This window comes from Oenanthe melanoleuca, chromosome 2 (genome assembly GCF_029582105.1).
Source record: "Oenanthe melanoleuca isolate GR-GAL-2019-014 chromosome 2, OMel1.0, whole genome shotgun sequence".
Classification (NCBI taxonomy): Eukaryota; Metazoa; Chordata; class Aves; order Passeriformes; family Muscicapidae; genus Oenanthe; species Oenanthe melanoleuca.
The window spans coordinates 46,007,784-46,133,717 of NC_079335.1; the positions used below are offsets into that span (position 1 = coordinate 46,007,784).

General features: G+C 39.6%; 1 protein-coding gene across 2 annotated transcripts; it reads right to left on the reverse strand.

Annotated features, from left to right (window-relative positions):
* Positions 1–7,774: 7,774 nt before the first annotated feature.
* LAMA3 (laminin subunit alpha 3) lies at positions 7,775–116,314 on the reverse strand. 2 transcript variants are annotated; one of them, XM_056484142.1, is made up of 77 exons: positions 116,015–116,314; positions 110,072–110,224; positions 98,782–98,899; positions 98,059–98,177; positions 96,307–96,477; positions 95,162–95,259; positions 93,566–93,681; positions 90,537–90,655; positions 86,645–86,735; positions 85,487–85,618; positions 84,129–84,191; positions 83,057–83,098; positions 82,788–82,925; positions 81,780–81,914; positions 79,205–79,339; positions 78,767–78,813; positions 77,771–77,870; positions 76,603–76,655; positions 76,065–76,170; positions 75,054–75,153; positions 74,427–74,583; positions 72,235–72,367; positions 70,687–70,829; positions 69,289–69,389; positions 69,020–69,173; positions 67,515–67,675; positions 65,535–65,643; positions 63,481–63,578; positions 61,061–61,226; positions 60,525–60,651; positions 59,399–59,538; positions 58,916–59,031; positions 58,197–58,408; positions 57,194–57,398; positions 56,432–56,576; positions 55,503–55,643; positions 54,002–54,166; positions 51,001–51,102; positions 49,938–50,021; positions 48,777–49,007; positions 45,013–45,126; positions 41,233–41,342; positions 39,190–39,270; positions 37,715–37,821; positions 35,044–35,094; positions 34,519–34,670; positions 33,869–33,979; positions 33,658–33,769; positions 32,922–33,089; positions 31,397–31,593; positions 30,545–30,661; positions 29,866–30,017; positions 28,416–28,557; positions 27,727–27,826; positions 27,233–27,349; positions 26,970–27,149; positions 25,022–25,164; positions 23,813–23,986; positions 22,524–22,675; positions 22,263–22,425; positions 21,647–21,780; positions 21,014–21,161; positions 20,047–20,166; positions 19,352–19,476; positions 18,862–18,982; positions 17,611–17,751; positions 16,742–16,872; positions 15,756–15,890; positions 13,525–13,669; positions 13,070–13,221; positions 12,469–12,658; positions 12,044–12,184; positions 11,080–11,239; positions 10,818–10,945; positions 10,608–10,701; positions 10,165–10,284; positions 7,775–10,003 (listed from the first exon to the last, which is right to left on the reverse strand). In XM_056484142.1, exons 1-77 carry the CDS (start codon positions 116,282–116,284, stop codon positions 9,864–9,866), a joined length of 10,164 nt encoding a protein of 3,387 aa, XP_056340117.1. In that variant the 5' UTR covers positions 116,285–116,314; the 3' UTR covers positions 7,775–9,863. The 2 variants fall into 2 exon arrangements, with proteins under 2 accessions (XP_056340117.1, XP_056340118.1); XM_056484143.1 differs by lacking the exon at positions 82,788–82,925 and having other exon boundaries at positions 7,776–10,003.
* Between the last annotated feature and the right edge of the window lie 9,620 nt (positions 116,315–125,934).

Here is a 125,934-nt window from a genome sequence, read left to right on the forward strand (position 1 = left end):
TTTCTCTTTTTGCTCACCATTGGGTTTTCCATTCTTGCACTTACTGCTGGAAACTCGGGCCATTTCTTTGGCATACATATTCTGTACAAATTAATTTATAATATGTCCCTATTTGGGCACTTGTTAATCAAGGTATGTGAATTGGGAAACACTCTTCTTGACAATTATAGATTCCTCGAATCAGTGACTACCAGAATCAGTTCCCACTACAGGAAGTGGCAGCTCTGCAAGCAAAACACTGCATTGCAGATAAAGGGAAACATCAAAGCCAAGATTCTGAGTGTGTGTAACAGTAACCACAGGAGTAACTTACAAATTGTAACTTGCAACAAGATTTATTAAAGTAACAGCTTAATATCAAATTTAATAAACGTCCTCTTTCTAAAAGTGTATTTGGATTCTGAAAACACTCCTGCCTTTCTGAAAGCACAGTGCCATTTAAAACCATACATTGGGTGACTTATCCTGTACTGACTCACAATTAATTGTTCTACAAACACGTTTTGTGAGGCTGAGAGCTACGTACAAGGCGAGTACCTTAAACTGAGTTGCATAATGTCAGCCATTATGAGTTATGCGTGGCAATAATCAAGATAATGCAGTGCAAAATGCTGTGCTTTTACTGCAGGCCATTTCTTCAGAGCTCATCTACCAGGCATAGCACAAGGAGAAACAATCTTCTATTTTTTCCGTACACTTTCCCATTTTTCGGTTCATTAGCATTTCTTCTCAAATGCTATTTTCTACTGCAATACATCCAGCAACCTCTGAATGATTCTGTTTTCCTTTCCATTCCTTTCATTTTGATAGCTCTTGCACTCATCTATTTTTAGAGGGGTTGGATGTATACAAGCACCCCTAAATACACTTTCTATCTCACATCTCTTTATTTGCCTTTCATTTTAATTCAACCTATGTCTTCTTAGATTCTTGAGCTTCAAATCATACAAAGCACAGAAAACAGTAGTTCATCATATGGAGATGCCAGAAGCTAACCATGCTATGTCTGAGTGACTCAGTATTGAAAAGGATGTGTGACAAAAGCATTTATAATGTCAAATTTTCCCTGTAGTTGGAAGCAGGCTTGTTCTTTTCTTCTATGGCCTGCACAATACCACACAATGATATTTCTATAGTTGGGTCGAAAGGTGGGCTGAGTATTCCTGATGACTGAAGTATAATCAAGTGCTGGATCCATCTTCAGGGAATAAGTCCAGTTTCTTGTTTGGAGCCCAAAGCTAGGCTGGCTGCTGCCATGTGCTCTTACAGCATATTTTTGAGATCCTCCACTGCTTACAGAAAGATAGCCTAGAGCAGACAACCAATTTTTGTCCACTTCAATTTGTGAGATGAGTAACCACAGTGCTCCACAAATGCTATGGGTCTTACTCAAGTCAAGTGGCTGTTACCAGTGCTACTGGCTGATTTCTATGCACCCAAGGCTGTCTAGCCATTCCATTTGCTTAAAATCAAATAGGTCCACATATTTTGCAACTTTCTGTGGGTTCTCAAACGAAAAAAAAGTTAACCTATCCTCATAGTCAAAGCCTTAACATTTTTGTCTGGATTTGGTGGTGGAATGTGCTCCTGTAAGCCCAGCTATGCATGAAATGCAGATGCACGTGACAGTGTTACAGTGCTTGTTGGTGCCAACCAGGGTTGTTTTGTTCATTGCTGTTACAGGGCATTCACAAAAAAACTCACTGGTGTTGCCCACTGAAACACAGGAGATTTATATTATCTATACAGAACCAAACTTTTGTTTTACAACAGATCTCTAGGCCTCAATAAGTTTCTAAAACTGCAATTTTGTTTTCAAATGACTCTTGATGCGAACACTCTCTGCAATTTGTGTGAATTTGTTATAGCTGGGAATGACTACATTTTATTAATGCACAGAAATATATCCAATGGAAGCATCACAAATTATACCCAAGAATGTTATTTCAAATACACAGGAATTCCCCAGCAGAGAGCATTATGTGGACTCTTACCTCAGAGAAATCCTTGATCAGGCAGCTGGGTCATACAATGATCAAATGCAAAGAGCCACACGGAATAATCACTGTTGTCCAGATTGTGAAGCCGTTCCATTGAATCTAATCCCTGCTTGAGGCACAAGGGGTCTCTTTGATCACACTCCAGCCCTTTCTTTTCCAACTTGGGCCTGCCTCAGCTGAAGCCCACCCTATTATTACACTCCATTTTAGCATACAGATAAATTAAAAGATATGATGCCAGAGCCTGCAGTTTAGGAATTTGCAATGCAGTCTTTGATTTTCAATAAGCTAGAAATTTGCTTTGCTTTGTAAATGACACTAAACTGTGTCTCTTAGTTGCAGCTCTGAGCAGCTTCTATTTTACATGTCTAGAAAATTTGACTATATCACAGGAGAAAGGAGGACACAACAAAATGCTATCTATGGTTTAATTGCCAGGGGACTCTTTGAAAAAACAGGCATAGGACAATTGTATTTACTTGGTACAATGAGATGTTATAAAAAGCCCTTCATGGCCCTGGGGTGGAGGCTGTAGGGCAAATGTAAACTTTTTCCTAGCTGCAGGAAGCAGGGAAGGCAGTATTTGCCTTAGGTAACTGCAGAGAGGCAAGAGTCAGCCACACAAAACATCAGCAGTCAGAAGTGACTTTCTAGAGCTCAGTTTTCTCTGATCTAAGAGGAGGAACTAGCAATGAAATCTGCTTATAGTCTCAGCTACGCTGGGATGTAAGCACGGATGTTTTGATTTGGGTCACCACATCATGTCTTATGCAGAAAGCCATTTCTGCTGGAAATTGATAGATCAGAGGAAGTTCATCCTATTCAAAGTCATACTGAAGGGTTTAAGCTCAGCTGCACAACTGCCTGCACAAATAGAAAGGAGGCCAGCACTCGGTGCCTCTCAGAGAAGTGCACGTGAGAGGGCCCTCTGAGGGAGCAGAAGAATAGGCAGGAAGGGGTGTGCAAAGCTATCTCATGACTAATTGCTGTTTGCAGCTGCAGATAGACACGTGCTTAATTATCTGCTATATGCATGCAAATTTGGTTGCTGTCACTAGAGTCCAGATGTTCCCTTCCATTATAGCAAGTACAACAAACAAAAGAAAAAGGGTCAGAGAGCAAAATAAAAAGGGCCAGGAGGGGCAGCTTCGTGATGTTTTCCTTCCTGTGATATACTTGGCCTGGCTGACCATTTTTCTGAACTCCCCATCATAGACAGATTTGTAAGCTCACAGACTGAGCATCTGGTCAGGAAAGAGGGGAAACCTGAGAAAAGCCTTTCCCCTTAGCTCTGGGGAAGGGGTGCAGGCAGGCACTCAGCCCCACAGCCCATCCCAGGCTGAGAAGAGGCTGGGACACCCTGGATGCCATGCAGGAGCAGCCCAGGAGGGTGGTACTGAGTCTGGGGTTCCAGGGGTCAGGAGCTGCATTCCTGGTTGTAACCACATAACCTAAGATTGTCCAAATTAACAATGGTTTCTAATAGCTTCTCTGCTGTAGACACTTCCCTTGGCAGGGGTAAGAACTCTCTGAGCAGTACCAAGGTTTGCTTTTTCCTCCATACCTTTTCTTCTTCAACTATAAGATCTTTTTCTTTCTACCCATCCTCTAGGCTTGTATCAAATTTTTAACAATTTTTTTGCACTGGTAATAAAACCTTTTTATTTTTTCACAGAAAGTGAACTGTAACATTTTAACTCTTTGCAGCAAAGTCCTCTTCATAAGGTCTATGCATTGTATCCCCAACATTTTAAACACATAAAGCTACACAAACACAACTAGATCCTCTTATCCTATCTGTTCAAATCCAGGAACAACACAGTAATGTTGATTTATCCAAATCAGGCACCTGGCCTTTATTCTGTTTGATGGCATTCAGTGTCTCTTTGAAAGATTTAACCTATTCATTCCATTTAAATCAAATAACAGTAATGACCAGTAGTGGTTTTGTGGTGTCTGTTTTGAATTAAATTTGTGCTGAGCATATATGTCATGTTGATTCGTTTTATCTTTTGAGATAAATGCAATATACATAGATTCAGGGATCACATGTCCTCTTAAGTGGCTCTGCTTTGGGAACATTACCTTCCTTTAACATACCAATATCAAGTTACAAGAATCTGACTAAATACTACAATCAGTTTGAAATTTGGTACTACTCTTCTGCTTGCAGGAATAATGAAATTGCCAGAAGAGATTTCTTTCCTTTCGGCCTGGTAAAGGCATAGTGGGATGACTGCAGTTACTTTGGATTTTCAGCAGCATAGGAGACAGCTGAGCCTCATTGGGGTCTTTGGCATCCAGGGTGAATGGCTCACAGGAGGCATTCTGAGACTTCCTTCACTTCCTTCACCACTGGCACTCCTCAGGGAGCATGGTTTATCTGCCTGTTGTCCTTGCTTCCACTCTTCTTGCTGATGCAAATACCCTTTGTGTTTGTGTAAAGTTTCCATTTATGTATATTTGCATTAGATGGATTATCTTAGGATTTATGGATACAGTGTCCTGCCCTTTATTACATAACAAACAGATTTAATCTGCAGTAACAATTCTCTATAAACCTTGGTAATATCTTAGAACACATTTTTTATAAACAGTAGGGAAGATTTACTGCATGTTTTAATAAGAACCAAAGTCCTGTGAACTGGTTCAATCTTTCCACTAAGCCACTGAACTTTGGATTATGCCTATGTGTTTCCCTGGAGAATTGCTCAGAGTGTTTTTTGCTTTTTTACTGCTTAGGTTAATAGCCCTAGGGATATGTCACTACCTTTGATTTAAATGAGTACAGAAAATGGAAAGTTAGAACTTTATTACTGATCTGACACCTTGTTCTCAGGTAAATTTTATTAGCTGAAGCCCTTGACCTCGCCAGAGGAGTCAGTACCTGGCATTTTACTGGTTCTCCAGGTTTGTAGTATCAGGATAGTAATTCTGATCAGGAAGAATCAGGATCTAAAATTATGGTAGGTGCTGTAATCCAGCTATACAATTCTTCTATTAAGTAATATCTCATGCTGATAGATTTTGGCTTATGCTGATAATTAACCTTGTTAATTAAAACTGTGTCAGCAAGAGCTGGCTGGACACAAAATCATTTATTTCTCTATCCTTTAAAAAGTTTTTCTTTGTTATGTCTTCAGGCATCAAAAACTGTATGAACAATTCTTTCTGGATGGAAATTCTATCCGTTCCTTTCCATATTGCCTTAGTTTTGGGCCAGGATACAGTTAATTTTTTGCAGTAGCTGAGGGAGCGTGGCTGAAGGGGCATGGCAGGTTATTCCATCCCACCTCATGTCATTGCCAGGAGCAGGGCTAAGGGATTCTCTGGCTTCTGTGGGCCAGGACAGGACTTCTGGTTGGAAAATCCATGGCAGCATTGTCTTGGTTCATTGCCATGGTTCATTGTCTTGGGGGGTCCCTGGTGAGCATCTCTGCATGTGAATCACCCTCTCTTTGTATACTTTCATTATTTATATTGATGTGTTACTGCTCATTTTCTTATCTCATTGCTGTTTCAAATAAATTATTCTTTTCTCAACCTGTGATCTTCACCTTTTGTGCCCTAATTTTCAATTTCCCCTGGTGGACGAGGAAGGAGCAGGGGAAAGGAGGAGCAGACAAGTGTCGGTGTGGTTTGGAAGAGTCTCAGTGGGTGCACTGAACTGTGAAGCACCATTCCTAAACCATGATACAGATTATTTAAAAAATTACTGACACAACTATGAATGTAATTATTCATTCTTACCAGTGCATAGTCCTCCTGTGACAGAAATCTTAGACATAGGCTCCCACACAATGGAGAAATCTGTTGTTGCTCCCAATTTAAATATAACTGAACAGAGACAAAAGGCCATGATGCCAACTATCTTTCTTTTTATTCTGTGTGATAATGCAGCAGTGTTCCATCTTTTTCAATGAGTGAGTGACACCTGAACAAAGAAGCTATTTCTCATGGAACATTTCACATGTGCTTCACATTTTGAACAACCCATAGGAAACACAGTAACTAGCTGAGGTATAAAGTAATGATAGGAGTGTATTTAAAAAAGATCTGTGAAAAAATATAAAGGTTTTATTATCAGCTGCAAAGCAGGAGAAACAGTACAATATGAGTAACAGGTCATAGTTTGGTTCCATTGCTACAGATGATCCCTTAAACTGAGAGACAGAACATAAAAACTCATTGGTTATTTTGCTTGCAATTCCTTATACTCAGAGGGTGCTTCATTGCAGCTCAGGCCATGACCAGTCTCTTGCAACTTTAAGATGTCTGGGCCAGATGCACAAAGGATGTTTATGTTTCTGCCATGCAGTCTTAATGCCTCCAGTGAAGCTATAATACTGTATTATGGCACCATTCCCTTTAACATCCCTTTTGCAAGGGATATCCATTTAATATATTTTTAGAAAATGCAGACAGATTTACAGAAGGTTGTGTCCTAAATTTCCTTACATCATTAGAGAAAGATGCAGGCGGTTTTTGGTTTTTTTAGATGAGGAAACCACAAAGAGAATGGTAAGAGGCAAAAAGCATGGCAAGAGTCCATTAAAAAACCATAACACTTTTATAGTGTCTTCACTAAGACTGCATTTTCAAGGCTATTTTATGAAGGGCAGAAAGGAAGGAGAGGGCAGAAAATACGCCAAATAATAAAAAAGTACCATATATGAAAAATACCCATGAAGGACTTACGAAGAGGAAAGAGGATGGAAAGCTAAAATGAATTGGCTCACAGATGACTCAAAGAAGTGGTTACAAAACCACAGAAAGTTAGCTTGCCCAATTCATGTTGACAGTGACAGTGTAAAAGGTCAATGGCTCTGTGATTTAAATGAAAGCTCCACAGTAACAAAAGTACAAACCCTTAGCTCAGGTACAGAAAGAATGTTAAAAGTTTTAATTGGAAGTTTCTGTTATTAGGAACTTAAGCTACAGTCATTTATAAGCAGTAAAAAGGCAGTTTGTTTTCCTTTTTTATATATACATGCTATTTTCTTTCTCTACCATGAATGTGTACTCCCTTTTACAGTGTGCTGTGATCTATTTCATTTTATTTGCTCTCAGTCCTCAGTGTTAGGCTGTCTTTCAGCTGCCAATAATCTGGCTGTGCTTTGTAGTTATAATAAATGGAAACTGACAGACCTTGGTGTCATCCACCTCAGATAACATGATCCTATTAAATCTAAGCCAAATTAACTGGATGACAACCCTTTGCCCTTGATACTTACATGGACAAGAGAGAGATTTGATGCTAACAATACTAATGTGGTTTAGTTTAGACTGGAAATCTTCTGCTCTTCTTGATTTGGGATTCAGAAGAACTCTAACATGCTGTTAACAAGTGTGAATTTTTTAGCCATGTGCTCTGAACTAATGGTATAATGGTATTTGATTAGTATTTGATTTTATGTGATTAGAAAAATGACAATAGAATAAAATGTTACAGGGAAAGACTTTCCTGTGTGAGTACTTTATTCTAACATGTTAATTGCTAGTTTAGGGAGCACACCTGAAATGCTACAGCCAAAAGAGGCAAATAATTCATTAAAGTTATTGCCAAATGGCAACACTGATGATCAAAGTCTTGGAGCTACTACTTCTAATAACTAAAAAATCCCATAGCACAGTGTCCACGTGGATTTCTTCAATAATAAAAATTCTTCATCTATTGAAACAGGACAATTTATTTCCTCATGTAAAAATCATCCCCTGGACTTGATGATTCTTGAGGGTTCCTTCCAATTCAAAATATTCTGTGAAAAAGTGTTCCTTAGCCTGATATAGATTTACCTATGTGAAAGTAAAGAACCTGAAACTTTAGTTGGCTTTTTTTCATTGTCCCAACAATGTGTAACAGCCTGACTCTGTGGAAGCAATACAAGTGAAAAAATATTGGGGTAAAAAAAACAAACAATCACAAAGAACCTTAAAACCAAAGAGACTTTCCTTTTTTTTTTGTTGTGCAAAAGTAGTATTGTATTGGAATTAGTATTTACTGATCGATACATCTTACATTTACTCAAGTAAATATATTATACATTTTTCATTTCTTTTCATCAGCATTAAAATTACTTCTGATAAATCAAATGGAAGGGAATTGAATTCCAGGACTGGCTGCAGGTTGTGATACAAAAATCATTGCCATGTGTTTGTTTTATTTTTTGTTTTGTTTTACTGCGGGGGGTTAGGAGAAGAATGAAAAGGCTTTTTTATGTGATTTGGGAAAATCTGCCTCACAGATCCATCTGATGAGCATGAGATAGGGAATGTTACTAGAGAATTGCATGATAAAATTTAATTGTTCTTCCTTTCTTCTTCTGGAAACTTTTACTATCAACTCAGGCCAGTAAATTAATTGAGTATTTTCACAGTTTTGGTCAACTGAGTATTTGAGCAGTATTTGAGCTTTTATAAGTAGAAAGGATTCAGCTGTTGCTACCACAGGATATGATTTCTGAACCCGTCACACAGATTTGCCAGTGAAAAAGCAACACAAGATTTGGTGTGAACAGCTTTCTGACACTTCTGCCACCCTGCAAAGCTGCAAAAATCTGACAAGGGATTAATGACCAAAGCCATAAGGGCTATTGATCTGGCATCTGCTTCTATTAGTCCAGCCTGCACCTCATTTCAAACACACTGAGGACACGTTGCTGTACATTGAGAAGAAGACAGTGAAAAGTAGGAGCATTAGGAGTAAAGGAGAATTAGCATGCCCCTCTACATTGAGGACCAGCCTTAGAAATTTTTTTCATTTTGCAAAACAGGGTTGGCATCAGGGCATTGGAGATTAAAAAATATCAAAATGCTGATTCTGAATGACAGTGGAAGAAAGAAGCCATGCCAAGTCTATACAGTCCAGCCCTCTACTCAGAAGAATAAAGCAAAGTGGGTTCCCTGCTCTCCACTGTGGGTCACAATCAGGTACAAAGCAAAGATTTGAATATTGAAGAAAACAGTTTTGCTGGGTTAGTCCTGTAATTTGTGCTACGTAATTGTAGCAGATGAAGCTGGTATTCTTAATAAAACTTTTCTTCATTTCATTAGGAAAAAAAAAATGCTTATGGAAGAGACTCTCTGGCTCTGAAGATTGCAAAAAAAAAGACCCTCTTTTTGAGATTTTTAGGTAATCAAATTGTGATGAGCAAAGATGCAGAGATGATGTATACCTGCTTATTCAGGCAAATAAGCATCTTATAACTACAGAAATATTTGCACAAAGCAAGTAGTATTTGGCAGCTTCTAAAAAGCACATTAAAAACCCACCAGGTTAAAACAACCAAACAAGAAAATGAAAGTTTTTAGGAACATACTGCATTTATTTGGTCCCACAATTCCTAACTTTGTAACAAACCCCCAGAGTTTCACTCCTTAAAGTGCTTCAAACTCCATTTATATTATTATTATTATTACTTTAAACATCAATGTACATTTCTGTATAAGCAACAATCCAAAGAGATTTATATTTTTATAAAATTCTTTATATTAATGGATCAAATTGGCTCTCAAGATGGCAAACATTAAGGAAAATTTCCAAAATTAAGACACTGGAGTTGCTCAAGTCCCTGCTCTTGTGGGTAAGAGCAGAATTTGGCCCAGTAGGGTATATGCAATTATATTTTTTGCATATATCTCAAAAGGCACAATGGATTACCTCGGAAATCAATAACATTTAAAAGGAAGTTTGTCAAAGCAAATGCTTCTCGTTTGCTTTGGCACAGTCCATCCAGAGGATGCATTTGCTCACCAGCTGTTCAGAACAAGCAGCCTGATGCTGATCAGAAAAGGGGAATCCACACAGTTCTTCAGCAGGCACAGCCTGATGTGTGCACGACGACTGTAAGAGCAGGGTCACTTCTATGGGCACCCCTGCAAATTCACCACACCATGAACCTCTGAGATTCTCCTGGTGGAGACAGGTTTGTCATTGATGGTGATATTCCAAAGGCAGCCAAAAAATGGGTCTTCAACTGGAAGCCATGGGGTGTCCAAATTTGCTACAGAAAACAAGGTGGAAAAATCAAGTTAATAAGAATTATTTTAAAGAACATTAATTATGGCAAGGCATACATGATTGGATGTACTTTTTTTTTTTGCTGTATGATACTTTTGTTTTGGAAAAGAAAAAACATGAAAAAATGCAAAGCAATAATATTACCTGGAATTTTGCCGAAGTAAAGTGGCTGATACACACGTCTAGGAGAAGAGGGTTGTAGTTCAGTGGTGTAGTTACTCTGTGTGCCCACCTTTAGATGCACTGTGTTCTTCTTCTGAGAGACTGCAAAGAAGCAGGCAAATGAGAACTTTTTCTCAGCCTTATTAAGGAATCAGCTAGATATGGCACTACTTTTAAAATTAAGGCACAGAAAAAACAGATTTTATTTTAATTCAGAGTCAGACTGACCAACCTAGGTCATCTGGGGCTTAACAGAGCCTACCAAAAAAATCTTATGTAAAGCATTTAATTAACACAAGACACATCATTCTAAAGAGTGTTATCAGACTAAATAGAAGTGAAATGATTAATAAAAATTTGGAGCTGCAGTGTTCTGTGCCCACTGTCCCTTAAAAGCTTCAGAAGAAATGGTATGTACAGTGTACCTGCAATGGTATGCCACTGTCCATCAGACAGAGGTTTCTTAGGTGTGACTGATGCCTGGAATTCTCCAGCACCACTATTTCCAGCAGCAATGACCTGTAAAGAAATTACCTGTTAAGTTACTGACAAACAACAGGAGCAGCAGGGGAAGGTCAGAATTTCCCCTGCTGAATGAGGGCAATACAGCTGGAATGGAAACTGTCTGTACCCACCTTTCCTCCCTTCATGTAAATAGTCAAGTAGTTGTCCTGCTTGCTTCCAGCATGGAGGAGCACACCTGTTGAACTCCTTGGTCGAATGGTAAATACAATCCTGAAATCCAATCCCATCAGCAAATTACCTGTGGGGAATTAAACAGTGGGGAGAGGAATGATCAGAGTTGGAGATAATTGGAAAACCATGTAAAAACAAGTAACTCGTACACCTACATGCTTCAGACATTATCCCATATACCATAATCTCTACACAGCTTACCAATGGTGATATATCCTCCTTCATTGAAGAAGTAAATCCCTGTGTCCATGGGAACATCCAGACATGGAAGTACGCCATTTTTCTGTTGAGGTGCATTCATGACTTTCCCATTCATCTTAAAATTCCTCAGGCAACCCTTGAAATTCTTCATTGGTATACTCTGAAAGCATATTTCAAAACATGAATACTGAAGCATTATGGCTTGTTTTTTTAATAATAATACTAAACACTGGTTCTTTCTATAGTCTATTGGACTACAGAAAGCCAAGTGGCATTAAAGGCACCTAACATCCATCTTTGATGCAGTGAAAAGGTATCCCAAAATTCTAAAAAAGTGCTTGAAACCCAGTAAGAGTTAATTTCAAATAACATGACTCCTGCTTGTAAAACAGATACTTCCCGATGATGTGTCAAAAAGACAATGCAAGAGGAATTGTGAAATCCCAAGCAGTCTTTCCCTTCCTAAGTCTGTTTATTTAAATCTGATTTTATAAAATACCCTGGATCATTAAGTGCAAATTAGCTGTTTTTTAACTGGAAACCACACATATTTCAGATTAAAATCTAGTTCTACATCCATAATTCCTTAATGAGAATTATCCTTTTTCTTCTCTACTGATTATTACTTAGTCCACTGCAAATGTTCTGCAGAAAGATGATATTTCTGGAACTAAAAATGTCACTATGGCCATCTCCATTTTATAGGAATAAAAATGAAAGGAGTACATGGTTGTTATCAGTGTCTCAGCAACATATTAAAAATATGGGCCCAGGTGAAGGCTGTGTGAGCAGGTGAGGAAAAAGATCTGTAATGAACCACTGCAAACACCAGTCAGGGATGGTGCTCACTCAGCCCTTGGAAAAACCCCCCAAAGCTTTTCAGCAGGGAAATCCTGCATATTAAAGACTTCCCTACATAATTAGTGCAGCATGGGGAGTGTGGGTGGATGTGTCAATTATTTACCTGTTTCTTGAGTGGTGGCAGCCCTCCCACGTAGACTGGTGGCTTAATGCTGATGGCAGAATTTGTTGCCAATTTTCTGTGCTGGGCCCTTAAACCATCAATGACAAGGCGGGCGTTCTTCCCATCCGTGCTGAAGACCACCTTCCCAGGAGGCAAATGTAACAGAATAAAAAACCAAAAGCCAATGAAACCACCACAGATTTTCTTTGTCTTTAAATTAAATGTCATGTTGTTGAAATATTTAAACTGAAAATAACATCCTGGGACCATCAGTCTCAATAAGGTCTCTCAGAGACCTGCAACCACATGAACTTTCAGGCATAGGAATTAATTTATGATGACCAAAATTGAGTTCTCTTAAAACTGCAACAGGCTGTGCCTGCTGAATGCTAGTTATGCTATCACTGTGGTTCCATGCTACTTACAGTGTGCCATTGCCCATCATTGTATTTAATACTGGTTTTGACTTTGATCTGTTTTTCTCCAGAGCCAAGTGAAAAGACAAAACGTCCTTTTGAAATGTGGAGAGCTATGTAAGAGTCCTCAGAGCTTTCCTCCATGAAAACTATTAATCCTCTTGATGATCGAGTCCGGACATCTACAGAAAAATGTAACCTGTAGTGGAAAGTAAGCATATTCCAGTATAGGTCTATTTTGTTAGTTGTTTATCTTTTCTGTTCTCCATTTGTGAAATGCAGAACAGCATTTGGGTGGAACCACGGCATTATACACTGCATCTCTGAATGTGAATGAAACTTGATGCATTCAGGCTTAGGAAACTGGCATTAACATGCAGTGTAATTGTCCACCACATCCCATTCAATCTACTCAATTTAGGTACATGTTTGCATGAAAAAAAACCCAAACAAAACAACAATAACAAAAAAAACCATTGAACTTTTAGAACCACCTTTTGTTATGGCCCAAGACATAAACAAGAAGAAAATTCTTATACTCAGCACCAAAAGGGTCAAGCAGCTTTGACAATTCAAGTACTAGGAGGAGAACAGAGAATGTTTTTATTACCTGTCTGTAGATAACAATGGAGAAAACATGTAGGATATGAAACTGTTGGGGATGCTTCCAAAGAGATACGCTTCGCTGCTGTCATGTTCTGGAGCTGGTATAGTGTGGTTTTGCAGGTTAGCAGCTCTCAAATAATCAAGGTATTTTTCATTCTGTGGACATAAGACAGAATTGAAACATTTACTACACGTGCACAAAAATAGAAACATTTTAACCAACACATTTAAGAGCTCCCACCCAAGGCAGTCAACAGCCTTCCCTAAAAGACAGAAAAGCTGCTGTCACTCTAGACAGGTGTGGGTTTAGCATAAAACTCCAGCACAGCAAGAACTTGATTCAGATGTGAGATGGAAAGAAAGAAAGATCATTTGAATCTCAGTTCCAGAAATGACAGCTGTGCAGACAAAGCCTAGGCACCAATATGGAGCAAAGATGAACAGTAACAATATGCATACCTTGAGCATCCTAATCCTGAGAGGATTTTTAAATTCCCGCAGCAGCAGTGGTTCTAGGTTCTCGTATTCCCGGCAAGCTCCAAGGGATACACCAGTCTTGCCAGTATTGGCAACAAGATTTTGAACCTCGGGGAGCTGACCTGCCCTGTAGTGATGAAAGCAGTAAGTGCTGTGACTCAGCATTCCTTTTCTTTAGCTTAATCAACAACAAACATATTGCAAAACCATGTTCTGCACAAAATATATTTCCCAGTGACACAATAGGAAAGCACAAATTTTTATGTTTCAATGAAAAATGTACATTCAATGCTGTAAATCATGTTTTCCCTGGTTCTGCTCATTTTTTTTGGCTATAGAAAAACTGATGTTTTGTTCTCATCTTTTCAAAACAAAGCAATTTTTTCTAAAAGCTAATTTAAAGTCACAAACATATGTGGCCCTTGAAAAAAGAGAAAAAAATGACAACAGCCTTGATTAAGATTTCTGAATCAGACTCCAAAACTTTGATTGGTAATTATACATAACCAGTTGCAAATCAAGAAAATGTAACATCATCAGGTTCTGCTTCACTCTCTCCTTAAAAAAGATGTTCTAATGAGTTTTGTCAAGGGAAAACACCCATCACAACTTCATATGTAGCTCTAGTATTATAACTAAATTATCAGAAAGACTGTCAAAGCCAATTTACCTTGTGTATAAAGAATAATATTAAGTAACACTATAATTTTCTAGGTTGTACAAAGTATCTCTAATCAGTAAATACAAAAAAAACTTTACAACTACAAAAAAGCTACAAAGTTCCTTGCTTGTGGTTTTCTATGAGAAAAGTGGTAGATTTGTGAGTAGAACCTAAAATTCTTTAATGCTGATCATTCTCCATTCACTCCATCAGACCAGCTACAGTATTAATTCTTCATCTATTTTGACACAAAAACTTTCCAAATTTGTTTTCTGATGGGAAGTTTAATATATAGGTTACTTTGCCTTTTCCTGGTCTGAAAAAAATGGAGACCCAGATGCAGTTAAGGGGTAAGGGGTTTTTACCTTGCTATTTTAATAAGGATCCTCATGGTGCATGGTTTTGCCAAGGTGGGATGCACCACAATGCACACACATGATAGATCACATATACAATCTATGGACCTTACAAATTAGCATATCTAACAAGGATGCCCCAATGGGAGGCCTGGATGAATGGCATGATATTCCCCCATTGAGGTATTCCCCCCTGAGTGGGCAGAATCTTAGTTTACAGGACATGTTCTAGAGGGGACCTGGGTTTCCCAAGATAGCATAGGGCTTTCCAGCCTCCTGCTATGAGGCCTCCAGGATGTTTGGTCTTCTGGCCTAACAGAATACTAGGACTATGATAAATTATCAGATTTAAGGTATTACAAGTATGCATGCTAGGAGTACTAAGTATACATAAAAGGTATATAAAAGAAAAGGCAAAAAAATCTTCTTAGCATCACTTCATTGTAGTGCTTTAAATGAAGACATAATTTGAGCAGCCTGGTCTAGTGGAAGGTGTCCCTGCCCATTGCAGGGGGCTAAAACTAGAGGATCTTTAAAGGTGCCTTCCAGCCCATCCCATTCTGTGGTTGCATGACAATCAAATCAAAATACACTATTTTTTGAAAACTCTACACATGTATAAATACTCATCAAAACTTAGCTAACACAAAGCCCCACTGGGACATATGACTCATGGAATGCTTGTCTTCTAGAAACATATTTATGCATATATTTTCTCCCAAATTTTGCCTGTAAGGTGTCTAATAATCAGACAAACACGTGAAAAAAAGAGACAGCCTAAATCAGGCAGATGATTTCTACATATATGGTCTCACTTGTTTGTGGAACTGTTTTGGTTCTGTCAATAGCTTTGCTCCTTTCACTAGTTCCCTGGGGAGCTATAATAATGCAATCTAGCAAATCTTTGCATGCCTTGTTGGGAAATATCCAATTCACTCTGCAGAGTTCATTCTTTGGCTAACAGATGACTAAACAGGTATGATTTAGACTAAAATTCCTTTATATATGAACAGCAGATTTAATTATAACTGGATCCCATGTATAATCTACCTGAATGAAAGAGTATTTGAGGGCAGCAAAGTTATGCATTCATGAAGGCTTCACACACATAGAAGAAAAGCATTTTAGCAAAATGTAATTTTAAGAAGGAGAACAGGCCAAAATGCCTGAAACATAATTCTTTCTAGACCAAATACCTTTCAATAAAGATGTTTGAGATACAACCTTCAAAATTATCTCCACCAAATTTTATAGCTGTGCTTGATTCCTGTGAGTTTGATGACCTGGGAGAGTCAACATCTTTTGAATCATCATCAACCATCAGATGTACTCTGAAAAAAGTGAATGAAAATAAGCATGATATATAAAGAAATAGTCAGGAAACTAAATCAAATATATATATAAAAAGAATCATTTGTTACATGTATTTCCTTGTTACATTGTGATTATGCTAGAGCCTCAGTAGCTTACTTCTGGGACTTTTTGAGTATGTGCTTGCTGACTGCTGTTAAATTGCTCTGCTTTTCTATATTAGATAACGATCAAGAGTTGAAGTTCATACTTCAGTCCTCCAGTGAAATACTGGTGCAATTGAAATTCATGAAAAAGTGCTCATTGTCAACTATGGGACAGGATTTAATTATTTGTGCCAAAATGAAAAGGACAGTATTAAGTTATAATCACCCAAAGTTATAGCCAAGCATTCAAAACTTTCCACTTCAACCAACATTTATGTCACTTCACACATTCCACAGCAATCAGTGTGATTTAGGAGCTTTTCAGTAAATTGTCTCTTCTAATATCCATTATCTGCATAACAGATCATCACTGAAAAAACAGACACAGCATTTCCTTCTTCCCTGGTCCTTTAACCACCTGTGTTACAGGGACACACATGAAGGTTATGGGAAGGGGAAGAGCTCCAAAGATTCCAAAGCTAGACAAGCATTCAAAATTCACACAACCTATAAAAGAAATGCATAGTAGGGTACAGCTGAAACATCAGAGGCACATGCACATTAATAGAACAAAAATCTCCTTTCCCTTATCTTCTTTCCCTATCCTCTGCTAGAAGAGACCATTTAAAGCTATTTATCCAAAGAATTAGCAATTAGTCCCACAAAATTTGAATTTCCTTTCTCCAACCACAACATATAAGAACCAGATTAATAACTGGACTCACCTGTTGTTTGTTTTTATTACTGTCACATAATGCATTGACCCATCTTCGTATTTCTTTTCCAGTTTGATTTCCTTATCTTGTATCTTTGCAGTTACAGAGCCAGGACTCAGAAAGACGGAAAGAACATCAGGCTACAAAAGAACCCCACAAAATGACCAGCTAAATAAATGCAAGAGCCTTTACTTCTTGCTACAGCCATTAATACAGTTCTCACTGGGTGCCAGTAGGCAACAAATTTTCTTCCACTAGAACTGCATTTCTCAGTCATCTAGCACCAGATGTGTACCCAGGTCTGCATGATGAGCATAGCTTCCATTTCAAAATACCTCTGCACTCTGAATAGCAAACATTTATTCAAAATACTTGTTTATTTTTACAAAAAGCAGAGTAGTCAGTTCTCCACTTCTCAAATGCCTGGTGTGCACTCACTTCCCAGCTCCTCCAGCCAGCCAGAATGGGGTTCTACTTAAAATTCCCTGCTTTCTGAGGGACCATAGCCAGAACCAATCCCTTTCCTCTGTCTATTTGGACATGATAACACTTCTGTGTGGGCAGAGTGCCATTTTTCCTTGAGAAAATTTCCAGCCAATTAAGGAATAGTTTTCTTACTGGGATGGTGGTGCCAGGTGCGTGAGCTACTCTGCAGAAGGCTCCAGTTCAAAGCTCAGTTACTCATCAAACTACTTGCTGGCCATGTGAAGAAATTGCAGAATGCATTTCTCTGGCCTATGACATGCAAGATGCTACACTCAAAAACAGCATTTCTTACCTTAAAATACAGGAATCTGCATGAGACTTATGACACAAACTGAAATGACTAATTCAGAGATAAAACCCATCACATATGTTAAATTGAATGTGTTTCATACCCGTAGATTGTAATTTAAGAGTGTTCCAGTCGAAGCTGTGGTCTGAAAGCCAAAGCCAACTTGGAAATCCTTGGGAAATGGGAAATTTGCTGCACTCAGGCTTAGTGTTCCATCCTTGGAGAAAGCTGCAGATCTGACAAGCTGAAAGAGAGAAAATAATGATTTCAGTGATTTTCCTTTTAATCAGAAGAAATGCCAATATGAGACAACAGCTGCCCCACTCAACATAATTGTGATCAGCTCCAGTCAAAACCAAGCACAAGGCAAACCTCAAAAACCATTACTTCTATACAGAACAGACTGTCAGTGTTGGCTTTGCCAGCACTAACTATGGTCTGAGAAACTCTAAAAAGAGAGAGGAGGCTTGCTGAGAATAATGAGCTGTTCATCTCTAGCTACTATGGCTTTGAAATTTTTCACATTTGGGGACACAAAACTGATTAGCTGGAGGAATAGTTCATAACTATGAAGCTGTGCAGATGAGCTACATAACTGAAACTGTGTGAGTCATACTTTTTTAATACATGAGAACAGAGAATGCAGATTAGATACTCTGCAAAGACAATCTGTGGAGAAATCACTCTGAGAAAGGTTTAGATGTCACAAGTCAAAGAAAATAAGCACAAACTTTCAGTGCAATACCATAGTAAAAAGGGTAAATGAGATCATGCACCATGTAAGCAGCAGTTAGTAGAAGCAAGATAGTTTTCATCTCTCCATGCAGCACAAGCTAAGCCAGCACTGAAATGTCATGTTGTCCTATTTTAAAAAGAACGAGGCAAAACTCAAGGATACACAAAAAATTACAAAAAAACCAGATGAGTGGAGCTTTGGAATGAGAGACACTGATGGAAGTAGTCTGTTAAGATCTTTTAAGAAAAAGGGCTGAGAGGTCATTTAATTAGGAAGCATAAACACCTTGGCAAGAGGAAAGAGACAGAGTAGTATTAAGTATTCCAGTCTAATCAATAACAGCAACTGGAAACCAACAAGCTTACATGATAAATATGAATACTTAATTGTAAACAGTATTAAATAAGAGGGGGGATTATGTGCTGTAACAAGCGATCACAATAGGACTGGTGTCTCTTTTATTTCTGCATCTTCACACCCAATCCAAGTTCTTTTACTGCAATCACATGTCAACCAAATATAATTTTAGATCTAAACAAAACATAATGGTCCAGGATTTACAGACAAACCAGAATCTGTGAACTCCAACAGAAGTTTCTGAGGAAATTTATTAATTACCTTCCAGTCATCTGAACATTTCTTGCTGACACCAAAAGTCTTATCAAAAACAACAGATGCTCTGGCTGGGTTTTTCACATTCTTCATGCAGCCCCGGAATGGAGGTGTGGATATATTAAAGCTGGTTTCAGGGAGGATAAAGGAAAAGGAATTCAGTAGCCTGGCATTTCAAAGCACACACCACTACAGTAACCTATAAATGCTGACAATATAAGAAATAGAAAAAGAAAACGAGAGCTATTTTTCTTGTGGACATGTACTCATGCTGATCAAACCAAACCTTTAGGATGCACTCCAACAAAGATCTCACCATCAGCCAAAAATCACAGATTATGATAATGTATTACACACTTGTTTTTATAATGTCACATTTTTTTATGTCATGTTTTTTTATGTTGATACAGAGTGTGAAAGAAATTGTGTAAGGAAAGAGTTTAGATGGAGTTTCCCTACACAGCCTGTATACTGCAGTCTTTTTATAGTTACTCACCGTTCCCTCAGAAAAGATGGAACTCCACCTAGGTAGTACTCAGTGAAATTGAAGACATGTTTTTGGGCTTTAATATCAGGACTGACAAACACAACATTCCTTCTTCGGTCAAGCACCAAATTAATCTGAAATACACAAATAATGAGAACCACTTCACTTGACAGAAACAAAAATAATTTACCTGATTAAAAATACCCCCACAGAGCAGGACAAAGTGGTTTTTACCTTGCTCTTGTTTACTAGAGACTTAAATCAAGGATAACTGCAGTAGGTTAAAGGTATTTTGAAAACTTTGGGCATTTAGTCAAAGCAAGGAAAATGTTCAACTATCCAAATATAAGGAGAGGTTTTTATTTTTATCTGAAAGCCAAGCCTGAAGAAATGAACCCTTCAGAAGTGAAAGCATTAATCTAAGTATGAGACTAATGAAAATAATTGCAATGTACACAGTTATCTTTATGTAAAGCATTGCTCAGACAAAATTTTTTCCTTTAGTGGTTTCATTGTTAAAACTGAACTGTTCACATTAAAGCAGGACAAGAGAAAGATTAATTTTCACATCTCCAAACTAGTCTCCAGTGACTTGATTTCCTCAAACAAAAGGAGAACTCCACAACCAAACTTTACAACAGGACAGTTTCAGTTAATGTGTATTTTTTCAAATAATGATCCCTTGATTCTTTAAAATTACATACTTGTTGATATGTTCCATCATTTACAGTGTTTTTGCCTTCTACTTCTTCTGGAGCTCCAGAGTCAAGTTTGTATCTAAAAACTGTATGACCATTTTTAATGAGCACACTGATGAACTGATCCTGCAATATAAAGAAAACAAAAAAAAACCCAACACAATTAAATTGCCACAATTTCAGATATGCATTTCACTGTCATATGAATAATTTAATGAAGGTATCTAGATGCTTCAAGAAAGCTTTCCAGGAAAAGGATAACACTAGGCAACTTATACTAATGAATCATAATTATTTTTAACTATTATAAACAGTTCTGGTATCAGCTCCTGGTATTCTCCAAATCTCTAAAGGACTTTGTGTCATTCCAAATGTCTACTGACTTTTTAATTTTGAAAAATTAACCAGAATATGTCCCAGTGATTGCAAATATGCCTACAAGATTACTAGATAAGTAGCAGCACTGTGTTTTTGCACATTTTTACAGGCATAAGCCATCATGTCACTTCCTATTTTCTTTCTTACACTGTTTCCACACATATCTAGATTTGGGAAGAGTGCACTTCCAGTATTGGAGGACTTCAATATTCCAATGTTGGTTTGATTCCAATCACATTCCTCCTTTCCTGCCCCCAGTTCTGAATTCTCTGTATGGCCTACTGGAGGAGCTTCTTGGAATCATTTTTTACTCAGCCTTGACAAAGTGAGTATACAGCAGCCATTGTAGAATCACTGAATATCTCAAGCTGGGAGGGACCCATAAGTCCAACTCTCTGTTTCTTGCACAACTACCTGAGACTAAACCATATGACATTAAACATACAGCAGAATCTACTAATTTTCCACACAGATGAAAACAACAGCTTTAAGACATTTCCTTACAGTTATTACTATATCTAACACATTCTTTAATAAGCAAGGTTTTTAAGATGTTCTTCCACTACAAAACAGACAGAAGCATTCCACACATTACCCCTTTTGATGCAAAGAACACAATGCCTTCATCTGCAGTCGTTTCAACTGCCTGCTCGTACCGTACTCGGTCAGCACTTCCTTCTCTTGCCGTGACACTGGCGTAACCAGTGCCCTCAAAATAGCTTTGGTCAGTCTCCTCTTTATACCTGTAATAATTCAATGACACAGGTGTGAATATATGACAGCAAAATCTTCTACCACGTGGACTTACTGCCATTTTGAGAAAGCTTAAATTAAAGCAATTGGTATAGGGTCAAATTCTGATCTAACCCAAGCAGAGAGAAAACCTTCCACTGGCTTCTATCAGATTCACAAACGGTCTTTAGAGAGGAAATCATTAATGACTGACTTTTTTGAACTTAATGTAATATTTACTTTATAAAGTAGGTGAACACGTTAGCTTACAACTTGTGTCTGGATTTTATAACACTTAAATTTAAACAGATTGAGATTGCCATAGACGTGAATCATGTAATTACCGAGGATTTTCTCTAACAAATGTCATAATGACCAAGAGTTAGAAAAAATCACCACCTTAGCTACAGTGGTTATTCTTCTGGATGTGAAAAGACAAGAATTCATAATGATAAAAATCACAGAACTGTGAAACACTTCTGTGTTCATATCATACCTTCTGCAGGGTTTCACTTCAGTGGTGTTAAGATTAAAAGTCCTCTTGAAGTTGTAGAGGCTGATAATACGCTCATTTAGGCTGTTTAATTCAATGCAGCCTTCATAATGAGGATAGTCGAGATTACGTGGAGGCTGCAAAACAGTGTCATTAAAACCATTTCAACAACATTAGGCAACAAAATTTTACATTGCTATCTAACTGCTGACTTACTGTAAATGTTATTAAGACACAGAATACGACATTCTAAATATATATAAAAAAGATACTACGTGTTTGTATACAATATCCAAACCATCTGATACGACCCTAAGTGTACTGCAGCACAACTTAAAGCAGAGTCACATGGATTGGGAACAGTATTTAGCAGGGATGGACAGGTTTCATGCTTTCTTTGGCAAGTGAAATATCATCATGCTCTCTTCTTTGAGCTCCAGCATGCTACAAGCCAGGCAGATTCTGTAGGAAGTAGCATCTCCTTGCATCTCATCTATTCCTACTGACATAGATAAACTTTAAAACATGCTCTTGAAAGACTGCTGGTTCAAATCTTTACTTGTAAGAACAATAGGAGGATTAACACAAAATCTCTTTAAAACACTAAGAAATTCTGTACCGTAAAATCTGGAGGGTACCCTCCAACATAAAAGACAACACTGCTGGGATCAAGATTGAGGAGCATGTCACTGTCTCCACTGCTTGCACTCCTAGGGCTTTCAGAATCTGGAGAAGTTGATGTTGCTGCTTTTATGTACTTCAGCTTTGCATACTGGTAAATCCTAAAACCAAAGCAGACAGGCAGAATATCACATCACTGTAATAAAATATGTTATTAGCAGATTTTCAAGAAGATTGTTGTACACTGTGGGTCTTATACCTTTCAAATATAACTTGATCCATAACAGCTTCCTCAGTTTTGCTTTGGGTCACCAATGACTGTACTCTCACTTCTCCATCACCACCTCCCAAGTTATAGACACAAGTGAGGTAACCATCTTTCACAGCCATACCAATGTAGTCCTTGGAAGCCTAAAAATAGCAAAGCAAATATTAATTAGTAAGTGATTAATTGTAATGAAGGTAAAATACAGCAGCACTTCCTTAGAGACATCTTCATGCTGTGCATGAGTCATAAGAAATCCACCCACCTAATGATGAGAATTAAGTTTATCAGTTCTGGGAAGAAAAAGCTGTAATCCTGTATGTTGCACTGATTCAATGAATATAGTTATAAATGAACTGAAAACTCATGTGTGTTTTTTTTATTTTTGTAACAACAGTATCTAAAATATTCTTCTCACTTGTAACATCTCCCAGTTTAAGCTATGAAAACATGACACCTTTACTAAGAATTAGACTCAACATCTGTGACATTAAAAAGATGTTCAGAACAACACTCAGTGAAGGACAATGGTTCCTATTGAGGTGACTGGGAGCAGTCATTTTCCCCAAAAAAATCACATTTTATTTCTTCAAGATAGTGTATTTCAGAAGCAACCATTAAATGCTTTCAATGGACATCCTGGCTAGTTATTCAGATGATAAAAAGATGAAATCCAGTGTAGAACAAATACCTCTAAACAGCTTTCTGTGTAGGCACAAGGCTCACTACAGATATAGCTGCTGACAAATAACAAGACCAGAAACAACATGCAGGAAATTTTAAAAATGTTTGATGGTGATTGAGCAAACCTGAATGCACAAGCAGGTCTGCATTATTCTGCATATTCAGAAGACATAAAAATCAAGAGCTGAGGAGCTGAATTTTAAAATTGAAATGATCACTCTTTTTTTAACAAACAGAGAAACTCAGAGTGACTTATATTGTGAAAAGAGTCAAAGCTTTGAGGCGGGAGTTGGGCTGAGTTTGTGCTGACTACTGCAGAAACTGACAGGTCTGACAAGAATGTGTGATGGTATCCATGATGGAGAAGCAGCTTCCAAAGGAGCAAAAGAGCAAAGCATCAAAGGAAAAGGCTCAGCCACTTGTGAGTTACTTTGCCAGGAAATGAATGAACAACACACTTCTACCACCACTTAAAGGCAATTTTAAAGAAATAGGCCAACAGTAGCTACAAACTTCGGTCAGAAAAGATTACTTCCCATCCTTTTCTCAAAACAAGATGTCTGGTCTAAAAATCAGATTAAATACCAAAATATACCTACATCTTTATTACCCAGGTACAGGACAAACCTATTTGTCCTCCGGGGGGTGCCTGGTTCTTGCTGAGGTCTTTGGATAAATAAGGAAAGTGAAGTATAGCCCTTGAGATCTTCAAGGTTGCTTGGAGGTCGAACTTCTACACCAGAGCTGCCATTAAACCTCATAGGAATAGTAACCTGTAAAGAAAACCAAAGTTCAGTATGTTACAATTAACTATTTCTACTACTCCTGTTTCACTGGTGTGTTTAATTGCAAAGTAACCCATTACACATCCTGGTCATGTTTCAGGCATGATTTGGACTTTGATCCTACCAAACAAAATAATTAGGAAACAGACTGGATAATGCAGTAGTCTGTATTATCAATACTTAACACAGCACTTTTTTGCTCCAGACATCAATTAATCAATGTTTACTGTGCCTCTGTCAAGTAACTGTTACCTTCACTACACAGACAGGGCAGGATGTGCCCTGCAGCTCTGCAGAGCAAGTCTATGAATTATTTAGATGTCTACAATCACATCCTGGTGCTTCACTTAGCTGGACTTGACTGTCTGCTGGGAATTACAACACACCTCTGTTATTATAAAGACACATCCTATTACAGCTAAATACACCATGATCAGTGATTCCTCTCATTCACTGTAACTAGGCTATTTGTGATGATCTCAGGGATGCTTCTTAGTACCTGAGACCACACTATCACTTCAGCAACTACAGCAGTTGCTTAAATGAGAAAGAGCAGCCTAATAAGGTGCCAGTAGCCAATTTCTAACATATTGGAGCAGCTGGAGTAATGAGAGCACAGGGCTGCACAACTTTTTTGGCAGTGTCTCAATTGACCATGCATGGGTAGAGAGCCCTGTCTCTAAGCAGCAGGGCCAACTCTGCCCCTGCTGCCAAAGCCACCACAATGTACCTTGGAAGGCAAGAGGCTGCTGTACAAATAAATATTACAGAGATGCCCTGGGGAAAAAACCTAATGGGAGAAAGATGTAGCAGGATGCTACTGCATCCTGTCATTCTTATGTATCAATTATCATGCTTCCCATCACTGCAGTTACTTCAGTTGCTGGGTAGTGCTGTTGAATTAAATTTATGTTTGGTCTTTCACACACATTTGAATAAATGATTTAGAAGGAGGAAGAGGAAGGAAAGTACTGTTGTGTATCCAAACCACTGAGGTCAATGACTGCAATGCTCAGGACAGACCTTATTTGCAGCATCTCTGGCCTGCTGAATCAGCTCTCTTATACGATCTATGTTCTCAGAGATGTTGCTTATTGGCATCAGCTGTTGGTTGATACTCTTGATCTTGCTGAACAGATCTGGAAGTTGGTTTGTCAGATTTTTTACTGCAATGAAAGAAAGCAAATCATTGATATTAAAAAGGAGGAGGAAAAAAAGATGCAAAAAATATGGTATCACTACACAATTATCAGAAAAGCAGTGGACAGGGTAATGACAAAAGAGTTTTGATTGGTCCTACAATATTAGGAAGCTCTCACTAAAAGAAGCAGTTTATACAGAAGTTATTGTACTCCTGAAATTTGTGGCAAAGACATTTGCAGAAGCAGTCAGAATCACCACTTCTGAAAATGTTTTAGGTAAAGGTCAAGAAAAAAGAATTAAATAGAACAGCGATGTGGTCTCTGGCATCATTACCCAGTGGCTGTGGATGCTAGGGGAGGATGAGGATAAAGGACAGCAGATAGGACTCAGGCTCATAGCATCTCCTGCTGCCCTGTCAGAGAGTGAATAATGGGGTAGGCAGACTGCTGGCCTGACTAAGATGGGCATGAGTTATACTTGTGCCAAGGTTGCTAACCAGCACAGTTTAGTAGTGAGTCTTACAGTAACTGGTCAAGTCTATTTCAGAGAAAAGAAAATATGATGAGAATTTCAGCTTTCGTTATAACAGGAAACAATTTCTCATCTCCTGTGACTGCAAAAAGCCAAAACTGAAACAAAAAAAACCACCCTGAAAATATTTGCAGACTTCAAGCCTATGATGCAGAAGGCAAATAAAATGAAATCCAGACTTTTTGTTTTTTTAAATATGACTTATAAACCAGTTTTGTAACTGCAGGGATGACTTACAACCCTGCAATACCATGCAGGCCTATCTCTTGTATTTATATTATTTAAAATGTTTTCCTTTTACTTGAATTTATCAGATAAAGCTACTGAGAAGATGTAAAATAAAGCTGTTTGGGAAGGTGATTGTCCCTTATTTTGTATTCAGAACAGGCTCAGTGCAATCTTTTTCAACTAATTTCAGCTAGCAGACATGTAGCCTAAGGTAACTGTCCAGGGCCCTTCATTAGCCAATACAGTAGAAAATCACATAATCACAGAGCAGCTGAGGTTGGAAGGAAACTCTGGAGGTCACAATGACCAACCCCAGTGTTCAAGCAGGGCCATCTAGGTCCAGTTGCCCAGAATTGTGCCTAGGTAGGCTTCTGAATATTCCCAAGGATGGAGACTGCACAACCTCCCTGGGCAACCTGTGCCAATACTTAGTCACCTTCACAATAGAAGAATTCTTTTGTCATGTTCAGAGAGAATCTCCTGTGTTTCAACCTTTTACCCCAAGGGCACATTGCTGGCTCATCTTCAACTTTGTGCCCACCAAGACCCCCAGGTCCTTTTCTACAAAGTTTTTTGCCAACTTGGCCACCTGCTCAGCCTATACTGGTACATGAGTTTCTTCCTTTTCAGGCGCAAAACTTTTTGTTGAACTTCATGAGTTTCCTGGCAGTTTATTTCCACAGCCTGTTGAGGTTTGTCTGGACGGCAGCACGACCCTCTGGTGTATCAGCCAGTCCTTCCAGTTTAGTGTCAGGAGCAAATGTGCTGAGGCACACTCTGCCTCATCATCCAGATCATTAATAAAGGTGCTGAACAGGATCAGACCCAGTACTGACCCATGGGGTCCAAATCTTCAGAGACCAGTCATGGCACTAGCTTTTAGCACATACCACAGAATGGCCTGAGTCACCTTCTGCTGTGCCTGTCCCTTTCTACTGGCCATAAAAGAAGTTCAGAATACTAGCTTAGGGTATGTGCCTAACTTTTGGATGGTTAAAGCTTCTGCTGCATCCTGGCCATGTTCACCCCACAGTGATTTGGCAGGTCCATTGCACAGCACCTGCAATACCTGAATTGTTTGCCTCCATCAGTGCTTTATTTAAGCTGGCACTCTGTGTGCTTCCATAGTTGCTCTTAATTCTTTCCACTTCTGCTTCAATTGGGACCAGCTCACCCAACACACTATCAGTGACAGTGTTGGCATTTTCTGCCATGTTCCTTGCACTGGTGATGATGCTGTCAATGTCACCTGAAACATGCAAAAATGAACATTCAGATTTTCATACTAACAGATGAAAGGGGCAGGCCAGAAGTGATCTCTAAGTAACAAACCTCTGTTAATCCCATTGAGATTGTTTTGAGCAGTGACAAGATCCATTTTCAGCGTATTCGCTTTTCCATCAGCGACATCAAGTCTTTGCTTTAGGTCTTCAAGGTTTGGACCAATAGCTGCGAAACAAGGAAAGCCCCATGAGAATTTAAAGAAAAATATCAATTTTCTGTTGGATAAATGGTGTTGCAGCACTTGTCTACACTCTTACAGAGTTCATGCTGCCACTGAGCATTGAGTCCACTGCAAAACAAGTACAAGGCAAAGGATTTGCTGGACAGGAGGACTGCAAAGGTGTATAGCATAGCAGAAGCAGGAAATCTACATTCTTGCCTTTTTGCCATGGGAAATAACTATCACAAAAAGTCCCACTGTAATGGAACTAGCTTTTCTTTGTTGAACAAGTGCTAAAGTGCTTTGCTGAGTTGAGAAAATTTATGGTTCAAGGAAAGCTTCTCATGCTATGCCAACATTTCTAGTACCACTTTCTTAGTACCTTGCAATTTCCTTTTAGCGTCCTGTGCTTGATCCATGAGTGTACTGCTGTCAGTTTTTAACTTCGCAGCTTTTCCTGATAAGTCTTCTCTCTTCACAGTCTGATAATAGAAGCATGGTACTGTAAGATCACTTGATAATTACACTAAAATTTAAAGAGTAGAAGAGAGAGCCCAATCCAATTTAAAGAACCCCCAACTCTACAAGGGTAGAGATCTCATCTGAAGAACATCACCTTTAGCAACAACTACCAAGGTTAATTTAAGCATACTACAGCCTTGGTCTTTAGCAAACTTCAGATGGATTCCAGGGCATTAGGTGGAAATTACTAGCATACAGCTGTTGGATGTCATGTTTATGATGAAGAGCTTGTGAGTATTAGTAGTGCAGAGTAAAAGAGAATACCTGAAATCACCTGCAGTGATTACCAGGCTTGCCTTGTAAGATCTCTATTTTGCACTGGAAATAACAGTCAGGACTCATGGGCAGTCCCATCAGAAGGGCAGTACTAGGCCTGGTTAGTACTGAGCCAAGACTAATCAATCAACATGCAGAACAGCAACTCATATGAAAGGTCACAGAAAAATAAAGCACACCAAGACACACAGGTGTTTGATTCTGGGGTCTCTGCCATAGTTAAAGAAAATAAAACTCGGGTTGTGACAGGTTTACCATAATTTCGCCACTTACTGACAAAGCTGAGTCAGCTGCCTTCCCAGCTTGGTTGGCTGCCTCCTCTGCTGCCTTGATGGCACCAATAATATTGTCATAGGCAGTAGAAGCTTCCACAGCACAGCCTACCAACTCGTCCTGCCTGGCACTGTTCTTTATCCTGTGGGAAACAGGGTGCAAAATGCAGCCTTCTGCCAAGGCTGTGAGATGGATTCCAAACAGACCTGAACTCAGTATTTTCCAAGTAACACCAATACAGAAGATGTTTCTTAATTAGATCTGCAACTTCATTCTACAAAAACATCAAATCTGGGGATAAACTGACATGGAAAGAGTCTTCAGAAGACAGGATAAGTTCAGGTGTGTGGAAAAGCACAGCTTTGAGACTCCAAAGCAGCCTTCAAATTATTAAGATGGAGAGAATTCACCACAGTATATAGTCAATAATAAGGCACCTCAATCACAGCCCTCCAAATATAATTCAGTTAAGAGGAATTCAGAGAACTGTAGATGTCAGATCATCTAGAAGTACAAGACCTTTTGTGTTTTCCCCAAGAACCAGCACAGCAGCTCTGGAATCAGAAACAACAGACAAAATCTCTTCTACTCACTCCCTGTGAGCTATACAACTGTCTAGTATTAGCTGCCTTGTATTTGTGAGAACATTCCTTATTAATTGAAAAAAAAAAAAAACAAAACAAACTGAAAACTAACAGAAGAGGTAATGAAAATGTGGGGTTTTTTTACCCAAGAATTTTCCAGCCACAGTAGGTATTTTGGAATCTAACTTTCTGAGACTTTCTAGTTGGTGCAACAAGAAAATGTGAACAGTTTGCACAGGGAAAAATAAATCAGGGTTTCACTGTTTTTTTCATGTTGTTCTGATGTATCTCAGAAGGACTCCAAACCCCTCTCATAATTTCAACGCAAAGTACAAATAATGGAGAAACACTTGACTCCTATCAAGTTCATCATGTTTTTGTCTTTCTAGAACATTCCTTGAAGGATGAGAAAACTAGATGAAGTATTTTCCTCCATAGTGCTGAGCAGGCATGTCTGAAGACTGCCAAGACAGCATTTATTCCAATTATTTACCTCAATTCTTTGATACCATAAAAGCATCCCTGAGTACGAGTATCTGAAATAACTCTACAAAAAATATGCTAAACACCTTCCCACTCTTTACATGAAGATTTTCTCTTGCTAGTAAGATGTTAATGAAGTGTCAGTACAGTAGTATAAAACAGTATTATGTGAGTTCACACTTCTGGGGGAAAAAAATCAGGAAAAATAGAGGAAGATCTGGTTTTTGGAGAAAAGGAAAACTTCCATAAAGAAGCAGAAAGAGACCAACTTAATTTCTCTCTAGCTTTGCAAATGGTTATAAAAGCAAGTAAAATTACAGACCATTACAACCACTTTTTTTGTTCTGTACAAAAATTACTCATTTACAGGAATGACAACATACTCTTCCAGTTGTTTTGCCAAATCTTGCAAAGATTTGGCATGTTCCTCGGCCCTCACCACCAGTGGTTCTTTGCTTGCTGATGAGAGATTTGCCACTTTTTCATTCATCTCCTTCCTTGCTCCATCCAGCTGAGCAGCCAAGCTTTCATATTCCTATGGTTTTAAAAAGATATAATTTTATTTGTATTTGTACATGTTTCACATTGTCCCTGTCTATTTCAGTGTAACACATACCTTGCACCTGAGAAAACCAAAGGGAAAAACATTCCTTTCCAACTTACTCTACAGTTTACTGGAAAAAACTGTCAGTCATTATATTATGCTTCCAGACCCATTACATAAAAGCTGAGTCAGAGCAAAGACTCTTCTATCCTAGTATCTTGCCTCTCTGACAGTGGCTAAAAGCAATTAACCAGAAAGAAATACAAGAATAGCACAATCGTTTATTTTCACATCTTTTCACAAATTCTCCCAAATTCTGGTATCTGCAGCTCAGTGTCTTCCTCAGACACATCACAACCCTCCACAAACTTCTCTAACAGAAACCTGTGCAGGCAGGCAGATTCCTTTTGCATCCAGGATGGGCTGTGGGATCCTTTCTTTCTTGACTGGCTCAGACAAGCCTCATCTTCAACAAGATATAGGGGTTTTTAACCCTCTCTTAAGGTGGTAAACTTTACCTCTTTGCTCTCTTGCAATAATCCAAGTGCACTCCTAGCTTGTGTCAGGGAAGATCGGGCTGAGCTCAGAATATTCAAGACACCATTCTGTTGCACATTTGTCTCCTCAATCCGTTTCTAAGGAAAAATGAGAAGTTGAACAACATGAACATATCTTGAAACCAAAATTTAAAAAAAAAAAAACCAAACCAAAACAACAAACCCAAACCTAATCTAGCTGGCAGTAGGATTTACCAAGGGCATAGTCACATTTTTTTTCTTAAATATGGACATGAGCGTGCTAAACCAGTGATGCATTTCAGCAACAGCACAATTAAGAGAATGTGTCCTGCAGCACACACTTATTCCTTGTACTATTTTACCAGCTCTAAAATTCAAACACTGTTCAGTAATAACAGCTGTATCTTGTCCTGATGAGACCTCAGAAGCTGCTCTGTAGAAAATTAATCCCTCATAATTTAACAGTATTGCACACATTTTTGCTCCCATCTTTTACGGTTGTTAAAGCTAAATACTTTAAAGAAATTACTATGAAAAGTACATCAGCATCAGAAATTTGGCCTAGAAAAGGAAACAAAAGCTGGAAAGAAGTGCTGGGAAGAGAGTCTCCTTCCCTGCTCTCATCAGAGCTGTGTCTTGGTCACACTGCTCTGGTCACACAAAGAGGCCAGAAGCAGCAGTACACTACATTAATACCTGTCCATAAACACATCAAAAGATGAAAAGAGACCCTGAAGAAAGTCTAAAGAATTAGTGTTGCTTGACTTTGTGAGGTCAAAAGCAGCAACCAAAACCAAAACCAATTCTTATCTTCTGAGGTTTATTTTTTTTTCTCCTGAGCCCCAACATTACCTTAATGTCTTCTAGCAGAACTGTGTTGTCTCTGTTTAAGCCTTCAGCCTGCTTGATTTGTCCCGTTGCATCATTCAGAGCTTCACGAAGGTCAGTGATTTTGGATTCATATTCATTCAGTGCATCCCTCACAGCTTTAATAAGCCCACGATTTTCTTGGTGGTGCTTTTGTAGCTCATTCTTAACACGTGCCAGTACTGCAGTATCAGGACCAGAAAGAAAAGTTTTGCTCAGACAAGAAGAGAAATGGAACAAACTTTGTGAAAAAGGGCTTGACATTTAGGATTATAAAGCTGTGCTTGTGTGAACTGAGCATCTTCTGCAATACTAATTTCAGTGCTACTATAGCAAAGATACTATTCAGCATCTCTCTGGATCAAATCTGCTCACTAGTTTACTGCTGCAGACACAGAGCACAGATAAATGTTCTCTTAATTAAGTAAGGATGAGGCTGATCTGAAAATACCAATTTTCTTTTTTATATGGAAATATCATAATTTCATCAACAACTGTGCTAGTTATCAAAGTAACCTCCTCTGTAATCAATGGAGTGATATGGGCACATTTAATTTCAAAGATTATAGGAACACAGAAGATGTCAAATACATCACACTCTTAAGAATGCCCATTTCACTGCTGACAAAGTAGGATACAGAAGAGTCACTCAGAGACAGGTATCAGTACTCAAGGCTGATGGAAATTAACTGTCACTCATATGGGCTTCACATTCCTCCACTATGCCCCTGGTTAGGAGATAAGCCAGCAACTTTTCTTGATGTCTCCACTGTCTAGAATCAAGTTTCTGAATCTCCCAGTCAAACACTTGCAGAGAACATGACAGGGAGTTCAACTAGTGCAACTAGAACTCCTGAACTTCCTCGTCCTTGTATGAACCTGCCCCTTGGACTACTATATCAGCTTCTGAAAAAATCTCTTGTTAAATTAAACATGCAATTCCTCTAAATATACTCTATGTACCACTGCCTATCTCTTACAATGCACAGAAGTATTGCATAGGTTTGTTAGGATTGGCTACATCTTTATTTTAATGAGATGTTTTGCAGCCATTAAAACATGTTGCTGCCCTTTCATAAATCCATACCCACTGTGAATGAGCTGAAATGCCCAGAAGGCTTGAGCATGCCAGAACATTCAACTCCCACTAACGCCTTGATGAAAGCAACACCTTTTCCATCCCTCAAAGGAAACCTACTGTAATCCCACAAAATATCTACTTGGATAAGAGCAGGAGACCCTCTCACACCAAATGTATGGCTAGAATTTGCCTTTTAGTTTCTTTTACCAGTTACAAAAGAAGGGTTTCTTCCCCAGCTCAACCCATTTTCTTCCATAACACACTAAAAATGCCTTGAAGTCCCCTCCAGAACGACCACTTTCCTGTCGACTAACAACAGCCACGAACCTCAGGGACACACCGCAAAGCGCTACTTCTACTCCAACCCAACCAACAACTCTTGAGGCTCATGACTGATCTTTCTAGGAAGTCAGAGAGAACAGCGCTTACACCGCTGAGCTTCCGTTCGCTCCGTCTCGGCCTGGGCTCGGAGCTGGCCCAAGCGGCGGCTCCGCATCTCGGCCACCATGCGCTGCGCCTCGGCCAGCTCTGCCGCCGCGTCCCCCAGGGGCAGGCTGTTGTCTCCTGCGCTCGTGCCAGATATCTGTTCCAAGAGCGCTGGAAAAAAGCACGGCCAGGGTCAAAAACGGGGTGTGCTTAAGCCTATTCAAAATGCCCAAATTTGGGGCCAACGTCTTTTCTGATGGATCTGCCTCATTAGTGAATTCAGGAAGAGGGATGTCGAAGCAGATCCTTATTGCATTCATTCTACTAAGATGAAAAGTATCCCATGACACACAACCAGAGAGAGTAAGATGGCTTTGACCTTGAAATTTGTCCTAAATGACCAAGTTCACAGCAATAATTTTAAGCTTCTAACTTTAAAGAGCTCATGATAACAACTCAGAACATGTTACACTTGAGTCAGGATAGTCAAATTTGTGGCTCGAAATGTCTCTGTAGTGAAGCTTCTCTGCCTCTTTTCAATTCATAGGGAAGGTAAGCTCCTAAACTAACATTAAATATTAATTAGAATTCTAATATGAAAAGTGAATTTTACACCTGTGACTAAATTCTGATTTATGAAGTTGTTTTCTAAGAAAACCTCATATGCGTAATTAAGAATATTGTAAATAAGCTCAAAAGATGCTATAAAATAAAACATGAGTTAGAAATTACTTTTTACCTTGTATATTGTTGACTACTATTTGTATTTGTGAAACCAAATCCTTTCCTTTCTGATGAGTTTGGCCAAAATTGTTAAATAATCTCTCAGCTTCTTTGTAGTTCATTTCAGCCTAGCAAGGAAAAAAACCTATTAGATTAAAAGTATCTGGATACAGCATGCTAATACGTAGTCAGGAGATATGTACTTTTAAATTGACTTGGTAAGTCACCTTTTCCTGAAGAGCATTTACATCTCGATCTAGTTTAACGAATTCTGTCTCCATCTCATCTACCTTTGAACCTTGATTATGAACAACAGAACGGTAGTTGTTCAATAAGACCTGAAAAGAAAGGAAAAAAACAATCCAGTAAATCACCCACTGCACAGTAGACAAAAAGCAAAAAATTCACAGGATTAAATCTTTACCCAAGGTAAATAAAAGCAGAATTACTGATATGAAAAGTGATTGATTCCTTCCCAAAACCTGGGAGTTTTATCTGTGAGTATAGCAACTGCTATTCCAACTGAAGAACATTTTTTTAGAATGAATTTTGGTAATGGCAAGTGGAATGTTGGAGGTTTTCAGTAAGGGAGAGAAATGAAGTGCTTGAAAAAGAAATAGCTAGAGAGACACCTCAGAGATATAACTTCCAAGGCAAGCAGGCCTCAGAAAAAGCAGAGATACTGATTCTGTTTCAGAGCATGACATGGAAACTACGGCTACTTTCTAACAGGAAACCAAGTGCTGCCAGCATCTGGTATTTGGATTCCAGGGTTGAAGTATGTCTTCTTGCAACTCACAAAATCATGGCAAAGTTTCCTGGGTTCATTGCCTATCCACTTAATCTGAAACCCACTTTTCTGTTTGTGTGTGCCTACCTTCAAGTCCTTGATGCGTGTTTCCAGGTCTCTCATCTGCTCCAGAGTGTGGGTACTTGCATGGACATTTTGCAGCTGAGACTTGATGAGCTGTAGCTCGTCACCTATTGTGCTCAAATCCTTCAGCAGTGTAATTACACAGCTATCACAGGCTGGAGAGAGCAGTGGAAATCAATACATATAATTGATATTTAACACAGAGAAGATTTCACTTAACACATTAATCATGGTGGAAAAGCTTTGAAGCTTGTCACCTGGTGCTGCCTGAAGAATAGAGGCAACAACAAAGCCTGCAGCATTAAGGAAAGCAACTTAAGCCAGAAGTAACGAGGAAGTTCCATTTACTCCTGACTAGATGAGCAACTCTAATAATTTTTCCAAGTATTTGATTGAATGTTTGCTTTTAAAACATTAATTATAAGATTTCTCAGTTCTTTTTAAACTATGTCACCATTGAAAGAGTCAGCAGTATGTATACAGAGCCAGCTGAAAGTAATCTAAGTACAGTTCTATTTTATCACTTACAGTCACAATCTTCATTAGGATCCACATCTTTTGGTTCATTATTGAAACATTCTGAAAGCACAAGACTGTCATTAGTAACCCAAGTCTTCTTATGGAAATACTACTGCATTTTTTCCCTCACTTTTCATGTTTGGCAGCCATTAAAACATGTTGCTGCCCTTTCATAAATCCATACCCACTGTGAATGAGCTGAAATGCCCAGAAGGCTTGAGCATGCCAGAACATTCAACTCCCACTTATGCCTTGATGAAAGCAACACCTTTTCCATCCCTCAAAGGAAACCCACTGTAATCCCACAAAATATCTACTTGGGTAAGAGCAGGAGACCCTCTCACACCAAGTGTGCCAAATGTATTGCTAGAATTTGCCTAGAATAACACCAGGACTGGAGACAAGATTATATTGTTAAAGCACTTTACCCAGCACATAGGTTCAAACCCCTTTATCTACTTTAGTATCCAGGTTCAAACCACAGGTTCTGATTCCCCAAAGAATGTCTTACCCACAAGGAACTGAGAAATATTTATGGCCTTCCTTCTTGCAAGGTTAAGGTATTAATCAAGCTTGAGAGAAATCCACAGTGTGTGCATGGATGGAGGCACTGTTCACAAGACAAGGTGTGCAGCTTGGACCACAGAAGCAGGTGCTATATAACAAACATTGCCCTCAGACTTTCCAACAAGTCAGCACAGGTGACTTCCTGTCCAATGCACTCGTTTGGTTTTTACAAGCCCTGTTATAAGAAGCTTAACAGTCTCCAGGTGCATGGGGAGTAACATCCTAGGATCCTAACTTCTAGGAAGCAGGAGAGGAACATCATATAAAAGTGACATCATATAAGACAGGACTCTCTCCATCTTAATGCCCAAGTTCCTTTTACATGCTTGGTCCCACTGCCAAGCTCTCATTTCCTCTTGAAAATGAAAAGGGCTATGCATCATGGCCAAAGATGGAACAACCTTAATGATTCCATGTCTTTTACTCCAAAGGAAAAGGATGCACTCAGTATAGGCTGCCACTCTCAAGAGTCAACAATGGCTTGCAACTTGTGAGAGGATACAGTGATAAAACTGGACCTGAACTTTGCAAGCAGCATGAAACAGCTTGGAACAAGCTGCCTAGCTGTGCCATTTCCTTTGGCACTTGCACATTAATGCATCACCAAGTTAAATAGGATTGGTAGTGATTGCTGCTGCCAAAAGTCATAAAGAATATATTTTTAAGAGAATGAAGGAAATTCCTCCAAAATTCAAACATCCACGCAGTTCTGCTGTTGTGTAGTTCAGCTAACAGCAGGCACATTTCAGCTGTCACTGTGAAGTACCAATTAAATAAAATTATCATTACAGCTTGTGCACCAACAACATCAGCCAAGAAATGGTGAAGTGCTGGCCAAGAGCCGAACATCACACAAAAGGAACCTGCTAGAACATGCTGTGCCAATGATCACAGAGGGGTTTATTCCTAATGCAGAGGAACAGACAGCTGATCAGGATGTGTAGCTGGAGGAAAACAAACTGGCTTGTTGAATACTGCCCTATTGATTAGTTTGTCCTAGCAAACTCTTGCTCAAAAAATAAAGGAATGATAAAGCATTAAACACTGCTTGGATCTGTTCCATACAAGGTAAAATAGAGATGTATTACTTCAATGATGAAATACGAAATGAGAGCAAGCTATTGAAAAATTGCACCAGCTTCCAAAGCAGTTCACATCACTTGCTGTTTTTTTAATTTCTGTGGCCAAAGAAAGACAGTGGGTTCCTTGCAGTTACTAGACTGCAGGATGAACAGAAGTGCAGAGAAATGAAAAGTATAGAAATATTTGGAGTTGCTAGTTGAAAACTTCATATGAGGAAGAAAATCTGTCTACAGGGAAGGAAAAGTGACATTTTATTGCAGAATGAAAATATGGGATAATCAAGGACGTTTCAAGAGCAGTGGCTTCTGTATTTCTGAATATTAAGGAGTATCCCAAAGGACTGAGGTGAATTGAGGTAAAGACATTCTGAGGAATAGAAGATCAAGCTCTTTGCTTCAGAATTCTAATAGATAAAGCAAACTTATCCCCATGGCATTATGTAAGAGCTTATTAGTAGTGAAGTACATGTGTGACTGATTCTGGGAAATCATGGATGTTTTAGCTAGAAGAGCAGTGTAGCAGGATTTATAAATGAGCCTCCTGAGTCAGGTTCTAACTTCCACTGCAAATGCAGACAGCTTGGATACCTAAGACAGCAGTGCCTGATGCAGACTCTGAAGATTTCACTAAACTGTGCCAAAAACATTTTAAAAAGGCATATTGAGGATGCTCAGTTTTCTAAATCATAACACAGACTGGCAGGATATGATTGAAACCTGTCAGCAAAGGAACCATGATATATTTAAAAACACGGCCATGAAACAAAAACAAAATAAAGTTGGCAGTATTTATGGAGGGAAATACAGGAGAAAACCATTTAGAAGGGTAAACCTGATGACTCAGGACAGCCCTTCTATTACCAAGGTGTTGTGTTTCAGGAAATCTTACATTTTGTAAAAAATTATCTACATTTCTTGTAATACAGATTTTTCCTTCAGCTTATCCAAGTACCTTCCTTCTTTGCTTCCCAAAGAGAAAGCAATGCTCCCTTCCATTCTGAACAATTCTCCATTCACAGGCCCTCACATACCTCCAGTCAGGTGGTCACAGCTAGCCAGCTGTCCATTATTATTGCAGTTACATTTCTGGCAGAAGCCTCCGTATTTTTGTGGATTTCCAAAATATCCAGGAGCACAGCTAGATAAAGAGATACAAGTAATTTTTATTAAATAGTTGAAGCTAACTTCCTGAAATATATTTTCCCTTGAGATAAAAACCCAGTTATTCTCCTGAAGAAACTTTCAATAACTTTTGATTTCATGCCTTGACTTAGACAGAAATAGTATATTTTTGGTTTACAGTTTTCCTCTGCACTATGCTAAAAATATCTTTGTGAGCGCTGCAGAATTTTTTTCTAAAAATAAAAGAACTCTCACTGTGCTCTTGCAGGAATAATTCGCTTACTCTGAAAAAAACCCAATGCACACAGATAAATACATAAATAGAGAATCTGACAAGGCTTAACCAAGCAAAGCATACCATTCTGGCCTTTTTCCCATCACACTGCATGCACAGCTGAGATTTCAAACAACAGCACTGAATGACATCATCACCCTTCTGCTGCATGATACCCCCTCTCGCCTCCTGCCAGCAAAGCAGGCTGTGTGACTGATCTCTAAATATTTTAAGGGTAAAATATATTGTTCAGGCTGGGTAGCTAACATTCCTAGAAGTCACTCTGTGGTAAGACCTGTAAGGGTGATAATGCAGGATCAAAGGGCCATGATGAGCAGCTGAGATACAGCTACACCTGGAAGAGAAAATACCTATAACCTGCAGACTAGACAGGGTGAAAGGCACCAGTCTTGAAGGACAAGACCATGTTCTACTGCAGGTTGTGCCTTCATGACTTATTAACTTCAAATTTCCAAACCAGACAACATCACTCCATTGCACTTCAGTTCTCTCTGGATTTGAAACTCAGTGAAATTGGTTCCTCTGCCTGCCTGAAACTGCCATGCTGTTCCTCTCCTGCTTTGCCAAATTGCTGCAATGTTCCAGCAAAAGAGATGGCTTCAGCTTGGTGTGTGTAAGCTCCAACTGTGAAGCACATCAGAATGATTTGGGATGAAGGGTATGGTGCTAAAAGTTACATGGCTGCTCTTGGATAAGACCATTGAGGCACCATCATGTATGCTGGAGGAAATGGGAAAATGTTTTTAACTTGAAAAGGGGTGAAATAAGTGGGAGTCACTATTACCAGAGTGTAGGATGAGGCAAGGCATAGGGCACTCAAGCAAAGAGGCAGACACCTCTTTTTGGTCAAAATGGTGCAGTCAGTAGTCTGTGGAGAATTTCTTTCATTTCCCCAGGGTGCACTGGGTCTGTGACTGGAATTGCACCACAGTACCACACTTTAGCAGCTGCTCATATAAATAGCTACTCCTTATGTACATGCATACACAGGAGCATGTCCATGTGCCCACATGTGTCTGTCCCAATGCAGACAGCCCTCCTTTTATCGTGTCTCTCAAAACTCTTGTTTTTGATAAACAGTTTACTCACCGCTCACAACGAGCTCCGGTGTAGCCATCTTTGCAGAGACACTGGATTTCTTCACCATTCGCCACACAGCCAGCTGCAAACCTTTGAGAAGAAGCAAAAATATTATTGTGAGCACATGACCAAATAGGTTTTACACTCTAGAGGTTCAGTTTAATGACTTTCTCAGCTAATTTAATGTCCTCTAGATGATTTACTGTGACTAATTCTTTGAAATCTCATATTTTTTTGTGGAAATAATTTCCTTAGGCTCAAAAAATTATTATTTCCTGGCCCTGTGGACTGAGTATAATAGTTCACTACCCAAAGGAATACCTAAAATTAATCTTAATAGTGATGTCATAAAACAAGTTTTATGACAAGTATTTTATTTTAGTAGGCAAGAATCATTCACTGTGCTAGACAACTTTTCCTCGAGTTTGTACATTTCTTTTCCCTTTCCTTTCCTTTCCTTTCCTTTCCTTTCCTTTCCTTTCCTTTCCTTTCCTTTCCTTTCCTTTCCTTTCCTTTCCTTTCCTTTCCTTTCCTTTCCTTTCCTTTCCTTTCCTTTCCTTTCCTTTCCTTTCCTTTCCTTTCCTTTCCCTTTCCCTTTCCCTTTCCCTTTCCCTTTCCCTTTCCCTTTCCCTTTCCCTTTCCCTTTCCCTTTCCCTTTCCTTTTTTTTTAATGGATGAAAACATTAACGGATATTTTTATGCGGCTAATATTGTTTAGGGGTTTTTTAACCAAGGCAAAGTAGAGTTGTGCACAGTTTTTGGGATCTCAAAGATCTGGTTAACACAATGAACTTTTTTCTCTGCTCTTTCAAGAAGATTTGTCTAGATTTTAAGTTCAGTGTCTGTGAAGGAGAAGACAGGAGGTGAAGCAGGGCCATGTTTGCTATTTTCACTTTTCAATCTATGAACAGTAGGATAAAGCAAGTCTGTGTATCAAAGACAGAGGTCTGCACTAAGAATTACTGGAATTTGACTGGGTGGAAAATTGTCAACTCCAGTAATGCCAGGTGGGGTGCATTTCCTATGTCAGGAATGATATTCACCACCCTAATCTGCAGTTATAAAATGGCACAGGTTAATGGCTCCCTAGATATTTCAGAACTTTGAAAGCAGACAATGACTAAAAACTCATTCAGTCAGCCTCAGGCAAGCACCTGCAGAAGAGGCTGTCAAAACCAGATCTATCAGAGAGTTCTCTGATAAATGATAAACCTGTCTATTGTCTCATGGTGTAAATCTCTACTTAAGGTTACGTGGTGTGTGCTAATGAACCTGGCAAACACTATGTGGTGCTTTTAGCAATTTAGAGCTTACATTTATTTTTGTTTTTTTTAAATTTGATTTTATTTACCATGTTTTAGAACTGACCAATGATGACAATCTGGCTAAACACACCATGCATTTAAAATGCAATCAACTGCCCAATTTTGAAAGCCTGGCAACCTTATTAGATCCAAGTAAGTTTCACTTTTTCACTTTTCATCTCAGTTTATTTGTACTCCAAACAGAACTTTCATGTTCTTTCAAGTTCTCTTCTAGAGTTCTAGATATGGGCTTAAGACCTTAAATGGTTTTGTATTATTTTGCATCTTAATAATTCTTCTGAATTCCTATAAAAGGCTTTTTTTCACTGTTTTCTCTTATCTCCTAGCCAGTGTAATGGTGTTGAACATCTTGCACTCAGTAAAAAAGAAAGATTCTGCGTATGTCCAGTAAGGGAAAAGACCTCAATCATATATTTCTCACTGTGAAGGAAGTACTGGTGGTTTTGAAAAAAAGACCACTTCTACTCCCTGGGGCTCCCCAAGACTATGAGCAGTGTGCTTCTGAAGTTCAGAATCTGAATGAGAATTGGAATACTCAGCTTATTAAAAAAAACAATGCTGTGAGACAGACCACCAAGCTCTCAGTATGAGAATAGAGAAGATCACTATACTCCTAAGGTAGCAGAGCTTGGGCTTTGGGATTTTCTCTCTCTCCCCCTCTCTACTTTTTTTTCCCTTTTTCTTCTTCCCTCCCCTGCTTGACTCTTCTTACAAGCTTTTACTGTACCTGTTTGTGAATGGGCAAGGACATTCCCGGCAGGAACCTTGAGTGGCATCTCCAAAATAACCATCTTTACAGTGCTCACATTTGTCCCCAGCAGTATTATACTGACAGTCCTTGGAAAGGAAACAAGCAAGACATTTAGCACTGCTTTATCACTCAAAATGGCTTTACTATTATTTAAAAAACCCCAACAGAGAATATGAGAATATGTTCTTTTTCTTCCACATAATCAAGCATTCATTGCCAAACTGCCTTCAATACCAGGGTAGAGCAGTTTCAGTCAATTTTCTAACTGCACAAAGCACTATTTCCTCCCTCTTGTGGGAAACCAAGAGATAAATAAGTTGAATTCAACATGTTTTTAAAGAAACTCAACCAGATGCATAGTTAGCAAAGGAGCATTCCATTAATGCTCTCTCTGTCTTCATATTACAATTGAAAATCACTACATTTATATAAAACTTCAAATATTCCATCTTAAGACTACTTAGAAGGCAGATACAATCTAAAAGCGTGCAATCAATTGAGCCAAAGTACATTCCTTTGAAAATCTCATTAAATAAATACAAAAAATTGTTTCTCTTTGTAGATTCAGACCAGAATTGTGTTTCATGTAATTTCTCCAGTGTATGTTACTTGTATTTTTCTACAGTAACTGGAATAAATGATAGAAAGCAAAAACTAAGAATACAATTGAAACTGATGCAGCTGAGCCCCTTTTTCCATGATAAAATTGTTGGGAATTGTATCTTGGTTTAGAAACATTCTTAGTGCTGACTGATTGTCACACACTTAAGTTTTACGGGTACAGAATGAGGAAGTTGCCTTTGCACTATCTAAAGTGTTGCTAATTTAAAAAAGAAGTTGTTCAAATACACAAGCAGCATGAAAATACATAAGCAGCCATAAGAAAAATTCCAAATGACTAACAGTCACGAGGCATTCACACTCCCAAGTTCTGCAACTGTTTGTCTTCTGTGCAAACATACTGATCAAATGTCCCACAGAGCTGAAGGCTTACTAACAGAGCAAAAGGTGGGAAAAAAAAAAAAAAAAAAAAAAAAAAAAAAAAAAAGAAAAAAAAGTGAGAAATCAGCTGGAAGCAGTCACTGAGCAAACTGTGCTTCCATTTCAGGGTCCTTGATGGCTCAGGGCTATGTTTGAAGACCCTACTATCATGACTGGCAGAAGAGGGGTGTTTTTTCCCTACAAATGAAAAATAGTTCTGTCTCTCCCATCTTCTCTAAAACTCCATTCTCCTTCAAATTTCTTCATACCAGATTCCCTCAACCATGAGATCTTCCCTCAGGTGGTGACACCTAATCTGTTTTCATTTTGGCTAAAGAACTAAATCTGTGGCTCGCTGATAAAAAGTTCTGGGAAAGAACAGGAGAAACTCCAGCTCCCACATGAGCCATTTCACATGAAGTTAAACACCAAGTATCACATAGGCACTATGTTTGCAAAAGAAATAATTTTAAAATACATCCTCTATAAAAGCAGGTGTGTATGTTCCTGCAAAAGCCTAATGGAAAATTCAGACTGTTTCTGAAAAATTACTGTCAATTTTTATGATCCTGAATAATAAATTCAACTGCAGAAAGAGTAAAAGTGATGTATTTAAGATATATGTACTGGTTTCATCTTAGAGCAACCTCCTCCCACCCTCATGAGTTTATCTCCTGGCTTTTTGTTTTGCTCACTCTTTCTATAGCAACTGAAGCAATTCTATAATTGTAAAGAAAATTTCAGCTATTTCACATATAAGCCACCCTAAATGTGCCATGCTGCTTCTCTAGCTACATGGCATGTAAGGGCTGGAGCTCCCTAGCCACAGTGCAATGAAGCCCGAGCAGCAACTCCCTCATGGGTTTTCCTTCCAGTCACAGCATCTCCAAACCACCAAGCACTGCAAACCCTGAAGGAAAGCTCCCAGCTGGCTCCACATGCCCTCACATGGTACAAGGCAGTGGGGGCAGAGTGTGTCAGGGCCACAGCAGCACCGAGGTTACATCAGACACTCGGGGCTCTGTGACATGAAGCAACATGCCAGGGGACGGGCAAGTCTCAGCACCATGCTGCTGCTGAGGGAATGTGCCTTCCAGGAGGAAGGGCAGGGACCCCAGGACAAAGCCTGATTAATGGCAGAGAAATGCTTTGTCCCTTCCCATGAGAACCAAGGTCCTCAGTCTTGTCCACCTCCTCCAGCCCTCCATTGCTGCTGGTTTCCAGCAGCACAGCAGTGCACTCCTCTCCTCTCCTTCCACCAGCATGCAGCAGCAGGAGAGCCTGAGCCAGGGAGGGCTGTGCTGTGCCCAGGGGAAGGAGCCAGCCTGCCTTAGCCTCCCTCACAAAGCCACCCCTGGGGACTGCCACTGACCAATGCAGGTAATTGGGGCTGGGGCTCCAGGCGAGGGGCAGGAAGCCAAGTGAACAAGCTTTGCACTTTGGATATGGAACTGGATGGCTCCACAGTGGGAAGCCTCCTTCTCTTCTCTGCACCATGTCAGGTCTTTGTCCCATGGCTCCTCTACAGACAGACAAACTCGCTCCTGGTTTGGCAAAAGCTCAGGATGGAAATAAAGGCCCTCAGGGCTTTCATTTTTCACCATGTTATCCTGGATGACTTAGCAGAACCAATAGCTGATTTAGCTCTACCTATCTGAAAGTTAATCCAGCTGTGAGAAGGACGGGATAAAGAAAAACCTAGATCACACACTTCATGAGGTGAAAGTCAAATTTGCCTTCATAATTCTAATCTGAAGTGAAGCTTCCTGATCTTTCTTGCTGTGCTGCAGCACTTTCCTGTCACAGCCTGCCCTGCCCCTCCAAAGCAGCAGCCTGTAAGTCATCTCCCAGAATGGGCTGAATTGGTTTCTAGTTTCCATAAAGCAACACGGTTGGCTGAAACGAAGTCAGAACAAATGTTGGAACGACATAACGAGCAGGAATGCACCGCAGGCAGAATGGATGCACTGCGAACAAGGAAGAAGTAACAGAAAAGACAGGCCATGAAAGATGTTGGCAAGGTTCTTGTGTACACAGTAAATGAAAACTTAGTGAAAACTTTTTAAGGGGGAATTTTTCAGGATAAACTATTCAAAGAAGCATCGTGGATGTAATCTGGAGAAGCACAGTCAGCCAAGTGTCATGCTTCCATTGCTGAGGGCTGATCCACTCCCGTGGGGCTACTTTGGGTTTAACACAGTGTGCCAGGGAGCAAAATCTACCCCACCACATCTTCTGTAACAGCTGAAAACTTCTAAATAATCTAACTTCTATTACTTTTATTTCATCTTATTTAATTCAATATTTTTTAACCAATCTAGCTTTGGACAATGGTTAGTGGAGATGCACTGAAGCTGATTAAGCAAGATTCTGGAAAGCCTATGTTATGCATTAATATATCCTAGTACATTTGTATAAAGCTCAGGACTGCATATACCTGGATAAGACCCATGTTTATTACAAATAACTACAAATGTTTCCTTATGTATAAGTTTGGTGCCTTTTCTGTAACCAGGAGCTAACAAAAATACAGGGGAGAGAAAAAAATTAAGACAAGGACACAAATTATACCAATTAACCACAGTTACATTAAATGTACATTTAAGTGTATGCATCTTATGCTAATTAACTATGTAAAATTTAGATAATGAGACATACAAGATTGTTCTTAGTTGCTTGGAATTTAACAGTACTGTATGGTCCATACTGCAGTAAGATAAATGTTTTCTTCTCCTTTTCTTCCCATTAATTTACTGAATGTTACTAATTACTTACAATACATTTTCCTGTACCATCTTGACATCTATTTGAATTTCCATTGCAGTTGCAGGGCACACAGCGTCCAGCAAATAATCCTTTATTCTCACGATAAAATCCAATGCTGCAGTCCTGGACAGCAAGAAGAAAGAAATAGAATTTGGTAAGCATTGGTAGAAAGTCTTACATGTTACAGGAAGTGTATCTTGAATATGTTTGCCATTTCCAAGGAGTAGTGAAGGCGTGAATTTCCTTTCAAGCTCTCCTAAGCTCATACATTGTTTAAATTTTTTAATGTAGTAAATAGCAATTAATGGAGATGAAGAAGTCTCACCAGAACATTGTGCTTTAGACACACTTTAGACACTTTGGCAGTGATGATTTAATCATTTTGACTCTAACCTTGGAGAAAACCACATTTCCTTTGGCTATGTACAAAGGTGTAGAATATGAGTCTAAACCACAGAAAAATATTTGAGTATGAGAACACTGTAGTGTCAATCTAAAGAAGAACATCTAGAAATCTCACATACTAATTAGTGGTTGTATCTTGATAATAATTTCACTAGAGTGTAATCCTTGGAAACAATTCTGGATACCTTTTATACACATTCATCACGACTTCCACAGTTTAGTCTTACCAAGAGCTAAAGCCACACCTAGACATAGTTAGGTGATGTAATAAAACATACAGTGGTCCAATTTATAAGTAGAGGCTTGCCCTGGAGACTGGAGAAGCATGAGAAGAATGTTCCAACTATTGAGGGCACAGGAGCAGCAGCACAGCCTATCAGATCACAGTTGGATTTAAACAGGGAGCTGTTTAACCAGAGGGATAGCCTGAATGAAGCAAGAGACATCGAGTTTGTTTGCCTACAGTAGGGAGGAAGTTACTACTGTGTTAGAATCAGGCTCTTGCTCAGCATGAGCAGGGAAATCACAAGGAATTCCTCATGGGCACAAAGCCTTTCTGCATACAGATCCAAAAATTCACGCCCATCTTCTCCTGGAATACTCTGGGCACACCAACAACACTAAAAATGTCTGGACATCAGTCTGTCCTTTCTATTCTGTAGCTCTTCACCCCGAGGAGCTAAGCTGGTGTGGTGCAAGGAGGATCAAAGGCTCACAGAAGGGGGGAGAAAGCCGTGCTCCCCACGGAGCCAGCACCTCCCAGGTTCCTGCCTCCAGCAATGTTCTTGTGAGCTGGACCTGTGCCTTGCCTCTGCCTCACGGGCAGGGGCTGGCCCCAACAACACGCAGAGAGCAAGAAACAGTTGAACTCTAAAGCCATAAATCTTTTCTTATAGTAAGTGCACCACCTGGACTGATGGAACCAATCTGAAGAGCAAATGGTCTGTGGGACTGTGTCACAAATCACACTGCAGTGGTTGGAGGTGTAAGTATCTATGCAGAGGCAGGATTAACCAGAGAATTTTTCAATGATAGAATTACTACAGGGAAAAAAAACATACTCATCTCTCACAAAGCAGATCTCAAAAGGAATATTGAATTACTGCTGTTGAAACAACAACTCCTGGCATCTTTGTCTTCTCTACATGTAAGATAATTAGAAAAAAAAGTATGCAGAATACTAATACAATCAACAGTTTTGAATACTGACTTCAGTGTGAGCAAGGACTAAATTTAGAATAGACAGTTGAAGGTTTTCGTATACATATTTTAAAAGGTGAATATTTTCCCTGAACAACAGGGAGCCAATATACACAGCTTCAGAAGAAACCAGGGCTTAAAATACATTAAACAGCATGACTAAGTAAAATATATGCTTTAATGCATATAAATTTTATTTACTTAAAGACTCTTCTTGGAGAGAAAAATAAATGAGACATTTAAAAATACATCTAATTGCATTTGGAAAGAAAATCTGTATAGCCTTTTGTTTTTCTATTTATGCTGTCTTTAAAATGACACATTTGGAGTACGTGGGTGCTTTGTTTTTGAAGCAGCATTTGTGATTCCCCACAAATGATAAATTAATTCCACATGAGGATAAGGCTCTAGGCATTTTCAAGTGCTTTTTAGAATCATTGTTTTCAAGTAAACAGCAACTTAAAAGAAACCTCTTGTACACACTTTTGTTAGTAAAGTACTTTGAGACAAAAGATTAATCTTCTCATTGCTTCTATATTAAGTAATATAGAAGTTGTTCCCAAATTAGTTCGTTTAAAAACAAAGTGAAAGAAGGAAGGAAGCGAGGAAGAAAAAAATTAGGAAATTACCTCTCTCTGATAAAAATCCATTTGAACTTGTTGCCACTGACTCCTCTCCTGAAGGTGGGGATTGGAGAGCCTCTGCTGTACAGCTTGTGCTAGACAATGCCCAAGGGACACTAAAGTGACAGCCAGCCATCCTACATTTCTTGGCCTCTGTGCTCGGGCCATCATTTTACTTTGGCTCCCCTGCGAACATTCGCTGCTCTCCCTTCGGTGCTCACTGCTCCTTCTCTTATTACACCCCCTTCTTCTCCAGCTTCTGACTCAGATTAATGAGGTTCTGGGCAGTGATGGGCCCCACCTTTAAACTTTATCCGTGAGTCAAGTCGCTCAGCACACAGTACTGCTCCTGAGGTTAACAAGTAACTCTGCAGTTCCTGCAGCTCAATATATACCTAAATCGGGGTGTGGCAGGCATCACCTCCTCCCCACCTAAGGCAGCCAGACACAGCTTGGTGATTAGAGCAGTAAATCACTGCCTGAGTAATGCTGCATAAACATACAGGGCTTATGAGCTTCCCCATGAGTGTCTTGATCACTTCCTTTGGCTTTGTATTTTCACCAGGTTACATCAAAAAAAAGCCCCAACAGTTTAGTTTAACCAAGGCAGTAAAAGAGATGGCAGTAGAATTTTCAATCAATGCTCATCAATTTGTGTGTGGCACAGAGCAACAGAAGCGTGAAAAAATAAAAAAAATGTCCAAAATGGTTATTCTGCAGATGATGAATTAGCTGTCCTGAGCAGTGGATGCACACATGAAATGTAAGCCAGCCATACATGGTTTTATTTCAGTCTCTCTGCAGCTGCTCCAGCCTAGATATTATTCATTCATTCTCAATTCAAAAAGCTTTTGCAGGGTTACTACAGCAATTGCTACTTTATGGTAATGCTCAACCATTTTCTGAGAGTAATTCCTCATATTTTGTGCACTTTGCACACTGCTTATCTCTCTGGTGCTTTATTCTGCTGCATTGGGTGCTCACACATGGCAACAGCCAAGCTAAGCAAAGTGACAACCAAAAGAATTACAACTACAGGAACTGCACTAGGGACAGGATATACAGCTGTATTGGCAATCTTCAGCTGATTGTATTACTTTGCAATGCCTGCACTATCTTTCATAAACATATCTCCAAATATTTTTTTTGCAAATATGTTAATTTCAGATTTCACATGTTCTTCTATGCAAATAGTATCCTGAATTAACTGGATTCAGGCTACTTCCCTTGGACCCTGCTGAAATAAGAAACATTAAGAATCTTCTCTACCACAGTGGATTCTCAGTCTCTCAGACTACAAGTAAGTAAATTTTAACCTTCAATCCATTAAAGTAAGAGATTATTCAGCCTCTCAGAGGGCATCACAGAAGAATCCCTCATTATAGCGCCTTACATACGCAAAATGATGTTTGCAGCTCCATAAAAGCAATCAACCCCACAGGCTTACAGGTTAATTAGCAGGTTGTTAATTACTCCAACAACCATCCTGCTCCTCGACCCAGCGCGGTGTGCACAGCTGTGGGCAGCAGACAGCAGGTTGCCTACCTGGCAGGAGTGGCCCGCGTACTGCGGCGGGCAGGCGCAGGTCTCCACGCTGTGCGCCACGCTGCCGCTGCCCTCGCTGCTGGCTTCCTCCAGCCCCACCTCCCCCAGCGTCAGGCGCTGGGTCTCCGTGAAGTAGAGGGCTCGGATGTGCAGCCCTTCCAGCCTGGACAGGACCAGCAGCAGCTCTTCTCGGGACACCGCCTTACCGCTGCCGGCGTGTCTGAAGCTGCCCTGCACGGCCAGGGGTACAGAATGAGCACAGCGCTGCTGCTGCTGCTGCTGCTTAAAAGAGTAGCTTCAAAGAAGGCCAGAGGACATAAAAAAAAGACATGCAACACACTTGTCTAGTGCCAGTTGGTGTGGGATAATACAGTCTGGGAGAGTAGACACAGGATGGGTGGAAAAAAGTATAATCAGCATAAAGGGATGCAGCTTTGACTGTGCAAGGCGAGTATGGCATTGAGGTACTGAAAAGTGAAGAAGCCTGTAGGTTCTTCTTCTGTCATCCAAATTTCTTTGAGATATCACCCACCAAACCACAAAAATGTGAAGGAAAATGCTTTTATTTTAAAGAGTAAGTGAAGTCCTAGAAACCCAATCCTTCAGGGCTTTATTGCTACTAATAAACACTGCATTGTTGAAAATGGAATTTGGCTTGAAGAAACAACTTTTTTTATTTGCACATGAAATAAACAACCCAGTTCAACCTTCTGAGCTCAGGTTTAAGGTAGGAATAACCTCTGCTGAATTCACCTACCTGAATGTTGGACATCTCATTCTAAACTAGGTACCTAGACACCAAGGAAAACAGATAACAATTCATTCCATCCCTATTAAGTACAGTCTGTGGCTGCAATGAATCACCTGCTATTGAGGACTGATTCAGCATTACTCCACTGGCTCTGGAGGGAGTGCTAAGGGCTACATTGGGCAAGATGCCCAACCCAGAGGTGTGAAAATTAGGTGTCATGAACCAGAACCTAAGTTCAACGTGGCAGTAAAGAGAGATAAAAAATGTTCTTTATATTTAAGGTCTACAGTGTTTAAGATTATGCTCATCACTGTTACAAATTATTGGTATTTCTGCACATATTCTGCATGTGAGCATTTTTATGTGACTCTGGAAGGAGAGGAGAAGGCCATTCCTTTCTCAGTTCTTACCTCAACCAGTTGCACTCGGCCATAATATTGACGATCAGGCAGAGGATTGTTGGGATCCATAAAGACAACTTCCATTTGTTGGCCCTATGTGAGAATGGGAATATAACATTGCTATTTCACTGCTTGTTATGGGAAAGTGTTCAGATGCAATAAATTTTGGTGAAGCACATTAATCATGTTGTTTGGGGGATGAAAACTAAGTAATTCTAGGAAAACTGTATGTCTTTTTTTTCAAGAGAGTGGTATAGTGAGCATTGTGTTCTGGAGCCAGCAAGGTTTTCACTGCTTTTGCCTAATAACAATCTTGTTTTGAAGTAAAACACCTAGAGAATCAAATTAATGCTGATCAACTTTCACAAGAACTAGTTATTACTTTAGTATAAAAATGGTTTTGCATTTTGAAACACTCTCCTTTGCACCCTGGTGCACCAGCAGCTATGGGTATTATGGTAGTAGTTTATGAGGTACATTTTCCAATAAGAATCCTAGAACTTTGAATTAGTTATTTCTGATGGTGTGAGAAAACAAAACACCCCCTTGAGAGTTTCAACAAACAGTTAGAGATTTCAATTTTGGCTCTAAAGTGGTAACATTAAAAAACTGTCAACCGAAATTGCATTTTTATTTCAGGCCCTTGAAGCCTTATAATTATGCTTAGTTTTATGCAAAAAAAAAAAAAAATTCTCACAGAAAATGAGATTAATTACACATGAAATCCAGGGCATCTTTTGCAGAGGTGAGGCCATACTTGTTGACAAGTGTGCAGTGCATTAATTATTTCTTTTTCCACAGGCATATTCTACAAAGAAAATCCTGTTTTATCTTTTTACTTGCTCTCAAATCAGTTATGCTTAATAATATGTTACTTTGGCAACAGAGACAGATGTGTTGATGGCTTTGATTAAAATGTAGTAAAGTTACTTTTATAGAAGTAGTGAATGGGTTTAATAGTTAATGTTTTAATAGTTAAGTACACTATAAGAGCAAAATTTGCCATAGTTGTTAAGTAACATAAAAATGGTATTTGTATTGTTTATAAGAAAAAATAGTGTTTAAAGCTTACTGTTAGTCGTATATCAGGTTTCTTATCCAGAAGAACCATGCCCTCACTAGGTAAGCCAAAAGATTTCACTTGGTAACTTAGGAAGCCGCCATATGAAGAAAGCTGTAACAAAATGCAGAGATAATTACTCCTTGATATTAATGTAAAATTTTATTTCACTTCATCTCATCTTCCAACACTATAAATAACATATTTACTCTTTGTTCTTTAGAAAAAATATGAAAACATTGTTGTCTGGAAGAAGTTACTTTCTATTTTGCTTACTGTTTGTATCTGACATATGAGCAGATACTCTTTTCTGAAAGGTTTCATGGGGTTTTTCCCATACTGTGGTTCACATCACCTGTGTCATGGAGAAATCACATGGCTACATGAACACTGTTCTTCCCCTGAACAGATTTGGTGCATCAGGAACAGACATCAGACTGACAGTGAAAGTGGTGGTGAACCACATGAACAGCCATGGATGAAAAGAAGGCAGAATAAGCATACTTAAAGCCAGCATTTTCTAAACCTACTAAACATAAATCCGATCAGGATTCCTTTGCTCTACTTTCAGGACAGGATTTCTACTGCTATCAGCTCTGTTGTAAGCAGACTGTGCCTGCAGGCTGAGCTGAAACCAGCTACAGGTGCCACAGGTGGCCTCAAACCCAACTGAACACGGGGCTGCTGCCCAGAACAGAGACAAGTGTGGCTGAATCACCTGGTAAACACAGCAAGCCCCTGGGTGCTGTGTGAGGGGCTCAGCACAAAACACCCTGGGAACAAAGGGAGCTCCAGGCACAGCCTAGACAGTTTTTGTTCCAAGAAGAGCCTCAAAGGAAAGTTTGTGGGTACCAGGTGAAATCAGGCCATGGATGTCCTGTTTTGGTTTGCACCTTTCTCATTTGCCCTTACATCTTATCCTTGGTTTTGCCATGGAAGAACTGCTTTGTCAGGTTCTGCTCTTCTACAGGTAAGCACCAGCCTTCAATCTACCCCCTGCATATCTCTGATGAATTACAAAATTTACAAAATTACAAAATAACTGGCATCGCAGCACTAAATTTATTCATTGGATCACAGGTTCATAATTAATGCTGTTCTCCTTAGCCAACTACATTTTCAAAAGCAGCATTTGGAACATTAGCTATAGCTTGCCAACACAATCAAACCACCCTGTATAAATAAATTATTTTATAAAAACATAAGAAAATTCAAATTAGAATTGATTTCCCATTTAACAAGTTTCAGAACTTCACCATTTGAGAGCATGTTAAATTACTTCTTTTTTCAATTTTTGTTCTATAGAACAATATTGGTGTTACAAACTAACTCTGTATTCTGTATGTACAGTATTTATTTTCTGAAGTCAAGAGTGGTCTATTAAACAGAATGGTAAAATATAAAAGAAAATGGGGACAACACAATCCAAATTTCTCAATTACTTTTAGTTTCTATACTGCTATACAATTTACATTTTATTACCTTCTAACTTTGTAAACTAAAGACAGAGAAAAGAAAGAAAATATACTCTGCTAAATATAAACGTTGCAGTGGAACCAGTTAAAAGGTTTCAAATAATGGAAACAGTATTTATAACCTCATCATAATGAAAAATAGCTGAAGTGATGTTGTTCATATTTTCAAAAAGATATGCTATCACTGGAAGCAGACCAAACCCTGACATTTTCAAAACACAATAACATGAATAACTGGTAAATTTACAAACTTGTAAACTCACAGCTAGATAGTATTTTGGTGGGATTTTCATTACTGCAGTACTGCCTGTGCTAAAATATACACTCACACACAGCATACAGCAAAAGCAGGACCCAAACTAGAACTGTTTTATTTGCAGTGCTGTCATACCATAAATAACAGCAAGTAATGGCAGGCCTAGGTGGATAGGCTGACATGCAACATAAAACTCATAGCACTGATCTTAATAGCTGTGTTTAAAAAGGGTTATTGCCTGCTTTATATCTTGTTATGGAACAACAAAAGTACTTTTGGTTCAACACTGCAGGTGATAATGTATGCTTTAACATGAAAATTCTTTCAAAAATAATTTGTAAGCACTGAAACAAGAACTTTTATAACATCAACAAAAAACACCCTAACCAAATCTGCTGCTCACCTGACATATATATATATATATATATACACAGCTCTGAGCATAGGAGAGCAGGAGGAAAAATACTGCTCTAGTCTTTAAAATGAGGACTAGGAGAAACTTCAAAAATTGTACCATCTTTTCATGTCTTGGTGTCTACATCATTTGTCTTCTCTTGTGTGTTAGTAGGATTGCATCTGAAAAGCCTGTGTGTCCTGCAACTGGCTGGGAAGTATTGGCACTGTCAGAGTTCCAAAGAGGGGGATCTGGGCCTGCAAGTCACCCTTAGCAAAGTCCCCTGGTGGGTGTGATCCTCAGGCTGAGATGCTGATGGCATTAACTGTGAGCAGGAGGCTGCTCCCATGCACGGGTCAGCAGAGCAGCAAGCAGCCCAAAGAACACAAAGAGCAGAAAACCAGTTGATGCTCTTCCCAGGCAACGTATCAAAAGCAAAAGGTTGGGGGGGTTTTGTGTGCCACTGAGCACATAATCACCTTTTATTCTTTTGGAAATCTGCCCAGGATACACTCTAGAGAATCTAAAGAATTGGCAGTTGCGCTCTGGGTTTCAGAGCAGCCACATTGGGAAGTTCTACGTGCTCTGGGTTTCAGAAAAGCAGCTGAAGGTACCAGCTGCTTGAGACATTTGAGCCATTGGAGCTCTTGATCAAGCTGTTCACATTAAGTATTGTCTGGCACCAAGAAATATGATTAATTCTCTGTTATTGGTTAATTTAAAAACTGTACTCAGAAGTAAAATAATATGATTCCTGGCATGACAGGTAAAAGAGACAAGTGAAGAGAGAGAAACTTATCTAAGAAAAACAGTGAGACTCTGTATCAATGATGCTGGTAAAAAAAACAATTACATGCTATTAGAACAGAAGAGTTAGGTGGCATTTACCTTCTCTCCCAGGTAGGATGATGGTGCTTTCCAGTACAAATTACGCACAGAAGCTGGCAGTTCTTGAACATCAGCCACCACGCTGTTACTGACTGGATTGAAAGTGACTGGGATGTCCATATTTTCATCCACTGCCTCCAAGTGCCAGTTCCTCATATCCACAAACTAATGAAAAACACATAAAGGAAACAAAAGTTTGCCTTTATTAAAACTTCATCAGCACCAAATAATGAGAAGAAATTGTTTAGCCTCTGTAATTCCCTTAGCATGACATCCAACCCTTTCAGAGCCAGCCTAAAGTCTTTGAGCAATGGATATTCCAAGGACTTCAAAAGAGAGTGAAAATGTGAAGGTGTGCCAAAGCTACTTGGGATGCAGGCAATTGGTTTGTCACCTGGAAACTAAATTTTATCTTCAGCCACAGGAAGACACAGCCTTCTGGGGGTGACTAGGAATTGTGCACACAACCCAAGGGTAGAATTTGGAGATGCTTTTGAAAGTCCATTCCAAAATCAAACCCAGGGCGCCAACCTCAAAGACAAAGTTTGCAACAGGGAACATGGCATGACATTTTGGAGAGGCAGGCAAAGTAGCCTAATATTCTGCCTCTTTAATGCACATTTTATGCTTATGGCTGTTGTTGCATGAAAGACCACACTTCTTTTTTTAATCATTATGCTGGAGGAAAGAGAGCATAATGTGAATGAAGTACCAGAACAGTTTCGGATTCTGGTGGATTGCCCTTGACTGGCCAGAGCAAAAAATGAAAATAATATCCTGCTTTTGGCGAGGACAAGTAATGACTAGAGGAAATTATCTACTGATTTCACAGGCCACATTAGGCTACATTTTCACCTTTTGCTTGTAAAGAGCACAATCTGGATTGCATCTAGTCTATGCCTAAACCTTAACTAAACTCCTCATCCAACATTCTAGCTCTCCTCTCTTTTCCTTTCTCTTGCCTTTTCTTAAGCAGCTGTTGCTTTTTTTTTCAGTGTTCAGCCATTTTACTGTTCATTTATGTTACCAAAAATCTTTGTTTCTCACGCTTGATGTCATGTCTTTCTTACAGGGAGGAAAGAAAGACAATTTTCACAATCTGTGTAGAATCTGTCACACAGTTCTTAAGAATGCATCTATAATATAAATATGTAAAATGATACATGCTTATTAAAGTATCTTGAAGGAGATCATTGAATTCAATGATGGCAGAGAGTTTGAAGATAAAGCAAGCAAGATAAAGGCCAGCTCAACTTCAGTCCAACTAGTGACTTGTAAACAAACAGGTGGTAAGGGCCATTTCTGCTGAACTGCACTCTCAGACCACACCTGATCTTAAGAAGGCTGCACTAAATCTTCACTTGGAGAATTGCTTGCAGAATATTTCTCATCCTTAAAAACTAATAAAATACATTTTCAACTTTGGAAGAAATCTGGAATTTCCTTAATGGAACAAGTGTAAGTTCATGATAGAAAAGAAAAGAAAACATCTTTGTTAGACCTTGGTTCTGCGACGATCCGTGCTGCGGCAGTTGCTGGTTGCCCCAAAACAAAAGCAAGGTGTGCAGCCCTTGGGGTTAGAAGGGTTCAGATAAAAGGATCCTGGTCTGCAAGTGTCACATGCTGCACCTTCAACATTTTCCTGTTAAGGCATAGTTTAAAGAAATTTCAGTGTTTTTCTCTTTGCTTTGCTGAGGTCTCCAAGACTTCCTGCACATGAAATAAATCTTCTGAAAGAATATGAATTTAAATGCATAGAAATGAATGAAAATAAGTTATTTTCTGGATAGAGTATATTCCAAATGCAAATAAAGCTGTCTTGGAGGCTATCTTATGAGCTTTCTTTCCAGTTTATAATGTGAAATGTGAAAACCACTGAGTAATAAATATTAGTCAGAGACAGCTGGTAACTTCCTTGCCAAACCCCTCCTGCTGGCTTTTGCAAACCCACAATATAAAAGGTCACTTGTGAAAGTTCACATTTATCACATTTAATTATGCAGATCAGAACAAAAGAAGATTTCCTAGCTATAATGATGTGGTAAAATGTCAACTGACATAATATGGCTAAAAAAAGCATGGGACTTGGTTAACATCCAAAAGGCAAGATGCAGATGGATAAAGTGAATCTGTGCAGGGTACAGATTGCTTCAGTGATTCAATGGCCATCTACTCTGCAGCTCTCTAACATCCTGCAAAACCTAAGACCACCTGTACAACTGACAGAGATTGAAGCCATTAAAAAATGGTATTTAATGTTCCCATGATAATCTGTGCACATATTGCAAAGTGTGATGGCTTTGTACAGCTGCACTTAATTTTTACTGAAAACTCAATGATAAACTCACTTTTTTCACCCCATTATATATGAAATAGTCAGTGGTGTGCAAATGATGCTTGTGAATGCAGAAGTAATTTGATTTATCTGACCTTGCAAAGACAAATTCCTGTCTGGGGATCACAAACATTTGGTTCTGTTCCATCTCTGCTACAGCTACATGGCACACAGTTAGGGAAGCCATAAGTTCCAGGAGCACACTGATCACACCGACGTCCTGTTATCCCTGGTTTGCATCTTTATCAACAAACACAGAGGAGAGAGTCAATAAGGGAGGTAGGAATGGAGCAGGGAAGGGAAAATAAAAGAACAGGTGGGTGGATAGTCAAAGGGATTGCATGGCTATGAGACAACTTTATGACTTCCACAGAGAAAAAGCAGTGGGTTAGTATTGTTCTCAGATTTTGAATAGCGTGACATTTTAAATGGCCAAAAAACTGACTAGGAATGGACTTGACTTTAAAGGATAAAAATGCTCACAATAGAATTAGACTTCTGCAGCTATTCAGTGCTTACAGTACAGAACTACTCTCTCTGTACATCACGGTGCAGAACATGGATGTTGAATATAGGTAAGCAGAGCTAGAAGATTTATAGCTGGAAAATGTGCCTGGCATTACTCAAGGCATGCCTGGTAACAGAAAAATGGGGAATTGCAGGCATATGAATAATTACAGAGACCTCAATCACCCACAAGGCTTAGGTTAGTTTACAACTGTCCACAATGGATAAAATCCATTTTGCTCACTGAAGAGTGAATAACTTAAAATTCCCACACCCTCTCCAAACATGTGAAAAGAGCATTTGAACAAATCATTTATGCATTGTTTATAACACACATAACCCAAACTTACTTGCATTGCCCATTGGTTTTATCACATTCTGGGCTTGCCACATCAACAATTCCTTTTTCTGAGCAGTTGCAGCTCTTGCAGCCAGCAAGGGGATGATAGCTGAAGTAATATTGCTCACACACTTCACACCTTGGCTTCACAGTTCGTGGAGGGCAAATGCATTTACCAGTCATGTCATCACAAAGACGCTGCCCACAGTTGCACACTAGATCAAAGAAATTGTTCTACAAATCAATCACATCTCATCTTACAACAATCAGCTCTTATTGAATACGCAACAAATACACACAATCTTTATGTATAGAAAATATGACTCCTTTTCCTCACTAGTTTAAAGTTCAGGGTCATAGAAACCAACTATGTGACTGCAACAATGGTTTCAAAGAGCAGGTTTAGTGCTTGGCTCTTTTCCACAGATTGGTTGCTTAACTTCACCACAGGCATTGTTTATCACCTCGCCAAAACAAGGATTAAACAAGCAGTTTTGGTGTCAAGGGCACCACTTTTCTAAAGCAATGTTTATAAACATCAAGTATAATATCTATGAAAGCAGCTGAGGAATGTTGGTGTAATCTATGGTTCTGTTGTTATTATTAACATCAGAATATGAGGAATTAGGAATGCTGTGTCTCTGATTGTCTGTGGAAAAGCTTGAAGGTGTAAAATGGATTAAACATTAACAACTTGGAAATGATTTAGCAGTCAGTGCAGAAAAGAATCCATTTCACTGAAATAGTGGCAATATGGATTTAAGCCTACTATATCTGGTGAGGCAACACATGCAAAGGCACGTTCACTGTGAGATAGGTGTGTTTTAGAGGAATGGGATTTCTTCTGCATTAAACCAAAAGCCATGCTATGGTGAAGCCAAAACAGCTTGACCAGGATCACAGGATCAGGCTCTCCAAAGAAAAGTCAGGCTGGCTGCAGTACCCCTGCAGTAAATTCAGGGGATTAAGCAGGTGGGCAGACCAGGATCTGAAGCAGTGCAAGCCCCACTTACACTTGCAGAATGGAAATCCATAGTAGCCAGTCTGGCACCGGCTGCAGCGGCGGCCGACGACGTTGGGTCTGCAGGCACACTGCCCACCCAGGGGGCTGCACACGGGGCTCGTGGCACCCGTGCTGTGGCAGCCACATGGCAGGGCTCCGTTGTTGTAGAAAGCCACCAGTGACCTTACAGAGTCCGTACAGAAGGGCGAGGATCGCTCTGGGCTGTTTAAATTGGAATATAAATCATGTAAGTGCTGGCACTCGGGTTATGAGGGTGGTTCAGTAAATCGAGGTTCTGTCTTTCAAACAGTTTGACATAAGGATGGCATCAGCACACGTGCAAGGATATGCTTTAATTAAATCAGGGCGAATAGCTTTGAACATGCAGGTAAGAGGATTTTTTCATAGCAAGTGAGTATTAGTTGTATCAGTTCAGACATGCCAAGCAAAATACCAAATACCAAAGATGGAAATACCAAAGACAGGAAGGTGACATAGATTTTCCTCTTTTGTGCTGTGAGCAGTAAAGCTCTACCTTTACATTGCATTTGTAATAGAAAGTAATGGAAAAATGACTCATGGAAATTCAATGGGCTAGCATAAGCCATAAAAAGCATTTTAATGTAGCACAATTACAGGGATTTAAGACAGCTCTTTATAATGCAGAATAAAAGTAATATTATTCCCAGTTTGTTGTCAATGTTCAGTTTTTTAGAAAGTAATGCTTACTCAATATAAAAACTGTTTCCTCCACATTGGCTGATAAAATCAAATGACTTGTCCACTGTCTTTTTGTCAAGAATTTTGTAACTGTAGGTGTCTACTGGAACAACTAAGATATTTTCCTTAAAACAATAAGAAAACAATATTGTACATTTCAGAGAAAAACAAAAAGATACAAGCTAATGCATTTACATATTTAAATATTGCTTCATTCTAGATTTTTCAAAACCTCTAAGAGTTTAACCAAAAATAAGAAAATAAACTTTGCATACTGCCCTCAAAGCTGTTATGCTACAAGCAGTGTACAAAAAAACAGTGCAGAGTATCTTAAAAATTTAAAATAAAACCAAAAGCAGTGCAAAAGAGCCTAAAAATTTGAAACACAACATTAAAAAGTTATTCTTTCTGGCTTTTATCTTTGCATCTATCTCTAAATGAATGGTGAAACTGAGAATAACATTTTCAAGTACATTTATGTAATACACATACCAGAACCAGCGTTCTTCCATCTGGTATCATCACTGTAATAGAGACCATGGGTTCAGAAATGTCAAGCTCAATTTGGTTTGCTGCAATCACCTGAACCCGACAGCCAGAATTATGAGGGCAGAATGAAGCATTGAAAGTGCCTAGGAGAAAAAAGATATTGGGTTTATGGGAGAAGGTTTTGGTTGCAGGGGACTACTGGGGTGGGCTCTATGAAAATCTGTGAGAAGCTTCTCCCATGTCAGACTGAGCCAATGCCTCCAAGCCAGACCCAGCACTGGCCAAGGCTGTGCCTGACTGTGGTAGCACCTCTGGAATAACATATTTAACAAAGGGGAAAAAACCCAGCTCCACAGCAGGTACAGCCAGAGAGAGGAGGGAGAACCTGCAAGAGAAAGACCTCTGCAGCCACCAAGGTCAGGGAAGAAGGAGAGGGACAAGGTGCTCCAGGTGCTGGAGCAGAGATCCACCTGCAGCCTGTGGAGGAGAGCCACACAAGAGCAGGTGGATGATGCCCAAATGGGGTCTGTGAACCTCTGGGAATCCCACACTGGAGCAGGCTCCTGGCAGGCCTTGTGACCCTACAGAAATCCCACATGGGAGCAGTTAGTGAAGAACTGCAGCCCAGGAGAATGACTCATGTTGGAGAAGTTGGTGGGGGACTGTCTCCCACGCGAGGGATCTCACACTAAAGCATGGGAAGAGTGTGACCAGTCCCCTGCTGAGGAGGAAGGAACAGAGGCAACCTGTGATGAACTGAGCACAGCCCACATTCTCTGTACCCGTGTGCCACTCAGTGGGAGGAGTAGGAGGAACCTGGGAATAAAACTGAGCCCAGAAAAAATGGAAAGGTGGAAGGAAAGTGTTTGAAGCTTTGGCTTTAGTTCTCATTACCCTGATCTGATTGGTAACAAATTAAGCTAATTTCCCCAGGTCAGGTCTGTTTTGCCCATGTTGATAACTGATGAGTGATCTCTCCATGTCCTTTTTGTTATATCTGTCCTCTCCTGTCCAGCTGAGGAGGGGAGTGACAGAGTGGCTTTGGTGGGCACCTGCTGTGCCTCCAACAGAGCTCCATATCCCAAAATGCTGAGAAAGGAAAGGGTTTAGGTCAAATTCAGATGCCTACCTGACCACACATGTCCTGCAGTCACGTGGACCTGCACAGGGAACACCGGGTGTGCCGGCTGATAAAAATGAACCACAAACACGTATCTGCCCAAGTGAGGCACTCTGCCACTCAGGGTGATCTGGCTCTGGAGAAACAAGAACAGCTCTGGTTTGAATCACAGAATAGATTTGATTTGTGAAACATTCTTGGGCTTATTGGCTGTGCTCAGTGCCCTCTACCTGCAGTGAAAGAGGGGGCTAACATCTCTCAGCAGTTCAATTTCTTCAAGGAACATGGCATTACAGCTGCATGCTCTGTTTGCCTGCCAAGCACATTTAACATTCTTCTGCAGTCTGTGAGACTGTTGTGTAGTTCAGAAATAAGCTGGAGTTAGGGGTTCCCCCCCTTTTTTTACATTATCTCTTACTCAGTTTGCAACATTTTCATCATATCACATCATCTGGTTTTGATTCTCTTACAGTGTTTCATCTATCTAATTTTATTAAGGGCATACCTTGTGACTTGCAAAACAAAGTTTTCAAAATATGAGGTACCTGTAACGGTGTCAAGGTGACTCCATGAACTGAGCCAGCAGGTAAAGTGGCACTCAATGGATCATGGAGTGTATTCTCCTGCACTTCAGAAATCTTCCCATCTATTAATGCATCCAAAACCAAAGCTTCTGGTGGAGTTTCAAAAACTGAGGGAATGCATGCTGCACTAAACACAGAACCACAGTAATTATCCTTGGGGCCAGGAGAATGTTTAAATCATAACAGGAAAAGCTGCTGATTTACAAAAGTCAGTGTATTAGACTGTATTGAAATTGATAATGCAATAATAACCCCTGTTGGGTTATTTGGATTCTTTGTGAAGGTTCAGAAAGAGAATGAAGACAAGAGGTACGCATTTAACTTATAAAGGGGAAAGTGTGTACAATTTTCATGTAATAACTGACTTTATTCACACAAAATTTCCATAACTTTAAGTTTCAGTGGAAAGAATTTGCTAAGGAAGAGGAAACTTAAGGGAATCGGAAGCACTAAAAATTAAATACATTTTAATTAACCCAGTTAGTTACGTTCACTAGAATCTGTACTAATATTGAATTCTCAGTTCTACAAATATTTACATAGGTGTATCCTTTAAACATGCAAGTTTTCCCACTGAAGTCAATGGGACTACTTAAGTACTTAGAAGTTAAGTATATACTCAAATATTTGTAGAAGTGGAGCCAAAATAAATAACAGTACTCCTTGAAAGCATCCTTATTCATTCACTGCTGTGTTTAACTATTTCTTCCTTGGCATTTTTAATTCTGGGATTGAGAGAAAAATTTTCCAAGATTGCAGGATAAAATATTTTTGGGGGTTTCCTGGTTGTATTTGTTCACTTCTAGTAAGTACTCAAACAGACAATGATTAATTTTTGCTCAAGACAGGCCCAGAACTGGAATGCCAAGTATGTTTCAGGGCCAGAACTGAGATGTATTTGCCAGGCCTGTGTGGGAAATCATGTGCAGCATCCACTTACAATACTGTTCACCTGAGCCAAACCTTTGCATCTTTCAACTTGATGAACTTAAACACTTTCAGGAAAGCAAAAATGCTGCCAGATAACAATAAAAAAAAAAGAAAAAGAAAAAGAAAAACCTACAGTAAACTATGCAAATGTAACAAGAGTTTTAAAAAATACACAACACAAATCCAAAGTAAAATATTTAAGTTTCTACATTAGTTTTTTAAAATCATGTTTTTCACCCATCTTCTTTCTCTGTTTTACTCAAAATTTGCAAAATAATTTTGGCGGAAGGAAAAGTATCTTCATTCTTAGAAAGCTGCTCTCAGTGGTAACACTGAGCAGGAGAATTAAAGCTGTGATTCAATGCTTTGCATGCTTGGAAGCTAAGCACAGTCACATGTTTTTATCCAATTTACTATCCAGATTTTTCTGCTTTCTGTTTCAATTCAACCATTATATTAGAAGCTACCATTTGGAAAACTATTAGACCAGATCACCAACTCTTTTTGCCTCTTAAGTCCTGCAAATGACATTTACTTTAATTTTGAGACCTCTCCCACTGCTACATCAGTGGGAAGAAAGCCTTAGGAGCAGGCATCACGAGGCACATCCTGGGGAGTGCAACAGGCACTGAAATGTGGAGGTCCCTAATTTGGAAGCTGGAGGGACAGTTCCCCTCTGTCCCACAGAACAAAAGATGGGGAGGGGAAGAGCTTCAGCAGGACAGAGGGGATGTTCTGTGGAACCCAAACCTGACCACTGGGGAAGGCAAGGTTCAGGTTCAGATCTTCACAGCAAGAGAAGAGCTGCCAGCCTGGCTCAGCCAAGCAGTACATGAGCCCCTAATTACTGGTCCTATAAGGTAGGATGGAGAAGAAGGATCAGCTGGCATTACTGTGTGAGGTGAATGATGAGGGCACACCTACCCTAAGGGCCCCACAATGACAGGGAAAAGGGAATGGCTTGTTTGGGAAGCAGGGGTTTACATGCTGAACGCTGCCAAGTTGAGCTGGTGGATGTGGGTCAGAAAGGGCAGTCACATCCCACACTAAGTAACAAATTAAAGCCATTTTTGGACAGCTGAAGCAGTAACATGCAGAAGAAAACTCCAGATAGAACAGTAAGCATTTCAGGCCACTAAAGTAGGAATGATTGTCCAGCTTGGACACCTATCATACTGGATGGCATGTGAAAGATGCATGTTTTCTCACACATCAGCACTGGGTAGTTCAGATGGGCCTGGAAAAGCCTGTTATTAACAAAATCCTGTGCAAAGACTGTCTAGATTAACACTAACATTTCAGCTTCTTTACAAAGACTACTTCACAGAAGTGGCCTTCAAATCACCTGTGAGTCACTAAGCAAAGCTTCACTCAAAAGAATTATAAAAACATTTATTCTACCTTTCAAGGTTGTCCTCAGATAACAGGAAAGATAAAACCAAGCAAGTTACCTTCCATCACTGTTACTCCTGTAAGCAGCTATGCACTGTAGTTTAGGATCCACGTATTCTGGAGAAAATTCTTCAGCTGGAATAATGCAAACCTTGTGCTGAAAAACAAGCACAAGGCACAATTAACAGTTAATATCATAAATAACAGGCCTGAACAGGAAGGATGAAGCCTAATTTTAGCATAGGGAGATATGAGCCCAAAGCCATGTTCTGTCATGGACCTCCTACAAGATTTTGGACCCCTTTACCTTCCTGCACCTCAGTGCCTCAGGGTTAAATAGCATTTTTCTGTCCTTGTCAAGGGAAGAGTAGCTGTTCAGGAGGGAAATAACTAACAGGTAAGTAGCTCAAAGGCTGAGAAGCAAGGCAAGAAAAGTAGAGAGGTAGGAGGGAAAAGCACTCATTTACAGTGTTAGACACTTTTGGACCCTGGGGGAACTCCCCCAGGCACAAACACTTGCTCGTGTAAAGTCCATGGGAGTGAGTTTCAGTGACACCAGGATTTCTCTCCCAGGATTCAGAACTCATTTTGAAAGACCTCATATGGGATTTTTTTATTTTAACTAAAAGTAAAAAAGTAGATATTAACAAATGATTCTGTGGTAGTCCTGCTGTAACCATGTTGGTAAGAACATAAGGGAAAGCTTGTGGGTAGGCACAAGAGTATTCATTAATATAAGAAAATACATATGCACAAGTTACAGAACTTATCCATGAACTACTTGAAAAGGAGATGAAGATGTCCAATAAGCAATAATATAGATAGCACCAAGTAGTAATGTAAGTAAAAATTGTATAAGGAGAATTCATTATTATGCAATGTGATCAAGTTTGGAAGCACATCCTAAGGGGGCTCAGCCTGTGTTTTAAAAGTAGCAAGCAGGGCAAAAAGCCTTTACAAGCTACAAGGCAGAGTGCTAAAAATCCCTTTTCCTGGGCAGCCAACACTTTGCCTGTCCTGTTTGCATGTAACAGACCACAGGGCTCCAGGCCAGTGCAGAGGAACCAGGGTACATGCTGAAGCTCTGAACAGCACTTCAGGAGTGGCTAAGAGGTGAGTGCCAAGAGTGGTCTGCTTCAGACAGCTTGTCAGCATCAGTGTGAGATAAGGACTATCAAGCTGTAAGAGCCTCTCCTGACAGATGGCCTCAAGAACCCCTTTTCCCCCTCATTTAGATCAGGTATCTCCAGCACTAGAGGTGGCTCCCATTTGCCTCTCTACTCTACATGAAGGGAACACACGAGCATCTTTAACCCCAAAACTGCTGCCATTGGCATCATGATTAGTGTCTACACACCAGAAACACTTCTCTTCCCCTTTCTCATCTTTTACTAAGTGCAGCCTTTACAATTAAAGATTGTGAAGATCAGTTCTTGTTAGCACAGCAGTTGCTGCAGGAAGCTAACAGAAAAACAGTAAAAGGCATTGGTTTACACTGACTCATGAAATGAAGAAAGCTGTTAGTCCTAATAGTTGTTACTAGCTGGGTTGGAGCTCTAGATTTTTACAAACCTTGTGTTTCTAAAATAGAAACTAGAAACAACATGAAAGAAAATTCATTCTCCAGAAAAGTGTATTCCTGGTGTGGCCAAAAGAGGTCAGTGAAGGCTTTTTATTTAAAATACCTAAAAGCTATATGACCAAGGAATGCATTTATTACCTGAAATAAATGCATTTATAACCTGAATTTTGTAAGAAACACAAGAAATTTCTACATGTGTTATGAGGATTTAGGAAAAATGAAAGATAAAGAAAATAAAAAATTAGGTATAAAAGCTACCAGAATATTTTTCCTTTAAAATTTACTTGTAGAAGAGAAAAGGGAACTGAAATAAAGCACAAGAAAGCTGGAAAAAGCCTTGTCAAAAAAGGCAAAGTTCTGACTGACAATGCCTCAGCATTCTGGGGTATGTATGAAGCATGTCTAGTCAAGCATCTAATATTCATAATTTCACACGTTACCTTTCAGAATGTGAATACAGGGAGACAAATATCTTTGTTTACCCAATTAAGAAACAAGTATTAGCAAAGGGAAAAGAAAATGGCGACCTACCAGGAGAAAGTTACTTGATGATGCCTTCAGGTGTATCCTTGTGTCTGCCAGAAGGTCATAGGCTGCAACGCGATTCCTGTCATCAACTACAACGCTGCGACAGAGGAAACTGAGACAGAGAGCAGGGTTAAGGATGAGCCTGCTGGCACTGCCATGCTGTTCAGGCTGTCACCTAGCTTCACTGCCTGGCTGCTGGCTAGCCACAGCACCTAGCCCTCCTGCTGGATCAAAACTAACCTGCCTGTGACCAGGTTACCAGTGGGACACTGTCCTCGCCAGCGAGACACAGGATCCACCATGGACAAAACTCTGCTTATCCTGGCTGGGCTGGAGCTGGAGCCTCCAGATCTCAGCTCAGACACCCTCTGAGCTACTGGCTTAAGCAGGATGTGGACAGACAAGGATGCTACCTGCAGATGTTCTCACACTGTGTAACATGGTGTGTAATATTCTCCTGCCTGGGCCGTGCTCCTTGAGGTGCCAGCACACACCAGTCACTCCTTTCCACTACTGCCATGTGCCACCAAGGATGTGGATCATCAGCTCTTGCACACACAGTGGCAGCTGGGCAAGGCCTGATTTTAGGAAGCTGTACCCTGAGATACTCCTCAATGCAAGTGAAAAAACAGGTTTGCCTCCTCTACAAACCAGAGGATGTGGAAATTTCACTCTTGTTTAAAGCATAGATCAGAAAAAAGGTCAGCTCAGGGCTAGGGACATTAAACTAAACTTGCGAAACATCAGTCACTTGTTTACGATTTGCTCAAAGCCTGCAATATTTTATTCTCTTATCATGTTTTATTTGGAATATTCAAGCTCACTGAGCTGTATGAAAGTCTGGCACAAATTAAAATTTTACAAGTTACTGTTACCTACATGTACTTCACTGTGTCATTGCTTGATTTGTTTTTTATCAGAAGAGACTTGCACCTTCCTGTTTGGGAAAGATGACACAGCACCTCACTCCCAGTGTGACCCTTCAGCTCATGCAGAATGTCTGCAGAAGGGATTTGCTGCATTGCTACATTAAAGCAGCAAGGGCTTTCTTTCCATGAACATGTTTCTAATATAAACAAACAAATATGTTCAAAACCAGCCCATAAAATGTGGGGGAAATGTGGGTGTTTTGTGGAAAAAAAACCCCAATAAAGTGGAAGATTTACAGCAAGAAGTTTGGGGCTCAAAGTGTTATGTAACAGGCTAAAATAAGAGCTTTTCCCAGCAATAACCTGACAAGGTCACTGCTCCACATGGCTGTGCTCTGTATCGCAAACATGCTGATGAAAATGACTTTTCTTACCAAGCAGCTTCCTCCTGAATATCTCTAAGCCTCCATTCTGCCAAACAGTTGGCTCATGGGAGTAAAGGATGCATGTCTGCAGTCCCCTGGCACTGGGCTGCCTCTCCCAAGGGCTTAAAATAAGCTGAGGTGCCCAAGTGTTAATGACAGTCTCACTCAGGACAGCCAACTGCACAGAAACATCTGCAGTAACATCATCAGACAACAAGGATAAAAAAGCATTTGGCTGAAGACCTTGCCCACAGTCTAACAGCCAGAGGATGACTACAGGCAGAATTTCAGAGACCTTGATACTTCTGCTTCAGCAAATCTTGTCAGAAACAGTGGGAATACCCTTGTAAAACTGACTGCTACATTTTTTTGAGTCAAAGCCCTTGGACACACAGCGATGCTCTTCCACTGGACTTGGAGATTAATAGTTTATAAGGATTTAAGAATGTTATAAAAAAGTAACACTTTGCATAGGAAAACAATCAATTGAAGCAGTAGCAAAATATAATGAGCTGATTGCACAAAGAGAATTAAAAACCTCTACAAAATGCACAGAATCCTGCACTTGCTTTTAAATCACCCTACAATTTGAGCAATCTACACGGTAAAGTGGATCCTAATATATAAAAAGTATAATTACATTCCAAATGCTTATTTAATCATTTAGCAACTACTCCCAAAATTCTTACCTGTACTTACAACTGTATATTCTCACTCTGCCTTCAGTGACAGGTCCAGGGCTATGCACTGTTACCTCTGCAGTGTTTATCTGATCCTCTTGGTTGGCATATTCAAAAACCAGAACATAGCGACCGACTTGAGGAACACTTATGGTCATCTCTAAATTGACCTGGGTCAAAATAATTGAAAAATAAAAAAGTAGTTAAATCTTTCACTCCCCTTTCTTGCAGGAAGTTCCCATTTCCTTCTCCCATTTCCTGCTCTTTTGACTGGTCAGCATTAGTCCAGGGCCAGTCCTGCAGTGTCTCAACAGAAGACACCCAGCAGAATGCAAGCAATGCTTATAAATATCACTTTGTCCTTTAACAAGAGTCAAACAAGTTCAAGAAACAGCTGCTATTATAACAGCTCTAGAAAAGCTGTAAAATTACCCTAGGAAATCAGGGTATTATTATTTCTCTTCTCCCCAGTAGAAAGGGAAGAAACTTTATGATGCTAAAAAATTGCCACCATCATCTCTAAGCTATCCTTAACAATGTACAAAAACTGAGTTTACGTCTTTACTGAAAAAATATCCCCAAGAACATAAAATTCCTACTATAGCAATGCTGTATTTTGATTCCCTACAAGGAGTGAAAGCATCTTCTCCAGCAAATAATAACACTTTGAAGCATCAAGATTTTCTTTTAGGCTACTTGCACAAAGTGGTTAACACAATATTTGATTCAAAATACTCCTAAGTAGTTAAGTGCTGTGGTTACAAAGGTTTTGCTTCAGTTGACTACATATTTTCGAATTTAAACTGTTTTTTCTCAGTATTTCCTTAGGCTACAAACATTTAAACATGTAAATAATTCTGTCAACAGCCCTCTTGACTTCACTGCAATTATTCCTACCAGTAAATCTTGCACATGCATCAGTGATGAAGCACCAGAGCCTGTGGCATGTGAGTGTTCTTGCTGTACTTGATATTTTTAAAAGAAATATCCAAGAACAGTAATAGAGGCCATAACCGTTTTACATCACTATCACATACTTGATAAAATACCTTCCTTTTTGCCTAACATACTTCTAGTAGATCTCCTCATTTCATAAAACATGTTTTGCTTTCAAAGGACCTACTGTAGTGGCATAATTGCTTCTGCTTGTTTTTCAGTAAAGCAAACATTTTACCTAAGTGTAGCTACTTAAGAAAAAAAAGATTAATTTAGAGTGATGTATGTACACCATTTCTGCTGACAAATCATTATGTCATTTCTTCTAAAGTATGCCTAAAGGAGAAGGATTTTTCCTTAATTAAATGAGTAGAATGTCCACTCCAGTCACAGTTATAAATCTGCCTACACTGATACTTTTACATAGTTTTGTGTAAAATGCAGACCTTGGCGCAGAGTCAGTTTTAGGGATGTGCTAAGATCTGAAAATCCTGACTGTAAATCTGCAACCACTTTAGCCTGGTAATTTTACAGTCAACAGCACAGATGGGACTGCAGTTAGCAGGCAGCAATCTGACCTCTCTTCCAGTGATATGGGCCATCACTGGCTGGCTGGGAGCTGGCTGTCTCACAGGTACTCTTCTGGACTCTCCCCCGTGTCTGAAACGCACTGCCTCCGAACCAAGGACACAGGAAAATCCACCCAGAGGCAAATGCTGATAGAGCAAGCAGCTTACACAAAAAAACCCAAACAAACAAGGCACAGGGTTATTATTGTTTTCAAGTGCAGCAGGATGATAACAAAATAAACCAAGGCACTGGTTTGTGCTGTAGCATATCTACTGACTGTTCTGCTGAAGCAGGGCTGGGATGTGTGCAAGGCTCTGTAACTGGGATCTGCAACAGGGATGCCTCATAGTAATCACTGGGTAACAGCACCAGGTAATCCTAGGAAAAAAGAATACAACAAATGCTAAAGCATTCAAACAATGACAAAAAGAACAGCTCCAGGCTTTCACAATGTAACAATGAATGAAACCAATCACAGAAACAATTTGTACAAGGGGTATCTGCAAAATGTGGGTGGGACATTTTTTTTCTGTTACTACTTGGGCCAATAACATCAGAATGTTTCCCTAACGCTGTAATTTCACAAAGATGGTATGAAGGCAGCTGCCCTGTGATCAGGGAACTCTGGAGCCACTCTCCCATCATGTGTTGTACAGCACAGTGCACTGAAGGGAGCTTCCCTGCAGCTCAGTAACACACAGCCAGATGCCTGCAGTTTTCATCCATGAGTGCAATCCACAAGCACACAACCCAACTCTGGGTGACTCCACACAGGAGAGTCACATATCCCAGATTACTTGATTAAAATACTCCACGTAACCTATTAAGATTTGCTTCAAAACTTCAAATTTTGTTCTGCCTTGCTTACTTAAATTAATAAATTTCAATTTAAGTATAACAACTGTTAATGTGAGAACACAATGGGCTAAGATAATTAACATACAGCTTTTCAAAAGTATCAGTGAAAAAACCCAGCACAATGATACTGTCACTTTCAGCAAGAAATATGTTTGCAAGCTCTTCACTAAGACTTAATGTGATATTCCATAAATTTAACACAGCCCCAGGCTTAATGACTAAAGACACTGCTTTTTATCCCTGTACAAAATATGTAAGAATTTCAGTATGCTGCATTTGTGATTATACATATTTAGGGTTTTTCATAAACTATCATCTCAAACAATTCTCTTTCTCTAGCAATTTCTTAGAACTGCTCCTAGAAAATTTTTCAGTTTTTCAGTGAATGAAAGGAGAGAAAAGATAGGAGGATAAAGGCAGTCAGAAACTGGCCTGCTTATAATGCAGCTCATCTTACAATACTCTTATGAACATTTTTTGTCAAGAAAACTAAGGCCTTGGCTGAACTAAGCTCTAGATACAACATCTAATATGTAAAAATTACTAATTTTTGTGAGCATTTATGCTTTGTGCCATATGTTAATAATACCTTATCATTTGAAGGTACAGATTCCAGATAGACTTAAAGTCTGTAAGAAGAAAAATTACAGCAGGTGAAAGTCAGAGAAGAAATAAGAGGCAGAAGAGTAAATTTTCATAATTGTATTCTGTTGTTTCACTAGTGCTGAATTTCACTGGTTTGCAGGGTTCTTTCCAGCACAGAGCAGTAACTTCATGACAACTTTCAAGCAGTTGTTTTCCTCAATTGTTTTCTTACCAAGAGGACTTCCTCTGCCATTATGCTGACAGTCCACATGCCTGGAGCCAGTGAGAAAGGCTCTGTGGAGCTTTTTCCTGGGATTGTGATAAAAGCTGGCTCCTTGCTGGGTGGGAAGACAAACTCTTTGCTCTGAGCAGCCCCTGCCAGAAGAAAAAAAATCAAGTAAAAAACATAAGTGACTGTGTAAAATGTCTCTACTTTCTTAGTGAGCTGGACTGATAATTTTCTCATTAAACTTTGTTTGGCAGGAGTTGATCAATGCTCTTCAGTCAACGTGCATTAGCAATGCACTCGGACACACACAGCAGTTGTTTTTTTCATTCTTATTACTCTTGAGCAAATTGGTGCAGAACAGCAAAGCTCTGCCCCTGTAATGACCAGTTATGCAATATTCTGAAATGGTCACTTTTTCAGTTTCCCCTTCCATAGTTTTCAATTCAACCTCTCTCTGCCCTGACTCTCCATATGTTCAGCTGACACATTTCATATTCTCTTGTGACCTTAAGTCAAATACTTCAGGTATTGGAGGTTCTCAGTAGCATCTGAAATGTTTACTTACAGACAGATAATTTCCAGGCAGAGATGATAGGCCAGCTGTGGATACCCCATCCCTGGAAGTGTTCAAGGCCAGGTTGGACAGGGCTCTGAACAACCTGGTCTAGTGGAAGGTGTCCCTGCCCAAGGCAGGGTTGGAACTGGGTGATCTTTAAGGCCCCTTCCAACCCAAACAATTCTATGACTCTCTACTACAGAAACATGGCTGTGGCATGCTTTGTCAAACAGAAGTCATGAGGATCAGCAGTTAGGAATATTGAAGGTTTTCTCTTTGAAGATCCTGGACACAGAAAAAACCTGGTTCCCTGTCACCCAGTCATTAGAAGCCAGTTGTGACCACAAACTTCTGCCACTCTGCTGAATGGTGTCTGTGAAGTCTTCAGTTTTGTCTTACTTGAATTTCTAAAAGGATCTATAACTCTACTCCTCCCAGTAAGGCAGGAATAGTTAAGACAATCTGCATATAGGCTTGGTATGCCCGTACCATACAAAGGATATGGAGTACTTATCTTTTATCAGGGCCTGAAAGGCACCATGTTTTTGAGGTCTATAATCAGAACTAACTTGGTAGACTGGGTTCATCATTTTAAACAAATCTTACTCATTGAATGAAGGGAAAAGCCATATTTAAAACTTGAATATTAAAGGCAAGTAAACCAAACAAACCATTTGTTTGTAACCCGCTGTTACCCCTTCTTTAAAAGCTTCATAAAACCCACAGTTCAGAGCTTCCACATATAGGACTGAGAGTACTCAGTGTGGCAAACATTTGAAGAAACAAATGTTGATAACTGCTGTAAGCAGGGGTTTCATGCAAACACAGCCACATCAATTACACAGCAAAAACGTACTAGGAGAAGCACAAAAGCACTGACACGGTTAAAAGTGATGCCTTTTAAGCAGCATTAAAGACTTGACTTAGGTGCACCTTGGAAAGCCTTCCCTGATCTAACACTCATCTGAGCTGTTGCACTGCTGAGTTACACCTACCTGCTCCAGGCTGAGACTGCCAAGCAGATATGTGACCAGGCAATGTTTCACCTCCAGGGTTAATATACCTCAGGATAATGCGAAATAAGTAGAGGTTGGATTTTTCCACATTCAAAGTTATCCTCACTTCATTCTGAAAAATGGAAGTTAATAAACAAAAACAGCTGTACAGTGCTGAATTGAGGAACAGCTAGAAGCCATGCAAGCACCAGACTAAAGTCCTACAAGAAAAAGGCACATGCAGACAACTATATACTGGATTGGCAATGCTGGTGTATGACAGAGGAAGACAGGCAAGCCTAGTGAGAAAATTAATCACTTACAAGTATAATTAGTGCCAAAATGTTTTCCCTCAGCAACTGAGATCTTCCCTTTAGAGCTTTTTGAGCCCAGGCTGACATAGCGGAGGACTAGGTGGAAGAGCTTAGCGGAAGCCACAGTGATAGGCACAACCACCTCTGGCTGGGAAAAATAAAAAGAAAGGGGAAAAAAGGAGGAATCGAAAGTACATTACTTGTTACTAGCACCCAGAGAAAGAAAAACCACTTGGCAAAGACAAAAAGGCACAGGCAGCTTACAAGAGAGCATAGAACAAAATCTCCAGTGAAATAAAACCCTTGTTGAATACCAGCTGATCCAGAAGGACACAGAATGGCTGAACTAACATGGGTACACCAACAGTATTTAACTGGCATTATCCCCACTTGTGCCATAAAGGAGGCATATGGTAACAAGGGCTGTCAATATCCCTGCCTTTCCAAGGAATAGGCAACAATCATTGACCCTAGTCTGAGATCCCACAGCATGCAGACACTCAGACTGTCACTGAAACTTCTGATCCTCTACCAGATCCTACAGATGCTTAGAGCTGCAATAACAGGAATGCTGTCCTTGTCTTCTGGCTGAACTGACACCTCCAGACACACAAAATTCTCTGCATTCACAAAGCCCCATTATTTAGTTTTCAAAAAAACTAAGAGACATGTTAAGGGTCAGTGGTGGATTAGGAAAAAACAGGATTGGTGCAATCTCATGGGTTTGGTTTCCTTCTTTCCATCCTAAATCCTAAAGCTCCCCTCACTATCCAATTCCCACCAGTTCACCTATCACAGTCCACCAAGCTGTCCCTTTCCAAGCTACTTGTGGCACAATTACCCCTCCACCACTGTGGTCTATTTTGCTTCCACTAATGTAAACATTTTCTCTGTTTCCCACATCTGAGAACAGAAAAAAAAGCCTGTACAAAATGCCCCTAGAAAAGAAATTCAAAAAACAGCTGAATTAGAAAGCAGGCATTAAGAAATCACAGACACTGAAGAGTTGCCTTCACTTACGAATGTGGAATAATACTGAAAACTCAAAAATTATCTGGGATAAAAAAAACCCAGGACCAAACCAACAAAAGACAAAAGATTGAAAAATGAAGAACATAAAGGAAATCATAGTGTAATGGTTATATGCTTTTGTCCCATGCTGGGACATTAGTCCCTGGACAAATGGAGGCTGGACACAACTACACCAAAACACTAACTTTCAAGATGAGTGAACAAATCTCATTTATTATTCAAATCTACTGTTTTAAAATTCTGCTTCATTTGATCAGCAGTTCAATCCAAAGCCAGAAGGGCCCTTCTCAGAGAAATTATGGTTACTTTCTACCTGTGATTTACTTATTCCCTCAGATGCTGTTCAGTTTATTCATAGTCTGTCATGAAACTCAAATAAATGTTGCCAACATGCCCCTGCTCACAGCTTCTTTTACTGAACCACATTTCCCTGTTTGCTTAATGTGAAGGTGTCATTCATAATAATGGACACAGACTGTCATGGACCTGTGCAATTCAAATTATTTAGCCAAGCATTAATTTTCTGCCATTCCCACTGTTCTTGGCACAATGAGAATTTCTGCACTTAGCATCATAGACTTTAAAGCTGTAAAAAAACAACCTCAAAGAACATTTCTGAAGAAGGCATATTTGCACAAGCAACTGCAAATGACCTGAAAAAAATACCAATTCTCACTAATTCAAACAGCAACATAGTGCCAAAGGGTTTGGATTGGTCAGATCCTGTTCTTTTTTCTGTCCTTTTTCCATGACTTTCCACACACATAGCAGTATTAGAAAGATATATGTGCCAGGCTCTTCTGTTTTCATTTTCACCCCAAAGTCTTGAGTGAAATACCAGCTTACTTGTATAGAGGACATCTGTGCATATCCTCTCCAACTGAAGCCAGGAAATTCCTGAGGATCATAGCCAAACCGAATTTTTCCTCCTTCGACAGTAGTACCATCTTCAATCTCAAACTTCATGTGGTGCAGATCAGGGAAAAAATAGTTTTCTTCAGGCCTTTCAAGGAGGAAATAAAACCCTCAACAAATCAGCAAAGAATTACCAGTCATTTATGATCTACATCCAAGGGCAAAAAGCAGTGAAAGGGAGGTGATCTACTGATGACTGGGGAATTCTGACAGCAGCTCAGATTCAAGACAGCTGGTAAGAGGGATGCAATGAGAATTTTCTCTCCAGAAGCTTTTACAGCTTTCACACTTTTTCCTATTCAACTCTTGATAGATACAGATGCATATGCAATATTATTGTAAAACTGGTATTTAAGGAAGCAAGCCAGAAAATCTTACTAAAATACAGGAAGGAAACTGCCCAGGAAAACTAATATCAGTTACCAGTGCAATTTGCCAAGTTAATTATTAACCAATCCAGACTGTCACATGAAAGTGTAACAGGGGACTGACGGGCAGTTTCAAGGGAAGTGTGCTGGAGCTGGAGATTCAAGGGAAGTGTGCTGGAGCTGGACTCACTCCCGACAGGTCGCGCCCACGACGTGCGCCCGGCACCGGCAGCTGCCCGAGGGCTGGGAGCAGGCTGGGCTCAGGGACCCTCCAACATCACACCTGCAGCCTGGCAGGCCAGGAGCAGAGCCCAGCAGGAAAAAGAGTGATAAAAGTTATCAGAAAACACACCATGGCTTCACAATTCAACACCATTAATGACTCCTTTCCTCCTCCCCTTAGACTCTTTCAAACGCAACTCAACACACATGCATAAGCTGCAATTATTTTGAGCTTCCTGCATTTGTGCCTCTTTTCTTTTTAATTTCTCCTTAGAATGCTACAAAATTCACTTTTTAAAAAATCCTCAATAATACATCCTGCAACACTGCTAAATGCAGGGCTGCAGTTTTGCGAACTGCTATTCAAATATTTTTCTAGCAAGTCAAAATTTCTGCAACAATATCATAATCAGAATAATTATTTTAAAAACCCACAAATAACAAAATCTAAAACCTAACTTACAAAAATTCCAAGATGTTAATTTTGTGAAGTCTGGTACTCTAATATTTAATTTATCTGACAAAATTGCAATGTGTGTGTTCATATAATATACATATTTTCATCTGACACTGGACAACAATATCTAACCACTTTCTACAGAAGACAGGACTTGTGGCACAAACTAAAGGACACCTCTAGTAATGAAGTATAATATGCTGTACTAAGGAGCAAGTGTTTCAAAAAATTTCAAGTTGGATTGAAAGGCTGAGTGTTCCTAAAAAAAGTCTAAAAGCATCCTGTTTTCTAAGACATGCACAAAATGGGTGGGAAGCACAGTGGTAACATCTGCCTTGTTCCTTCTCCTGCTGAAAGGCAAAAGGGGAGTCACAACAAGCAAGGTTAAAGCACCAGCACCAGTGCAAAATGCTGAGCACATGACTAAGTCAAACATCCCCATTCTAAAATAGCCTAGGGAATTCTAAAGACTTCTGTGCTAAGTGCAAATGTTCCACTAGTGATGTCCTTTACTCATTTTACCTTGGCAGCCAAAATAATTCTTGTTTTCAAGAGCATAATAACCAGCTTCACAAGTGTCACAGGAATCTCCACAAACATTAGATTTGCAGTAGCAATGCCCATTTTCCTGTGAAAAAAATAAATTTAATCAAAAATGTTTCAATACCTTTCCAGAACCTTAATCTCTCAATACTCTGACTTCCTTCTAATTCTAAAGAGGAAAAATATTCTAATCTCAGAAAAAAACACCCCCCTCCCCGCCCCAAAAAAAAATCAAACCAAACCAAACCAAAACAAACCCCAAATACTATTATCTGGACATTATCTCTGTCATTTATCATCTTCAGAAACAGACTAGAAAACGCATAAACTCAAGAAAAAAAAAAATTTTAAAACTTTATACATCCCTAGAATATGTAAAATTGATTTTTCGATGTATAAAACAAGCTATTTTATGTTCAAAAGCAAAAAACTAAGATTTCTACCTTAGCAAATGTTACAATAATTTATCTTTACAGTAATCAACTTAATTAATATGTTCCTTTTAATTTCACTTTACCTGCTGACATTCTCCAATTCCACTTAGTGTTCCACTCACATCACACTGGCATGCTGAAGAGATAAAAAAAGACACCTGCATTTCACCTTTTGTGATACTTTACAGGGAAAAACCCCAACCACTCCGAATCTGCAATTTTGAGTCAATGCACCACAAGGTGGATTTTATTCCAGAAGGTTCAGAACACCAGACAAGATACTGGTATGAGGTGAGAAAAAAAAAAGAGGAGAAAGAATGAGGACTTCTAAGCATGTGTGATTTACTGGTGTGTTTTAAAGTAATTTACCTTGTATTTGACACAAACAGTATTGAGTTTGAATTTACAATTGTTTTCTTTCTTAGAAACATTCAGACTATTGATACAAAAGAGTATCTTCCAGCCTGACTGGCACATTCTATTCAGCAGTGCCACTCTGGGACCAAATCAACTCTCCATATGAAATAGAAATGGACAAAATATTGCAGAGAGGAACTATGCTGACCCAGAAGTTTGGAGAAACCCAGTATTGACTCTGTGACTGAAAGCAGAGAATTACATGGGAAGTCCAGTACTTAATATTTGAGGAGTTGTTTAGTATTTAAAGATCTAAAGTAAAAAATGTAATGATATCATTATCAGGTCAAAAGCTACTCCTAAGTGGCTGTTGTGGTGGAATCTGTTCCAAAGGAAACAGTTGGAGAGAACCTTTAAAGATTTTTTTTGTCTTTACCCTTTTTAATCTTCATTAATTATTACTATCTGCCTGAAAAAACACACACTCCCTGTTGGAAAACATTGACAATCACAGGTTATAATACAGATATAAACCATAACAGATTTGTCACACCCTGAGGCCACAAGAAGGCTTTACACTACAAGCTAGGAAATAATATGAAGTGAAAAAGCACTTTTTTCCTTAAAGCCATGAGCCAAATTCTGATTTCAGGGTTACAGGTAAAAAAAAGGGCCATATGAAGTGAACATCATTGTAAATTCAGAGCACACCCTAGTTCAGCAAACACCCATGAAATTATGGCCTGGTCTCTGAAAGTAACTGCTGGTCTAGTGGTTAATTTGGGGAAATTATGATAAACACACTGTTAACAAGAGTTGTGAAAATCACAAAGAGCACCACAGATAGTGTGAGAGAATAAAGATGACTACATTTCATATGCCATGAAGCCATACCTGTGCATCCCTCGGGGTTTTCTTTGGCCAGGTTCCAGTACAAGGGTTTGCATTTACTGCAGGTAGGACCTTCAACATGCTGGAGACATTGACAATATCCCTAGCAGCAGAAAGGAGCTAATATGGGTTCACCTGCTTCATTAAAAACCTACTGCTCTTTACTACTAAGAAAAGCCTAATATTGTTACGAGCTCATGCAGTTTACTGACTTTTACAGATACATGGATCTCAGGCTGATTCAGACATCTTAGATTTTTCTGTCTCATACTGTCAGCACAGGATTGTTCCACCCTGCATATTTTTTATGCAACTAATTTATTCTAAGGGTCCCAAAGGATGTACTTTCCAATTATTTTATAGCCTTACTAGAACTGCTCTAATGTATTAACTGGTTTGCACAAAGAATAAACCCCATATTTTCTTAAAATACTAATTCACTGTCATACTTAATCTTTTCTTTATTGGTGGAAGACACACATAGCTCTCTACAGAAGCCCACATAGGTACCCCCACCACTCATCAGACTCACCCTCTAGGTGGTCTGTGCTACACATTTAACAATGCCTGTAATTTCTGGCAATGTGCAACTACTAATAACCATCATAGTATTAATAACAATAATAGAGGAACAGCAACAAAGATGTAATGATTTATCAAGAACAGTTTGATGCTAAAAGGCCCAGAAGGTCTTTGAGACATGCACAGGCTTATATCTTCATGCATACATTAGTGCAAAGAGTATACCAAAATGACATAAACAGTATGGATATTCTATATATATAAGATAAAAAAACCCCATCCTTGACAAGGTTTTGCGCTGGTATGATCAAAGAACCAAACACAAAGCTTATTTCCACTCTTACTCTTCAATCAAGCTCATGCAATCCTTTTAGAGTCTAAGAGCAGGCTTGAGGGCTTGAGCAATGAGCTGGATGTGCTCAGCAAAGGCAATGAGTGATTAACATGCACTGTTAGCTGCAGGGGCAGAATACTTACAGAGTGAGAACCAATGCTACCTGCAGGGTCACACTCGCTGCTGATACCTTTATAAAACAAACACATTGAAAGATCTTTAGGAAACAGAGCTGTGGAATGTAGCAGTGCAGACACACAGGCGTGAGGCTGAAAGGGCTTTTTAATATGGTTACATTGGAGAGGCCCAAATACTTCAAGACAGCAGAAGCCTTTAATAAAGATTTTTACAATGTGTATTCAGCCTGATTTATAGTATTTGGGTTTGTATGCACAGCAGTCACTTGAAAAAACAGAACAACAACCAATGGAATTGAGAGATATTTTCTTAAAGTTCCTGCACCATTAGAATAGAAATCTTTTAAATGGAAATACAATTATATACTTAATAATATATTGATATAATTAATATAATAATGTAATATAATAAACCTGGTAAAAGTAGGGCAGGCTTTTACTCACGGAAGCAGCTGGGATAGTTGTGATATCCTGGAGCACACTGGTCACATCTCAGCCCAGCATAGTTAGTATGGCACAGACACTGCCCTCCAGGACCACATGTGTTCCCCAATGAGCCAACACCATCACAGCTGCATTCTGCACAGAAGAATAAAACCAGATACATATCTAAATCTAGAATTTGCCAAAAAAACTTGCCTTTGAATGTAAATCAACCACTTACTTTCAAAAAACCAGACAAACCGTAATTTTACCACCAAAAATAAACATCCCCAAACAGAGGTTATTCTGCAATTGTCTCCTGATTATCTTGGTTCTTGCAGGTCTGTAATGCACAGCTAAGAGATGCAGTTTGATGCCTTGCAAAACACATGTAAGGGACATAAATCCATCTTACATTTGGGAAGAATGTCACAGGAGAGAAGTACTTTAAAAAAAAATCTTTCAAAAATTCACCCAAACCATGTTGTCAACTATAACAGCAAACTGCTCATGGAGTTACCACACTTTTGGGCTAACAGCTAAAGCCAAGATCTGGTATTTTCTTGAGACGATGCTGGAATGTTCCACAGGGTCACACTTCACAGCTGTCCCAGGTACAAGATGAAGTGCTGTGATTAACCACTTGGATGTTATGGCTGGCAGAAATGGCTGACTGACAGAAATATAAATCAAACACTGTCTTCTTGTTACACGTTCATGTTTCTGGTTCCTCCTTTTGGTTCCTCTTTCTGCTGCAGTCAAAGACATCTGGCTTTGCTGTGTTTACTTTAAAGATGCTTGGAAAGACACAGGGCTTGCTAGGAAGTTAGTGTAAGAGAAATACAAACAGTGAAGCTTCCAAGAACAACACCTACACTGGAGTCCTCCATCATTTGACTATTATATTGCATTCTCTCCAAATTTTAGTGTTAGCGTTTTGTTTAAAGGCCTTGTTTTGACGTCACTTTATTGAATAAAGCTTCTATTGAGTTCAACAAGTCAAGACCAGAAAAATTAGTTAGTCACATCAGCCCAAAAAATATAAATCTCTCTCCCTTTTGAAGATGACAGTTCCTTGCAGGAGTAGCAGGCTGGGCTGCTCACTTTCCCCCACAGCTTGCAGCATGCTGTGCTAATTTATGTTTAAACCCATGGCAGCTCATTTTAACTGAACAAACTGTGAACTGCAGCAGTTCTGAGTAATCCCACTGACTGCGTTTCCAACTATTTTTATCCGTCTTTTACAATTTGTTTTTGCATGCTCTTTTAAGCTTTTCTGTCTCTTTTCAGCTTTTGGTGTTCAAAGATCAAACATATTCAATACGGGTTTGATCTGCTTTAAGATCGCTACTTGATTTTTGCTCTAGGGAAAAAAAAAGTTTATTTTAAAACCACTGAACAGTGTGTACCAATGCAGAATCCCAATTTTATGTTTTTCATTAAAATGTTCATCTACTCCAGACCATAAAAACCACAATTATGTGGTGTTTCTTTATTCCACTCATTGTGTTTGGTAACACAACACAGTCTATCTTTGCAAGGTGCCACAGTTTAAACCCAGCTGGCAAACAGGTACACACAGCCACTCACACCCCACCCATGGGATGGGGAGAAGAATTGGGAAAAATGTAAAACACAGCACTGCACAAAGTACTAGGAATAAAATTAACTCTACCCCAACTGAAACCAGGGCATGAGGGCAAAAATAATTCTGCTGTCCCTTTATAGGAGATAAACAACTGTATAAGCCCAAAGGAAGGAGACTGACATAGCCAACAGCCAAAAATAACTAGAGGGAAGAAAGCAAATCACAATGTTATACATAAATCTTGTTAACCAGTAGGAAAGTATATACCAGAACTCTGAAATATTCTATATTCTTTCTCAATTGAAAAATCACCAAGGATTAAGGGCCCCCTCTCTCATTCACTTTAAAGGCAGACAAAACCTAGGGCCAAGTAGAACTTGATGGGAGTCCTTGTACACACAATACCACTATGATACTCAAAAGTTATACTCCATTAATTTCCTGGTCTTATATAAAAGCAGGTTTGTCCTTGGTGGGAAATTCCACAGAGATCTTTCATGTTTCATGCCTATGTGGACAGAGGTTGGGTTAGCTCCTGACAGATGATCTTAAAACGAGTAAGAAACCACTATGAAGGGCAAAATGAGAGGGTCAGATTTTCAGATTTACAGAACACACCTTTTACAAGGTACCAAATTTTGGCACCAAACAAGGTACTAAAGACTCTCTGCAAAAGCTGAGCAGTGTTTCACAGTTCCACTATGCTGGATCCTCAGCAGCCAACTGTGCCCTGTTGCTGTGGGCCTCCATGTGAGAACAGCTCTCAAATGCTTTGATTATTAGTAAGACAGCTGTGCTGACTGAGGGTATATCAGTCTGATCATGAGGGAAAAATAAGGTCTGAAACTGCAGAACTGAAACACATGAGAATTTCACTGTAGAGCACAAGAGGGAGTTGCCCATTTGCTTGAACAAAGTGAACATTGCTTTGGCTGCTCTCCTGGAAAGCAGTGCTGTCTGCCCTTCCAGGGGCCTGTTTGATGCTGTACACTCAGTCAGCAGCCTTACCTTGACAGGCAGGGAAGGAGTGGTGGCCAGGCTGGCAGCTGTCACACTGAACTCCAGTGACCCTCGAGCGACAAAGACACCTCCCGAGAAAATCACAGACTTCGGGCTGGGTACCCAGCAAGTTACATTCACACACTGCCAATGAGAAAAGGTATTTCAGAGGCAGCCTCTCTACAGGCTCTCTTCTTTTATCTTTCTTGAAATAAAAATGCATTTGAAAAAAGGAGCAGTAAAAGCAACTCCCTGCCCCCTGATGCTCAACAGGATGGCAATTTTCCCATCAGATTTATACGGATTCATAACAGATTTTATTGGCTGCTCACATTCTAACAATTCAGGAACAAGGAAACATTAATGAAAGAGCAATGAAGCTGGCTCAAAGTTCAATTATCAGTGTCAAAGCACTACACTTGGCCTGGCCCCACTGAGAGTCTGATTTATCAATCTCAAGTGGTTTGCCAACTATTAAAAGTTGTTTCACAACTTCTAGGACTGAAGCAAAACAATTTATGGTTTAGGTTTGCTATCTCAGGTGGGAGTGATCAATAAATTGCCTAAAATGACAACACAGAGACAGCTATTAAAGTTCAAAACCAGTCAGTTTTCTAGTATTGATTAGATTGGGTAGCTTGGTGCACCAAAGTGAGGTTGCAAATTCATATTAAACACAATTTAAAAAAAAAAAAACAAACCAAACCAGAAACCCAAGGATATATAACAGAAATATTTCCAAAGTATTCTAAGTTTAATCAATGTTACTAAATCCCAACACAAACTAGAGTCTGGCAGCTGCATCAAACAGCAGACAGCAACCAAGGAAACATGGGCATTTTTAGATATTTTTAGATCAAAATCTCCCCTCATCACATTATTCTTCTTTGACTTGTGTGAGTTGTGGGAGAGCCTGTTATGAATACATCTCCATGGCAAAATAACTTCATCCTTCAGTATAAAACTTGGTGTTTTGGTGTTTTGGATATGGCTGCCAAAGGGGAATGTTTGGCTTACTGTGGCAGAAGGGGTACTGAAAATAGCCAGCTGCACAGGTGTCGCAGGAAAAACCCCCAAATCCGGTTCGACATCTGCACTGCCCGCTACTTCCATCACAGTCACTGCCCAGCACTCCTGCACCGTGGCACTGGCACGCTGAAGAGCACATTTGCAAAGAAAACATTTGCAGTGTTATGATCTTAAAGTTCTCATTTCCCTTGGAAGCCAAAGGTTGGCATTTATCCTGGAGCACAGGCTCCAAGTGTCAAAGAAACTACATCACTTACGCTGACACTGGGGGCCAAAATACCCTGGTTTGCAGCCTCCTTCTATTTAAAACGGGAAAGGAAAAGAAAAAAACAAAGTTAGTGCGCATAATCCCAAAATTCCTTGTAATTTTGCAGAGAAAAATAGATCAGTACTTAGAAAATATTAATCTTGAACAAAAATATCCTATTTGTATGAGCCTTACATGCAAAATCTCTTTCAAAAAAAACACAATCTGTAATTGTGCTTAGTCTGACAGCACAAATTTACATCTTCCACTGAAACTTCCACTGAGAGGCATCTGCCTTTTTTATGCCTTCAAATTCAGATGCTGCTCGTTGAAAGTGTAAAGAGCTCAAGATCTGTTTTCTCCTGTTATATTAATTTCCGTTGGAGTTTTTTCCTTCTTCCTTTTAAAAATTTGTGAGAGTAGGAGATATGCAACAGAGCATACCCAGAGGCCTACCAGGACAATTATTTTGCATTCTGCACGAAGGCAAAGTGCATTATAGGTATGCAAGTGATTAAGTGTGATGATGCTTCCTTTGTGTTGTACAGTAATATAGACTAAAAAATATAAGCACACCAAGGGAATCATTGTATGGATTTCAGGCAGCTTTGCAGTGGGGTAAACAAGAAACATGAAGCTTTCTTAGAAGTCATAGCCCTTCACTGCCAAGGGCAATGTACAATTTGCCAGGTGAGAGAGGACAGCCCAGAGGCAGAGGCCAGTCAGCCTCAAGAAAGAGATTTACACCATAAAGCAGTGGTTGTCGTGTCAGAAAGTTGTACATGTCAGAAAGTCCAGATGGATCTGTTCTTAAGTGCACCAAACAAGACGGTCAGCCCCTCCTGTAGATGTTTGCCAGAGGCTGGTTGAAGCTATTTTGATCCATAACTGTTTCTGGAGCCAACCCACTTAACTGTTTGGTATAAACATGACAATATTATAAACTTCTGGCAAGAACAAAGGTTCTCTTGAAACATAAATACCAACAGAAGCAAAATTACTACCTAAAAACTAACTTAATGATTCTATGATTGATTCTACAAAAGATAGTAACATGGGAAAAAAAAACACCAAGAACTTGCCTATTATGTCACCAGCCACAGCATCTCCTGGAACTGAAGAAGTAGAAGGATATACAGGAGTATCTTTAAAACAAAAGAAACAATGAGGAGCATTTGAAACAAACACATTAAATTCATTAAAAATCATGACAATGAAGTCATCTACCATCAATACAGAGAGCATTGTATTCATATGACTCTAGCAACCAACTTCTGCTTTGTTTTCTTAGGAAAGAGGTAAGAGACATTGCACTTTTGATTCCCAATTCAGATACAAAGTTCCCTTCTTGAAAAAGTAGTATGAAAGGCCAGACACTATTTGGAAATACCACCAGGTTGCTTTCCTGCTCCTTATCCTTCTGTATGGAATGCTTTCTTAGACTACACAGCGTTGCGAGAATTATCTAAGCATCTTTATATTTATTTCACATTTCCTGCTTCCAGCTGAAGGTCCATCTCCTTCTATGTGGCATTATCTCCTGCTACATGAACTGCCATAATTTATGACATGTACATCTTAGGAGCTTTTATATTGGAGAGTCCACCAGATTGCTGGATTGTCTTTCCCATTCTTAAACATTCTTGCACTGAGATGGGATCTGAAGTCAACAAGCTACAAACATCAGTGGGACTTAGATCAATGTCTACCTGAGCTGAAGTAATTTAAAAATATCAGATTTCAACCAAGAAGATGTATGAGATGTGATAATCTGGAATACAGTGTACAGAAAATACTAAATCACAGCCATTGAATTCAAACAACATTCAATTTTCAGGGATTTTTTTGTTTGGGTTTTTTTTTTTTCCTTTTTTTTTGTACTGTTTTCCCTCTTCTTGTGTTTCTATTGTGTACCTCTCTTTCAGTCAGATGCCAGATCTTGTCCCAGATCAACACATTTTTTTATCAGCTGTCAGAAACATGTCTTTTTCCTGAAGGCACAAAACATTCCACTGATGCATTTCTGCAATCTTTTCATGGAGTTGGAAGCTTTTATGCAGGAATCCTGATGCTACATTTTCTGCTCAGCTATTTTATACGTATTTTTTAATGGGAAAACCTGACACATATTTGAACAATTTGTTCAGGGCTTTAGGACTGGAGTTCACAACTTACTGAGGACAGGCTGTAAATCTGATGCCTCAAATGATTTCAGAATTGTGAGAATGCAGCACAATCTCTGTTTTTCAAGTTACTATCATTTTGTTAAATAAACCCAGCTCTCTCCAGTATTGTAACAACTGATTTATCAGAACACATAAACACATGAAGCAGAAATATCAGATTTTTTTTTTAACCAAGTCAAGAGTAATGGAAGCCACTAATTCTTTAATGCCCATTTAAAACACAGAGAAAGAGGCAATTTTACTTGTATACTTACAGACACAAAATGGATAACCATAGAATCCATCAGCACAGCGCTCACAGTGCTGTCCCTGGAAATTCTGCTTACAGAAGCAGCGGCCAGAGCCTTCCTCACAGCCATCTGCGTGCTCCAAGTTACAACTGCAGGCTAAGCAAAAGTACCAGCAATTAGACACTCTTTGGAAAATTATCAATTTGCCTTTTACAGCAGTGCACAGTGGCATTTTAACAACAAACTTGCACATGGGAATGACTCAATTAAAGAGTTAACATTTCCCATGTACTTACAGTGTCAATTACCAATACATCCCTTAAAAGAAAAGCCCCTCTTATTTGCTTAGAACATTTAGAAGTTTTCAATTCTAAACATTGCATGATGTTCCTCCACTGCAGCAATTTTTCTGTAGGAACCATTCATCCCTCTCCATGGCCTAGGCTAAGCACCACACTACTCACTTTCATTTACACACTACATGCAATGCTCTGACCACAGCACTGCTGACTTCCCACTCCTTTCAATCCCCAAACACAACACAACTGTAGTTTCCCCCTACCTGTCACACGGCTCCTTTAGCCTGTTAGTAATCCAGCACTTTCCTCTTACCTATACCCAGTTCCTTCCCAAATGTTCTATTAGGAATTACTCTATTGCACCACTTATGAGTTGATGGGCTTAGCACTGTGTATGTTCAGAGTAGTGATGCTTGGGACCTCTTGAACTACAGAATAAAATTTGCAAGTGACCAAGGGTCAAAGGATAGCTCACATGTACATCAGAGAGCTAAAAGAAACAAGATCATGAGAACAGGAGATGAGAAAGGCTTCCTAATGGTCCTGAGATCTTCTCCACTGTGGGGTGTGGGGTGTGTAGCAGCATCCCAGGTTTCCATGATCCTGTCTCCTCTGGAACCTTTTTATTTATCTTTTATCATTTATTTATTTATAGCCTAATATTTATTTTTTTGCTGTTCTGAATATGCTCATATGACACATAACTTGAGAAGAATATAATTTAAAATGTTTAAAGCAACACAGAAATTCATTTGCAGCTGTTCTCCAACATCTTTTGCCCACTCTTTCACTCCTTCCTCTCCCAAAGGACACATCTTATGCCTTGATTACACCCAAACCCCTTAAGCCACCAGGAGGAGGTTCTCCACAGAGAAGGACTCACGTATACAGCCATCGGGAGCGCTCACTGGAACACCGTAAGGACGATAGAAACCTGCTGCACACTTCTCACAGTTAATTCCAGCTGTGTTATGCTATAAAAAGCAAAGTAAAAACAAAAGGATAATACAAGATAAAGAGAGGAACTGGAAAGAATTAACAAACAATAACATCCTTTACACTGTTTCTATATACACCCAAGAAGGGGGAAAGATGGAATATGACTGCAATAAAGAATCAACCATCATGTGGTGTTCTTTAACCACCTGCTCTCTACATGGTTCCAAATCAAGGTATTCTCACATAAAGCAGCTGAATTTTTTCTCTAAAGCAATATAAACTCCTCCTCTCATTAAAAAAATATTTGGAAAAATATCTCTTTATATCATAAAATATCTCTTTTTTAGGCTGCTTTCTTACCACCATATATATATTGCTCAAGAAACTGCATCATTAATTTTTTCTTATATTATATATTAATTTTCTGAAAATCTTGTGTCTAACATCAGCAATACAAGAAGAAACCAAAAACTGAACAGTCCAACCACCAAAAAATAGATTTTCCACTTGAAAAGCATATAAGTCATTATAAATATGTGGTTTAGATACACCAGAAAAAAAAATCCTAAGTAATTTGAACTCCAGCAGTGATGGCAAGCACAAATTGAGTAAATCATGGTCATGAGGAATCCTGATGAGCTCACAGACACAACAGCCAGGGCACCAGAGCAGGAAGCTCTGCCCTGGAGCAACCAAAACATTTCTCCCAGCTCCCATTCCCTGTTTAGTTCCTCCTTAGGGAGTGTTGCAATTCAGGGCTGAGCAGGGACACAGCATTTCCTGGATGGACTGGTGAGCAGTTCATGAGCAGGGCACTCATCCTCTACATCCTCTTCATCACTGCTCACTCCAGTGGAACATCAGTGGCCCCAGCCCAGAGAGAGCTTCAGGAAGATGCCAGAAGGACAATGCAGCAGGGTGCAAGTAATCCAGGAGTTATTTTGAATGTATGAAAGACAAGCAAATAAGACAAATAGCAGGAATACAGTTCTGGGCTTCTGAAAAGCAGGTTTATCCTTGCTCAGAGAACTGCTTGACAAGATCCTGTGTGAAGATGTCCTGGGAGGGAAAGGGGACTGAGAGAGACAGCTGGTTCTTTGGACAGCCTCCTTAGAGCTAGAACAGCTTTTTCCAACATGCAAGCATGGCAGAAGGCCAGCACAGATAAACACAGAGTTCCTGATTAATCTCCAGCTCAGAAAGAAAGTGCATGGAAGGTGGAAGCAGAGACAGGACAGGCTACTTGGTGGCAATACAAAGACATTGCCCAAATATGCAGTAGTGGAGTTAGGAAAGCCAAAGATTAGCAGAGTTAAAACTAGCAAGGAAGGTGAAGCTCAAAAAGAAAGATTCCAGGAGTAGAGGAGCAGCAAAAGCAAAGCTAATGGGGGTAGGGGTCCATTGCTCAGTGGGGAAGGAGATCCAGTGAACAAATTCTGAGTGCACAAATGACAGGAAGGTGATGGGACATACCCAGCATAGTTTACCCAAGGCAAAATATTGCTAAATCAACCTCATGGACCTCTGTGATATGATGAAGGGTGCTGTGGGTAGACTCACACAGATGGTGAGGGACTGAAGCATATGACATCCAAGAAGAGGCTGAGATGGTTGGGTTTCTTCAGCATTAAGAAGATAAGGGTGTATTTATTGCTACCTACAACTACTGGACTGGAGAATACAGAGGGGATGGACCCAGACTCCTATCAGAGGTGCACAGCAAAAGGATGAGAGCAGGCACAGGCTGGAACATGGAAATTTTCAGTTAGATATTAGGGACAAAAATTGTCATGCAGGCAGTCAAACACTGAAACAGGTTTCCATGAGTGCTTGTGGCATTCCAGTCTTTGGAGGTGTTCAAAGTTTGAAGGAATGAATTCCTGAGCAACCTGATCTAATTAGACCTACTCTGAGTAGGATTGCATGATTTCCAAAGCTCCTTTGTTATCATACTCTAAAGAAACTGATTCTATCTCTGTATGCAACACTTCAGTTGTATCACTTCTTCATTCAGGCGTCCATTCTTAAAACTTTTTTTTCCCCTGACACAAACAGAAAAAGTAAACTAAAATTCATGCACTTTGTCAATGAAAACAAAACAAAACAAAACAAACAAACAAACAAACAAAAAACAGCCAGCAACAATATCCCCCCAAACAAACAAACAAAAAAACCATAAAAATTAAAAAAAAAAAGGCAAGATATAATTTGATTTATGGTAAACTCATTCAATCTAACTCAATTTTCACAAAATTAATTATGAACAATTTGTATCAGTCATACAACTAGGATTTGTAGATTTAGACTAATTTTGCTATTTTCTATCTTTGAAACAGCATTGAAAGAAATGTTCTTTCATGAACAAAGAGCTGACAGAAAGGACCAACGTGGTAAGTCTTACTAGACTGCATGAACAAAGTTCTTCACAGAAATGTCAACTGGAAGATAAAGAACATTCTATTCATGTTAGGAAAAATAACTCTACTCTCTTCTGACTGCCTTTTGGACAATATCTGATCATATTGTGGCAAGAATATGGAAAACATACTCTACACTGGATATTTGCCTTTTTTATTGCTTAAATACAGCTGTATTTTTAAATACACAGCATGGTAATACATAAATCATGATGCATAGATTTCACTGGAACATAGAATTGATGATAATTTTCCTGTAATGCAAAATTCTGGTCAGCTGCTTGTCATACATCAGATGACTTGACAAAAAAAACGGAAGACAGACTTCCAAGTAACTCTGGATTTATTTAACCATGAGATCACTAAACCAATAAATGATTCAGGTTGTAAGGGACCTCAGGAGGTCAAGTAATTCAGTCCTGCTACACGCAGGATAAGGCCAAGATTAGATCTTTATCAGAGTCTTATTTGATCATTCCTCATAGTCATTGCCAGAGTAGAACAAAATCAGGATGAAAGAAATTCTTGTCCTTTCCAAGAATGTGCTATCCATTTATGGCAGACACAGTGCAAGTCTCTGATTCCAAATTTACAGCTTTTGATTCAATCCAAAGGAGCCCCTAAGATAATTATGGAGCTCATCCCCTCAGTTTTCAGGGGAAACTGAGGGAATGACTTTGGTAGGGTGGAAAGGGAAGGCGCTAATGGCGTTTGCCTCTACACAAGAGACAGAACCAGCTCTTATCACATGGGCACAGGACAAGCCCAAAAGCCAGCTAGCACAAGCTGCAATTGGGGAAATTCCTACTGAATGGGATGTGATTAAATGCTGTTGAAGATTACCCAGAGTGTGTGTAAAGAATTTGGCTGGTTGTTTCTCAGTGCAACCAGACATAATTTTGCATCTAGCCTTGGTCTGAGTGGACCACTAGTCCAAAAGGATTCCAGAGGGCTCTTCTATCACTCTATGCTTTCCCAATATCTGTAACTTTCTATCTTGGTATAGTCTAGATCCTCCTTTATTTCTGCTGATGAGATAGAGCCCTCTGTGTTTTGCTGCAGTAAGGAACCAGCTGGCCTGAGCTGGCATTTTATTTGATTAATTTTACTTCCTTCTGTTAAGAAGGGAAATGGCAGAGTTTGTAACAACAGGAAAGAGAATTTTTATAGCTGATTAAATTGTTTGCTTCGATTGTGTGGTTTTATTTTGATCACACAGGATTGAGCATAAATACAATTTTTATATGTTTTTTACACATTACCAAGCAATGTTGAACAGGTAAATTATTTTCACACACCTTTTTCCACACTTTGACTACAAGTAGTAACACCATCAGAGAAAAGGGCCTATCTGGACTGGTCAGACCCAAAACTACTGGTGTGAATATTTTTAAAAACTGATCAAAATGACCTTTTTACCTGGCAGTTAATGCAGACTCCTCCACCTTCATAATGCCCATGGATGTTTAAGCTCTCTCGACGCAGATCAACATCAGCATCATAGTAGCAATCAGTGGCATGTCCGTGGCAATTGCAGGCTGAAAAATTAACATTCCAAGTCATCTTTCTTTATAATGCTGGAACACAGCAATCTCCAGCCCTTACCTCCATCAGAGATGCAAAAGAAGATAATATTTTTTATGTACATACACCCAGGCATGCTGGAGTATGCTCAAATGCACATATTTAACTATAAACACCTGGCTTTTCATACCAGAAACATAGTACAGTAATGTAGACATGAAGAAAACGTGCAGCTAGTCTTACCAGAGAAGGCAAGAGTTGTACCACTTCAAAACTATATAGTTATGCATAAATGCAGAACAAGGAAGCTCCAGAAGAATGGCCACAGTAGCTTTTTATAAATTATCAAAAACATGTACAAATTTCTTTTTTTTCATGTCTCAAAAAACATCTGGACTGGTGCTATGTGCACTAAACCTTTATTTAAAATTAACAATTATAGATAAGATGTACACATTTAAATAAAAAGACCTACACCAAAGAACTCTCATATTCAGCTGTAGATATAGATCTATCAGCAAACTTGGCTATAAGATAATTCTGAGTAGAAACCAACCATAATAACATATAAATAGAATAAACCCAAGGGCCATAAATTCATTCCATGTCCTCTTTTTTTTTCTGATCTGCTCTTTCTTCTTCACTGGAAGGGAAAATGGGAAATTTTTTGAAAGAATGCAGGTAGCAAAATCAGGCTTCCCCAAGCATCTAGGTGCTGGCTGATCTTTTAATTACAGGAAATTACCTTCCCAGGAAATTCCTGAAGTTACGACTTGATAAAGCTATTACTTCACATTTAGGGAAATCCTCCTTTCATCTGGACCAGGAGACACAACACTCTGGAAGGCAATGGGTACAGAAGCTAAGGGCTCTGTCCCTCCTTCAGGATGAGGGAAGCATATAGGAGGTAATTCTTCCAAACTCTATTCCAAGTTCCTGGCACAACTGGGAGCACAACTCAGGGACAACTGCTTTTCCATGTCTTGCTTGATAATCATGCAGCCAAGAGAAAAGAAACTGGACGATTCTCTGCATTCTCTCTCTTTTTTATCTTAAGAGTTGTGGATAAGGAAGCCTTTTCCTAGAAATGACCAACCACACAGCTGAGGAGGTGCCCTGCCATGAACCTTCCTTATGGTCTGCTGACAAGTACTGGACAGGGTTCAAGACTGGGTTCCCTGGCCAGGATGCAATAGCCTAAACCTAAAACCTTTGGGTTTTCTTACTTGTAAAATTCTTCAAGAAAATAAAACATCACACAAACGAGATGCTGGCTCAAGATATTAAGTCAGAAAAATTAAAAAGAGAATATTACATAGATATGTGTTTGTGTATGTATATATAATTACACTGTAAATTAAACCTCCCTTGCCTCTAGGGCCAAACCATCTGTGAGCTGCAGCTCAGCTATGTCTTCTAACAGCAATGGGAAATTATTTGCTCAGATTACAGTAACAACAATTTCACTCATAAGGGAATAGAAGCCACTTCTATTTCATCAAGCACTTTTTCACTACTTTGGGCCATTTGCTGATCCATACATACTGGGAAGCTCACAGCAAAATCTTGGGCTGATCCCTACAAGCTTCCACCATCCTCTTTCAATCAGTTTCTCTCAAGGAACCTCAGGTTTCTGGAAAGCTGAATAAAGTTGTTTTAATTCCCTCATTGGCTGCCAGCTAAAGAGGCCTGCACCTGGCAAATGCTCTTAACAAATCACCTCAAACTGCTAGGAGCAATCCATACTAAAAAGGATATTTTTTTAGAGGTAGCTAGAAACAAAGTGGTTTTGGCTCACAATCTTGTAGATGATCTTCCATACACTCATTCTTTAAAAAACATGACATTATTTATGCTCTTTGTCTGTCTCTCTTCTGGCAAAAAATGTTTTCCTTTTAAAGAGGGGGACTTAAATGAGGTTTCAAATATGGTTTAAAACCTGTGTTCCAACATGCCTACCTCCTATCAAACATTTTAATCACACACAACCTCCTTCCCCCCTCCCAAGTCTTAATACTGCAGTTTTAATTAAACAAGTCATCTCTTTATTCCTCAGAGTAATTATATAGGTAGATCCCTTTGGCTTTCAAATAAGGTTCTCCTGTTAAGAGTTTGTACCCACTGGCTATGTAACTCTCAGGAAAGGCAGATGAGAAAAATAGATTGGGCCAGACACAAAGGAAATGGTTGTGCAGAGAGGTTGCAGTGCTGTGCACCACCCCACCTGGGTGGTACCTGGGGGAATGCAAAACACTCGTGTGATGGTACAAACCCACCACCAAAGGAGGGTCCATGCTGTTGCTTTTGAAATGAATGGGCTTCTCCAGCTTGACTACTCAGTCTGTAGGGCTAATGTCCTCCAAACACTCAAACACAAGGATGGGAAGAGTGGAATACAAGTGTGGGATCACCAGCACTGCCCACCACAAACACCTTTGTGCCACTGGCACATGGTCAGTGAGGGGCAGCTCAGCCTGAGAAGGGAGGGCAGCCCAAGCACCTGTGAGCAGTGGCAGCCTCGAGCAGCCTCTCTGCAATCTGAGCACTGAGAGGCCAGCTGATGGAAAGGAACATTTTGGAGCTGTACAAGATGCTTATTTTGGTCTGCTTGGAGATGCACAGTCTGTCAGCAGACAGCTATGACTGGGGAGGAATGCTGACTCAATGTTCTACAAAAAGTCTTTCACTTTTCTCATGTCATATTCTCATATAACATGTTATTTTCACTGTTTAATGAGAAAAAAGAACATAAATAATATTCACTGCATTTTTGATTCTTTTTTTCTGTATGGAAAGCATTTGCTCCGTACTGAAGAAAAAGGTGTTAAAGCATGGTGGTGATGTTCCATGAACACGTGTGCTGCAGTTAACTCCCACCCTCTTGTCATTATCTCTTTAAAACCACCATCTTTTTGTCTACTCACGTTCACACATGTTTGTGCTCCCAGCTGTCGCAGGTTGCCACTGTTTCTGATTATATCCAGGGCAGCAGTGATCACAGGTTTCCCCACAAGTGTTATGCTGACATTCACACTGAAACCTACGGAAATGAAAACATCCTAATGAAGCTGGACTTAAAATTTATTTCTTAAGTTTTTAAAATAAAAAAATAATTAGTTTTTCTTCATTTTATTGCAATTCAAGACATATATAGTAAGAAAAGGATAGGACATAAACCTCACATGTAGAGAAGTCAGTCAGTAATGCTAGAACATTTTGGAACTTTCCTAAAATTCTTCAAGATTGATTAATTTAATCATGTGATTATGAGTTTATTAGAACACATTACTTATGGAAAATGTTTATAATTGGATTCAATAGACTGGATTACGAAATTATTGTAGACTATTAAATCAAGCTGATATACAATCATGTAGGATGTATCTTGTTTTAACTTTGTTCCAAGGCTCAAGTTTGTTGGCCAACAGTAATCAAAATATTTATCATCTTTAAATGCATGTCTGCATAATTTTTCCATTATGCTTTGTTTACAATAATATTATCAGTGTTTTTAATAAATCAAGATCATAACTTGATCCTGTTATTTTTAAGATAGTGCACACTATTCACCAACAAAATGTAAGAAGGTTTTTGATTTATTTAGCTGAACAGTCTACTTAAAGGGCAGGCTCTAATTATGAGCTAGGTCTTACCATTCTGCATATTAGCTGAATCCCAGGAGGAACAAAGGCCTTGGGACTCAGGAGGCCTTTTACAACACTCTTATGTATGTAGTCTAATAACACAGGGGATAAAACTTGCCAGTATGATCTTCCTATTTGCATAGATTCCTCACTTTCTTTACTTATTTTTCTCTAGCACAGACAGATGGAATGGAGGCAATCATCTCTCCCACTTATTCTTCATTAAAACACAACTGAAAATATTGCATTGTCCTAATAAAAGCTTGTTTTAATGCTGCCATGGATAAGAGCAACAGCTGGTTTAAAGTAGGTTTTTAAAATATTTTTGAGACAAGCTGATTATTCACAGTTACTTTCCTTGTAGCAGGCAATCCAAGAAGCCTGATCTAACTCCATGAAATCCATGAAATCAACGTAGAGGTCACAAAAACTTGACAGGGAAAGGGAATAGTCCATTCAGTTTCTTTACAGTAATGATCTAAAGCCACTGGACATTGCATGAGCTCATTTACAGTGAACAATATTTCCATGAAGTTGACTGATTTTGTTCCTGAGCTGGACTTGTAATTCCTGATGAATGAAGGTGATATCAACTCATGTTTTCCCCAAAGAACTATGGGTTTCTAAGAAAATACTCAATCTGCCGAACTTGTATTTCAATGAAAATGAAAAACCTAACTAAAGATTTTCTATTATTGTATTTCACATACAATCACTCTTGAAATGTTTTCTTGCCAACCACTAGCAGGTTCTATTTTTTTTTAATTTAAAAAAAAAAAATCCCTGCACAACTAATAATTCTATAATAAGAAAAGGTCATTTGAAAGCACTCCTGTATTGTTTTTTTCAGATAAATGTCAGGCTCCATTTACCTACCAGTGTTGGCTCTCAGCACTCTTTGGATGACATTCTTCAGCATGGCCATGGCAAACACATCGACCACCAATACTGATGTCCTTTATGCTGTAGTAATACTGTGGAACAAGCACAAGAAGGATGGACTGGTCTTTCCTTGCTTGCATTGTGTCAGAAATATCAACAACAGGTGTGCTAGGAAGGTGTCTACGATAAAAAATTTGCACTCTCCATTGGGAATTTAATAAAACACTTGAGATGATATCATTCAGCTATCCTACACCTCATAGCCAGGATAACACCAGAAGTTCCTCACACTACAGCTGTGCTGCTTGCCAAGTAAACTGCATACTGCATTTACATCTGCCTGTGAGCAACATCTTAAAATTTACTTAAGGCAGTAAGGGCACTTGATGGGAGTGCTGTCAAATAACTGGAACAGCTAAATGTTTTTCAGTGCAGAAACCCTCACACACATTTGTGTGGTGCCTCACCCCAAGGTTTCCTCCAATTGTTACTGAATCTTCATTTTAAATGAAAAGGTTAAAAATAGCAACACAATATGAAGTCTGAAATCTCTGTAAGTACATGAATTTCTGTGTGGTGCTCCCTGTATTTCCTTATATCCCTTTCCCACTGAATGGGAGTGGAACTTTGGCCTTCAATCTCTTGGATAGCCCAAAATGCACTGAAAACACCCAGGCATCTCAAATAATTTTTGGAAAGATAGCAACTTTCAAGTACAGCCTTTGATTTCTGCTCTTTCAGAGGTACTATTTTCCGAAAACCTTTTGTGAATAAATATCAGAAAGTAGTGACAAATAAAGTAGAAGAGATTTAGTTCCTCAGTTCTGCATAAGATAGTTTAGAATAATTATGCTTTGGCTCTCATGATGCACTCAGCTTGCTTCCATATTAGAAACCAGGGAATGAAAATGGTCTGTTACAAAATCATTAATCACTACTGCCCCTCCATAAATCCATGCTGGCCCAGTTACCTTCTTGCCTCAAACAAACCTGGAGAAAAACGTGGGGATTTCAAGGTGGGCCAACGCAAATTTCATTGTCAGGATGTTGCAAACTTAAAACATTCTGACCATTTTTGGGTCCCCAACACGCTGGGTATGGCTGTTGAGCATTTACACCTCAGTGACAACAGCACTTACTCTACGAGTGACAGTGGGGTCCCGCTGAGCCTTGGATATCAAGTGTCCCAGAAGAGTATTAGTTCTGAGAAAACGGAGGCGGATGTTTGTTACTTTTGTGAACTCTTGAAGACCAGGGGAGTAAGTGAAGTTGTTTGCTCCTGGGCGGCCATTTACCAAGGATACTACAATCTAACAAAGAGGTAAGCACACTTGTTAAAATATATCAACTGAAAGTGCCAATAGCAGCATAGAGCAGAATTAATAAAAGAATCAAAAAACTTACTATAGTTCTTGAACATATTTGCAGTAACTACTAGGCATTTCCTACTGAAATCAGGATATTGGGTAAAACACTGTTGTTAGTCTTGGAGCCTCCTGCATTCTCATTATCCATATAACACATCAGAAAAAAAAAAGAAAAAAAAAGTGCCCTCTATCTGTTTTGAAAACAGTAGCTATAGCACGCAAAAAGTACATTTTAATAGGAAAAAAACAATAGGAATAGTTGCAAGTAGTTGTTTGAACAGTGACAGTGTCAATGGAAGTTTAGCTTGATTAAAAACATCAGATTTTGGCTGTTTCCCAAAGCACATTTATTTTTGGGTCAAGGCATAAACATTCCTGGAAAATATTATTGTTAGCAGGTCCACTGCCTGCGAGCATATTAATGGTCTTCTGGAAGAAAGTACACAGTGCTGCTTTAGAAAATCCCCCCACATGAAAGCAGGTTTGTCTGACTTCCAAAACAAGGGATCCAACACAATTTTATTTTTTTAAAGAATCAGCTGCCAGCAGCTCAGCAATCATGAATCTCTATTGAATGAGCAACCTAGGCTGTATGTACAGGGCTCAATAAAAGACTTTAATTTATTTATAACCACACAGATAACAGATTACTATTTTCAAATGGCTCCTATACCCTGAAGAACATAACAAGGGTATGATGATCGTTCCAGCTGCAGCACAATTCCTTCAGGAAAAGTCATAGAGCATGCAATAGGGAATGGCACCACATTGCTCTTCTGGGGAAATTATTATTTACAATACCTGATTAGGAAAATTTTACAGATGCTTTAACAAATAAATTCTATTTTAATATGAAACCCTAGATCCATCTGCTCAAAACTCTGGATAACTCTTGAGATCTGGATTCTAACAGCATCAGGCATAAGAGCAGAATGCCAGGAGAAGCCATCAGCACATCCAGGAGTTTAACATTCATAAAAGTAATACAAGCCACAGCTCTGCCTAGCGAGGAGCAATGGCTAAAAACAAAGTAGTGTTTTCCAAATATTTTTATTATATTATAAACATGTAGCTTTCTCAGATATATATAGATATAGATATATAGATATATAGATATATAGATATAGATATAGATACAGATATATAGATATATAGATATTTATTTTTTTTAACAGCTACTTCAGTTTCTATGGCCTTTACTCACATGAGCATTTCTGGTGGACCAAGTTTTGCCATGCACATTGGAAGTATTCAGAAAATGCAGTCAACACCTTCAAATGCACATGGCTATAGTGAGGTACACAAATGATGATAAATATAAACACAGGTTTCCCTGCGCAGCCCCTACCCCCATAGGGAATGGCGAAAATTAGGAGGAGTCGGGTCACGCTCTCAAAATCTCACTGAGGTTTAGGTTATGATGGAGATTCAAGCAGTCATAGCTAAAAAATTACTTCCAAAAAGCTTCTGAAACCAAGGATGTTTGCTTCCAGCATCACACCTGGCTTTCCTGGCAGCACCCACCTCTCCGTTTTCAAGAGGCAGGATGCGAGAGTACTCGGTGGTGCACAGCACGTCGCTGTCCCCCCTCACGGGAAGATTTGCCTCCTTGCCAAAGCGCTCCAAGCAATCTGCTTTCGAGTCTGGTCAAGCAAGAACAAAATTAATTTGATAGTAAATAGGCTCTATTGTTCTAATTTAAATTAACAGAGAGGTATCCCCTGTGCTTACAGGTAAATTCTCCCCATGATAGAGTGATAACAGTGATTGTGTCACTCAGCACAGAGTAACAGACATTCCTCAAAACAATCATCTCTCCTCCTAAACCATTCAGTGGTGCCTGACAAGACATGGCACAGTATTTCTCATGTCATCACCAGAAAAAAGCTATATAGGTACTCCAAGATTTTGCATTGGTATATCATTTTGATTTTTGCAAGAAACTCCAGGGTCCCGAGGGATGAAGGACACTGAAGTTCTGACATATCCAAGAAACAAGAGAAACAAATCAGAAATTTCTAACAAGTTAAAAAATTCATGTGCTGAGTCACACTTTCAAAATACCATACTCATACCTACCACTAATTTATTGTAGCTAAAAAAGAAAAGAAAAACATATTTAACATTCACTGCCTTCTCTGCAGGTGAAATCTTCAGAAAGCCCCATGGTTTCATTTTGCTGCTACTGAGGAAATGACTAAAGAAACCCGTCCCCAAAAGACCAGTGACACAAGAATTGATACTTACAAGCAAAATATTGCCAGGGAGTGTAAGTTTTTCCAAAATCCACCGATCTTTCCAAGACCCAGAGATCTGGACGAGGAGAATTTGCAAACTTGATAAGGATATAGGCAACATGGAAGAGCTGGTAAGAGAATATACACAAATCTTGTCAGGAGCTTTTTTTTTGAACTCTATAAAAGCACAGCAATAATGAAACTAATGCAAATAAACACCTTTTCTTCAGTGTACAGGGAGAAGGTACACCCTGCAGTTTCATTCCCATTAAAATAACAGGCCAGATTCTCAGCTGGCTGCTTCACCAGGCAATGTGTTCAAGAGCATTAAGACATCTGCAAGAGGACTGTGTTAAATGCCCTCTCCTGCATTTCAGAACAGGTCTGCTGTGCAGCTGACTGCTTGGGTGTGCCAAGGGTACAGTACTCAACCTGGAAAAGGTACATCACTCAACCAAGCTGCTTTTGCAGCACCCTGGTACATTTGTGATGCATTCCCATCACGTAATTGTGCTTGGAGCTAAGGAATATCAAAACCATGTAAGAGAAAATGCAATACCCTTCACACTGGGACTCCTTTGGTTGATAATGATCCCAGCCACCTGCTCCCTCATATAAAGATTATTTCCAGACAAATTTGCTACTTAACAGACTTTACAAGTAATAGAAGAAAGCCACCCCAGAGTTTGTGGGTATCAAATACCACAGGAGAGACTTTAGTAACTGGTAGCTCATTCAGTGTCTGAAACAGCTCAGAGAGCTCCATCAGCTCAAGGCTCCCAAGGCCAAGAGTTTCATCTGACTTCTTAAGGAGCTCATTGTGTATCACACAGAGGGCTCCCAAACACTAGAGAAGAAATGGATCTTACAAGACAGGAAGAGTTACTGTAAGCCTCTTGAGATAGTCCACAGTCATAAAAACCAGAACATCAATAAAAATTACCTTTACATAAAAAGCTAAACACAGATTGATTCTAAAGGCCATTTGGAAATTAAACCATGACATGCATGGAGCTGCCAATAAAAGTGAACCAATACTGAGGTACACTCAATATTCAAGTGAAGCTGCACTGGAATTTCCCCCTCAACCACCTCAATTGAGAATCATCTGCTGGCAGGAGATTCTGACTTTGATGGGGGGGACTGCAGTCAGCAGCCTGTCAAGCAACTGCTGCCAGAGCCCCAACATCAAATACACCCAAGCAGTTTATCTCTGCTCATACCTCACAAATGTCATAACCCTGAAGCTAATACTTTGCAAAGTTTATTAGACTCCAAACCACAAGTGCATACAAGCTCTCAACCACGAACTGGGAACAGCATCTTTTGGCATGCCTGGCCCATTCAGCTGTCAGCCAGGAGCAATTCAATAGCTGTCACACCAACAGGGACCACCAAGAGGCAGATGCAGATGGTGAATACTGCAGTGGAACAGATACCTGGAAATACTTGTCCCTAACCAGCTTGGCATGACACCCCCATGGCTACATGCACCTCCATCCTCACACATCTATTTCAGACATCAGCTTCTGAATATCTGTATACTGTATGCACAGCAGAAATTAAAACCTTCTCATGGAAAAATGGGAGGAACTCAGTGGCTTCATGGAGTATGTTCTCATGATATACCTCACATCTCAGAATTTAAAAAAGACTAAAAAGTTTTTGTTGTGTATTCATTTAATGTAGTATCTACAACTACTCTCCAGGGCAAGCCCCTGTTCTACACACACACCAAGGCACCACTGCAGCAGGTATAGTACATTGCAACCTATTTCAGAAACTTTTGCTTTGCCGAATGCTGCTGACTTAGGTCAGCGCACAGAGAACCAGGGAGAAAATAACCCAACTTTTCTGTTAGTGTAGAAATTTACCCTGCTGTTTAACACAGCCTGACAAGCACCAGTTTCACCTGAGATACTAAGTTAGGTACCTCAGGAGACAGACATTATCTCCATGGGAAAAACTGTTTACTTGACAACCATACTGAGCACAGTAAGTGGCAGCCATTCTGTTGACAGAGCCATGGCAAAACCCAAACCTATGCTCTATGACTGCACAGGTGGAGTAATACCCTTGAATTGCTGATGGAAAGTCTGATTTTAGATGCTGTCAGAAGTAGGTGAATACTTTGGGGACAGTGGTAAGATTTGCTCTAACTGAGTTTCTGATACTCTCTCTGAGTAACTTCTGCTACTTCACTGCCAAGTTTCAGAGTAGAGATATGGACATTACATATCATCTCAGTGCAAAGATTAGTGTCCTTCTAGGAAAGCATAATAGTTCTGAAACTCCTTAAAAAAAAAAAACAACAAAGTGCTTCATGTTTTCATGTTCTCACTTTTGGTCAACTGAATCTCACAAGGGGCATTTACCTGTTCCAACCAGGTTTGCACTGGCAGGCACCATTAATATATTATCTTTCTTCCCCTATGCCTTAAGATCTTTGGAAGCCCCATTTTGACTTGCATGTTAGAAAGTGCTGATAACACTCTGTGTGTTGACTGATACAGATTTAACCAAGACAAGTGGTTTAGAAAGCTCAAGAGGAAATAAAGGAAGCATGTAGACAATGTGCTGCCTTTTCCAGGGCTCCATTGCTTGTAATCACATTGTGGAGTGATTACAACAATTACATACCTACTCCTAAAAATGTGTATTATATAAGGAACTCTGCAAGTCAGCCAATGCTTAAAGAACTGCCACCCAGCACCACTCTTTGCATATTTCCATGCAAATAAAATATGGGAAAAAAAAAAAGTACGTCAACTTCACAGCACTGTTGTATATGAAAACCTTCTACTATCAGGACACTCTCCTTACATCTTTCAGTTTTAGATATAGCTCAGGTTTGTACTGGCACATTCAGAAAGGGAAAAGGGACAGATCTGATAAAAATTAAATCAGTGTTAGTTAATGACAACATATCACCAAAACATAGCCAGCAAGCTATCATCTGTCCTGCTCCTGACTTTTGTATGAGCACCTGTAATTTGGTTCTGGCCTGGATCAAGGATGCAGAATGGCACTAGAACATGTAAACTTTCACTAAATACTGACCAAGCTGATGAATGGTCTCTCTCCAGATCTGATGAGACAACAACAGAAGAAAAATAATCCTTGGCTTAACAAAAAAATCCCATTTGAAGATAAAAGAGTAACCTTACTGATAGAAGACCTAGAAAAGCAACCATTAATGTCAATTTTAATCACATATTTTAAGCTGGCATTTCACTACTTTAAATCTTGACCTAAGACCTTCCCTGAAAAAAAGGCAAACTAAACCCAAAGCAATATTTTCCTTCAGTCATTTAGTTCTGAAAAAAAAAAAAAAAAAAAAAAAAGAAATTGCCTTAATTTTTGAAAAAAATGTTTATTTGGCTGCTTTTAAGCCAAATTTGTTTAAAAAAAAAAAAAAAAAAGAAAACAACCTCTTAAAAGGAACATTAAAAACTGTAAGTAAGCATTTTGTTATAATTACATAATAGTAAAAAAAAAATCACAAAAAATCCCAGAAATATGACTGAATCAAAATTCTGACCATTTTCTTGTAAGAATAAAGAATTTAATTTGAAAGGGGAAACAGCATTTTGTTTCCAGCAATGGAAACAATGCACTCTGGAAATGCAGCTTGAAAGAGGATGTATTACTGTAAGAGTTGAACATCATATCCTGCTGTAATCCAGCATCATAGGTCAAACCTGACTGATTATCAACAGCTGGAATTTGATCAGTTCCACACTGAGGTGACCTTTTCCCTGTTCACTCAGGTTTGTTCAGATTAAAATGTTCTAGCAGCCGATGGCCTTAAAGATTCAAAAACACCCGGAAAAAGTTTTTAAAAATCACCCAGCAGAATGAACAAAATGCCCTCCTCATGTGAGAATGAAAATTAAAATTCAGTGTGATGCATTAACAATATTATATTATCAAGAGAGAGATTTCTATGAAAGCTCTTTCAGGTGAATTTAAGATTATATTAAAAGAGGTTATTTAAATTGAGAGCTATACTGTACCATCATTGTTAATGATACAATATTCATGATCTCTAACAGCATGCACATCTCTTATTTTAAACCAACAGAAAGAAAACTTCCAATTACCCATTGTCATTGTCATCATGACAACGCTAAAATTCTCAATAATATTAGTTTTAAATATTTTCTCTATTTTCCCCTTAAAAGTTTAAACAACCCTTTACATAGAGAAATTTCCAAGATTTTTTTTCAATCCTAGAAAGCATTAAAAAATGGATAAAAGTTAGATATGTATATATAAAGATACAGCACATTTTCCTCCATGCCTGACACCATAAACTTAAACCAGAATATTAAAACACTGAAATGACTTGTTAGATGAGTGCTGGACATAAACTAGCACAAAAGAAAAAACACCTTATGTTCCAAACAATCATGAGGTGTGTGTGCTGCCTCTGTAGGAAAAGATTGTTCTTCCTTTTAAAAATATTAAAAAGTCCTGGAATGTGGTAGGAGAAGAACCCAACCCAATCCGGCCAGATATTCTATCTGAGGCATCCTGTCGATCTTCAGATGCATTCAAAAAAGTACCACAGCAGTCTTTCTTCATGTAATTCGAATCTGTTTCCAGCAGGGTGAAATTTCCTCAGATTACTATTGGCAGATACAGCTGCACCACCAAAACTTCCCTCAGCTCAGTATGGTTGTTGTTGTAGGTTCCTTTCATTATTTTGAATAATGTGGTTGGTGTTGCAGATTGCTCAGAAGAGACAGAAATCTGATATAATTCAGTACACAAAATAAACTTTTCAAAGGGAGACTGATGCAGGAGAGGGATTCAAGAACTGTGCTTAGCATCTGCTCCAGAACACGCCTCTGACTGCATGGAGTTGGTGTGTGCTTGTCCATTGATTTCTTGCTGTAATGAAGCCTTAAGGTCTTGAGCATCATTTCTTCTCAAAGACCAAGCTATAAAAGCACCAATCTGTTCAAATGAAACAAAAATCTGGCCAAAATTACAGGCTTTGATTTCTTGATGCTGCAAAGAGGGAAGCAGTCCTTTTATTCAAATATCTCAGTGGGACTTGAGGCCCCCTGGCAGATCCAGGTACTGTATGAAGCACTCCTGACAGTCAGTATTCATCAATTCCCAACAATGTACAATAACACAAAAAAAATACCAGCTAGACAGAGCTGAGCCAGCATTTCTGGAGTTGACAGCTACTCTTCTGGGTATGTGGAAAAACAGTTGTAGCAGAGGTACAGAGAAAATCCTGTGTGGGTAGTACCTGAGAGCATCAGATGTCCTGAATGTGTTCCATCCAGCTTAACTGAATACACACACACAGAGCAATGACTACACTGCACAGACAGTGACAGTGGCTGCAGAGGCTCCCTCCCATGCACAGCATGCTGAAGTTATTCCTTGTTCCAGCTTCCCAGGCTGGGGTGCAGAAGCCAGGAACAAGCACAGGATTTTCAGTGTTGTTCAGTTATCCCTGGCCATACTGTATTCACATCATGCTTTCCTTTAACCAGCCACTGATGCCAAAAAATGACTTTATTTAGGTAAGTCAGTGCCTGTGAATAGGCCTCATAGACATGTCTGGAGATCTTTTTTCTGTCCCAGTTGAAGGCAGGACCAGAAGGGAGAAGCTCTCTCTCTGTAGCATGGGCAGTACTCTAGAAGGAGGAACTGTGTCCAGAGATGAAAGCATAGTCCATTCTCTGCATTCAACCAGCCTTTGGTCTTTTTGCCAAGGCTTCAGGCAACTACATCAATGAGTCTTGGTTATTTTCCCAAAATTTCTCATGCAGCCACTTTTCCATTAGGATTTGGACAAAGACCAACTCAATGCTCGTAATTATTTCTTACATATGGACTATTTCTTCACAGAACACTGAACCTATTGAGATATGGGAAATTATTTGTACGATTCAGCCCTCAGTTGTCCAAAAGATAAATGTCTCCTTATGAGGGCTGCAGTCCAAAGCAGAAGGAACACAGTAAGACTATCAGCACTGGGAGGAAACCCAGGGAAGTGCAAAGGATTGGAGGCAACCAGCAGAGGTTCTGCTTTTGCTACACTGGGTTGAAACAGGTATTTAGAAGAACATATCACAAAATTAAAGTAACATGTAGGAATGAGCATGGAAAGGAAGATGGGGGAAGCAGAAGTACAGACATGAAGGAGGGAAGTGAGATCAAGCAGTGGGAACCAAGACCTTCCTAAAGGGATGCTGAGGAAGAGCCAGAGTCAGAAAAAGAGTCAGAAAAGCAAAGGAGAATAAGACTTGTGACGTTTTCTCCTGTATATTTTCAGAATAATATCAAATTAGTATCAGAAATGCATTGTAAAGCCAATGACGTGCAACTGCTAATGCAAACACAAGAAAATAAAGCTGAGCCATTGAAAAGGTCCTTAATTGAAGCTTAAAAAACCACAACACACTGCCTACTTAAAGGTAACTTAAAGGTAAACATATGAGCAAGAAAGAATGTATTTTAAGGTATTTGCCTTATTAAGGCTGGTAGCTCAACTCTGAATAAGTTGCTTGCAGTGTGACCTAGGAATAAACGAAATGTGTGTTACGTGATCCAGCTGTTAGAAGATTCTATCAGACAGCTGTTATTTAATCAGATGAGGATTTTTTATTCTAGAGTTCACAACTAGATGCACCTTCCTGTGACACAACTTCAAAGCATACTGTTCTGCAGCACAATCTCAAATCAGCTTCCTGCACACACTGAAATACTCAGAATCGGAGTTCTCTAACACACAGGAACACTTCTGTGCTGTTAGCATCCCCATTTTTGTGTACTGTAGGGACAATATTGCACTTTCCCCAGAGTTAAAATCCCCTTTTCTCCCCAGTGTGATCAAAAGAGCAGAGCAGGCTCAGTGCTGCTGTGGATGCAGAGCTGTGAAGGGGCTCCAGAGGAAGGGCTTTGTCTCACTGCAGGTACAGCTCTGCAGCACCACAGAAGCCTCATGCACTGGTTCTCATGCCCTGATCTGTAGGACTTCCCAGTGTTATTACAGAGGTTATGCAACTCCATGCTAGAGCTGGGTCTGATTTCAGGGTCAGTGATAATACAAAGTCTTCAAAAGCCAAGCACAATGAGTGCAATAACTATTTTTGGGAGCTCAGTTCAATGCAGTGATAAATTTCCCATCACCTTGAGAGTTTTCTTCCTACAGAAGTGAGCACAGGACACTTTATATTTTATGGAATGACACTTAAATTAACTGTAACTTCAGAAACATTTTAAGTTATCATGTCGATCTTTTGCATATTAAGAACAATTGGGTTTAGTTCTCAGCAATTAGTCAAAGCTGAATAATATTCCAAGCAACAAATATTATTTGTAAGTCAAAGGATTGCTACCAATTATAAATATTAGACCTCTTCTATATAAAAGCAGCTCAGAAGATTTGTCAAACTGTGAGACTATTCACAAAATGTTTATACACTCTAACTAGTACAAAACATAAAAGCATGAAGTCCTCCACAAGCCACACCACTTAGCTTAAATTTATGGTTGAGTTGTCCTCTCTCCCTAATAAAAGTACTAATTTGGACATTTCATTCCACTGTGTACCTTTAATTTACAACAGTGGCTATTAATATCTTTACATAAAAACTATTCAACATATTAGTGCACAAGACTTCACTGAGTCCTTCAGCACTATATTATTACCAAAAAGCACAGAAAAGAAATATACATATCTAAAAGCAACAATAAAATATATGGGCTCTACTTCTTTTAACTACTTTTTGTAGTTGGGCATTTCTTTTTCATTGCACGCTATCATGCTATCCTGAACTTTCTTCTGAAGAGAGAGTTCAGAAAAATACCTTGAGGAGTGTTACAGCAATATCTGCTGGGCACTAAGCAAGCCAAAGATGAGGACACACCTGCTGAAATTAGGCAATTCAAAGGGTCAGGGGAAGGGCAATCAGACATTCAGGATTCAGAAGTTTAAAATATGTTGAAACTTACATTGGAAAAAAACATAACCAATTGGAGGAATAACTGAGATTTCATTTGATCCAAATATTTCAAACAAGTCAGGAATAGCCACAGTGTAAGCAGGTATGTTAACAGAATGGAGAGGCTGCCTCAGGGATCAACATTATAATTGTTATTCAGAAGGGCTGTGATTGATTAGAAATGTAACTACAGTACAGAAAGTCAGAAAGGGAAGTAAAGCAGGGGTTTTGCTTTAAGGTTTTTGCTTTTTCTTATATAACTAAGTACAGCAAAATGAGCACTCTTCTTGCAAACAGACTTAACAGCCAGAAGGCATTTTGACTTTCAAGATCACCCAAGCCCTTGTGAAACAGAAGCAGCACCAGGTGGGTGTTCTGTTCCAACTCCATTGTAGTGAGCACTAAAACTTCCATGGTGGTGCAGTTATTCAATTAAACATTGTTGTGAGACCATGGTAAGAGGCTCCGCTGGGACCCTGCTCTCAGTCATAAAGATATAATGGCAGGAATGCAGAAAATTAAAAGCTTTTGACTTTGCACTATGTCCTGCTTCCTCTAATTGTGGACATTTGATGACCACTCAGTCATTTACACTCAGTCATTGCTTCCCTGCACGCACTTGTACCTTACTCTTTGTCATGTTCTGCACACCCAAAAACTTTTCCTTTTTTTTTTTTTTCAGAATAAAGAGCCTTGTATTAAAAAGAAACAAAACAACAAAACAAAACAAAGGACAAATAATTAATGAGGAAAACTACATCCCTGATATTTTTCCAATATTACAGTATGTGGTTCTGTATTTAGATACATATCTAATTTTAAGAAGATTTATTTTTTCCTTAAAACCCAAAACCTTCATCTCAGCTCAGTTGAGGGGGAATTGCACTCTGAAAAAATTGTCTCTGTCAATTACTAAGAAAGTCTGCATCATTAAGACACACCAAGCTCTTAATATTTAGGACCATGAAATAGGGTAAGGTGAATTGGGGTCTCAGTGCTTGCTTAGTTCACTTGAGTAGACTTACTCTGTCACAGTACTTAATGGTCTTCATTATTAGAATTGTGTGCTACTGTATGAATTTGTGAGTGAAAATACTAAGCAAAATGTCAAAAGTGACTCTCAAGTTCAAATCAATCCTGAAGTTAAGGTTTAGCTGGATGAAAGCAAATATGAGATAATGTCTGTGAAGAGGGAAAAAAAATCTTATTAATCTTACCAAATCCTCATCCATCCACCAGCTAAAATGATTCATTCCTGATCACACGACATAGAGAAATTTTCACTTTTGTCTTGGATTCATTTCCAAGAAAGAGGACTCAGAGTCATCTTTCATGTAGTACCAGACTAATAAGAAACACACAACCTCACTCTAAGAAATACTTCAACAACTACAGAAATCTTAGCACTCAGCTGCTGGTGTCCAAGGAGTGCCAGGAAAAGAGGGCACTTAGTTCATAACCCTCCTCTCAAGGAAAGAGTTTTTCAGAAGTTTACTCAGCAGATAAAAAGTAAAGTGTCTGTCAGTAGGTCCTCCAATGAAGGTAAAAATTGCACAGCCAGAAAACAAGTTTAGTATGGCCTTTCTGCACTGCAGCTCTACTGGATACAGAAACACTGAATAAAGATATCCTCTAAATGAGAACCATTCCAGCCACGGGAGGAACAAGAGTATTAGAACATAATGTCAAACAAGACATAAAATAAGTTGCACCTGAATCCCCAGCAAAATGGCAGTTAAGTCTCACAGAGAAATATTTCCTTAGTTATTCCCACCTTGCTGTCAACTAACTAAAAAACTTAACTAAAAAAATCCTGTCCTATATAATCAATCAATAAACAATTACTGCAGTCCAAAATATGTATGCATGTGTGCATATATATATATATTTTGCAGGTCCACACATATATTTATAAACATGTGTTTTCATGTGGTGTGAACTTGCACAGTGTAACTAACTTCACTGGATCAGGACCCAATTATGGCAGCTGAGAATCCATCCCTGTGACTTAAAAAACAGATACAGATACTCTTAACTACTTGCCTATCACTTGGAGGGAAATATGGTTGTTCCTGTTACTGTCTCAATTCATATTACACTGGCTTTGCTGTCCCTTCCCTTTTAGACCACCTTAGCAGTATTTTTCTGTCTATCTTGAAGATTTTGCTGGATGACAGAGAAACCAGAAGGACTCCCAAGGCAAAAGCACACTCCAAACATTGTTCTCAAAATGTATGCATGCACAAAGATCATGAAGCCACTCTCTCTCTGAGCTCATGGAAAAGGGGAATACAAATCAGAAGGCACAGCTTGAGTTTCAACTAAGAAGTCCCCCCACGTCACTTCCAATTAATGAGTTTCAGGTTCTGTGCAAGAAAATACACCATCACTGTATCTGCGTGATCCCAGTGGCAAGAACTCCCACCATAAAAATTCCCAAAGGAAAATAATCCCTTTATACAGTTGTCTTGGGTTGCAATACAGGATGTGACCAAAAGTATGTATTCTATCACCATCTGTTGGAACAAGGTGGGACAGTGATCCTTATCTGCATGGGAGATACCTTCTGTTAATGAGCCATCTGTTAAAAACAGGTGGGGCAATTTCCTTTATCTTTTCTACAGCCCATCCTTCCTCCAGGAAGATTATCTTCTGTTAATGGGCCATTGAGTCCCACTGCATGACTGATAAAATTGCATCATCCCATTGGGATATTCTCCCCCCAGGGGAAAGGAACCAAGCATTTCCCACCTAGATAAAATCTGATATATGGAACACCAAAGTAGCCTTCTTTCCACTGGTTTCCAGAGGAAAACCAGACCCTTCTACATCATCCCTGGACCTTCTGAGGAAAGCTGCACCCTTCTACAGGAGCATTGCTTCAGCTGAACCACATCTGTCACTGCAGGAGGATGCAGCCACCATTTAATTGGACTGTGAACACCCTGACTGATGGGGTATCAGGTTGTATCCTGACTCTGTCAATGTTTTGTTGTTTTGTATTACTGGATTTTTACTTTAATTTTTCTAGTAAAAAACTGTTATTCCTATTCCCATATCTTTGCCTGAGACGCCCTTAATTTCAAAATTATAATAATTCAGAGGGATGGGTTTTACATCTGCCATTTGAAGGGACGCTCCTGCCTTCCTTAGCAGACACCTGTATACAGTATACAGTCAACTTGGTAAAAAAGTACAGAACATAAACCAAAAAACGCTGTGATGTCAGAAAGGAAAAATCAACAGCTCAAAAGTCTGTCCCAGCTGCAAAGCATATGCACAAATGCAAGAAATTATCACACCTCACCCCATAGCTCAGGCACTTACCTGCCCCAGGTCTAAGGTGACATTGACTTCGTTGTACTTCAAGCCCATGGAAAGAGGGGGACTCTGCCACCAGCGCTCAGTGCCATCAATGGCATTGGTTATTGGGTGAGCTTTGCTGGGATCAGCAGCATTGCAGTAATCACAAAACTGGCCCTGAAACACAAGCAATCACAAACATGGCCTCAGACAAACATCTTACTCATTCATGACATGTGTGGTTGTTAGTGGAGATCCTGAACTAAAATCTTGACTAAAAATGGGGGTAAATTTTGTTATATACCATAATTATTAATGAATTAATTGTTCCCCATGCAATTAAAGCAATTAAATTACACACTATTATACTCTTACACACTAACTTTTATGTTACAAACTAAAACTTCAGAAATCTCAATATGGCAACTACAGTATTTATTAATTTACAGACACTTCAGTGAAATTACCTGTATTACTTCTATAGTGGTATCTGCAGGAAATCTGCAGAAAATTTGTGAAATAAAGATTTTTAGAACTGGATTAGGAACAACAAAAAATTATCCTCAATATTATAAAACACTATGAAATACCCACATATGCACATAGCCTGGTATAAATAAATCCATAACAAAAAAGCTCTGTTACTTGGCTACAAGTTTGGTATTAGAATTTTATAACACTGTTTTAATTTCTTTTCATGCTATTATAATACATTCTGAATCAGTTTTTTAAACAATATGTGCTTGTGGAAAATGCAACAGACTGTTCCCTTTAAGCTTCCCTTTATAGAATGCCATTGTATCTTCATTTCAAGAAGTTACTGCCCAATTTCCAGTCTACAACTAAAGCCACAATCCAGAGATACCCTTTGAGAGTCTCTTAAGCTCTTTGTACAATAATGATGAATAAACTTCAGGAAAATTAATTGTCTTTTGATTTCATATCTTGGCTTGCCCCACAAGCTATTTTTATCTCCAAGAAAACACATTTTACAGTCTACTAAGATTAGTGCTGAACTGCTGAAATTAGTTATTAAGGGATCTTTTTAGTGTCCCATTCACTTCTTATTCCAATCACTAGGTGGAGATAATCAGTGAAAATGCTAGACTGTGCCAGCTACAGATCTTGGCAGAAAAATTACATTTTCATTGAATGACAGTACACCCACCATGGCTACTTCAGTAGCCAGTCTGTGAGTTGCTGACATTGTGTTGGACTCCTATTTAAAATAAAGGGAATGGGGCAAATGTTACCTTATCAACTAAGCATCTGTTACCATCAAAAGCATGTGACAAATCTCCACAATCCATACTGCCTAGCATGAAGCACATCCCCACCTTTTAAGAATTAACAGATTCTTATGTAACTCCCATTGTTAGGTTTGTCAGACTAACTAGTGTAAAGTAACTGGAGCAATCATACTTGTCTGCTTTTTACAGAGAAGTGACAGAAGAGCTCTCACACTCTTGCTAGGTACAGTCTTGCAAGCTTGGTGAGTTTAAGATGTTCAGCAGAATTTATTCAACATCTACCACAGTTATTAAAGGATTGGAAAATACTTCATCAATCTCACGTGATACAAATATACCATCCTATACCTTTGAAATATGAAACATAGATGTTCACTGAATTGAATATTTCTGCATCAACAGCAATAATTTCAGCATCTGCATCCAGCAACAGTCCTCATCCTCCTCTTCCAGAAAGCCCAGAATACAATGCAGTTTTCCAGAAGACATTGCTACCATTAGCTCTTCTGATTCAGCACAGCCAGTGCCAACCAGGCTGGGGGTTAACACTTGACAATTCAAAGAGACTAAATACTCACATACACAAGTTGGTTAACTACCTCTGGGGTCATGTTATAACACGATTTTCTTCCAGCTCTGTTAGAGAAGATGGTTTGGCTGACTTTAATACAAATACAGTATGGCAGGACTCTGTCTGATTCAGGTGGTTTGCTGCAGATACACATCAGCCCGTGCTAGCTACAGGCAGCACTGCCAGTTTCTGCAGTGACGACAAAGAGCATCATGTCACTGTCTGCAAAAATCCATACCCTGAGAAATCAATCCATGCCCTGGCAACTGCAGTTACTACCACATCAGAGCATCTTCCCTGAGTTCTGACTTATATGTTACAACAGGGCAAGCTTCCCTAAATACCTTTATAATGGGCTTGAAATATAGTCTTTAGATCTAAATTACATTCACAATTATCAGGCTGGAAGTACACAGGAAACAGTTGCTGTTACAGCAGTTTCAGCTCTGATCTGGAAACAACCTCAAAGAAAGGTTGAATGAGAAGAAAACAATTGGGAGTATTAAACACAAGAGTTTAATTTACATGCACTTACGTGATTTCAGTATACCAGAGCACTTGATCTGAACTCAAGATACCATCTTTCTCTTTCTGGGCACATAATCCAAAGAAGTTCATTGCAACAGCTGGAGTTTCAGTTATTTAAATTACATTCCAGCAACCCTGCCAACTAGGCAACAAAACAAAAATGAAAGAAAAAAAATTATTGGACAGAGCAGCCTTCCTTCCTTCTCACTGGCAGGATCTCAGGCACATCGTGCTCAGCCTGGCTGCTGCAGGACACGTCTCCATTCCAGTAGACTGGGCCTTGAAATTTGGTTTGGTTTTGGCTGCAGTTCATCAGACAGGCAGGTGTGCATTTACTGATGACCTTGTTACCCTCCTTTCCCCTGCTTCTCCTGAGCAAAGGAGAGACCTGAAACTGCATGAAAGTTTGCTGAAATATGCTAGGGTGGACCAGGGACACAGGGGGACAAAAATGTCTCACCTGTAAGTTATAGAAAGTGACAACAATGAAGGATTTGTTCAGTATTTCATACCTAGCAGCTCTGTGCCCACTGGCAGGGCAGGACAGGTATGCAGTTAGACTTAACTCATGCCTGCACACCACTGTGGACAGGCTGGCGGGCAAAACCAGGCATGCCACTTATCTATCAGCTGCTGAAATATTTTATACTGTTGTGCATTTCTTCACTCAACACTGTTCTTATTAAGTCATTGTCCCTCATGCCAGTGTGCTACATCAGGGAAACCCACCTCTTTCCACAGTGTATGTCCAGCACTGCCTTAAGAGCCTTGCTTGAGCTGCCCACAAAGGGACTGGCCACCCCACTGACCACCTTTAAACAGCATCCAAATGCTTTTTCTGAATTTGCTGGATATTACAGGCTTCATTAAAAGACACACCAATAAATGACAACCTGAACGAGAACAACCAATGTCAGAGCAATGGAAATGATGTTGGGGCTGCTCTTCCTCTTTGCCTTATTTCCAGATAGCACTGGCAACAGAACTGTCTGCTCCCTTTGCCAGAATGAGGATCACATTCTGCACCTCCTTTCCAGTTTCCCTATTCATAGAGCAACTTCTGCAATCCAGCATTGTAGAGAGTCCAAAAGAGAGCGACTCAAGTGTGTGGTATCACTTGAACTTGAACCAGCACAACACAGTGGCCATTACACTTATCAGTTTTTAAAAGCCACATGACCTTCCCTCACACTCTTAAGAAACAACACTTGAATACTTCTGCTGATTTAAAAGCCTTCTATGTAAGCTCACATTCTGTAAAAGTATAATGCAATTCTCTCCAATTTTCCAGGAAAGAAGAAATTCTCTGATTTACAGCATCTTTGAACTTGAGAGGTGAAGCAGCTTGAGAATATACACATTGTGCATATTCCATGTCTGGATTTCCCTGGCCTTTTGAAAGACTTTCCAGCCCTTCTTGAACCACAACAACTACTGATAAACCACAGAAGCATTCATGTTATGTATCTCAAAGGGGCTTTGTTAAAACTGGACAGAGACACTGCGGTATCTGCGCTTGCACAAGCGCTCTGAGAGGCACAACACGCTTTCTCCTGCCAGGGCTGAGCTAGCAGCAGTCCTTCTGGGAACTTTAATCGGGCAGGAACCATAACAGCCCTCTAACCTAGGACCTGCAAGTCAAACATTTAAGAAGAAGAATTTCCCCCTTCCTTTACACAGCAAACCCTCATTTCCAGCTGAGTGTTAGTATACAAAGAGAACAACTGCAAAAACCATCAGTGGCAACACGCAGGCTTGCTTGATAAGTTTATCTGATGTTTGCTCTGGCTGATTTTTATCACCCTGTGATTTCTGATATTTCAAGGCATGTTACCTTAGGATTTCACTGCAGCAGTGGGCTGTAGCGAATTGCCAAGAGATTTCTGGGTTTACAATTTACCTGGTGGCACGGTTGTTTCACACAACTTTACACAGGGGTGTTGCGTTTGGTATGGAAGAATGGATGACAAAACTTCGAGATGTGTTAGAAAAAGCAAACCAAGCAGTTTCCTGATCACCACAACCTTTTTTTTGTAACCTCAGCTTAAGCATGTAATACCTGTGTCCCAGTTTCCCTTTTACTAGAACTGTATATTACTCAGCCTGTAAGCATCTCCAAAGTACTTTGAGCTTTTTTTTATGACTGGAAGCACTACAGAGATATAAGGTAATATAAAGAGAGAGAGAGAGATATAAGAAGGTTTCATTGTGAGGCAGGGAGCTATAGCAGAGGGAAGTCCAGAGCAAAGCACACTGCTGGCTGTGGCTGCCCAATGAACTGTGAGAGCAGGTTGCATGATGGTGCACACTCCCTTCTGGCACATGGCAAGGAATACACATGCTGCACCTTCTTAGTCATCTCCCCCTCTCTTGAGTGCCTATTCTCGTTTAAAAAAAGAGAAGAACAACTCTGTTATCCATTGCAACCCCTTCTGAAACCATGTCTTATGGGTTATTTCACTGTTAAATATACAAACACCTCATAAGGCTTTGAAACACTAGCTCTTCTTTTAAGATGCTAAAAATTTACTTGTATGCTTTCTGTATTGCCTGAGGTTAGATAGTGGACCTTTAAACTTTCAAAATCCCTGTCAAATTGCAGTTTCTGGTTCTCCTCCCACCAAATGAGAATACAATTAAAATAACTTTGGATGGTCTGAGGCTTCAGGAAAGTCCCCTCTTTAAACAAAGCTCTGATCAAACAGATACCAAGCATCTATCACAGTACAAAAATTTGGTGCATTTGTTACTCCTTCCTTATCCTCTAACGAATGTGTAAATACATGTTTCTCCCAAAGGAAAGGTATATTTATATTAATCCTTTTTCAGAAGTTTTGCAGCTTATTGTTATCTTTCCTGTGACTGGCACAAAACGTGTGCACTAATCTTGTGCGATGCTAGGAAAGAACAGCATGATCCTTGCTGCCCTCTGCATTTATACTCCCTGTCAGAGTCCCAAGGAGTCTCTGGCTTCCTCCCACCAGTAGTGCAAAGCACGAACGATAAGCTTCACATTTAGAGCTTCTAAAACACCCACAAAACACTTGACTAAAGTCAATATTCTTTTCTGGCCGCCTGCAGAGAGACAGACGCCCGCTGTCCAGTCCCGTCCCATCCATTCCCCCAGGCTCGCTGGTTTACCCCCAGCAGTATCTCGCTGCACACCGCAGACCACGGGGGCTGAGGCCACAAAACACCATCGTGGGCACTCCCTGAGGCACTTCCAGGTGCCCCACGGGACGAGCAGCCCGGGAGCGGCCGAGGGGCGGCTCCGGGACACCTGAGGGAGGGAGGGCAGGTGCGCGGGCAGAGACAACGCTGCCCCTTCCATCCACCCTGCAGGATGCTTCCCTGCCCGCCTCCATCCACCCTGCAGGGCGCTTCCCTGCCCGCTTCCATCCACCCTGCAGGATGCTTCCCTGCCCGCTTCCATCCATCCTGCCCGGCGCTTCCCTGCCCGCTTCCATCCACCCTGCCCGGCGCGTCCCTGCCCGCTTCCATCCACCCTGCCCGGGCTCCCGCCGGTGCTCCCCTCCTACGCTCACTCAGACCCTCCCGGAGACACCCCGCACACACCCGGGGATGCGGGCTGGGTTCCCCCGTTCCCCGCCCGGTTACCTGGATGGCGCGTCCCAGCGGGGCGGCGGCCGGGCCCCCCACCAGCTTGCAGAAGAGCTGCGGCCGCCCGCCGCCGCCCGCCGCCTCCCCGCAGGTGGCCGTGGCCCAGATGCGGGCGGCCGCCGCCAGGTTGAAGTAGGGCGGGTGGAGGCTGAGCCCCGAGCCCCGGGAGCCGCGGGGGCCGGCGGGGCCCGGCTGCGCCGCGCTCAGGGCGAGCAGCAGCGCCCGCAGCAGCGCCCGCAGCAGCGGGCAGCCCGGCGGAGCGGCCATCCTGCCGGGCTCTGCCCTCCCGCGGGAGCAGGAGCGGCAGTGGGAAGGAGCAGGAGCAGGAGCAGGAGCAGGAGCAGGAGCAGGAGCAGGAGCAGGAGCAGGCTGGGCTGCCCGCAGCTCCCCGCCCTGCCGGCGCTGCTCTGCGCCGCGCTGTGCGGAGCGGGCTGGGGCGGGACGAGGCGCTGCCCCGGCCCCCGGGGCGGGCCGGCCCGGGAACGGGCTGGGGCTGTCCCAGGTGTGTGCCCAGGAGCCGGAGCACGGCCCGAGGTGGCGGCCCCCGGCTCTGCTGGAGCTCTCTGAGCCTCCTCGTCCTCGCTGAGTGCGCGGGTCAGTGTTTTTGACAGACCGTGAGGAAGTGTCAGAGCGTGGCGCCCTCATCATCTGCCCACACGCGTTAAGTTGTGGATGCCCTGCTCCTGCTAGTGCTGGTTGTATGCCCGTCCCCAGGCTGGATGGGGCTCTGAGCGGCCTGGTCTAGTGGGAGGTAGGTGCCCCTTGCCCAGGGCAGGGGGGCTGGAAAACTGGATAATCATTAGGGTTCCTTCCAACCCAAACCATTCGATGATTCTCCAATAAGCCCTGACCTGTCATGTCACATACAGGGAGCAAAGTTAAGGTATCCAAACTTCCTCCACACATATATCCCCACACAAGGTGTTCCCTGCTGCTCTCTGCAGCTCCTCAGGAAGACCCTGTGTGACTGTGCTGCAGAAATCGCAGCTCCTCTGGCCATTTTCAGAGCTCTGAGGCTGCTGGAACGGTGCAGCCTGGGCCACCCTCCTGCAGGGCACAGCATGCTCGAAGCTCCTTGTGAAACGGGTGTTCCTGCTCATCCAGGGCAGACAATGAGTCTCCTGTCTTTTTGAAGCTATTTGGCACAGACTTTGGGTAACACAGGAGCTGGGATGGGGGTTGGGGGGGTGGTGGAGGGGAGTGAGGGGGAAGAGAGGGGAGCAGGATGCCATAGAACCATATCATCTGTATCAGGATTTGCACTGATTAATGGCATTCTATTCTAAATTTCATACCTATTCACATTTCCAGTTCTACACATGCTCACATATCCAGTGTTCATTCCTCTTAACAAAATTTGAAGGATTCAGACAAAGGACATGGGTAGATACAAATGCTTACAATAGTTTGAGAGTGATTCATGTGAGCTGCAAAGCATTTCATAACTTTATGAAAGCTTTGCTCCATGCCACTCAGCAGTGGCAAGAGAGATCCTTGGTGTACTCTTTCAGGAAGCACCAGCCTCAAGCTATTGATTTTGCCTACAAGAAAATCTCACCACCCTTGTTTGTTTGGCCATGGCTTTAGCACACCATAGAGACATATCTGTGGGAGAAATTTCTGTGTCTTCCATAATAAAAGTTGACTTTCATGAATGTAGCATGCTGTCAATTCACATATATCAGATTTCATAAATGCCTTTGGCTTCTAGAGCACCTTAAAAATATTCCCCTTTTCCAGCTGTGACATCTTATTGCATACATCATTTTGCTAAATCAAATAGATTGCACTTAGTAAGAAATATGAGAGGTTTGAATACAAACAAATGTTCCATTAACCAAAAAGCCATGCTATCAAGATAGGACAGTCATTGGTCATTTCAACCAATTTATTGAAAAATGGGTGAATTTCATGTACATCCCGGAGCATATCAGTTTTTAGAAATGGAAATCTGGATATAACTGATGGAAGTCCAGAGCAAGCAAGCTCTTAGAAAGGCCTGCCCACTTTTTTGGGTGGTTCAGGTAAGGAACCTAGCTTCAGGAGATCCTTTGCAATCTCACCTTGAAGGGAAGATTCTTGAGGGCTGTTTGTTGGGTTGCTCACAAGAAATGTCCATTCTCTAACAGAGAGTATTAATTTATTGGTAAGCATCACATGAGAAAACACAATTTACATGAGCAAAAACCTAATCCTTTAGTGAAATAATTAGATGTTCTTGGATCTAGTTTCCTAAAAGTTAAAAACAGGGATGTAACTTTGTAAACATTCACAAAATTAGCCTATCAGATAGAACAAGAGGAGAAATATTCCTGTTCTTTCCCTCATAAAACTATGTGCATTTTCCTTAATGTGTACCTAGATTTAGAAACATTTTATTGGCCTCCTTGGTGATTTTTCTGTCCTTTTGTAAACTATTTATGCCAAACAAGGGTTGTTTGTTTGTTTTTTTTCCAATTCAGTGTGTTTTCTAGAAATAGAGATCAAAGTGCTACCGTTTAGATTTTCTTGAAAAATCTCCAGAGATCTCTTTAAATATGTGGGCAGGTATTATGAAAAATGCAATGACAGTTTTTGCCTTTGACTCAAAGGGGTTGGAAAAAATGTTTATAGAGGTGTTCCCAGCACAGGTACTCAATAACTTGATTCCTATAAAATGTGACCAAGAACTTTATACAGAGACCCTGGAGCAATGCAAAGCCAGAGATAATAATTGGTGTGAGGAAGCAGACAGAGCAGGAGTGTGGGTGTGTGTATATATGGAGGTGATGATAACAGCATGGGTTGTCACTAGTAGAAGGAAAGGTGAAATTTTTCTGTGACTTCACTGAGTTTTGGCTCACCTTATCTAATGTAGAAATTAATCCTCTGAAAAGGTCACTATCAATAATTCATGGAATAATACTTCATCTTCCCTACATGTCATCTTTTATTGTAATTACAGGTTCCAGAAACACAGGTAAGAACTTATTAGCTGACAGCTCTCTGCAATCAGCATTTATGAGAGAGTGCCTCTCTGCAGAAAACACTCTTCTCCAGTTCTCTGATCTTTTCCCAGTAAAGCCTTTCCTCCTTTTTCCTTCAGCCTATTTAAGGTTTGCTTTCCTTATTTCTTCCTGTCTGCAAGGAGTAAACTTTGTTAGTTGGCAGATGTTGAGCACTTTATTGAATAAATGTAGGCAATTGAAAATGTTACTGGATCTGTATAGTTATAAGCACATTACATTATTAGGCATTAATGCTACTATAATTATAGATCATTCTTTCTATTTTAAAATATGTTCATTTAAAATTTCAAGTCAAGAATTTTTGTTGAAAATTAGCCTTGCTGATGTAACTTCTGATTTACTCTCTTATTGATATATGCAGTACAGCATAACTCTTCTCATCCTGTTGTTTTATATATGTTATATTATAAACCTCCAGTGGAAATGAAACCATCAACAGATAGTCCTAGTGAGTAATATTTTTTATTGTTCACTGAGTAATTAGTGGTAATATTTAGCTCCTACATTACCATCCCACATTGCCACACGTGATGTTATGGGGGAATTTGCTCTTTCTTTTTGAGATAATAATGAATCAATATCCTAACCAGGTAGCCAGAAAGTCTCTTAGATTAGATAGTCTGAGTCTCTACTCAGTGATCATTAAAGATTAAATTGTGCATCTTGTTCCCCCATTAATGTTTCCTATCTGGCATTTATGTTTAAGCCAGTCTTAATAATTTTGAGGACAGGCTCAATACTTTACAGGAGACTCTCCCACAGACTAAATCTTTATCAGGTAAGCATGTCCACAGCCTAGAGTGTAAATACATAACCAGAAGCTTTCAAGCTCAGTTAACAATCCCTATTTTTATCACAGAAATATGGCATTTATCACATCCTGTCATAAATACTTATGCATGACTAATATTCAGTTTGTGTCTATATGTAAACTTTCATTAGTTTTAATAGTAGCTTTTTGCAGTAAACACAGAGTAAAATAAGGTTACTTAGAGACATTTTGGTTTAATAGTAAAATGGTGCAGTGTGCTGGCAAGACCAGTGTCCTCACTGAATATCATTAAATAAGATGCATTTTGTTTGAGATCATTTTAGTCTCTGCTTTTCTGACAATCTCTCAGAAATTCCTTTAGTATTCGAGGACCCTACCGTATAATTTTGAAAAAGATAAATTATCTCTTTGTAACTGAATAAGGCAAACAGAGGCTGGGACTGAGGTCTAAAATGCAGTTCTATCAGCAGAAAAAGTTTAGATGACTGTATTACTTAGAGTAATCCCAAACTCAGTTATTCAGAACTGCACTTTTGTTCTGTCTTTCATTGGAGTTCATTTTTTCTTGTGTCTTTCACCTGTTTCCTTCTGGATTTACACACTAGGATTACACCATCCTCCTGCACAGACCATCTTTTTCTGAATGTCCTTGCACTGTGCCTGCTAGATTTTATTATCCATCCTATTGGAGGCTCTCCTATTGTCTGTCCTATCACCTGACGTGACTCAGGTATTTCAGCTGATGCTTTTTGAACTTTTTCATAGTTAGATGGCTGCATAATTTAGCATTAGATTGCTGCACCATGCAGCTGTGCTTGTTGCATGGTCATTCAGTAGCTACCACTTACTTAGCATCATTCTACAGCATAATACAAAGTCTGTCTTTCCTTCTGCCAGACAGCAATCTCATGTGCTAAGATTTTCCTGTACATTCTGCTTCCTAGTCTTCTAATTAAAAAACACTCTGAATACTCTCAGTTTCTAAGGGCCCTCAAGTTAAATTGCACCATCTGAAGAGTATTATCATCATAACTCTTATATTTTTTTCCTATCTTTTGTCTTTCTTTCCTATCTCTTGTCTTTCTTGAAATGTCCTGGCTACAAACAACTTACTAGTAAGCACTCATGGCTTGATGGGATTGTGGAGCAAGATATTTTAAAATGCCTTTGTGGCAGATTGGTATTTCATGCTCTTTCACTGCAGAGAAGTGCTAAGCCAAAAGAGGAGAGAAGGTGAATGTTTGCTACTTTACAACACTTACCCCATTCATGGGAAGGCAAATTGCTTTTCCCTGAGATGGGAAATTACACTTTCAAGGCAAAAACAGGACCTCTCATCCATAGCCAGTGTGTAGAACTCACGACAGTCCAGTTTTGATCTTTTTATGTATAACTCAGTGAGTATCCTGGGGCTAGGGCAACTCTGGAAGTGAGACACAACTTCTTTGCCATCCAGTTTCAGAGAATAAGTCCAGAGGAATACTCTGGCCTATGTAGCTAAAGGTATAGCAAAGACTTCCTAAGCAAACTCCACTTGATCATAACTCACGTTAACTTCAGAGGCTGATGTATCTTTTTTTTTTTTTCTTGAATAAACTTTATAATGGACAACATTAAAATCCATCCACTTTATTGTTTTGCTTCTTAATGGATTTCCATCTTATTCTTGGCTTCTTGTACATTTTTATAGAGTTGCTCATGGACTTAAGAGTTCAAAAAGAAGAAAAAAGTTTTGGTCATAAAATGGCTGATTTTTTGTGAAGAAGCACATGCTCCCTTTGGTTAGTACCCAATGACTTGTCAGTTAAGTATCTGGGGAAAACTAAAATGTCAGCTCTTGTATTTTTTCACATCCTGTTTTTCTATTTGCTGACATTGGTGCTATTATTACTACTTTGGCCCCCATAAGAAGGGAAAAGAGCACTCCACAGACTCTGCCACAGTATGCCAAGCAGCTACTCATGGAAACCACTTCTTTGTAGACTGCTTTTCCTAAGAGGCTTTTTTAGCCATTGGTTAAATTAGACTGGCCTTTGAATTTCATATTTTTCTACCAGAATTGTCTTTCATCTGATCTCTAATAATAAAACAGTGGGGTTTTTTTCTGGGATCTGTTTCCAGAAAGGTTTTAGGTAATGTTATTTTTACAAATAGCCTCAGGTTTACTTCAGTCTCAGCTCTAGCCTGACCATAGTCTCATCAAGTTCTTAATTTTTAAATAGAACCTCATGTTTAAATGTGAGAGGAAGCCAGACTTTCAGCAGTATAAACTGAGGAGACTCCAGTGCTATATCAGTTTATTCCAGCTGAGGATCAGGCAAAAAACATAACTGAAAATTCAAAAAGATGTAGTTTAAGAATATTGATTTAGTAAATTTAAAACAAATCCCTTGTGAAAGTACTGAAAATTAAGTGGAGGATACTTCTGCTATGGTTTTTGGAGCACAATTACAGATTTCTGTAACGCAGACATAATACGCTACAAAAATTCTCCATGGAAGAGAATTTATAATTATAAGAGTTACAGCTCTTATAAATGACTCTTCTTTTTTTGTTTTATGGGATTTTTTTTTGTTGTTGTTGTTTTTTGGTTTTGTGGAGGTATTTTTGTTAGTTAAAATTAGTTCATATCATGGTATTATTTTGTCATACAGTTTTATGTGTATGTTCTTTAACCATAATCCTTTCTTTTCAATTAGTGGACTGGTTTTCTGACCAGCAGAGCATAAGACAGAGAAATTGAACTGACTTAGCTGTACCAGTAACACAAATTTTTTACCTGGCAAGGGAAGTAGTTTCTCTCTCACATGTAGAGTTGACTCCTATTGAACTTACTTGTGCCTTGTAATCCATATCCTCAGCCCAAGGTCTCACTCCCTTCTTTTGAGGACCTCCACTCTCTCCCAGTGAGGATGAAATCAATCTCCCAGATCAGTTTTACTGGGTGGGTAAACTCTAAGGTCTCAGGGAGGCATCTCAGAGTCTGGACTCTCAAGGTTATGCTCCACAACAGCTTCTGTTGTCCTGGAACAAAGAGAATAAATAGCCAAACACACACAGTTCAGCTGGTCAGAATGGCTCATGTGAATGAGACAACAAGGATGTTACACTTCCATGCTAAAAACAGAGCAATTTTGTGGTTCCTGTGCAGTGTTGGTGAGGTGTGCCCCCCTGTAACATATCTATTTACTTAGGCTTAGGAGGATAACTAGAATTTGGCCTGATTTCTTACACTGAGGTTTTTCTATCTTAGCAAATGTACACAGATCTTCCACTTACAAGAAGTTAGTTATACTCTGTGGGGGAAAAAATAGCAAGCCCTGGATAACCTGCTGTTCTTCCTACCTGTACTAGCATATGGGATATATTATGCATTGTTGTCACACACGTGACACATATGTTTTCAGATCCACAACACTTCTAATTTATATACAATAATATACAAATAATGTCTGGGAAAAATTGATATGATATTATTTGATTTGAATACACATTTTTGTTTGGAGAACTTCACTATCCATCAAGTTTAGATTGTTGATGGACTCAGATAGCCAGTTTCATTTATCTGCATCACTGTCCATTAGGATTTAAGTGCCAGGTATAGGGTTTAAAAGATTGCAAACTTGAACACAGGCTCAGGGACTTCTGTCTGGCTGAGCAGATGGAAAATAGGTAAACAATTCACTTCAGGCTGAGTCATAAAATCAGCATATACAGAGGCTAAGTAGGGGAAAGCAAAAGGAAATGACAGATGAAGAAAACATACAGTCACAACCTGTGCACACTGTCTTAAAGCAATATAACTTGGAGAGCAAAATTCCAAGACTGGGAGGAGAAGGATAAAAAAAAAAAAAAAAAGAGTGTGATGTACCTGTACAAATGCTAACATAGAGATATTTAAGTTGAGCTGTTTGAAGGTTGGAAGACATTTGCACTTAAGTGAAGGTGGCACGCTGGCTCTTATAAAGGATTAGAAATTGGTCTTACATGGTAATTGTAATCCTTTCATTGATTTCCTTGACCTGTCTCTTCATATCTGTGACAAAAGTCATCAGTTTGCTGTGGACAAATGGGAAAGAGGAAGGGAAAGAGCAAACTCATTGAAAAACCCAAGTGGCAATTTGTGGAATTTGTTCTCTACTACTTACTCAAGTGCATTGCTATCTTCTCTCTGATTCCCTGGTCATTAGCCCAGGCATCAGTTCAAAAGTTCAGGTGAAGGAAATTAATAACACTCTTGTCCCCAGCAGCCACATGTCCTTACACCAGCTTATACCAGCAAAATTGATAGAAGTTGGATGTCATAGGAGGCCTCAGCAAAAAGGCTGTGTAGTAAAAGGAAAGATTCAGGGTAAGATTTCTCTAGAAGGATGAATGAATACACTTACCAACATATTGGGTAAACTGTTTCTATTAATAGATAAATTTTCCATTTTCAGGTCCAGTTTTGTAAATTCCCCATTCTATTTTTAAAAGGTTTACGGGATGCACAAATACTTAGTAAGTTTTCCTGGTAAGTCTGCAAGATTTCTGTTCAAAGTAACTTTTACTGTTTCTAATATTATCCTTATTAATTTCCAGGAGTACCTTCCAAAATAAAGAGTAACTCGAAGTACTTTCTTCATACACTAGTTTTTGTAAAATAGACCTGTATTTTTTAATATTATGGAAATAAGAAACAGGCTACAGTTTAGCAAGGGAAAGATTAATGGAAATGGTAGACCAAATAGAAAAACTTTCTGTTTATAGACTGTTTTATCAAAGTTATTGCTGGTGATTTAAATGCATTTTCTTCAACATGAAGAATTTAAATTAACAGTCAAAACAATAAGGAAAAGTGCTATATACAACTTCAAGACTGTAAAGTTCCTGATAATTGCAAAATTGAAGTTGATCTATTAGCTTAGTTTTCCTTAAATTTTGCAATATTTCATCTTCAATTTAAAGTAGGTCCTACAACAAAGAAATCAACAAAACCAGGTTCTATTCCTTATAGAATCACACAAAAGTGCTTCCTAAGTCCTAAAATCAGGCTCATAACACAGGGTGAAAATGTATTGGAAAGGCATGACAGCATGAATTAACCTGACACAATCCTATGAATTAATCCTTGGAGTTGTGGTAGGATTTACTGATTTCAATGTCTCAAGTAGCAGACAAAACTATGTTACTCCCCAAAACTATGTTACTCCCCAAAACTATGTTACTGAAATCTTTGTCTGTGGAATGTCAGAAAGAATAAGATTTTTGGCATGAAATGAGCAAATAAATCTATTTTGGGATAGATACCACCTCAGCTCAAGGCTGTGTGTATTTCTGTGCACTTTCATAGTGACACATTCATGGATCTGCTCTGTGCTTTCCTGATTTACAACTCCTTGTGCAAGCAAGGGAAGGCTGGAAGCAAAATGCTAGTTTGGTGAATTAATTTAGAAATGCCTCTCAGATCTGTCACTATTCCTCTTTTTAATCAAAAACCAGTTTGAATAGCAGAAATACATTGCACTCAAATTAATATCCACCTCATAATGTTCTAGAATTTTGCATGAAAACTTTATTTAAGTACCTAAGCAATAATCAATCTGAGACATGCAGGAGGTTTTCTCTGTGGCTGTTCAAGTGTTTCAGCATGAGAGGAGCAGTGCCACTCTCACTGAATGAAGCAAGCTCAGTTACCCAACCCTCAGTGCTGTGAAGGAGCCAAAAGGCATCAAACCAAGAGTCAGACAAGGATTCCTTTTGGACTGAAGAATATTCCTAGGTGGTATAGCCTGCTGGATTAGGAATGATTAATACTCCCAGGCAGGGGATGGGCAAGCCCAGGCACTCCAGGGTGTATAACTCTTGTTGGACATGTACAAGCTGATGATACAAGCTGTTGTCAGTAGATACAGGATGCTTAGAAAGTATCACCTTTATTGTGTATGTAATGTACCATGAGTTTGCACTGTGCAGCCTGAAAAAGGGCAGGTTCACTGCGTCCTTGGAATGGGTTGATGAAGCACAAATACATGAATCCCACAGTAAACTGCAGTGGACAGCCCTTGGATTTCCTGATGGTTTGTGCCCCATTTGTAGGTGCTGCAGAACATCTGTAAGTCCTGGGCAAACAGTGAGACTTCCCAGATTCTCACTGG

What these genes read in the sequence shown, in the direction of transcription:
- LAMA3 (XM_056484142.1), bottom strand. Translation starts at nt 116,284, where the DNA reads ATGGCCGCTCCGCCGGGCTGCCCGCTGCTGCGGGCGCTGCTGCGGGCG. An exon ending in TCAGTACCCCTTCTGCCACA is followed by an intron (nt 81,915 to 82,787) that starts GTAAGCCAAACA and finishes TCTCATTGGCAG; the next exon opens with TGTGTGAATGTAACTTGCTG. An exon ending in TGCAGGACATGTGTGGTCAG is followed by an intron (nt 59,539 to 60,524) that starts GTAGGCATCTGA and finishes TTTTTCTCCTAG; the next exon opens with GCACTTTCAATGCTTCATTC.